Source organism: Diadema setosum, chromosome 12, assembly GCF_964275005.1.
Source record: "Diadema setosum chromosome 12, eeDiaSeto1, whole genome shotgun sequence".
Classification (NCBI taxonomy): Eukaryota; Metazoa; Echinodermata; class Echinoidea; order Diadematoida; family Diadematidae; genus Diadema; species Diadema setosum.
The window spans coordinates 28,054,745-28,196,536 of NC_092696.1; the positions used below are offsets into that span (position 1 = coordinate 28,054,745).

At 38.6% G+C, this 141,792-nt stretch overlaps 4 protein-coding genes across 4 annotated transcripts in view; 3 read left to right on the plus strand and 1 right to left on the minus strand.

The window, feature by feature from the left end:
• The window catches only part of LOC140235843 (roundabout homolog 2-like), a 45,685-nt gene extending 23,846 nt beyond the window's left edge, over window positions 1-21,839 (plus strand). Inside the window, exons 2-14 of the mRNA XM_072315841.1 lie at window positions 8,361-8,525; window positions 9,031-9,235; window positions 10,512-10,651; window positions 11,732-11,870; window positions 12,292-12,419; window positions 14,207-14,331; window positions 14,674-14,824; window positions 15,729-16,019; window positions 16,920-17,192; window positions 18,910-19,011; window positions 19,587-19,731; window positions 20,729-20,887; window positions 21,641-21,839. Coding sequence (XP_072171942.1) covers window positions 8,361-8,525; window positions 9,031-9,235; window positions 10,512-10,651; window positions 11,732-11,870; window positions 12,292-12,419; window positions 14,207-14,331; window positions 14,674-14,824; window positions 15,729-16,019; window positions 16,920-17,192; window positions 18,910-19,011; window positions 19,587-19,731; window positions 20,729-20,887; window positions 21,641-21,839 — 2,222 coding nt within the window. The remainder of the gene's footprint in view (window positions 1-8,360; window positions 8,526-9,030; window positions 9,236-10,511; window positions 10,652-11,731; window positions 11,871-12,291; window positions 12,420-14,206; window positions 14,332-14,673; window positions 14,825-15,728; window positions 16,020-16,919; window positions 17,193-18,909; window positions 19,012-19,586; window positions 19,732-20,728; window positions 20,888-21,640) is intronic.
• Window positions 21,840-37,240: 15,401 nt separating this feature from the next.
• On the minus strand, window positions 37,241-38,581 carry LOC140235845 (muscarinic acetylcholine receptor M1-like). Its single transcript, XM_072315842.1, has one exon. It carries the CDS (start codon window positions 38,579-38,581, stop codon window positions 37,241-37,243), a length of 1,341 nt encoding a protein of 446 aa, XP_072171943.1.
• A 42,965-nt stretch (window positions 38,582-81,546) lies between these two features.
• On the plus strand, window positions 81,547-120,647 carry LOC140235696 (myotubularin-related protein 9-like). The gene is made up of 15 exons (XM_072315714.1): window positions 81,547-81,562; window positions 87,218-87,375; window positions 89,589-89,748; window positions 96,641-96,786; window positions 100,934-101,062; window positions 102,998-103,154; window positions 105,468-105,572; window positions 109,602-109,727; window positions 111,263-111,365; window positions 112,929-113,067; window positions 115,043-115,127; window positions 115,861-115,930; window positions 117,495-117,594; window positions 118,628-118,755; window positions 120,249-120,647. Exons 1-15 carry the CDS (start codon window positions 81,547-81,549, stop codon window positions 120,301-120,303), a joined length of 1,677 nt encoding a protein of 558 aa, XP_072171815.1. The 3' UTR covers window positions 120,304-120,647.
• Window positions 120,648-137,452: 16,805 nt separating this feature from the next.
• Window positions 137,453-138,910, plus strand: LOC140235846 (beta-1,3-galactosyltransferase 1-like). Its single transcript, XM_072315843.1, has 2 exons — window positions 137,453-138,347; window positions 138,888-138,910. The coding sequence occupies exons 1-2, from the start codon at window positions 137,453-137,455 to the stop codon at window positions 138,908-138,910; spliced, it is 918 nt and encodes a 305-aa protein (XP_072171944.1).
• The last annotated feature ends 2,882 nt before the right edge of the window (window positions 138,911-141,792 follow it).

Sequence of the window (141,792 nt, forward strand, 5' to 3'; positions counted from 1 at the left end):
TGCAGTTATGGTTTATAGAGAAAAATAATGATAATTACTTGCTATTGGGTATGTGATTACTAATGGAGATTGCAGCATACCTGTGCACAAAAATTGTTTATTTCTATAAGGGGGTGAAGTTTTGTGTGCGGCCTTTGACAGAAGTTGGTACTTTCTTTTGCTGTCCAGTTTAGTTGGGAGACACAGAGTTTCCAGAGCATGACAGTAGTTACCGTACAGCGGCCCAAGCATGAGACGACACGTCTTTCGGTGGATTCGCTCAATTTGAGCTTTCTGACTTTCGGTTCATACTTACTCGAGTGCCTAACTGCTGTAGAATACTCAACTATTCACAGGCCGTACGAGCGATAGACCGACAACAGATGTCGCAGGGGAAGATTGAGTCCCTTAAGAACTCGAAACATGTGCAGCCTCATGTTGCCCACTTGACAATGTCATTAACATAACAATTACACTTGAGGCCGTTGTGGTTCAATACTCCCAGTAGTTTTACAACTGATGCTTCATTTACCTCTTGGTTTCCAATAGTTATTTTCTTTGCGTAGACGAAACTGACATTCATTGCAACACATTTCTTGGGGATTAGTTTTATGTTGCTATTTGTTGACCAAATATCTAGTTCATGTACAGTGTTCTGAAGAGCTGACGTCTCGTTCACTTTCCTGCATTCCACATTAGGGAGTTTTCGCTACACGACGGGAAGACCGAGAATACGCGGAAGCAATCAGCTGTGACAGTCCCCGTACTCGGACTCCCGTCCCCATAACTAAGCAGTTTCGCTTTTCTGCACAGGACGGAGGCGTGGGGATCGCTTCATGGCTGGCTGGCTGACTGGCTCACTCCTGCCCAGCATCGGGACCAAACGCTATTTTGGCTGAATACCGTACTTGATTTCCTCAGGACGGGACGTTTCTCGGATTTGATCATGCGCAGATGCAAATTTTGCACACGACACGCTCAAATCCCGGCCGCGTCGTGCTTGCGAAAACTCCCTAACAAATCGTTGACGTACTTCCAACTAGGGTGGGCGCTATCACGACACGCGTCGTTGATCATACACAAAAATATTACCGGACCGAGCAAGGTTCCTTGAGGCGCGCCCGCGAAAACTTCCAGCCAATCAGAGTACGTGGACATGTATCTAACACACTGCTCGCGGTAAGAGAGGAAGCTACAGAATCCACGCAACTATTACGGGCGGGGCATTCATCCCGAGCATCTTGGTTATCGCGATGTTGTGGTTAATGCGATCAAACGCTTTGCTGAAATCCACGGCTACCCGCGTTGACACGGTTTTGGGTTTGTCGGCATCGCGAAAGATGGTGTTCAGGACGTCAATGAGATAGTGCGCCATTGCATGTCCTTTCCTATTCCCAAATTGAGACGGGTCAATAGAGGTGCTAATGCTGCTCATGAGCCAGCTGGTTATGAACTTTTCGGCTATTTTTTCGAAGTTATCCGTTACCGAGACTGGTCTCAGATCTTCAGTGGATGGCTTGGGGTTTTTTTCAGGATTGGTACAATGATCGCGCGTTTCCATTGTTTAGGTACTGTAGTGTCATTGAAAGATGCGTTGGTGAGGTTGGTAAGCGGGTTGCTCAATTCATAAGCGAACTCGGTTATGATTTTGGCAGAAATGCCGTCTGGGCCAGAGGCTTTCCCTCGGGTTGATAGAACGAAGCTCCCTGTGTACTTCCCATGGCTGAACGAGTGGGATAGGCTAGGCAGTAGGTAGGAACAGGGGAAAGGAGTTGAGGTCCAATTTGTCGATGTCCTTGGCGAGATTGATAACAGACTCGTTGATCTGTTCAGCTTTTCCTACAAAGTCACCCTGACGTAATCTCTCAATCACTGCAGATGTCTGATTAGTTGTTATTCCAGTCATAGATTTTCTACTTCTATGCCACGGGAGGGGTTTGTCTCCTTATTTTTTTAATTTTTATTTATTTTTTTTTTTGTACGCGGTCCACATAAAATGAAGACTTTGCAGAGGCTATGCATCGGGTTAACTTGTTCCTCAACTGCCTCCAGCGTGCTGTTTTACCAGCGACAAATGCCCTCTGACGTTGCTTGATTAGAGATTTGATTTTAGGCGTGATCCAAGGTTTGTCATTGTCATGCGTTCTTGTGGTACGTGTGGGGAAGTATGTGTCAATCAGCGGCAGGAGGCCAGGGTTGAATAGAATGTCTCACATTTAGCGTCAACATCAGTAGCATCTTAAACATGAGACCAATCACAGTCACTCAGCTTCTGACCGAATTCACGCATGATCTCACTGAAGTCCCCAAGTAGGATAAAGCCAGCATTTGGGTGCTCAGACGAAATGAGGTCCATCGATTCAAGGAGATGATCGATCAGGTTGTCGGCTGTGGCCGCGTTGGGTGGGTGATAAATGGCCGCCACTACAACGATTGAAACGGATCTTGGAAGTCGTTCTGGGAAGACTTTCAGCCATACGACTTCTCGTTCATCAGGAACGATGATGTCTGAAACCGGTTGTGAGTTCAGTGATTGCTTTGCTTACCACGCTACTCCCCCTCCCCGGCGGTGCGATCTCGATTAAATTCACGAACACATCGCAATACTGCAACATGATGTAATCGTCTGGTAGGTCGGAACGAAAACAGGTTTCTGTGACTGCTGTGATGTCGATGTCATAAGTTCAAACATAGGTGAAGAACTAATCAAATTTGTTATTGAGCGACAGCGAGTTCGCCAAAAGAAATGTAGGAAACTCGGGTAATGCTCTTACCAATGGAGTTTACGCAAGCGGTACACATATCAAGGTTCTATTTCTTTGTGGCAGTTCGCTTCCTATTCGCAAGAGGTGACGAGTCGGCCGATGTCATCCGATGTCCGATTACCGTTGGTATCTATTCCTTCGAAGTCGTCTGCCCCCTCTTTTACCTCTGTTGTTGCGTTTTTGCCTCCGAGATTGACGGTCAATTCCAAGCTGTCGAATGGTGCCCAACGTTACGTATGGTAAAGGCGAAGGGGCGTGATTACATAACCTTGACAAAGAGTCCACTGGGTATGACAGGCGGCGTCTTTGTTGTGACCTTTGCACCGGAAGTTCAAGTTTGGCATCATTTTGTGAAACGAGCTACCTCGTCTGGTGGTGGGGCGCCAGAGTAGGCTGCCGGAACTAGCAGTCTGGCTATCGTTGATGGCCCGTAATAGATATAAGGAGACAACAGTGCGAGTCCAGTTACAAATCAGCATGTTTGCTTTGCAGTTCCCTGTAGGCACCGGTCAGGTAATAAGAGCAGTCATTCCATTTCATAACATTTTGTATCAAAAAATCATACAGTCTGTCATAAACAAACCTTCTTATTACTTTGGAAAGACTAGGAAGAATGATAATAGGACGGTAATGGGCACTGATGAGAGACAAGAGAGGAGTCATTTTTTTTGTATATTGGAATAACTTTTGCAATTTTACATGTGTTCGGAAATATCCCAGTTGAGAGCGACAAGTTACAAATATGTACTAAAGGTGTCATTATACTAACAACAATTTGTTTGAAAAGAAATAACGTGCTCATTTCATCATGACCACTTGTATAACTTGATTTTAATGAATGTACAATGTCAAGGATCTCACTATGATCTGTTGGTTTAAAAAGTAATGAATGATCATTTTAACTGTATAGATCCATATTGTGAAAGAAAAAAAAAATAGCAGCCGACGACGGCATACTTTTTTTATGTGTCAGTGTCATTTTTTTGTAGCTAATAGATGTTTAGGGCCGACAAGCTGGAAGGTCGGAAATAATACTCGCATAAACAGTAGTGGAAACACTGTGGTAAACAGAAGGGAGAGAGACTAAGATACTAAAAACGCGGGGACTTTAAGTTCCAATCCCGCGTGGTACCTTTACGGATGTGGAGACGCAGTAGCATCGCTAAGAGCTTATGTCTCAAGCATGTGGAACAGAGCTAAGAGATGCGCCTATACCAAAAAATCAGTAACAGCCAGAGATGTCGTCAATTGTTGGAAATGTTTGCAAGAAGCAGCCAACATACGAAACACTCGAGTTAAGGTCATACCAGGTCACTGATACTACTTTTTGGTTAGATTTATGCTTATTATGTTCGTGATGTTACTTTGCAAACCGCCTTATCTGGGCGCGCACTGTAAAGGAATTTTATTCTTATGCAGCAAGTCGCTGCATATTAAAGAACGGGACGTACTTCGATGTTTGCCTAGAGCAAATTTGAAGATGATTTGATACATACTATCGTTTTATTGTGTGTGTGTGTGTGTGTGTGTGTGTTTAATCTGGCAAAGATCTCTGTCATGAAGTCTGACACTCTGTTGATAATCTGAAGTCTGTGATGACGATGCGTTAATAGATATGATCAACGACATCGCTAGTTATCGATCTCAATAAGATCAATTCCGAATAATTGACGACTGAAGGAAGGAGTAATTTAAAGAGAACCGATTCTGCTTGTGTTGGGATCCCTGAACTTCTGTCCGGACCGACAGTATTTCGGTTGCAACTACCTTTGTTGCAAAATGTTTCCGAGAATTCCTTTCTCAAAGGTATTCCACTGCTCAATGGCTTGATAGTTATTGTCTCGAAGATTGTTGAAGACCTCATCTGGCATCAGAGTAACCACTTGTAGACACAGCCCCCGAATGGCAGTGTTCCTTAAGTATGGGGGCAAGATTGTAACTGCCGTCTCAAAGGCAAATCAGTGTTGGATAATGGGGGAACTGCTGTCTCATATAAATAACTGCCATTCAAGTATGGAAGGGTATAATGTGGGACGTCGTCTTGTCAACTCCTCGTCTTCGAGAAGTATAGAGAAGGCTGGATATGACAACCAGATTCTGTCTTCTTGTCTTCTCGAACCCGAAAATTTGAGAAGGTGTGATGTTGGATTTCGCTTTCTCCTCCGACCCGTGATATCGAGAAGACCCAAGAGGTCTAGGCCACGAGATCTTGGACCTGCCCTTCTCGAACCCAAAGTCGAGAACGATGAATTATCTTCTCTGGTCGAACTCTCGGTCGCAGGAGTGTCCGTATTCAAGTAGAGTAGCCAATGTGCATTCAACGCCTGGAAGGAGAAAAGGGCCAATCTTCCCTTGTATTTCGTGCTTATGCTCCAACTTTTTGATTGGATGGATGCTCTCGGTAATTACTGTCTGAATTAAAGGTATAATCGCAGTCTTAAATTGCTCAGCTTACAGTCAGGGATATAAGTGTTTCTCCAGATGATCACGAGCAATCCTCCTAATAAAGATGTGATCTCTGGGTCATTTGCAAATGACGAAACAAGTCAATACAAGTCTTTCAAAAGTTCAAGGTATTCATGCTTATTACTTGTAAACAGAGAGACTGATGTACATATCATGATCCTTAAACGGAAACAAATGATATGCTCGTATATCATGCATGGGCAAGGGGTATCGAAGACAAAATCCTGTAAGTACGTATAGATGGCACGATCACCATCGACTTAAGCTAGGGTGCACACATCCAGAAAACCCAGCCTTAGGCACTTCTAACCCTTGGTATCATGCGGAGAAGTCGAGAGACACGAGACAAGAAGGTGAAGGTGACAGCATACTTTCAACTTGTCAGACCTCATAGCTTGCGTATGCACCCTGCACCTGGTATTCACATCCCCCAGACGGACTGTCTGATCCTAGAAAATATTCAGCACCAAGCAGCCGGGTTTGTGTTCCGTGACACTACTCGAGGGAATCTAGTGTCAGCTATGTGCTCTGTTATCTTTGCTGGGATACTCTACAACATCGTCGCCTCTTCCATCAGTGCGAGATGTTCTACACGATCCATTATGGTTTTGTCAATATAGCTATGCCAGGGTAAATCAGCGTAGCACAGAACAACACACGGGACCACAACCTGTCATACCACCAACTGCCATCTTTACAGTTTTTGCTCCCAAACCATAAGAATCTGGAACACTGTGACTCTCCCAGCCAAAGTAGTAAATATCGGGTACTTCAATGACCTTGAGAGGTGCAGCCCTACCTGTCATTGGACTACCCTCAAGTGTAGTGCTGTACCGAGAGGTACCCCTTCACTAAGCACTTGCACCTACATGCATCTGCTGCAGCACTCTGTACAACACGGCCCTCTTCCACGACAGCGCGTCTTCGCTTTTTGGAGTATATACTCATTCCAGGTTGAAGGTTCAGGATATCTCCAACCAACGTACGACCGCCGGTGATGTTTGTCAAGTTCCAGCGGCAAACTCCGTGAACGGTGGTCTGGTTCGGGTGCCACCCTGTGACCTTCCGTACTTGATTCGGCTGTTGATTGGCTTTTGAGAATGTTCGGGTCTAACTTCGCACGAAATTAAAAATTTCATACAAGTATTCCATTTGCCATCATGTGTCAACTTATTCGGGACGTACAGTGTGACGCCACCCACACTGAGAACATCATACGATGGAAAGACGTTGGCAATGTGGAGTGATTCATTGTAAGACGTTGATGGGGTGCTGTAGCTTCTATCAGTGTTATACTGAGTCCGCCTGGCCTTGTTGCAATGGGACTGAATAAGCTGGTAATTCACACGTGCTGGCCTTCTCTCTCTCTCTCTCACTCTCCAAATCAAAGATTCAGAGAAGAAATAACGTTACTGTTGATAGACCGTTCTCTTGGGATACCCGTGTGCTATTGAGCTCAACTTGATTGACACGATTGTGGCAGGCTGGGACCAAAGACCCGCGCTTTTCTCAGGTGGCGAACCGTCAGTCACTGAAGAAAACACACTGTGCCACGTGGGACGACAACTGTAACGTTATCGCCTCCAAAACCAACGAGACGTGCCTATTGTCAAAGCACTTAAAACTCACAATCCTTTGGCTTTTTCGGTGGGAAATCATTCGCAATGGAAAGTTTTAAACACGAAGTCCCTCCGCAAAGAGACGGAATATGAATTCAGAAATATTTGAAATGCAGAGTGTCATTACAGGAATGTCTACTGAATAAAGGTCTCTGTTGAATACGATTCATTGGAGACTTCCAGGTCCTTTTCTGCTGTCCGCTGGATTAGCCTAGATTAAAGAAAATGCATGGAATTCATACCAAAGGCTAGAAATTCAGGCTCAATATTCGACGGTAATATGTACACAGATTTCCATATGAATGCTTGTGTTCCATTTGGCTTGCAACAGGAAACCTTGAAAAAGGAAGGTAGAAAAAAAACCCCCAATATCAAGTAGGGTTTCAGAACACTTAATGCCTGAAGAATTAAAGGCGGCAAGACAATTCTTGAAGCCTCAAATTCTTAAAGATGATCATAAGAACGCCTTTATTTGTTGACTTAAGATTCTTACGGCGTTCGTAATAAAGCCTTGTGAAAGGAGATTCGTACGACGTTCATACGAACAACTCATAGCCTTCATAAGACTTTCGTAAGCTACTCGTAAGGACTACGTACAGTTTATGCAACTGTTGGGTATTAGGAATATCAAGCCAAATACACGAAGTTCTAATCCTCATTCTGTTCATGGTGTTCGACGAGGAAAAAAAAATACGGGACTAACAACAGTCATAATTGTCGACATTACATTGCTGCGTTTTGTCATTTTGTTGTTGTTTTTTTTTTTCAACAGGACAACATATACAAAAATTCGTAAGATCTTAATTCTTACGAATGACTTGAGAATGCTGTGAGCTGCACGCACGAATATCTTGTGAAAACAAAAGTCGTAAGATGCCCGTGAGTAGGACGGAATGAGAACTCAAGGCATTCTTGCGAAAAACGTACGAACTCTGAGGCTATTATATAACCGAAAATCATTTCGTTTCTGAAGAAAATCCTAAGTTGTTCTTGCGAATTAGACGGCGTTCGTACGAATTTCTACGAACTTCTACGAACTCCTGAATTCGTATGGACAGGGAGATTCGTACGAATGCGTCGTTCGCACGAACATTTGTGACCGTAGCTTTAGGTCGATGAAGTCACATATCCATAGACAGCCATCTTTGTATGCTTTCCTGATTGTGATGAAAGTTTTCTTAATCTTAACTCTTTCCATTGAAAACTACTTGTACACGAACTAACTTTTTTATCGAGTCTACTTCTTCATGATAGTGTCCGTATGTACCACTCAACGTTACCTGATGGTTAAGCAAAAAAGCAACAACAACAACAAAGATGTTGTACTTACTATTATGTAATTAAGAATGAGGTGACAGATTAGAACGGTGTTTAGATAATCATGATACTTAATAAAGTAGAAAGAAAAGAGGACAAACTAGTCACATCTGATGAGTTAGCACGTCTGTATCCTGTTGTCATTTTAGTCCATGCAGTCTATAGACATCACGATTCATTGAGTTCTTTTTCTGTTTTTTCCCCTCTTGAACAGCGTTCTGCAAGATGCACAAGGAGATCGGGCCGTGCAGCACGTACTATCCGTACTGGTACTACGACACTCGTGCCAAGACTTGCCAGACGTTCACCTACGGCGGTTGCCTTGGCAACAAGAACCGGTTCGTGAGCAAGGAGGAGTGCGTGCGTACCTGTGGTCAAGGTATGATGTATTCGTTATTCGATGTTAGCACTTTCTTTGAAAACCTTACTATTATCATCATATGCGATAATTCCACTGTTTGCGTGCCTGAATGTTTCATTAACGCTACCAATGCAGCGCATAAAGCAGAAAACTTTTGTTATCAAAAACATCTGCGTGAGTTGTAACTGTGCCAGTATTAAAGAGACTCTTACAAAGCAATGTCCTTTCTTTGTCAAGTTTATATTTTTATTTTTCTTAAAGTAGGTCATTTTAACAATATTATAGTAATGAATAATGACGTCATTGTTACAATATTTATTGCCAGAACTAAGTTTTTATCAGCTTCGTGATTCATTTCATGACTATTGTTTGCATAACCAATTTGTTGCTACTGTACTAGAAAGAGAACCCATACTATGTTTCTTACCATCACTTTTTTATCTTCACTACTATGTTCAATGCTATCACCACCATCGTCATCTAAAAACAACTGCCTACTTTTTGCACACCCTCATCTATTCAGAGAGCACGATCGCTCCGGGGATGTTGAGCACCTCTCTGGAGATCACGACCAACGTGGCGACCACGCCCCAGCCCCTCCCCCGCGTGGTCGAGCAGCCCGTGGACCAAACGGTGTTCGAGGGCGACACCGTCACCCTCAACTGCTTCGCCTCTGGCGCCGTGGAGTACTCGTGGCGGCGTATCGACGGTCCCATGCCGGAGGAGAAGTGAGGATCCCTTTCTACATTATTTTCAGACATAATACATCATGCTTGCTTATGTGTCTGTGTGTGTGTTTGTGTGCACTTACCCAAGGTGTAAAATGAGGACACACATACGAACTTTACATCTAAACCGAGGACACACAGAGAACCGAGGACATCCTCGGTACGCAGGCCATCCCCAACGGTCTGCTTTTGCATGCTTTTGCATGTAGGGGTACATGTTTGTAGGTCCTCGATGAGCATTATTGTAATAAGTCCTCGGTTGGATGGTAATATACGAATGAGTCCTCGGTTGACAAGAGTCCTACTACACACACAGGTCCTCGGTTATGTGGTAAAATTCTTATGGGTAAAACAGGTCCTCGGTTTCCGGCATAGATGCTTAATGTGTGTGTATGTGCGTGTGCGCGCGTGTGTGTATGTGAATGTCTTTTATAGTGAAATGTTGTAACAAAATGCAGAGAAAGAGAAGGAGAGGGAGATAAAGTGAATCAAAGTCCAATTTCGGCATCTGAGGTATCTGCAGTATTTGAATTTTCGTTTATCTCTTTCTATACCTCTATCACAGTATCATGATAAATAAATTAATAAATGGATAAAAAAGGGGTAAATATAGGTAAGTTAATATAGGGCCTATAGATAATAACCGAATAAATGAATAAATTAAACACATAAGTGATAGATAAATATAGGAATTGATAATGATAATATATATCTATACTAAAATAATGTAAAAATACAATATGTATTCACACTTGACATGTGCAGTATGTGTTTGTGTGTGCACGCAATTCCACATTAGCATACATGCGTACATTACTTTTATATCTAATGACAACAATAGAGATAAACTATGATATTTCGATTTGAGTTTAGTTAGCGAATATCAATAGATATGACTTTAATGACAACTGTGTGTGATTCTTTTCCTTTTTTTTTCAATTCAATTCAATTCAATAGTTTATCTATTTCCATCATCAAAAAGAAACTCCTTTCCAAGCAGTACAATACCACCATTCTGTGATTAGACCATTTTGAGTCCAGCGCTCTGATAAATTATTAGCAACAAACATGGCTCAAACACATGGCGATGAGATTTTTGAAGTTCAAACAAAAAGCTACTGCAACTTTGTGTACAACTCACTGAAATGCACGCGCTTTCGTAACCAGCTATCAGGATATAATGCATGTCACACTGCAACAGAATATGACAATCGTGAAAATATAATCTCTAGATAATAAGTGACAAGAATGATGATTATGTACACCTCATCTGCAGAATCCTCACTGAGGAATACTCCGAAGATGGCGCTATTCTCATCATTTCGGACGTAGCGCCAGCGGACGCCGGGCTCTACATGTGCGTTGCGGAGAACAACGCCGGTGTGGAGGAAAGCGTGGCCAGCGTCACGGTGCTAGGTAATACCTCACCCTCGCACTATAAGCCTCTCAGTACCAGAGTTCTAAACTTCAGTGCACATTTAATGAAGTGTAGTTGCCAGCGGTGATGACAGAGTTAACTGGTGTTAGTCTTCCTTGTTCTCGCTTCTCTTACTCCGCTCTGTCAAGTGCATCCCTTGTCATCAAATCTTACTCTTGACATACTATATAGTACATAAACCCATCGTTCAGTAGGGCGCCATCTTGTGTACGAAGGTCAACTATGTACAGCAAATTAACTGTAAATCAAAGAAGATCACGGAGCTTATTGCGCACGCTTTGTTTTGTATAGATGCAGTCATTCACGATTCAGTGTACGTAGCGAAAGTATAGTAAGTGTATTTTGGAATGGGCCGATCATATCTATCTTATGTAGATGGGTACCTAGTCCAAAGCCGGCGCCACTTCCGGGTTTCTTCAGCTGACAAGCAAAGAGAAGAAGAAGAAGAAGAAGAAGAAGAAGAAGAAGAAGAAGAAGAAGAAAAGGTCTTCAGCGCAAAAACATAGGCCTTATCGCTCTCAAAGGTTTCATTACGTTTGAACTGATATCATTTATATCGCTCTACAGTTTCTAACCTCCTTATACATAATCTTAATGAGTGTGTGTTGATATCATTAAATTCGATGCCATCATTTAGGAGGATCATTCAGGAAAATACATAAAGGGCACTTCCATTGTCAGTGTTTGAACATTTTACAGTTTACGAGAATGGAGTTAAAATATTAATTAATTAATTCAATCATTCATTCGTTCATTCATTCATTCATTTTCCATCTCCAACAAAAACATGTATATATTACATATATGTATAATATATATATATATATATATATATATATATATATATATATATATATATATATATCAACACAAGCTATAAGTGCATATATAGATATATCGATGTCACAATATGTGATAAGTGAAATTTATGGTTATACCATTGATAAAGTAAAAAAAAAGACACAAAAGCATTTTGAAAATGTTGGAGATGGTATCATATCATCACGGAAATGACATCATTGTCAAAGTATGGATTGTTTCTCCATTTTCATCTCAAGTTCCGCCAAAGATCGTAAAATTCCCCGTGGACGCCACCATCGTCCAGGGCGAGACGCTGGAGCTAAGGTGTGAGTACATGGGATTTCCCCCACCCAAGGTGTACTGGGAGAGAGAGGACGGACAGTATGTCTCTCAGAGGTTAGTCTCCATTCAAGGAATTCCTTTGTTCATTTCATAGCTGCAATACGCGCACAATATTGTTGATAATTCATGGTCTGATCAAAAAGGGATGCTTCCTTGATCTGATGTTACCCAGGATAACCTGCTCAATGTTGGCCCTGTTCTCCGATAAAGTCTTCTAGATACTCTCTTATACTTCTTGGCCAAAAGGGATGTAAGACCTTGAGCATTCTTGTTACTTGTGACTTGTTAGACTAAAAGCCTTGGCGCGTCGTGCCGTTTCGATGAGTTTGTTTCATTTCATTCATTTACTCTTACACTGTGGTGCAATATAAAAACACGAAAATCATTAATGACACATCTTTGCAATCAGTTAGGATGGCAGTGTCTGCAGTTTTGATACTAACATCAACTAATTGTTCGATCCCCTATTCGACAGGGTGAACGGCACTGAAGCTGTCGTCATGATCAACGACATCCACGACATCGAGACCGGCATGAGATTTACCTGCGTCGGCCGTAACGAAGCCGGACTCGACAAGCGGTACATTGACGTCGACGTAAAAGGTGAGTTCAACTATTTCCGAAGTTGTGTTGACATCGTTTCAAGAACAAACAGTCTGATATCAATTTTACATTGGTTTGACATTCAAGAAATGCATGAACTGGAACACGACACACTGGGGGAAAAGAATGAAAAAAAAAATGAGGAGAAGGAGAAGGAGAAGGAGAGAAGAATTGTGCCAACAGAAGACGAAGACGAGGAGATAGAAAGAAGGCTAATAATAATAATGAAAAGAAAGTTTCTTTCATAAGTGAATATTAAAGAGATGTGATTTCACGTTTTCGGTATTTCATTCTGACTTCATCGGATGCTGTTTATTACCTACTGCTTCGAGCTTGCATCAGCTTTATTTTCATCAATGTGGCTGCATGTTTTTTTTTTTTTTTTCCACTTGCTTCAATATTTGTCTGTACTTGCTGCTCTGTCTCGTTTTCTCTACATCATTTTTTTTCTTTTGTATTCTGCCCCCTCTCTGAACCAGCTCCCATCTGTTCGTTTGGTTGTGTGTGTGTATTTGTGCATATGTAAGGTGTGTGTGTGTGTGTGTGTGTGTGTGTGTGTGTGGGTGGGTGTGTGTTCACCATCTGGTCAATCATGTCTGTATTCCTTGAATTCCTGTCTTCTCTGGCCACCTGTTTCAACACCTGCGGTTCAAACGAACACCTGACATTTTTTTTTTTGGCCAGAGTCTTCCACTTGTTTTCATGTTTGTTTTGTTAATATGATTTTTGTTTTGCTCTTTAATTCGAGGCATTTGTCGTGGCTTCAACCTGTTGTACCTGTTTACATTTTTCTTTATTTTCACTTCTTTTTATTTTGTTTTGCATTTTTTCACATTGTCTTTCCAGGATAGTTGTTGACTTTCCTAATTCCATTGTTTTTCTCTTCCTTCAACGTAAAGCTGGAGGCCTAGATGATCTAAGTTTTCCATCATCACCATCAGTTTCGTTTTAGTGAGATTTCTTGGAATGTCTGCCGTTTTTACACTCTTCCCGCCATATCATTGTGGTTTATTTTTTCCCATTTATTTTCTTTAATTGTTTTGATCTTTGTGATTTCCCTTCACCGCCAGTTTCATCGTGTTTATGTATGTATGTGTGTTTTGCCTGCGAATGAATGTCATCTTTCTTCACTTTTTTTTTCTCGCGGATTACGTCTCTGTCAATATTCTTCCTTTCTCTTTCAATACAAACAATGTTGTTCTAACGAACTCCTACTTCTTTCCCACGTGTTCCACAGATTCGAATGTTTTTTTTTATATTTTTTTTTTTACGAATTCGTGTTATTATACAAACGATATACAGGAGAGAGTGGAACGGTGAGAATTGGATCCGCGACTTAAACTTTGGAACTGTTTTACGTAAAGTAAAAAGAGAGTATCCAATTCTCGCCGATCCACGAAATAGGCCTGTGCGTATTTCGTTTTATAAAATGGGCCCATAAATTCATAAAATTCAACCTTTTCCCCACCATGCGTCCGGTACATCTACAAAGCTATATACACGTAAATGGCTTGAGCCATGCATTCGGATCTTACCGGACGCTTGGCCATGCGTTCGGAATTTACCGCACGCAAGACTCAGTGTGCATAAAAAGAAAAAAAAAAAAAGCAGTGCATGATAATTGACCAATCAGAATGCAGAGATTGTAAAGCCGATTTTATAATATTATTATTTCTCTACTTACACGAACAATTCGACTTAATCAGTATATTTAATTTGTCTACAGTTGTGATATTGTCGCTTGAGTTTTACCCGTTTATCACCTGTTATCTTTCTCCGTATTGTAGTTCCGCCATTTTTCATGAGATTACCGCTGAACCAAACTGTGAACGAGGGCCACGCCCTAGACTTCGTGTGCCAGGCGGGAGGGTCACAACCTCTTACAGTAACGTGGTACAAGAATGGCGAACAGGTAACCGTTCGCGTGGACCTCTTGCAGCCAGATTCTGTCTGTGTGATAAGATTTTCATAATAAATTTATTCGTCGAGATCAATATAAAATATCAATAAAAATTTAAGCATTCCATCTTACCGTCTGCAGTGGAATGGTAATGTCTAATCTGATCGCAATTAAGTAGGCCTAGTATATTTTCATGTCTCTGCACTTAACGCAGCTAAATCGAGGTTTACTTGATTGAGTCAAAAATGTTATACTTAATAGAATTAAACAAACATCTCGACTTTATAGGAGGAAGCGTTAACAAATAGATTTCGCACTTTTTTACTCATTTCCTTGTCATTGTCGATCTCGCAGCTGCATCCTGGCGACCCACGCACATCGTTCCTTGACAACGGCACGACTTTCCATATCACGTCGGCTCTGCCCACCGACTCGGGCTCCTACACGTGCTCGGCGTCGAACGAGGTCGGCCACACCGTTGTCGATGCCGCGCTGAACGTCGTGCGTAAGTTTTCAGATTTGTGATCAAAGTCAATTACATGGGATATTATCTTCTTTTTTGAGCAAGCGATGCATGCACTTGCGGTGTTGATATAACGTACTATGTTCGTTTCTTTTTTTTTTTTTTTATCAAAACAGTTTTCAAATATTGAATATACAAACTAGTAAGCTGATTGTGCTCTTTCTAGCCAGACTTCTATTCCGAATTTATCCTTTAAAACAACAATTTATTCAACCTATAGGCCACACTAACTTTTTTATTTAGTGGCCCGATGGGGCCACCAAAATCATCAATTTCAAATTTTTTTCGTGGCCCGAGAGAAAAATTTGGTGGCCCCCCAAAACAATAAAAAACATTAAAATTCCTTTTTTGTGTGTGTGTGGATAAGTCAAATATTTACATTTTATCATAGCAAAAATTGGAAGCTGGACATATCTACTCATGAATAAACCCCAACAAACTCGCAACACTCACTCCCAGGCACTCATTCAGTCTTTTTCATCCATCCTTTAAACAAATTTGACTGCTGAATGGTAAGACTAAGTATGGATATTCATTGACAGGCACATGGGTTGCAACATCTTAACATAAATAAATGACACTTTTCAAAAAATTTTGGTGGCCCGAGGCGGGCCACCAAATTTGCCCTTTTGAAATTTGGTGGCCCGACTTTCATTTTTGGTGGCCCCGGGCCACCGGGCCACCGTTATTGTCGAGCCCTGCTATAAGGTAGAATGATGTTGGCTATTAGAGAGGAAAGGCAAGATTTGTCTTTGAGAAGGGAGGGTAATCAATCCGCATCAAGACAGACGATTGGTAGACTTCATAGGGAGGAGAAAAAAGTGTCGATGTTGACGTTGCCCCTTTTTGTTCATTTCATTATTACGTCTTCGCCTGTTTCGAACAGCCTCTGACGCGCTACCCCGAGTTGTGGAACGCCCTCAGAACGTCACCGTGTACATTGGCCAATCAACGCGGTTCCGATGCAGGGCCAGCGGAGATCCCGCCCCCACAGTGAGCTGGCTGGTCGACGGCTTCACGATCGGCGTGCCGCCCCTTGACCGTGACATGCGCTACAAGTTCAACGGGACCGATCTGATCATTACGCACGTTAACGTGCGCGACACAGGCAGATACACCTGTATGGCCGCGTCGCTACACGGCTTCGACCGCGCAAGCGCGTACCTGTCCATCAGAGGTAAGCAGCAGTACTCCGGCCGGGGAAGTCTCTGTTCGTAGAACTCTGCGAGTAATCACGACTTAACAACAACAACAACAACAACAACAACAACAACAACAACAACAACAACAACAACAACAACAACGACGACGACAACGACAACAACGACAACGACAACAACAACAACAACAGCAGTGACAACGACACCAAAATATGACAATAAGTACCATCACAAACGACAACAATAACAAAACAAAGTAGAGGCATTAAACTAACAAAAACAGAGTAAATATGATAATCTAACGAAAAAAAAAAAAAAACAGAGCAAAAACAACAACCCAACAACCAAAGATACAAAATTACCATCAGTCAATAAAATATGCATTCTTAATTAATTCATTCTGGAGTTGCCTTTAAATGCAAGGTTTCTAGCAACGGGCCAAGACATGACAAGACGTAGTGAAATGTTACACAAAATTATTGTACTGAAGTTCTTCATCTGGCATAAATTATCAAAAAAGGGCAATTGGGCAGTCCGTTGAAACCTGTAAAGAAGTAGCAATTTCACAAAGTATTTTGATGCCTTACTAACAATTATCAAATTTTCGGTTATATGCATAGGTCGCATTAAAGAAAACAAATGTGGAGTATGGCTGTCCACCATGATAGTCCTGTTTTCCAGAGAATAATGTAGTAAATGTACTTTCCTAGACAAGTGATTAGACATAAAAGTTTGAATATTGATATGTGTGCGTGTGTAGCTGTTGAATATGTATCTGAACGCCTGTAATGACATGCTTTATTTAGCTTTTAATGATTAAATCATTTGATTATACGTATGATATTTCATATTCCATAGAATTATCGATTTATATTAATTCATACATAACTAACAATGCTACTCTGTACAATCTACAGAGCCGCGATTGGCTATGGAGACCTCCATTACTGACACCAATGTCATTCTTGGAGAAAATCTGATTCTGACATGCGCCGCCAGCGGTGAACCGGAACCACATCTGACGTGGTACCGCAACGGACTTCCGATCAACGCGACCCTGAAAAGATTCTCCCTGAACGAGAACACGCTCATCATACCCATTTTGACGCCCAAGATGGGCGGGGCCTACAAGTGTATCTATGACAACGGCGTGCTGACAGCGTCTTCTTCTGCGATGGTAGATGTGTTGGGTAGGTCGTTAATTTGATCGTGAATTAATCATTGTAAGTGCACGAAAATTGATGAGTACAGTGGACTCCCATTATAACGAAGTCCTCGGGACCGGCAGTTTTCTTTCGTTATAACGAAATTTCGTTATAACCGAATGAATAAACAATAAAAATACATAGAGTTGATAATGTTGCGGCCCTAAATTTTATTTCGTTGTAACCGGCATTTCGTTATAACCGTGTTCGTTATAACGGGAGTGCACTGTATAATCATGCAGTTTTAATCAATCTGAGGTAAACGATCTGCTAAATCATTCCTAAAGCATGTTTTCATACACATTTTGCTGTTTTCTCATTACGTTTGGTTTTTGTTCCGGGATATGTTCTACAAAGCGGACAGACTTTCTGGGAGTGTCAATACTGTACTCACTCGCAACAAAAATGATAGGCCCCACTTAGGGGTGGGATTAACAAGGTTCATTTTTAATTGTTATATGAAATACAGATACATATTAGATTTGCGAAATAGGGTGAGGGAAATATTGTTAAACGATATTCAGTCAAACATCGTGCTTTAATAATTATGGAAGCATTGGGGTAAACTAATAGTGGTAAAATGTTGTAAAGCACAGCGCATAGCATTGCTGGCTCTTAATGCACGCGTGGATATTATACCAATCCGCTGCCAATAATGATACAACAAAATAAAAATGGCACACATTGAATCCCCTGCACAATGCCAATCCAGCTCCTGCACCTCTCGCTTCTTCTCTCTTTCCTACGCGCTCTTTTTTCTTCATCTTCTTACCATCCATCACCCCCTTGAACAAAGTGTTAAAAGATCAGATAAGCTAGCCATCACTTCCGTACTTTTTTACTGCTCTTTTCTATCATTATCATCTTTTTTTTTTTGCCTTTGTTACCTGTTTAAAGAAGCGCACTATGCAAAGAAAGCAGCTGATATGAAAACTGTTGCTGCCACTTTTGCATGAAAGAAGTGATATCAGCTCTAAATCAGGCAAATCATGTCCGTTGGGAAGGGCTTATCATGGGCCATTCAAAATAACCGTCGTAGTCACGTGACCTTGACGTCATGTAGAAAAGTGTGCCTTATTCATTTTGTAAAATTCTTTTTACACTAACAGACGGAACATAATGATTTCTATTGGGGTTTAATTTGCGTGAAGTATTCGATTTTCCCCACCTCGAAAGATGTGTGCTTTAAAGATGTCTTCAAAGTGAGCAGGGTGAGAAAATGACGTATAGGCCTACTAGATCACAGTAAAGGGAGAATATGTTGTTGCTTTTTTTTCAAGAAATACAGAAACTCGTTTTCCTTTTCAAGCATAAAAAATATGGATGAGGAGCAGAGTGCAAGTTGTACAATGTAAGAAAGTGACATCATATCAATGTGACTGCATTGGCTACTTTGGAGTTCAAGTTGTCAGATTTCAAAATAAATGACTAATATAAGCATAATGTCCCTAATAAAGGCAATGTTCCTATATACCCTTGCATTACTTTGAAAAGCTAAAGCAAAGCAAAACAAAACAAATAAAAAATCAAATCAAAGTCAAAGTGCGCACTATCCACTTGTTCCAAATTTTGAGGCGCGCATTGTGAACTCCGGTTGCAGGGTGACGCTAACATGCACGGCACATTGTAACTAACCGCAGGTTTTTATCAGTGGAAGGCACCAAGTCATTTTTGTCCATTCCTGCCGTTTCCCTCTCTCCAGAGCCAACCGCGATTATGCCTACAACTTCAATGCTGCCACCATCGTCCAACTTCACCACAGCCACGTCGCTGCCAGAAGCAAGTGAGGATCAAGAAACTTTATGCTATTACCCTGCCCTGCGACTTTATAAAATTCTTTGAGTGCTCACGGGTTCCCCCACCCCCTCTTTACATTATTGTTCCCGCATACATAGTATTGCTTCAAAGTAGTATGGATTTCCAATGCATAACGAAAAAATGAAAACGCAAAACTTTCACGAGGGGCAAAAGATACTTATCTTCTCTTTCGCTCTGTAGAAGTAGAGTAAGTTTCTCCGAAAATTACTCATTGATTTGGTAAAATGTCTGAAAACGGCAAAAGAAAAGAAAAAGCAAAGCAATAGTCTAGAAAGCCAAGCAAACAAACCTAAGCCAAAGCCTGTAAGAGCAAAAAAGTGCCCCAACACGAACATTTACCGCATTCAATAATTGTTGCATGAAAGCATGAAAATCTAGAGTGAAAAAACAAAAAACAAACAAACAAGCAACTTTCCTGTTTTAATTCGTAATTCTATTCTTAATTCTTGCTCATTCTTTCGTAATTGATTGAACTTGAAGTGGTTTTGTTTCTTGAAATAATTTGAGCTGATTCTTCATCAGAAGAATATTAATCTTTCTTTTTTTGGGATCATTTTCCAGCGGACGCATCAGAGCTCGGGACCCAGCCTGCCCCGCTGGTGGAGCTGAAACTTCGTCGCTACGACATTATTGACACCGGAATAGCAAACCTCTTCAGGGGCTGGGCAGACGTGCAGGGACAGGGCGCTGCCAACGACTACTGCCGGTAGAGTCACTGCGACAGACCCAATATAATTATTTAGACTTTCAGACACTCAGAACTTCATATGTCGACACAAAAGAGAAATCTCAATTTGAACGTTTAAAGTCAAATCTATAGATGTACTAATTTGAAGCATTTACATCTGCTTGTTCACATTATAGAGTGGGACTATAGAATGATGAATATGCGTGAGCAATGACTAAGGAAGTAGACTGGTAAATGAATACAGGTGTGAATTTTCGATGGGGGATTAGCCATCTATACCTGCTGGTCCCACTCGATAGCAATATCTGTGACACAGTTACAAGTTAATTCTGAGAAATTTGCTATCATTAAATCCCAGAAAACTGCCAAGCGGCATGATTTATCACACGCCTTCAGATTTTATATTGTTTGAAATCTGTCCTATCCCCTTAATTTCAAAGTTTTGGGATGCCTTGAATGTTGAAACATGTTTCTGTTGTCTTCATGAAGCCTGTAGCTAGCAAAGGGGAGATTGCATACTGCTTTGAAATATCGAATCTGAAGCACGCTTGTCTTTATCAAAACTTTAAAATCTACTCTATCTTAAAGATGTACATTCATGTGGTTGTCGCTTTTCTTATCTTATATCTATTGTATGTTTTATGCAAGTATTTGGGAAACCAAACTGAATAAAACATAGAGCATCTTCAAAAACAAAGATGAAGTGAAAAATTGACGTTCGTCAGCTTTATAATGCGTTCACTTTGTGACGTCACATACGCCTTTAATCCCTTCCGCGCCATTGAGTCAACTGTGCACAAATTTCACATTATACTTTTTATTTACCTATGGGTAGAAAAGAAATGTGGCACCCAACGGGTTAATATCTGGTTTTTTCTGTAATCTGGAGACAGATTGGTAACAATTCCTGCTGTGTTGCTGACGACAATGCATTCATAGAAACGAACAAACGTACAAAAACAAATATAATGCTATATTGTAATAGTAATGAATATGTTTTTTATCGCATTCCTAGCGTGATCGAGCCAGAGGAGGATAGGTACCAACTGGTGTGCGCCCTCGCCGGCGGGGACGGGGAATACAACTACTCGTCTCGGCTTGACTTCCAGGTCGGGGAAACGGACACGTGGTACATGAAGGATGAAGACGGTGATGGGAGAGACGATTACTGCAGGTGGGTAAACATGTCCTAACATTTGTGGAGGGACATGCAGGGCCCTCTTCATAGAATCAACTATTAAGAGGCACTAACCTTGTGGAACATGCTGTTGCGAAACGAAGGCCCTAGAAAACCGTCATCTTCTCTGTAAGACGAAAATGATAACAGCAAAATAGAATTCCTCTACGCATTATCCTCTAACTATAGTGGATGTTGGGAAAGTGACATCCAGCAGGATTTTATAAGGGATGTTTCTATGATTAGTGGATATTCTTAGTCAGGTCCTTGTCAAATTTATTTACTGGCGTGATAATTGGATTTCAGTACGACAGTATACGTTATTGCGATTTTGTTTATTTGTTTACATCGGCTATCACCATGATCATGTTTTGTTGGTGTTGTTGTATATTTCGTAAATAGAGTTTCGTCGGTTCAAACTAAGTCATAAATCATTGACACGCCTCATCTTTAATTGTTCTCAAAATTATTGAAATTATCAAATTATCGAAATACATGCATTATTGATACTGTGATGAAACATACAAGCAGAGTAATGAATAAAATTGATTTATTGGAACAACAGAAGAGATATGTAAATGGGAAAATAATAAAAGGAAAGTGGGATAACGCAGACAAACTATTTCATGGTGGAGAGTAAGCATGAAAATATGAATACGGTATGAACATGATGACAGTAAACTGCTGAATAGAATGACGTGTAAAATAATAATCATCATGAATGACCGCACTTTTGTGACGTCACCACAGATGTCTGAAGAAGCCGGGCCAGGGCAGGTGGATCTACTGCACAAAGGCGGGAACGAATGGTTTCTATGGCAACCCGGATGCCGAGGAGTTCGAGACGGAGGAGACGTCGTTTCGCGCCGCTGGCGACGAGGAGGTGATGAAGAAATGCCGGAAACGAAAAGTCGACCCCTTTTTTGGGCTGCCCATCCCCGTCGCATAAAAAGGAAGAATCGGACACGAGAACAGCTGCAGAAAGTGGTTGTCTTGCTGCGGAGGATGAAAATATGTCACGCAGAAACAAGACTGTTATTTCAGAGGAAATACGAAGCTCTCAACTCAACCTTCTGTGAATAATGTTTCTTTTCTCTCTCTTTTTCTGTCGGACATGAACTTCGGAATACTGAGATCTTCTGGCTTGGCTTCATGTTAACTTGTGGGATGTCGAGCATGGTTACAGGCAAGAAACGAAGACTTTCAACGGACCTAATTCAATTGTCGAGAGTACAAATGAATTGATTTATTTTCCTTTTTCTTATTTTCTTGAACGCTATTGTATTCAGGCATTATTTGTTTAGTTTCTCTACAAGTTTACTTTGAACATGGTTCTTATTCATTTTCTTTTTGTAATGTTCATATTTCAGCCAATGTAAAGTTCTGCTTAAGGACCACAGCTCCTTGGAATAAAAGATTTTGTCAGATGTGCTGTTCTAAATAGACGTGTATCATCCCTCAAGAACAGATAGAGGAATACTTTTTGACCTTTGTTCATTGACCAGGTCATGCTTATCATAAATCATTTATAATGAATTCATCCATCCCATATATCATTCCTTCTTATATAGGCTGTTGCTTACAAGGAGAATTGTTAGTTGCCTCTGCCGAGGAGGTGGTGTTTACGCCGGCATTGGTTTGCTTGTCTGTCTGTTTGTTTGTTTGTTTGCTTGCTTGTTTGCAAAATAACTCAATAAGTTATTTGGATGGAATTTTCATAAAAAGTTGATAAGACACAACTGCTAAAAAGATGATTAGATTTTGGTATAAAGTGCTCTGGATCCCCGTCTGGATCCAGGACTTTTGTATCATTATTCTTTTAGGTGTAGGTGGAAATCACAATAATGAGCTGCTTGGTGGAGATCTGCGATCTCTGAGTGCTTTCCTAGTTTGGTAATGCCTTTCAAAGTTTGCACATGAGTGAAACGATTTACCCCCGTTTCTATTCAACAAAACTTTGTGGTTATGTGGAAACCAATTCCGTATCGCTAAACATGCACAAAATCACAACAGCAAACAGCAATCTAACAGGTCTTGGCCAGCACAGCTACATCGGTGGAATATCAAGCTATAATTCACAGTTACAAAGTGAGCCTTTGAAGATAACGGTTATTCTCTTGAAATCGACTTGTAACTGAGGTATTCGTAAATTTGGAGAGATCCTTGTGAAACTATATTTGAAGTATTAATGTTTAAACTACATAGTAAGTGAACATCTGATAATACCCGTGAAGATTATGTATTCTTTTCCACCAAAATATCATAAGATATTCATGCAGCTCTTAAACGTAAATTCCTACTATCTACCGCTTTCAGCTGTTCCTCTAATTTAGATAGATTAATCCAAGTTTTGAAAAATCTGTGGTTCATAGAGGTCATTGCGGATAAGTGCTATCTGTGAACCTGGTTATTTACTGTTACTGGAAACGGATGTGAATGGCCAATGGAATACATGCATGTGTGTATGACGTAACAAATAGACAGTCTCAACGAATCACACAGTGGCGTATACTTTCTATCGTCAATCGGTAGTCACGCTCAGTGCCGTATATTAATATACGGCACTGGTCACGCTTATTGTGTGAATGGTAAATGAAACGGACTGTGATTTAAGCCACTCATGTTGCTAGTACAGAAACTCAAGTCAGTGCTGTGAGTGTGTAGGGGATGTACATTTGTATTTATGTTCATGCTCGTATGCTGTTTTTTCTGTTACAGAAAGGTCTGAATGATCCCAACACAAGTGTTACGACACTTTACATAGTGTGGGTGTGGGTCGCGTCCAAATTAAAAAGAAATGTTGCATCAGCCCGTTGAGAAAGTAGGATGAGGAGTAGAGCGTATAGAAAGACGTCGAGAGAGAATGTACTGTGTATATTTTCCTTAATTGCAGCATGCGTACAATTAGGACCTGCTCTTTTTGTGATGCGGAACAAGAGGTGTGTGTGTGTGTGTGTGTGTGTGTGTGTGTGTGTGTGTGTGTATGTGTGCGTACTTTGAGGGTGTACATACTATTAGTTTGTGCTCGGTTGTTGAAGCACTTTTCTGGGGTGTTTGAGCAGTTTATGTAAATATTAGTCATCCTATTGTTTAAATTGTTCGATATTTTGTCTTTGAAAACATAGCATCACCGTACCAGCATTTAAGGAAAAACCAACAATATTCGTCTTAGAGATGTTGATAAAGAAAGAATGGCATGTATGTGAATGCTGGATTAATATTAGACATCTAATACCAGCACATGCATGGTTTTATTAAGTCTTCCAGTCTCAAATATTACAAATATGTAACCTTGAGTAGTCAGTGCTGAACGTTATAGTGTCCTGGAACTCTTTCACATTATGATAGCATAATTTGACCTGCGTTGACAGATTTCTTTTTTTTGTTAGTTATTTCTTCTAACTTCCCATCAGAGTATGTACCTAATTATCTTTGTGTAAGTAATATTTATTCCTGTAGTTGTCAGTGCACAAGATTGCAGTATCTTATCCGATCACGCAATTTAATTATTTTCAAATTCATATAAAAGAAATATCGGTGGGTTGTATAAATCTACCCTTTATTATAAAAAGAGTCCTCCCTTTTCCCAAAGTGATCTCGGAAAAGACTATTTATATGACTGTTTCTGTGATCTGTTTGAAAAAAAAAAATGTATCGTTGCCAGCTGCACGTGATGCAAGGAAAAATAATTAAGAACAAGAAGAAAACAAAGCGTAAAAAGTGATAATAATAATAATAGTAATATTAATAATGATAATAATAATAATAATAATAATAATAATGATGATGATAATAATAATAATAATAATAATTATAATAATAATAATAATAATGATATATTATGATATTTGTGGCAGGGTGGCTGTAATACAAGTGTTCCCAGAAGTATGAAGTTTTAACAATGGATGATAAAAATAAATCCTTTGAAAATACAATCTCCGAAAAACTGGTAGAAGTGGAAATTTTTGTATCCGGAATCTTTCGTCTTCCGTTGCATAAGAATGTTTGCTTTTAAATCTATAAAATTAGACTCATGATGAAATAACTGCTTTGCATTATCATTATTATCATTTATAATCATTGTTTGCTTCGCAGGCTCGGTCATCATTTTCTGCGTAGAAACTTATTATGGAAATACGTTTCACTTATTCAGACATCTTGTTGCTGCATCTACCTATGAGCATGTTGTGCGTTTAACGTTGTAACAGATCTATTTTGTGCATTAAATGCATGACGGAAGCATATTTATGTAACCCTGGAGATCAGATGGACCTGCTCTCCTAGAAAAGAAGTTAATTGTGGTCTATCAATCTTTAAGGGATGTGTTCTAGAAAGATGGCAAACTAAAACTTACCCTCCATCCTGTGAGTAAACTTTTCTTTATTACTATTCATCAAACAGAAACTGATTCATATGAGCGTTAGTACCGATTTCTAAAACGAGAAAAAGGTCCGTAACTTATGACTGATGTAAAACTTGTACTAGTCATTGCATTAGTACAGTCAGCAGTTTTGGGCTGAAATCCTTGTCAGTTTTTCTATTTTTATGTGCAAAATGTGTCAGAATGTTTCCTGTGTACATGCACAAAGATACTTGTTTGCAAATTGCTCAACTGCGCCTTTTTTGGATGATGAAGAGGCTCGAAAATGGGGAAAAAAGGAAACTTCCTACTAAACTGTGAGTATCGTTTTCTATGTTCCTTTCACATGTTGAAATTTGCACACCACGAGATACTTCACAAAGCATCATCACAGATTGCTAAACTACGTTCCTTGTCTTTTCCTTTGCAATTTTTTTTTTTCTCTTTTTTTTTTTCAACCGCGCCCCACTAGGACTGTGCCGGAGAAATTTACTACAGTGGATGTGGAAACTGCGAGGGAAGAGTGCGGAGTGATTTCCCACGTTGGGCTTAAGAACACTACGTAAAATGCAGACTTTGTGCATATCGTATTTATTAAGAGTAGATGAGGCTTATAAACCCAGTGTAATGATATTCTTTCAAAACAGTTCCTGTGTCTGATGTCTGTACAAAATACGCTAGCTTTTCTGTACAGTATTATTCAGTTTTTAATAAAATACGATTGATATACCTCACATGTTTTTGCTGCATATTTTTCTTAACTTATAACTCCAAGGACTTGAAGGTGGCGACGTTGGTCAACCTCGATTGTTTATACATTCATGTATGTGTGTGTTTATATACTGTATATATATATATATATATATATATAATATCATACCTATATATTCTACATATGTATATATATATATATATATATATATATATATATATATTATCATACCTATATATTCTATATATATATATATATATATATATATATATATATATATATTATCATACCTATATATTCTATATATATATATATATATATATATATATATATATATATATATTCCTTCCATAAGGGTATACACAAGCAAATCAAAACAATGCAGAAGTGTTTTCATTTTTATCCATCATGTGACTTTATCGATCAGATGAATAGCAAATAGAAGAGATGCAAATTACAATGTTATGAGACGTATACATGTAGCTACTTTCTGTCGCCATTTCTCCTTGAGGAATGAAATTGATACTTGATATGTCAAGCTGTTTGTTTAAACAGTAAAGAGGACTGACACAAAGAATGTGCGATAGTGATTCTTGAGAATAGCATGATTTTTACTTTCATTCTTAATACTCAGTCGCTAGGCGTGATAGTCGGAACGACAGGTACCAAGAAAACATGACAGGATTAAATTGCCTTAAGGTATTTGTAATTGTTTTCGTCTCATCAACATATGTAGATTGTTAACATCATACTGAAAACACCTAAACACCGTTTTCCAGCTATGAAAATTGCAAGCATTAATCTAACATTAATTATATACATCTGATGGTGATAAAATTCATATTGAGAATTGATCATTATCTTACGATTGATAATCAAGTGAAACATGATTATACTAAACGTTTTGTTATTCTTTTTCTTTTGAGGATCTCACCCATTTCCTTGATCCCGTGAATTTCAAATTGTTGATATCATTTGAATAATGTTTGTACATGGTATATCCTTAATACCAGAGAGAGAGAGAGAGAGAGAGAGATGAATTACTTGTACATAATTATATTAAACATAATTTCCTGTGACTGCTATTTCCGGAAAATAAAAAAAAAATCCTCTAAATAACTTTGAGTAGTCTTCAAATCTGTACTAAAGACCTATCTTTTCCAGCAATTTTCATGAATAATACAATTATTGTGAGATGCGAGTGCTTGTGAATGTTCTTTAAAGACAAATCGCGTTGTATAAATGCTGTTCTTTGTGATCTTTATGATCATCATTAAATATTATACTGTACCTGACAATCTAGCTCTCCCAAATCTCCAGATTTGTTTTTTCTATCTTGCTCAAATGTTCATCAACGTACAAAGACCTCATTTATTCGAAATGATTGTGACTTAATTAGATCTGTCCGGAAAACTATGGCAATAACGAAATTACAAACAGTAACTAGAAGTGATCCAAACTTTATGACGATTTAATTCAAAGAAGAAATTTGAGCTTTCTGTGACTTTCCGAGTGTATTAGCAAAACATAGTAGGAACTGTCTGTTTATACTACTTCGAAACAATAATATAAGTATTAACTAAACTGTATACGGCGTTTATAAGCTCCGCTTCATGAAGACATAATTACATCAGGAATCTGATTGCAGAAGTTTGTTTTCATAGACAATGTTTTCATGACTCGTTTTGAACTTTGATAGCACACCGTGTACAGTAACGTGTGTAGGATGCCAATTTAATATAATTATTACTATGAAAACCACAGCGAATCTTTCAAATATGATATAATTTTCTAGCTATTTAAAGAGTCAGTTTAACGAAATTATGGACCTATAATAACATGTATTAATTCAAATACACTTTTGATAGCAAGATGAGAATTTTATTGATATCTAAAAAATGAATATTTTTCAATCTCACCTTATGATAGATTAATGTCTCTTATTAGGTCATGGTAACTAAAGTTAGCATAATTAAATTTCTTCAGAATAGTTACAATTAAGGAAAACCTGTGATGTATGGCTATATAAACTTGGGATTAGGCTTAGAAGGAACTCGGAGGGATCAGAGTCGGAATCTGTCGTCAAAACAATAAGTGCTGTAGAAACTGTGTATCAAAAAGCATTTACAAAGCTCTGGATATCCCCATAACCGTGTCGCATGGCTACTTTCTAATGACGTGAAACACACGTCCCATGAGCTGTGGTAAAGCTATAAGCCAAGCCGGCGCTAGTCTCAACATGAGGAAAAATGCGCAATCTATAATGTTCCCTCACCTATAGAAGCCCCCATTTTCAAAGTAAGTTTGAAGTAAGACTGGAATATATTAATAAATTAATACTGCTCTCCCTTGCGCCTTCGCGAATGACAGACGGGTATGTTTTATTTGTTATCTACTCACTACATAGCTGATATTGTAGTGCAAATATATAGCGATTTGCTCGTCTCACAACGTGAGTTCTGTAACGGTGGTGAAACAAGCAGAAAAAAACAATACTGAGGAAAGTTAATTATTCTATTGATCTGTAGCATTTCTAAGGATGCATGTGTTGCAGCACACTTTGAAGATAGTCAGGCGGAGCAGTGGCTGTGCCAGGGCGTAGGCAAGAGGGTTGAGTGTGCTGTTACCGTAGGATATCCAACGCACTATATTTCGGAGTTCCGTAGAATACGACAACCTGGTGATCAGCGAGGAATCGAAGGAGTAAAGGACCAACTTTAAAGTAGCCGGAAGCCACGTTAAGAAAAAAGTTACCACGACAAAAGTCAGTGTGCGCATCGCCTTGTTTCCTTTCGACGTACCTGGTGCTGTGCTCATGTTCCGTTGATTAGACGTTGACCTGGAGTTTCCTGATACAAGTGTACGACCAAATGATGATGGTTCTTCTCTTTCCACTAGTATATTTGGAAAAATTGCTGTCTCCTTTGACTGATTGGTAGAGACCTGTCGTTCGCCTGACCCTTCTTGCAAATGCTTTTCTACATGACGCTCTGCTTCTTTTGACTCGCCCAGTTTACGTCCTTCAATCACCTTTGATTCTTCGACGTCGCTGCTGATGTTTGCTATCATCAGAGACTTTCCACTCTTGACAAACGACATCCCCGCCGGAGTACTTCTCGGAAACGACACGTCGCTAGAATCCTTCTCACTGTGAAGGTATCTTTTGCCATTCCCCGATGTCAGATTACCGGCCGTCATTGTGCTGTAGTAGATGCGAATACACAGTACTGTGACTGCCACAAATGGGATTATGCTTCTCAAGATTACAACGACGACACTCGCGACAAAATTGGCTGCATAGTTTGGAAGGCACGAGCCAGACGCATCTTTACGTCCGGTTGGGCGAAGAAAGTCCATAGCGGTCCGATGCCCAGCCAGACAGCGAAAGGAAGGAGCCAGGTAAACAAGTTTGCAATCATGGCCCATCGCTTGTTCTTCATCTTGTAATGATGCAGAGGATACGACGTTGCCAGGTAACGATCGAAGCAGATGACGACGATTCCGAAGACGGACACGCCCTGCAGCGCGTGCTGGAGTCCAATGAAAACGTGACAGAAAGGTTGACCCAAAACCCAAGTCCTGCCAGAGAGAAGAAACGTCGCGCGAATCGGCATACACACTAAACCAACGAGGAAGTCGGCCACGGTCATATTAATGATGTAGTAGTTGCTATATGTCCGTAGCTTGCTCTCGTCGTAGAACGCCACGAGAATGACAAAATTCGAAACGATGGTCACCACTGTTAAGCATAGCACAGCAACCACCTGCCAGATTAGAGATGGATGTATCGTAGTCGCTACGAAAACCGTTTCATCGGTGACATTGAAATCGCCATCCATGGAGAGAGTGCTCATGACGATGATTCTTACGATGATTTCTAGGAAAACACGCATAGAAATTCTATAGTTTTATTTCTTCAGTTGTTCTTAGCGACGAGTCTACGATTTTCTGTGCTTTTGGCTCCATCTGTAAGAGAATAATTATGTTTATGAGAAAGTACCAAAAGTGATCTAAAACTGTATCTAAAATTTTTTTATTTAAGAATAGATGTAATTTATATTCTGGAATAGTGATTATTAGGAACGTACTCAACTATGTGGATTTGTTATTTTCCAAATAATTGTGATTATTACAAGCTTCACCGACAGAATGCATAAGGCCCTTGTGGACTGCGAAATTTACTGAAAAAAGGGTCAGCTTGTCATTAAGACACTAATAAATCTGAATTTCGCTGCATATCAAAGATTTAATGGAACTTGTTACATCACTTAATAACTCTTACAATATAAAGATAATGACAATAAGTTATATTTTCAAAAAGCGTCCGTATTAGGCATAGCTGAATTAAGTTAGATTATCTAGTAGGCCGGCAATGAATGGTCCTAGTTTTCCAAAACAACGTAGTCGCGACGCATGCATGTCGCAATTGTTTCGTATTCAATTAATGCAACGTTGGTTACCTGTTTTGTATACAATAGTTGCGAGACATAATTGTGTTGTACTTGTAGATTGATTACTAGCAATAAAATCAGTAATAACTGTTCAAATCCTAAAAAACAACTTTAGTTAGAATCATTCACAACGCGCTAAAGAAGCACATTTTCATTCCAGAATTTTTACCCCAAGTTGTAAGGTGGAAATGCTATCAGTTTATAGCATAGATTCAATTTCCGTGTAGCAGTTACTGAAAGCAGCAAGTTGCGACTCTGAGTCACTAGTTGTGGTCTCCCAGTCACATGCGCTGGGCTGTAAGAGTCTTGGGAGCCTGAATGGTCCAACACTGTCAGATTCGAGTCGTTATATTTACCGATCTCGAAATGAAGTTCCTCGGTTCGAGCATGAATCAAGTCAACACTAATTTCTTTGAAGATAATTTAAAAACTGTAAAGACCACCAATAATTATTGCTTCGGCAAAATCTTTAATTCTTGTAAAAAAGGATTCTTTAATTCTGACAGCGACATCATAGAACGAAAAAACGTAATTCAGTTTTCATTTTTGGGCTTACTAAAAATGATGATGTGTAGCAAAGAAAGGAATTGAATGTGAAAGCCTGATTACGACCAGACTCATGACCATTAGTCTATGTTACAAGAAACTTATTATGTTACCAAAAAATAAACCATTATTTTGACGCTTGTATTATCTATGTATAACGTGTGGAAATGAAAATCATAAAGGAATGATTTGAAAAATGATCAACCCTAACCATCGTTGGTAAATATATATATATATTTTTTTTTTCACAACATTGATTCAAAAATAGCAATTGTGTCAGATATTCTTTAAAAGGTTATGCCGTTATTGTTACATACGAGACTCAAGAGAGCAAAATTACATAACGAAGTGGTGTAGGGACATACCAGTTTATCGAGGAGAAGCTGTGAGACAGAAGGTAGTGATCGACGTGACGAGTGGAGGAGATCTGAAATGAGATGTTCGGACGAATGACTTAAAGTTTTATCCTAAAAAAATGTTCCAGCATCTCAAGCTCAAGGGGGGAGGGGGAGGGGGGAGGGAGAAAAGATATTCCAGTATTTAATCACGAGGGTGTGCTTCAGCGTCATCTGTCATTGGCATTTAGAAAAGTCATTTCCGCCCACATTATACTCTTAAAGGGATGGTAGTAGTTCGGGTGAGATGAGAATTCAGCTATTAACTTTTTGTGAGATTCTTAGAGACCACTTTATGAAATTGTGAAAAGCATACAATTCTATACCAGCAATTCAACATTTATTTGATGAAACTCAGTTTTAAAATGATTGAGATATAAAAAAAAACAAACAAACACAGCGAAACAAAGCAATTCTAATGAAAAGTGAATATTACTTTTATGAGGATTACTTTGTTTTGGATATCTCAACCATTTCAAAAGCAGTTTCCTCAAGTAAACTTTGCAGTCCTCTTAGAATTATATGCTCTTTCATATTTCATAAATAGTTTCTCATTATCTAACAACAAAAAAATCATGATCATAAAATTCTGAACCTCAAACTACATCTCAATCGAAACTATACCTTTAATGGACATTTTTATGGAGTGTTTTTTATCGTATCCTAGCTGATTATCTTGCCATAATACAAAATGATACACGTAACTCTAAGAAGCTGGATAACTTATCGATCTCGGAGGGGCTCTATGATGAAGAAAGCTTGAGTAAAGTAGATTCGAGAAAGGCGCATTCAGAATCGCTCATTTGTTCAATAAACTGCGGGCTTTCAAAAATATCGATTGTGTTTTAAAGGCTTTTCCTGTTAAAGTAGCTTCATTTTTTTTTTCATTTTACTTCCAGAATGCTATTATTGGCCACAGGTTGACTCTCATTATTCTTTTTTTTTTTTTTGTAATATATAGATGTGACTTAGTACCTTTTGGAAACAACGCTTCGTCTACATACTTCGACCGCCTGCTCTGTAAACTTCTCTGGAGAGTAGGCTGAAACTCGATCCTTTGGAACATTAAAACTTGGCAAATTCAATAATGAAATCAATAATTCACTTGCAGATGGAAAATCATACTGCTAAATGAAAAAAAAAAAATGAAGCAAAGGTCTTTAAGGCTAGCACATTCAGCAATGCACATATTAGTAGGCCTATCACTCTTAAAATATTGGGTAAATTTAGTAGGGTATTGTTTGTTGGTAAAAAAAAAAATCATCATTCTGGGCAATTATCGCCCAATTGAGCTTTTAGGGGATTAAACCAAAATTGGGCAATTATTTTTACTTAAATATTGGGTGAATATTTACAAACAGAATTGGTAATGGAGAGTTGGGTACTTTTTGCCCCGCTGTTGTGTATTAAATGACGCATTCCCTTTACGTGTTGGGTAATTTTTGTTGGGCAACTGATACTTGGGTAGAAATTCGCCTTATATAACTTACCAACTTTATTTTGCACATTAAGCCTGAGTATTTCTTATCAGTACTAGGTTAATTTTGTTACATTCCTTTCTAAGTTGGTAAATTTTCATGGACAAGTAAAAAAGTCTGTGCGTGTACGCGTGTATGTGTGTATGTGTGTGACGGTGTGTGTGTGTGGTATAGGCATACGTATGGAAGGATGGCCGAACCTTACGATTTTGTAGGGGGTACCAAGAACTGCTATAGGGTGTTCTCCGTTTTTAGTAGGAACTTTTCAACTTTCAACTTTCAACTTTATTTTCACCTCCATCAAAATGAACAAAGAAATTTATTTACATTGCATATACACGGGATATTTGTGATATAGAACAAAATTTGAAAAGGTACATAAGAAAATTATGAAAATGAAAAGTAGATGTGATTACATCTTTGTTAAATACATAAAGCGTATAATACAAGTCAACTAAGGATGAGGATGGAAGTGGAGGGTCCCACTAAGAAGCAAAGCTTGTACGATATGGGACCTCAGAAAAATACACAAAACATCAATATAAAACACAATAAACGAACCGATGTCAACTGACATCAAAATGATTGGGAAGAGGAAAAAGAGAGAAAAGGAAAGGAAAGCAAAAGAGGAAAAAAAGAGGAAAAAAAGGGAGAAAAAAGAGGGAACTACAGGGAGGGGGACAACACATACATACACACACACACACACACACACACACACACACACAGACACGGTATTGTCTATATATATATATATATGTATATATATATATATATATATATATATATATATATATTATTTATGTATTATAATTAACATATATAAGCAAGAGCTACATTGTGGACGTATTCGGACATAATTTTCTTACGTTTCCCTTTATTCCGTCAACACCGGAGGGGTTAAAAAATCAACATTGTGGGAGTATCTGCTGTGGGAGCAAACTACAGGATACTCCTAAAATATTGCTAGTTTGTGTTTTGTGTGTGTTTGTGTGTGTGTGTGTGTGTACGTGCGTGTGTGTGTCGGTTTGTGTTCAAATAGTTAGATGACACAATTTGAAACCCATATACCTGACTGGACTTGCTTACCACCTCATTCCAGATTAAAACCCAGTAACTAAAACATTGAAATGTTGATACCAGTTGATACCAGTTGGTTTCTATTGGTTTCTACTTTTTTTTTGCTCATGAATATTCATAAGCTTTCAAATTCTCTTCGTAAAAAAGATGGAATATTGTTGAATCTAATGTTTTTTTATGATTTTAATAAACTCTGAAATGTCTGATATGTATTAGAAATTTATTGAATATTATTGCCGTGATATTTACAATTTCAACTTGTACCTCTGATGAGGTATTTTCATATTTTCATGATAAAAAAAAGTAATCTACATGGTAACCATGTCTTAAAGCATTACAACTGAATGACCCTATATATATGAATGGAATATTCCTGGTACTAACTAGGTCTAGGATGTAGGCTAAGCCTAGACGTACTTGTAGGTATAGGCTTTATGACTAGCTGTAGGATTATGATAGGTTAGATATGAACAATGTCTTGACATACACATGTTCTGGTAAACACCCACACATCAAATAATTCAACACAAAATTTTTGATTAACCAAATTCAACTTACTAAACAGTTGGACAAATGGAAGTTGGGCAATATCTAATATGGTAAAATTGGTTGGGCAAAAGATTACCCAACTCAAAATATAACCAACGGTTGGAAAATTGCAAAGTTGGGTAAAGTCTGATTGGTCAACAGCTGATGGGCAATTTAATTTGCCCAACCACATAGCAAACTCATTACCCAACATCAGTTGGGCAGATTTTAACCAATAGTTGTGTGGACAGTATTAATGTTGCCCAGTTTTGGTTAAAAGTTGGGTATTTTTCGCCCAACTATTTTAAGAGTGTACAGACGTGCCTTTTCCACACTCTTCATAGTAAGTTTGGGTAGTCAGTCGTAATTGTTTTCCTTTTTTAATACGTACAATGTGAGTGCTTTTGTGTGTGATTAACTCAAGCGCAGGCCATTTAAATGCGATGTACATTTTCTATTTTCTTTCTTTTTTTTTTTACTTTCGTTTCGTTCAAACAAGAAAACGACTTAGATATCATAGACCTTGGGATGCTGGACGATAATAGATCGATTTAATAATGCATTGACATCGTCCCCTATATCCGGAGTAGCCTCTTCAGTGTTGGCACTGCTCTGCCATGCAGAGGGCCCTGACATTACCATTACCCAATCGTTGCCAGGCACCTTTTTATACACCTGACATATGGTTGGTAGAAACACCTTGTCCAAGGATGCAGTAAGCACTGTGCTGGATTCGAACTACGGTTCTCCGATTAGGAATCAGGAGTTTTATCCAATATGCCACAGTGCCCCCAGATCAAGACGATCAAAATGTGCTGCATGAATTCCTTTGCTCGCTTTATGACAAAGAAGCAATGGATGCCAATAACAGTACACTTTGATTCTCTGTTGTGAATCCGATTTTGATGATACCGCCTTTATTCTATCCGTATGAAATGTCACCCCATTTTTTCAATATTCCTATATGGGTTTGCACACGCTAATATTAATGAAATCCTGGTTTTGGTCTATATTCCAAGGCAAGTATATGCCAAGGATACAGCTGATTGCATCGCTGCCTCATCCACCCTTTACACGTGGTTGCTACTTATATCAGTGTCTTGGAAAAACGTTTGGAACTTTGAAAAAGAAATATAGCACAAAAAACAAAAAAACAAAAACAACAAAAAACAACAACAACGCGAGGAACTGTAATATTCCCTAATTTTCTTCATAGTTTAGCTCCGATTTGGTAAAAATATCTACCATTGTTCTTCTGAGACTACATGAGAGCCAACTTTAACATATTGTGGAATTGGAAGTGTGTGTGTGTCTCTGTGTGTGTGTTTGCGTGTGTTTTCAGATGAATACAGAAAATTTTTCATTTTTGTACAGTTCTACTGAAACTGTCAGTGTTCTGTTCGCTTCATTACAGTTTATTGAACGATGTCCAGTAGAGTATAAGGCATGTTAGGGAGTGAATTTCTTCTTCGATATATACATTACATTGTAGTCCTGCATGGATAAGCTAGAAACAATTGGTCGAATCTTTGAAGTAACGATACCTCTTCCCTCACAACATCGGGAATCGCGTCATCGATAGCACAATCGATTGTCGTTGACTCTCTTTCGCATATATATATATATATATAGGTAACACACACACACACACACACACACACCCGTATATATATATATATATATATATATATATATATATATATAAACAATTCAAAACATGAGAATATGTTAAATTGGACTAGACCGATCATATCTCATCTTATGTAGATGTAGATCGAGACCTATTCGTATCGTTTGGTATCGTATTCTCCTTTTGCAATTTGTCAAACTCATACTCTCTTCAAGTGCCAAAACTCACTATCGGCTATAATCACCAGAACGATCGAATTTAAGTCCATCTCTTTAAAGTTTCAAATGACGTCTTATTTTGTCACCAACTGCACATCTTTCCCCTTTTCCGTTTTCCCTTTTCCCTTTTCGTTTCCGAAATCCACTGTTTATTTCAACCAGTCACATTTTGCCGAGAACTACGGAAATGCATGATATATCAAGCTATCTAAACAGTCAGTTTAACGAAATTGTAGACGTAATAGTAACCTAAATGAATTCAATGCACTTTTGATAGCAAGACAAAAAATGTGCTTGTATAAAAAATGGATTTTTTTTTTCAATCTCACCCTATGATAAATTAATGTCTCGTGTTTAGTCAAGATAGCAAAAAGTCAGCATAATTGAATTTCTTCAGAAGCTATGGCTATAAAACGTTGTGATTAGGCTGTAAGAAGAAACTCGCAGAGATCGGGTCGGAACCAAGAAATAGAAATTGTGCTGCAAAAAGCATATACAAAGTAAATCGTAAATAAGGCTACTTTATTTTATTTTCATTGCAGCTTTTGATTTCCTGATAGTCGCGTTGCGTGGTTGCAATCTGTATTAATAAGTCTCAGTAAAGTGAAAAACACACTCCATGGGCTTTGGTAAATAAGCTAACTATTCCGAACCGGCGCTGATCTCCACAAAGGTACCATGAAAAATGTAGATAATGTTCATGCACCTTTAGAAGACCCCATTTTGAAAGTAAGTCTAAAGTAAAAGAGTGGATTATACAATTGATGAATTAATACTGCTCTCACTTGCGCCTTCGCGACTGATAGACAGATCTCTGTTCATTTTGTTATCTACTTACTTCATAGCGTCTAATATTGTAGTGCAAATATTAAGCGATTAGCTCGTCTCACAACAAGAATTCTTTAGCGGTGATGAAACAAACAGAAAAAATGCTGAGGGAAAGTTAATTATTCTATTGATCTGCAGCATTTCTAAGGCTGCATTTGTTGCAGCACACTTTGAAGATAGTCAGGCGGAGCAGTGGCTGTGCCAGGGCGTAAGCGAGAGGGTTGAGTGTGCTGTTACCGTAGGATATCCAACGCACTATATTTCGCAGTTCCGTAGAATACGACAACCTGGTGATCAGCGAGGAATCGAAGGAGTAAAGGACCAACGTTAGAGTAGCCGGAAGCCACGTCAGGAAAAACGTTACCACGACAAAAGTCAGTGTGCGTATCGCCTTGTTTCCTTTCGACGTACTTGGTGCCGTGCTCATGTTCCGTTGATTAGACGTTGCCCTGGAGTTTCCCGATACAAGTGTACGACCAAATGATGATGGTTCTTCTCGTTCCAGCAGTATAGTTGGAAAAATTGCTAACTCCTTTGACTGATTGGTAAAGACTTGTCGTTCACCTGACCCTTCTTGCAAATGCTTTTCAACATGACGCTCTGCTTCTTGTGACTCGCCCAGTTTACGCCTACCACTCACCTTTGATTCTTCGAAGTCGCTGCTAATGTTTGCAATCTTCTGAGACCTTCCACTCTTGGCAAGCGAATTCCCCGCCAGAGTACTTCTCGGAAACGACTCTTCGCTAGAATCCTTCTCACTGTGAAGGTATCTTCTGTCATTACCCGATGTCAGATTGCCCGCCATCATCGTGCTGTAGTATATGCGAATACACAGCACAGTGACAGCCACAAATGGGATTATACTTCTCAAGATTACAACGACGACACTTGCGACAAAATTGGTTGCATAGTTCGGAAGGCACGAGCCAGATGCATCTCTACGTCCGGTTGGTCGAAGAAAGTCCCAGAGCGGTCCGATGCCCAGCCAGACAGCGAAAGGGAGGAGCCAGGTAAACATGTTTGCAATCATGGCTGATCGCTTGTTCTTCATCTTGAAATGATGCAGAGGATACGACGTTGCTAGGTAACGATCGAAGCAGATGACGACGATTCCAAAGACGGACACGCCCTGCAGCGCGTGCTGGAGTCCAATGAAAACGTGACAGAAAGTTTGACCCAATACCCAGGTCCTGCCCAAGAGAAGAAACGTCGCGCGGATCGGCATACACACTAAACCAACGAGGAAGTCGGCCACGGTCATGTTGATGATGTAGTAGTTGCTATAAGTCCGCAGCTTCCTTTCGTCGTAGAACGCCACGAGAATGACAAAATTCGAAACGATGGTCACCACCGTTAAGCATAGCACAGCAACCACCTGCCAGGTTATAGATAGGTGGATCGTGGTCGCTACGAAAACCGTTTCTTCAGTGACATTAACAACGCCATCCATGGAGAGAGTGCTCATGACGATGATTCTTACGATGATTTCTAGGGAAATACGCGAGGAAAAATTAACAGTTCTATAGTTTTATTTCTTCAGGAGTTCTTAGCGACAAATCTATGATTTTCTGTGCTTTTGGCGCCATCTGTAAGAGAATGATTATATTTATGAGAAATCAAAAAGTACCAAGAGTGATCTAAAAATTGTATTTAAAATTTCTTATTTAAAAACTGTAGTTTATATTCTGGAATAGTGATTATTAGGAACGTACTCCACTATTTGGATTTTTTATTTTCCAAATGATTGTGATAAGCAGGCCCTATTATAAAAGCTTCACCGGCAGAACGCATAAAGTCCTGGTGGATTGCAATTTACTGGAAAAAAAATGTCAGCCAGTCATTATGAAATTAATAAATCTGATTTTCCGTGCATACTTCATATTAGAGAAAGATTTAATGGAACTTGTTGCTATAACTAAGTCTTTCCTTAATGATAATGATAATGATAATAATAACAATAACAATGATAACAATAACAAATTACATCTATATAGCCCTTAATACAAAAGTTTGTAGCGTTTTACAAAAGACACTTTATACATTATTTGTTGCAAGCTCACACATTTTGCTTTCAATTTAGTTCAAAATGTGACAACTTTTAACTTTTTTTTTAAAAAAAGTTCGAACATTAATTAAGTCAATACTAATCTCTTTGAAGATAATTTAAAAACTGTGAAGACCAACACTTGCTTCGGCAAAACTTTTCATTCGTCTAATATCTAAAGAAGGAAATGTGATTCTGACAGCGACATCAAAGAACGAAAAAAAAAAAACATAATTCAGTTTTCATTTATGGGCTCACTAAAAAAGAATTGATGTGTAGAAAAGGAAGGAATGGAATGTGAAAGCCTGATGACGACCAGACTCATGACTATTAGTCTATGTTACAAGAAACATATTATGTTACGAATTTAAACCATTATTTTAACGCTTGTATTATCTATGTATAATGTTTGGAAATGAAAATGATAAAAGAATCATGATTTGGAAAATGATCAATCCTAACCCTCGTTGGTAAAAATATAATATTTTTCACAACATTGATTCAAAAGTAGCAATTGTGCCAGATATTCCTTTAAAAATGTTATCCCGCTATGGTTACATGTGAAACTCAAGAGAGCAAAATTACACAGCGAAGTTTCGTTGGGACATACCAGTTTATCGAGGAGAAGCTGGGAGACAGAAGGTAATGACCAACGTGACGTGTGGAGGAGATCCGAAATGAGATGTACTTGCGCGAAACCGAAGTTTTAGCTCAACAGAATACTCCAGCATCTCCAGTGAAAAAATAGGAAAAAAAATCCATTATTTATCATTAGGGCGCGCTTCAACGTCACCTGTCATTGACATTTTAAAAAGTCATCTTCGCCAGAAGTATACCCTTAAAGGGATGGTAGTATAGTTTTGGTTGAGATGAGAATTCAGCTATTAACTTTTTGTGAGATTCTTAGTGACCCCTTTATGAAATGTTGAAAAGCATACAATTCTATACCAGGAATTCAAAATTTATTTGATGAAACGGCTGAGATATAAAAAAAAACAAACAAACAAAGCGAAATAAAGCAATTCTGATAAAATGTAAGTCTTACTTTTTATGAGGATTACTTTGTTTTGGATATCTCAACCATTTTAAAAGCAATTTCCTCGAGTAAACTTTGCAGTCATCTTAGAATTATATGCTCTTTCATATTTCATAAATAGTTTCTCATTATCTAACAAAAAAAAAAAAATCATCATCAAAAAGTCTGAAAATTCAAGCTCCATTTCAACCGAAACTATACCTTTAATGGACATTCTTATGGAGTGTTTTTTTTTATCGTGGTATCTTAGCTGATTTGCTGATTACTTTGTCATGATACAAAATGATACAAGTCACTCTATGAAGCTGAATAACTTATCGATCTCAGAGTGATTCTACGATAAGGAAAGCTTGAGTAAGTGGACTTTTGAAAAGCGTATTCAGAGTTCCTCTTTTGTGAAATAAACTGCGGGCTTTCACAAATATCGATCGTGTTCTAAAGGCCTTTCCTGTGTAATTTGGCTTGATTTATTTTTTGATCATTTTTACATTTAGACTGCTTTTATTGATGACAGGTTGCCTGACGTTATTCTTTACTTTTGTAATATATGGATGTGACTTAGTACCTCTTAGAAACAAGCGCTTCGTCTATATACTTCGACCGGCTGCACTGTCAAGTTTCTTTCAAACCAGAAAGTGGAGAGTAGGCTGTAACTTGCTGCTTTGGAACATTAAAACTTGGCAAAATCAATAAATTCAATAATGGACTTGCAGATCAAAATCATACTGTTCAATGAAAAAGAAAATGAAGCAAAGGTCTTTACTGCTATCACATTCAGTAGTGCACATGTAGGCCTACAGACGTGTCTAATCCGCACTCTCCATAGTAAGTATGTGTAGTCATGGTAGTTGGTCATTTTTGTTTTGCTTCTTTTAGCACGTACATTGCAAATGTTTTCGTGTGTGATTAACTCAAGTGCAAGCCATTTAAATGCGATGCATATTTTCTTTTTTACTTTACTTTCGTCTCGTTCAAGCAAGAAAACGATTTAGATATCACAGACCTTTGGATGCTGGACGATGTAAAATCGATTTAACAATGCATTGACAAGGTCCCCTTTATCTGGAGTAGCCTCTTCAGTGTTGCCACTGCTCTGCCATGCAGAGTGCCCTGACATAACCATTACCCAATCGTTGCCAGGTACCTTTTTATACACCTGACATATGGGTGGTAGAAACACCTTGTCCAAGGATGTAAGCACTGGGCTGGATTCGAACTCCGGTCCTCCGATTCGGAGTCAGGAGTTTTATCCACAATGCCACAGTGCCCCCTGATCAAGACAATCAAAATGTGCTGCATGATTTCCTTTGCTCGTTTTATGACAATGAAGTAATGAATGTCAATAACATTACACTTAGGTACACTATCGTGGATCCTATTTTGATGATACCGCCTTTCTTCTATCCGTATGAAATGTTACCCTATTTTTTCAATATTCCTATATGGATTTGTACACGATATTATTAATGCAGTCCTGGTTTTTGGTGGTTGCTACTTATATTAGTGTCTTGGAAAAACGTTTGGAGCTTTGAAAAAGAAATATAGCCCACACAAAAACAACAACAACATCAACTACACCGACAACGCGAGGAACTGTAATATTCCCTAATTTTCTTCATAATTTAGCTCCGATTTTGTAAATATATCTACCATTGTTTTTTTTTTTCAGATTACATGAGAGCCAACTTACATACTAACATATTGTGGGATTGGACTGTAAGATGTGTTTGTTTGTTTGTTTGTGTGTGTGGGTGGGTGTGTTTGAGTGTGTTTTCAGATGAACTTTCATTTTTATGTCTATTCCTGCATTAAGTCCTTCCAAAATTATCGACAATATTAACGTAAGTATATATATATATATATATATATATATATATATATATATATAGATATAGATATATATACATAATAAAGTCTAGGTCCAAACATGTTGGGAAGTTACGTATTGGCTCCAATATAACGAATAATCAAGAAATAAACTGGTAATGCATTTTTTGCCAATAAAAATTTTATTGAATTCATTTTATTGAATGCATTTTTATTGAATACATTTCATTAATATGCATTTTATTGAATGAATTTTCAGAATGCATTTTTTTTTTTGCCGTGTCTCATAGCAACCAAGTCTGTATATGAGTGCGCGCTCTACATGTTCAATCTGTGTTTTGGTACAGTCATTGGCCAAAAAATGCATTACCAGTTTATTTCTTTATTCTTCTATATATATATATATATATATATATATATATATATATACATATATATATATATATATATGTATATAATACATGTATATATATAAATATGTATAAATATATATATGTATATATATAATATATATATATATATGTATATAATACATGTATATATATAAATATGTATAAATATATATATGTATATATATAATATATATATATATATATATATATATATATATATATATATAATGAAGTGGGATTGGCCCCGTAGGTGATGGGTGCTGCATTATTTTTGGTATAGTTGTGACGGACGAATGACTGCTGGCAGACGTTGCAGTATATTCACTTTGCTTTATATGTATATATATATATATATATATATATATATATATATACATACACACATGTGTGTGTGTGTGTGTGTGTGTGTGTGTTTTGTAATCGAATGGGGCTTATTGCAATACAATTTCGCTGTCTTTGTAGGTTGACGTTAACTGCATATACATATATGCGAGCCAAGAGACCACCGCGGAGTGCTGTGAATGCTAGTTTGTCCTCATGAATAAAAGGCGTATATTTCAATCTCTTATTATTTCATATATACACACATAGACACACACACATATTCTCTACATGTATCTATATCTATTATACATATACACGTTTCGTTGTATACGCACTTTTTTCCATACTGCTTGGTTAACTAGAAATGTCGCTTTGGCGACTGGTATGCCTCCGCCATAATGCATGATTTTCCCAATAGGTCTAGATAGTACATGTGGACACTGTGTGATTACATTTTCACAAAATTGGCAAAATATTGGAATGACAAGTTTGTCACAAATGTGTTGAATGTTCACCTTCCTTGACGTATGTTTAATTGGATGAATAGGAGAGCATGTATCTAGGGATTTAAGGACTTTAACTTGACTTTGACCCATTCATACATTTAGGCATTGAGTAATTTTCAAGGTACAGGTGTGGAGAAAAAGTGCAATTTCTGAATTGAATAGTAAATCGTTACCATTTTCATCTGGCCCTTGACCCTAAAATTCATAAGATAATTACTTTCAGGTAGAACATGCATAATATGTACTAAGTTTCAAGGTAACTTGAGCCACTTCCGAGATATGGAGGAAAAAGTTAGTTCAGCACTTTCACTTGATCTTTGACATTTTGACCTTTGAGGCAAAAAGAGAGGAAAAAAAAAACTTTCCAGAGAATTTCTATTAGGTTACACACGCATACACCAAGTGTAAAAAAAATAACCCTGCTGGCATTGCATAAATATGAGGGTAATAGTAAAATTTTGAAGTCTTGCACTTGACCTTTGACCCCTGACCTTTGACCCCATGAACCCTACATTCTCTAGATAATCACTTCCAGTCAGTACATGTATATACTATGTTCCATGAAGATACCTTGAACAATTTTCCAAGGTACGGAGAAAAAAAAGAAGTTTTAATATTTTTACTTGACCTTTTGACCTTTGACCTTTGACCTCATGACCCAAACTTTCACCAGAGAATCTTAATTGGGTAATACATGTATACACTAAGTTTCAAGAAAATCTCTTCAGGCATTCAATAGATATGGTGGAAATAGTGAAATTGCATGTATTTGACCCTGACCTTTTGACCTTTGACCTTTGACCTCATGACCCAAACTTTCACCAGAGAATCTTAATTGGGTAAAACATGTATACACTAAGTTTCAAGAAAATATTTTCAGGCATTCAATAGATATGGTGGAAATAGTGAAATTTTGTGTATTTGACCTTGACCCTTTGACCTTTGACCTTGAGCATGTGCACCCAAAAGTTGATAGGCACAACTTCACCCCCTAATACACATACATGCCAAGTTTCATTAGGATACCTCAACAGGTTTCGATAGTTACCTTGTCCACAAAATTCATTACGGACGGACGGAAGGACGGACGGACGGAAGGACGGACGGACGGACGGACGGACGGAAGGACGGACGGAAGGACGGACGGACGGACAACCCGAAAACATAATGCCTCCGGCACAACTTCGTGGCGGAGGCATAAAAAAAGAAAAGAAAAAGAAAATGACCTTTGAATACTGATTTTGCGATATAGCTGAAAGTGATTACCCAATGATAGTAACAACATTTTTACAGCATAAGTTTCAGATAATGTTTGCCTTTTATTCAAATTCATGAAATTCTTCCGTCAAAAAATGATTTCATTGCAACTGATTGACAAATTGCCCTACATCGACGTAAATCTTTCTGTCATGGCTATTACTAAAACACTGATAAATTTAGTGATTATTTACGTCGATGCGACCCCTATTCATCTTTTCTTCTCTTATTTTTGTTTTTTATTTTGCTTACCATAGTAAGACTTCATAGCTGACACATCACTAATTACTTATATTGATAACCTGTATTTGCACTTTAACATTAGAAAGGAAAACTCTCATCGCCATTATAACGTTGATTATAATGACATTTGCAACACAGCTATGACGTCTATAAAACCTGAAAAAGTGAAGAGTTTGATTGGGTTAAACAGCTGTTAAATGCCATTTTTAAACATTTTTAAGATGTGTCCATCATCCAACAGCGCAAAATAATAGCTTTCCAAATCTCATGTGTTGCATAACAAGGAACATTCTTGGAGATATCATTGCAAAAATATCATCATAAGATTTTCTTGTAATTTCCTGTTTTTTCAATTGGTATAATCGCAAATAAATCAACTTGACAAGAATGGAATTAGTTCCTTCTGCGATCAAACTGTTCAAATCATGACATGATATCCAACTCCAGTTTTGTCCGTAATCCCCCAATAATGTCAAATATGAAAATGAACATAAAGACACATTCACTATAATCATCATATACGTACAACATACCCCGCACAAACTTTTTTTTTTCACTATACACTACTGCACGTTTTTCATATTTTTTTTTTTCCATTCACAGAGTGGTGACTCAAGTTCCCTTTCATTTGTCGTTTTGTACATGTATGACAAGACTACTTCTGGGGTCATTTCCCTTGTCAAGCGTTCGCTTATGATGATCGTCTCCTGCAGTTATGTTATATAAACCATGTTTAGAGTTGTTTATATTGTCTTTTGAACGGCAGATTTATACACGTTATTCTTAAGATCGAATGATTGTGCATGAAAGAACACCTGATCGTCTTCGTTTTACACTCTCACGCAATACTGTATGTTTTTACTAATCTTCACTCTTGTCCCCATCAATGAACAGGTCAAAGAACAATCTCAACTCTAAGAAAAAGCTTTTATTTCTGTAAACAGCCCTCCTCCTTGGAATACTCTTCCACTGAGGATCCGATCAGCAGAATCCAACGACATATCTAAAAAGGATTTTAAGTCATACATGTTCGCACATTGATTTAGTTATGTATTTCTTTGATTATTTCATATTTAATTATCTCTATCTCTCCCTTGTTCTTTCCACTTTCATGATAATGTACAACTGTATGTAATTCGCTATTATGTCATTTATGTCCCTCTTCGCCTTAGGATAGTTCACTAGATCGATGTCGCATAACAAGTGCTGTTTATATTCATGATAATTTTGAGTCCCTTACCTGTTTCAACAGACCGTTAGATTCCACCATTACTCGATAACGTTGTCTAATTGATTTTGTCTTAAATTCTATGTTTAAAAAAGTGCAGATGTAAAGTCAATCAATAAATGATTTAATACACAAAATATGAATGCGTCTAATTGCTTCTTATTTTCCACTATTTTTTTTACAAAAGATATGTAGGTTATCTGAATACACTATAAGTATCATCATAACGTTTTTCATGGAAAGAAATAAGTTCTTTATCTCGAACTGAAACTACCTGTTGTTATCATTAGCCCATGATCGAAAAGAAAAGTCGATAAAATCTCCATACAACCCACTGCCTTAATATCATCATTTGGGTGTCGATTTTACAGTTACATTTTCTTAGACCGTGTAGACTCTTTCTTCTACCGTCTACTGCTTCTAAGACTATTATCCTTTTACAGTACACACACACACACACACACACACACACACTCACGAATATATATAAACATATATATACACACACATAATGCCCATCACCCTGAAAACTATGTCGACATCGTTTTCATTTCCAGAACTAAAGGCAATGCTTCAAGAACGATGCGTTCACACAAACCATCATACGTCATAAAGAGCTGTTGCTGCTCAGTGGATTAGTCTACGGAACAATCAAGAGTAGCCTGATTCGAGTCCCTTCGCGGTAATTGTGCCTCTATAGACAAATATATCCTCTATATCCTCACTGATCCGTCAGAGGAAACCCGAAGCCGTCGTTCCGGGTAATACAATCTTTCCAGGAGGTTCAATAATCCGAAAATGGTATAATGTGCAATAATCATGTTCGTTACTCCAACGGCTTGTTAGTCCGTAGTCCGATGCCTTACTAGTAATCACCTTCGAAATTACGAATCTCATATTGTTTTCGGATTAACGAACCTTCTGAATAACGAAACTGTTTTTGTTCATTTTCAGACTAACAAACTGTCGGAACAATGAATCTTCGGAATAACGAACCCTTTGTTCAATTTTGGACCAACAAAGCTTCGAAATAGCCGACAGCGAACCTTCGAAGTACCTAACTTTTTTTCATTTTCAGATTAACGCACTTTCGGAGTAACGAACTTTGTTTCATTTTCAAATTAACGAACCTTCAGAATAACTAACCTTCGTAATAAAGATACCCTCGGATCAACGAACCTTTGGAATAACAAACCTTCGGAATAAAAATCTCTCGGAATAACGAACTGTATGTATAAGCTTCGGTTCTGCCATTGCTTCCTTGCAAGCATTCCGTGCTTTTTTTATCAGCGGTCATATAAGAAATCGATTCACTATTTACATATTCAAATATCGAAGAAAATTAATTTTCATCTGATATCTTTGTTTGAATTTATAGAAATATGACATAAACGATCCATCACATTATGCTTTCCGTCAAGTGTACCACGTGTATCCTTTATCACTGTACAGCAAAATTTAGAATGCAAAATTTAATCTCTATCCTTTACCGCTATCTTTCGAGACAATATGACGCCTGCATCATAAAACCTCTTTCTAGAATGGGTTAAATATTGGAATAAATCATCTATTTCTGTGTAGTATGCACAACCCTGAATGATCGTAAAGACATTACGAAAACATTGTCTTATTATGATTAAGACAAAAGCGGATGTAACATGATATGAACAGCAATAATTGTGTTCAATGCAAAAGATTACATCCATGATAACGGATAATTAACTGTGCATAAATGTCAATCATATCGATGCCTTCATCGCTGTTTAGTTTCCAAATCTGCGTCAAATTTATCAAAATATATCAAAATGATCAGATTAATCCTATCCCATCTACGCCTTTATTCCTAGCCATGGATTGTCTTCTTCTTTTTTAACGATTTGGTCCGAATGATAACTTGAATAATAAATTTGGTTCGATTATTTCCAATTAACAATTTGAGCTGACGATCCATCACGGACACCTCGAGCACTTTCATATCCACCGTGACACTTGGACTTTCATGGTTTTCCCTGCCCGCGAAATTCCTTGCGTAGGCTCATGATCACGGAATTGTAAATGTGCAGATCGATGTCAGGCGGTGGTGCGACATCATCGCCATAGGCTAATCTTGGGTGTTGATAGGGCGTCATTTCGGGGACATGTCGAGAGGCAGTGTAGTCATGTTCCCTTGCGCCAGGAGATGAATCCAGCTGCGGAGGTCTCCCTTGTTTGACTTTGCAAGTTTCGACCAGCTTCTTGTGCAATATTATCACGCAAAAGGTAAACAAAAAGACGAGAATCGCACTGCCGATGACGATTCCGATGATGATGCCGATGGCGAGTCCAACAGGTGACTGTGTTTCCTCATTGCTGCGCAGAGTCGTCGTATACAAATTCGTAGTAGTTGGAGATGGCGATGGTTCGGAAAATGGCGGCGATGAGCACCGGATTGGAGCGAGATTCGAAAGGATATTATTAAGTTGAATGTCAAATGTGCGATTCATCGGTAAGCCTTCTTCTGTCGGATATGTAAATGAGCCATCAGAAAAATCGACATCATCACCGGAGTCAAGAAGTCTAACTCTCTGCGGATTCTCTGCACTGTGAAGACCTTCGACGCTACACCTCACGTTTATCTTTGGCTGCTTGTTGTTTGAGCGTTCAACCGAGGAACAAGTGCATCCAAAAACGCGAACGAGAAATGTTGTCGTCTTTGCGTACCCCTCGCCAGCAGCTATTGAACACGTATAATTGCTGGAGTCGCTGAAGGATATATTGGTAAAAGAAATGTGGAAGGATCCTGTTCCATTCTCATCTTCTTTATACATGGTCGTGGTATGGTTATTGAGTTTTTCCCACGTCGGTATATTTTCAATTAATGTCGAATAAAAGGCGAAGTAATCGGTATTGACGACCTCCTCTATGTTAACAGTTGAATGTCCTTTTTTGGACACTCGGAAACTGTCGGTTCCTCTATGGCCCTCGCATATCAGCGTCAGATTATCTCCGACGTTAACAACTTTCCTTACAAAATCCTCTCCATTACAGAACATGAACTCCTCGAAAACAAGTGAAAACAACAAAGAACAGCAGATTTTAACTAGCAAACTGCAAATCATATCAGGGCACTTCATCCTGCCATAGCAGCATCGACGACTTGATCAAATCAACTCTGTAATGATGAGTCTATAGTCGCAAATAGAATTATTCTTTGACGTCGAATGTAACAACCTAAGTTACATCGATAACAATAAGTGTTGGATCAAAGGAATATCACAGAGGTGTAAGATCATCAACTGATGGCAATTCTGCAATTGTGAGTACAACAAAATAATCCATGCTATTCCGATTTCGCTCCCATGTGTAGTGTAATTTCGAACGAACGTACCGCAGAAATCAGTCGAGTTGTCGGTCGTGAGAAATTGCCTTCGTGCCCTTTCTCAAGTTCTTGGCGGACTGATGTCATTTTTGAATGATCTCCCTGCAACTAAAGCACAATGTCCACTTCCCGTCTCACAATCACGCTGGGTTCAAAACGTAGAAGTGCAATACACAGGACGTCAACTTCATGAGAATGACGAATGATGATGAAGACGAGACGGGGAGATTTTTGTTGAAGGAGTACAGATATACTTTTTCTGCTCTTTCCTTTAAATTCTGCAGTTGCTTACGTAGATGTTCAAGGAAGGTGAACTGGACGTCAATATGACGTGTGTGGGGATTGATGACCGAAGTTGACAGGTTCTGCTATGAGTACCCATCACTGTCCGCTTAAGTACGATCTATTGTGCCCAACCGCGTCTAGTGTTTTTCAAAGAAATGACACAATGCCATACAGAACAGAAAGAATAAATACTCGACTAGTTTCTAATTGCATCACTTGATGTCAGAACAGAAAGAATAAATACTCGACGGGTTTCTAATTGCATCACTTGATGTTTAAGACAACAGCGCTGAAATGGATTCTTGACAAGTCCGCGGCTATCTCTTTTCAGATCAGGGCAGTTTCGACCGCTTGTACTTGCTTTCAGAGGCACAAACGGATTTGTAACGTGCAGTTCACCGTGTACACACGGCTATTACTCCTCTTTGCTTTGGAATACCATAAGATTAACACAAATAGACTTGGAAAGGATATAATCATTTTCTTTTCGAGTGGATATTTTTATTTTATTCTCCCGGACGTATCCTAACACTTCTACACGACACTTAGATACCTGATACTGCTGATAGTGTCTTTGCATTAGAAATTACAGAGCACAATACTTATTACTCGTGCAGGTACCGCGGTTGATTTACAGAAACTGAAATGTCGTTAACATCACTTTCTTTTGAAAAATTCGAGAAAAGTTCAGTGATTATAGGTGTATAGTGTTTATACACATTTAAAACCCATAAATTCTGATAAACATGTGCCAAAATGGGAACAAAAAAGAGAAAAGTTTTACCTCAAGTTAACTTCGTGGATATTTAATGTCTAGCATTTCACTCTTCCAAGAATCCTCGAAGGATATACAAAGCTCAAAGGATATAAATAAAGTGTATACCGTTAAAAGCGGATCTCTTAACTTAAGGAACGTCGAGTATTGTCATAGTAATATTCAAGGAAACTACTGATCATGGGCTTTTACTATACGCAAGCAAGAATAATCTAATATCTCTCGCTACTCGTGTAGAGTTTAAACATTTTAGGTATATATGTGTGTGTATATAAACTCCAATCAGTGGTTTGACTGAAGCCACTGTTAATAAGAGTCATCTAAAGCTGTGTTACACATAGAGTGCGATATCATAAAGATGATAATGATAATCATGTTATATATATCAATGATAACGATAACATATGGATAATTACAACAATAATACTGTAATACCGATAACCATAAACATAATGATAATGCAGATAATACCTCTGTGTCATGTCGGCAATCTTTGATTAAACAAGTCACCCTACTCTCTTATCTGACATGAATAGGCTCTCAGAGAGTGCATATAAATCATCATGTATACACTATATTTCTTTTTCACAAAAAAAAAATTTTGATCATTCTCGCATTGACATCACTTATAATATTCGGGCCTCCATGGTACCGCTGGGTGTTAAAGAAAAGTGAAAAATTAGCATGAACTTGATCCTAACATAAGGTAAGTATTTTCAAAGACAGATTTGAGGATTAAAAGAACACTCAAGCACATCTATACTTTCATTCAGAATAATAACTGCATTCAGTAATATGCACTAAACTCACGGAGAGATGCCAAATGGAACTGCCTTTGCTCAAGTTCACTTATTAGCAGCCCATTGATTCTCATTTCCAATATTCAATTAAACAATTAATATGCGTTCCTATAAAATACAATGTTATATGATATATAATATTATTTTGACGTTCGTAATAATCCACTTCATGTATTGTATGTATGTATTGTTTGGAAATGAAAGTAAAAAGAATGAATGAACAACACGATTAATGAATGAATGAATGAATGAATGAATGAATGAATGAATGAATGAATGAATGAATTCATAATGAATTAGTGAAAGAATGGATTATGAGGAAAAATCAAGTGCAGCGTTGTGGTGAAACGCTCATTCCAGAGGCCTGTCCGCCTATATACTTCCACATCAAAAGGTTAACATAATTATACCCTCATGCTTTACGCGAGTGTATCATGTCCCTCCATTCTCCCGTTTCTTTTGACACGTGCAAGCCTGATAAAAGTATTGAACCATCTCTGGATGTGTGCACTGCGTAGAGAATATGAAATCAACTCATTAGCATGTCTGCTTCAAAATAATAGTTGCTTTATGCTTGCTAACTTGTTCTCTGAACAACAGCAATAACAACTACAAATCATTTCCCTTGGACAGGATAAAAGCAGAAAGATAAGCATTGTATACTCAAGTTGAGTTTGATACATAATACACAGGTGATAAAATTCTGTTATACATTGTATCAAATTTTTAAAAGGGAATTACAAAGTTTCACAGCATGTTTTATTAAGCAACGAATAAGAATAGGAGACGATGATTAAATAATTTCCTCACATTTCCTCCGTTGGTGTGCACAAGGAAGTAAGTACTCAAAAATATTTTCTCAACAATAATACAACAGTTGTATTCCCTTCCCTGTGACAAAGCAAACATCATTAAAACATTCCAGCTTTTCTACAATCTGTTGTGAATTGTTAATCTCTTCTTCAATTCATGTTAAAGTACGAATACTGTCCATGACTGTCCAGACTCTTCAGAACATTTGGTACCTCATCCTTTCTCTGCGCCAGAGACTCTCGACCATGTGGACGGTGTGAACAACGCTGCGTTTTTTCCTTTGAGAACTTGCGCTAGAAGGACACAAAGGGTTATGCAGTATGTCCCCCACATAACTACAATCGGATTTTCGCATTGACATCACCCAATATGATTAAACAGTCGAAATTCTACTTAAGGGTCTTAAAACATAACATCTTAGCTCTATCTTTGCAGAAAACCTCATTCAGTTTGGCTAAGCGGTCACAGAGAAGTGTGGATTGTTGTAAAGCATGTCATGAGTCTGATTCTTCCAAGTTTAGCACTTGGATGCTCTTGGAACTGCATATTAATATGTGAACACAGTAGACAGAACTTGGAGGGAAGAGATTCCTGACATGCTCTACAAAATTCCTCATTTCCCTTTGACCACTGAAGCAAGTCGAATGAAATTTTCTATAATATGCGGGCAATGAGTTATAGTTTCATACCCTGAAATTGTATTTGGATCGATTCACTTTTTTTTTTTTTTAAGTCATCTTTGCGGAGGGTACCATTGTATTTTTTTTTGGATATACGGAACAGACAAATATCCCTCTTCTGTAGGAAAATGTTTGAAATAATCGCGACACCAGTCGTCCATATATATATATATATATATATATATATATATATATATATATTTTTTTTTTTTTTTTGTCAGAGTAAGGTTGCACTGTATATAGGACTAATACAATTATGTTAACTGTATTGGTTTATAAAGTCAACGTTGTCGTACATTACACTTGCCTGGCTTGCACTGGCCGGCTGCTGGAATGTTTTGATTGTTTCATTATGATGTCTTGATAGCAAATTTTGACTCGATGACTCTTATTACTGTGGACTTCGTCATCTATACATACAAGTTGTCTAATTAATCAAGGAAGATACTGCATTATTAGAAATAGGCCTAGTTGTGCAGTTTGCACTTCAAGGTTTCCCCAATGACTGGTAGGATTCGTCGAGCAAGATGACAAACACCTCTTTGATGTTTGCGTGCAGGTCGATGTCATCTGGTGCTGATGCGGCTTCGTCCCTTGCGGCTCGTCTTTGCCGACTCATCGGGGGTCGCGATCGTTTCGTAGACGCGTCCGTGGTTGAACAGATTTGTTCTCCTTTGCGCCATCTGGTGATTCCGGCTCTACCATTTCCACCTCTGCATGTGCATGGTGAGACACGGGATGTCTGCTTATAAACACCCGAGCAAAGATCACAAGGAAGATGAGCACACTGGTGATGAGCACCCCTATCATGGCGCCGGCGGGGACGATTCCCATCGATGGGGCTTCTCCATTGCTCAACACATCCTTTGTAGTCGTGGTAGTAGCTGGAAATGACGAGGGTGCTGATGTGATCGGAAGTACACACCGGATTGGAGTGACATTTGAAAAGGGGACAAGCGTGATATCTAATGAGGGATACGTTGTAATGTCGTGTTCCAGTGCATACGTAAATGAGCCATCAGACAATGTCACTTTGACTTCCGAATGAGTTTTCCAAGGTCTAACTTCCCAATCATACTCTTCACTACGTAGACCCGTGATGTTACAGCTTACGGTGTTGACTCTCAGGTGTTTGTGGCCTGAACTTGCATTAAAGAAACAAGTGCATTCAAACACACGAACGAGAAACATTGTTGTCTTTGCATATCCCTCATTGCTATTCGATGATATTGAACATGTGTAGTTACTGGAGTCACTGTAAGATATATTAGTGAAAGACAGGTGCAGGGAACCAGTTCCGTTCACATCTTCTTCATATGTGCTGATGGTGTGGTCATTTATCCTTTCTCGCTTTGGCAAGTTTTCGTCTAACTTGGAGTAGAACGCGAAATAATCAACATCTTCGGCATTATCTATTTGGTGGCCTGTTTTGGAAAATCGATAGCTGTCCGTTCCGTCATAACCATTGCATTCCAGAGTCAAATTATCTCCTAAATTAACAGGCATATAAATGATAAGGTCGTCTCCATTAGACAACACACAGATTTCAGAGAGCATCACAGAAAACACTATAAGAAGACAAATATTCCAACGCAAACTGGACATGGCATTAAGAGATTCCATCTTGTCAGCAATGCACCTAGAAGTGACTTAAAAATCCCAAATCAGTGATGTCGAGTCCTGTTACGATTTGTGGGATTCAGTGACGGCGAAAATGTAACATATACACGATCCATCCACATCAACTGTCACGTCAGGTGACTTTGAATAAGATAACGGAGCTTTGAGATAAATCACTCTCCGGAAATTGTGAGTACGTCAGAACAAAAGTCCATCAGTGATTTCCATGTGAAATAGCGTCACATCGACCAAAGGTATAGCGACAGGAACGAGTGAGATGCAGTTAACGATTATCAATGACACTCCTGCTATCTCTAGTCATTGCTAGTCGCGCCTTTAAAGTCACTTAACCTCAGTCTGCACTGCATCTTCTTGATGACTGTCTTAATGTATATAGCAAGCATTGATTGATGAGAATGAAAGCACTGTTCTGCACGTTATATGGGCAATTAACGAAGTCTGGACTATGATGAGTAGCCTACTTTCATTTTCACAGAGAACATAAGTTTCTTGAAATTGAACGAGATAATGACGAAAAAAAAAAGAAGAAGAGAGAAGTCTTCTCCAGGTTTCATACTGAAGTATTCAAGTCGGAAAGGCTGAAATTAGAAACGGCCATTTTGAAGAGCAAGGATATACTTCTTTCCAGAGGAGAAAATAGTTTCGCCCTCTCAAGCGTGGGAATATTTTCAAAGGATGGCATACAGTCTCACCCGGTGGGTTTCGCAATCTCCTACATGCTCCTTCATGAGCAATGACAGTTAGTCTTATTAATCGGATGTAACCATGGGAACCAGAAGTATTGCAGTGCCCGTTTTATTATTCCTTTATTGCAGCTGCTATGATGTTCGGATGCCCCATCATGATTATGGTATCGCAGTGAAAGGAAACCCAAACCTCCGAATTAATATGACAATGTGGACTGAGTAAATTAAAGCGGCAATATTAGTTTAACAATTTAGAACGCATCAGTGGAGTTTGAGGAAAATCGAACAATCTATTCAAACTATTTAATTTTTTAAAGTTTCGGTGTATGTCGTCATTTTTGGATATTATATATGTTAAAAAAGATTGCCACAGTTCATGATCGAGGACATGGATTTACAACAATTGAAATATGAATAAGGAGAATTCTATACAAGGGTAATATTCCCCCTCATATACTCCATTATACCGGTAATTGTATTCTGAACGGAGGTACATGTAGGCCTATAGGGCCATTCAATCAATCAATCATAGTTTATTTCCAATCAACGAAAATCAAAACGTAATACAAAGTATACATATCATAAAATGATATTGTCTACACTTTTACAAAAGGTTCATGTAATATACGAAATAAATTATGTAGGCCTATAGGGCCATTCTCCGATAAAGCGTGCAAAACTGCGATTTTCGTGTCGCCAGCATGTTTATACAGTTGAAATCGATATTTTGTCCCTCAGAAACTGTTGCGTTCTTACTATGTGACAAACGACAATGGACACGGACACGTCCAGTTAGTAGCCATCATTTATTGGGAGCCCGTCGTCATAGCAACCACACTATGGCAAGCCAACAGTGCATAATCATACATAACAACTCTCCCCCCTGCCAATCCAAAAATGTATTTTGACATCCGGTGTGAGGGTTTCCATAATACAATGTTGTGTACATCTGCAGTACCATGTTATTAGAACATGACATCACAAAAAAGATTGTCTCTTACTTACAAATATAGCCCACAACTGTGTGATCATAATCAAATGTCACTTGAACTTCAGCAACGTTGTTCCGTTTTTGTTTTGTTGACGAAAAAGTGCAAAAAGTATCCTTTACATAATAACAAAATTCTGTTTTTGGCTACTGTTCACAACTAACCGAAAACAAGCTGTTTTCCAGCAATTGTATGCGTAAATTTCACATCGTATATTCTGTAACATACAAAATAAAGTACATGAACTTCAACTTCCATGTGTTGTCTGAGTTATTTTTTTTCACAGTATGTATAATGATCCTGATTATCACAAAACTGTTAAACAACCAGTAAAACAACCAGTAAATAGCATTATTCGTTTCCTTATGAATAATGTCACATTATAAGCTCACTGCTCAGTTTGCTATGTAAATTCGGAATAACTCCTACTGTATCAAACTTTTGGGGTTAAGTGGATATGCGATATGTAACCAGTTCAATATCTTCAGCAATAGATATACATGTATGGTCCATTCAACTGACACAGAATACTTGTTCAAAACATTTGTAATTCCGTTGTTACTTATTTGCTTGTATACAAAACATCTGTAATCTGTTTTGTTGCTGATAATGTATGTACATAAACTACTAAACTTAACCAAAAACCTCGGGATATTACTTCATATCCAGCTAAATATAACACCTTTTTCTGTTAACATCGAAACAACAATCATCTGAATGATTTAAACACCAAAATTAACTCCTTAATCACTGAGTTGTGATTAAACATCCTTCTTCGTGTCAACTCCTCTACGCCTCTATTCAGAAAGAAAATCTATCTGGTGGTTTTCTCTTTCTCTGAGACCTTCTCAACACTTGCGTAGGAGACTGTTCTACTTCAGCTCCTTGTACATCAGGTTCACTCTGAGTATCTACGGTGTCTTGTTGACGTAAGGTTTCAGGTACTCTAACTGGTGTGTTTTGAGAACCCAAGGGATGTTCTTCTACAGACCTAGGCAAGACAAATGTGTCCCTTAAGACAGACCTGCTGGGTCTTGAGCTGTCTGGGTCTCGTGTAGGATCAAACTCTTTGTTCCCTAACTGACTCTGATCTTGTGAGTCTTCTTCCGTTTCTAATCTAGAAAGCAACTGATCTACATGCCTTCTCCAAAATCCTGTTTGTACTTGTACTTTGTACATGAGCGGACCTTCTCTCTCTACAACCACTCCCGGGACCCATTTACGCTTTCCTGTGTAGTCCCTAGCGAGTATGGATTGTCCTACTGCAAACTCGCGCATTTTGATTGCTTTGCCGCGCTTATCTCTGAGAGATGCCTGGTAATGCAGCTGTTCAGCATATCGACGTTCGATGTTAGGACGCAAGTTATCTAGTCTCATGCGCAACTGCCTTTTCATGAAGAGTGAAGCAGGTGATTCCCCCGTGACACTATGTGCTGCATTGCGGTAGGCCAGCAAGAATCTATCTAGCTTCGCTTGTGCAGATCCTCCATCAGATCTTGAGGCGCGCATGGACTGTTTGAGTGTCTGGACAAAACGCTCTGCTTGACCATTTGTACTCGGATGGTACGGTGCGCTGCGCTTGTGCTTTATGCCGTTCATGTGTACAAACTCTTGGAATTCAGCGGAGGTGAACTGACTTCCGTTATCAGTTACGATGATTTGTGGTAGTCCATACCTAGCAAATACGCTTCGGAGAGTATCAATGGTGCGCTCTGATGTGATACTCGGCATGATGAATACCTCTGGCCATTTCGAGTATGCGTCTACTATGACCATGTAGGTGAGACCTTCGAATGGTCCGGCAAAGTCCACATGGATTCTTTCCATCGGTTTGGACGCTGGAATCCATGGATGTAAGAGTGTTTGCGCTGGCTGATTTTGCACAACCTGACATGTTTCGCATCGCTTTGTGCATTCCTCGATCTGGGAATCGAGGTGCGGCCACCATACGTAGCTTCGTGCGATTGATTTCATTTTTACTACTCCGAGATGTCCTTGATGCAATTCCGCAAGGACTGCCTTCTGCATCTTGTGAGGGATGATGATTCGCATTCCCCACAGGAGTATGCCTTGCTCGATTGTGATTTCTGTTCTACGCATGAAGAATGTCTTTAGCTCGCTTTCTTCTGTAGGTAGCTGCTTTGGCCATCCATCCAAAGTATATCTGAGCACTTTGGACAAGATCGGGTCTTTGCGCGTTGCATTACGCAATTCCTCGTGTGTTGTCGGTAGCATGTCCACATGACAAACCGAAACATTTCCTGGTTCACGACCTTCGCGTTTCTCGTTTGAGTCCGGTAGCCTTGAAAAGCAGTCTGCATTTGCATTGGCCTTTGATGTGCGGTAGCGTATCTCGTAATCAAAGCCTGCGAGGTACATAGCCCATCTTTGCATGCGTTCCGCTGCTAATGTAGGCAAACTCTTGTACGGGCCTAGCAATGCTGTGAGCGGCTTATTATCGGTAATAAGCGTAAACCTGCGGCCATAGATGTACATGTAGAACTTGCGAAGCGCGAATATGATTGCTAACGCTTCTCGCTCGATCTGAGGATATTTTCTTTCCGTTTTCGTGAGCGACCTGGACGCAAACTGTATCGGTCTCTCAGTTCCGTCTGGTAGTACGTGCGACAATACTGCGCCTATGCCTATCGGACTCGCATCCGTTGCGATGGAGATCGGCAACTGTGGATCATAGTGGATCAAACAATCTGACGCTTGCAGCAGTTCTTTCGAGCGTATGAATGCAGTTTCTGCTTCTTCGCTCCAAACGAACTTCCGATCAGATTTCAAAAGATCTGTGAGCGGGGCGATCACGTGCGCTAAATTTGGAACATACTTGCGATAGTAGTTCAACAACCCTAGGTACGATCGTAACTGCGACACATCAGTTGGTCTAGGGAGATTCACAATCTGCTTCACCTTCTCCTCAACAGTGTGCACACCTTGCGCATCTATACGATGTCCTAGAAACTCCACAGAGTTGCACTCGAACTCGCATTTCTCCTTTTTGAGCTTCAGACCGCGTTGCTCTAAGCGCGTGAGCACTGCGTCCAAATTTCTCATGTGCTCTTCTTGCGAACTACCCGTAACGAGAATATCGTCTAGGTACACCTGTACTCCCGGTAATCCTTGCAAAACCTGATCTATCGCGTTCTGCCAAATTGCCGGTGCTGTGGTAATCCCAAACACTAGTCTATTCTGCTTGAACAAACCCTTGTGTGTTGATAGTACTAAGTACTGTTTGGAGTTTTCATCTAGTTCCATTTGATTGTAGGCATGGGCTAGGTCTAACTTCGAAAAGGTTACTCCTCCACTCAGACTTGACAAAATGTCATCGACATTTATGTTGGGTGGTGCCACTGGACTAAGCACTGGGTTGACGGTGCACTTGTAGTTTCCACACAGCCTAACTGTTCCATCTTTCTTAGGGACAGGCACTATGCCTGTGCTCCATTCACTGTGTTCTATTGGTGTAAGTACACCACACTTCTCCAATCGGTCTAGTTCTTGTTCTACCCCTGCCTTTAGTGCATACGGGACTTTGTAGGGCTTAGTCCTGACTGGTGTAGCATCATCTTTCACCCTTATGCTAGCCTTTGCATGGGACAATTTACCTAGCTGTCCATCGAATAGCTTCTCGTGTTTCTGAACTACTTGATCGCTTAGCCTATGCACGTTCACTTTCTGGTCCAATGTACTAGTACCAAGACTTGTCTGGACTAACGACTTCCAGTCTAGTGGTATTACTCCTAACCACTCACGACCTAGCAACATGTACTCTGTACATTCCAGTACATACAGGGCTAGTCTACCTTGGTATGTTCCATACCTAACCTGGACTTGGACCTTACCAACAGGCTCAACTGTTTCTCCTGTGAAACTCACAAACGACTTCTCAGTCTGGTCCATTTTCAAGTGGGACAAATGCTTTTCATAGTACGACAGTGGTATGATGCTTACGCTTGACCCTGTATCGACTTCCATTCGTGTCAATTTACCTTCAATCTCAATGGGGGCCAAAATAGCACCACTCTCAGACCTAACGCTAGAACTGGATCTAGTCCTAGACCTAGAACTACTCTCAGTCCTCAACTTGAACATAGTGTGATCGTACTCAACATCACTTTCATTGTCAGAACCATCACGCTCACTCTCAGTCTCACTGTTTCCAGACATATCATTGTATTCATGACTTTCCTTTACATTATGAATACCACCTTTCCTTTTCTGTCCTTCGTTTGCTTTAGTCTTTGACTTAGTCTTGGATCTAGAGTCTGTGTGTTCTTTGTTCTGATTTTTCATCGGTTTTGGCTTACTCCGGCACTTCCTTTCAATGTGTCCTTTCTTCTGACAGCATCTGCAAGTTGCTGACTTAAACCAACACTGATCAGGTGCATGGTTCCTCCCACAACGATAGCACTCGCGTTGTTCCTTCCTCCCGCGGTTACCGCTGCCTGTAGAACCGTGCGACTTGCCGTAGACCGCATTCACAGTGGTGCTGGTCCTGGTTCCTGGTCTAGCGCCGCTGTAATCTATGCCATTCCGCGAACTCTGGTTCCGCATAGCACGGGCCTCTCCCGCTGCTGTTTCTCTCTGTAGCGCGTAGTCTACCGCTTCTCTGAACGAAAGTCTGGGGTTTTCCGTTGCCTTTTCCATTAACTTCAGCGAAGTTGGCTCGTGGGAAATGCCACTGATGAATCTATCGCGAAGCTGTTCATCGAGCTTGTCCCCGTATTGGCAGTTCAAGCTCAAATGTTTCAGCTGAACCACGTAGTCACTCGTCGACTCGTCGGGCGCTTGATCACGACGGATGAACTTTCGTCGCTCCGCTACAACCATGGGCGTCGATTTCAAATGACGTCGCAAAACCATCTTCAGTTCGTTATAGGACTTCGATTGTGGGGTGGCTGGTGCTACCAAGTCTCGTACAAGACTGTAGTATTTCGGTCCGATAGAATGTAAGAACATGGCAGTGACCTGCCTTGCTAATGCTAGGTCCCGCTCCTCAGTGCGATCGCGTGCGCTCTGTACTGGCTCATCAGGCACCGCGAGCCCATTCGCCAATAGGTAAAGTTCGAACCGCTCGACGTAACAGTCCCAGTCTTCCGTGTCGTCGTAGCTGGAACTAAACGGTGGCAAAAATACCCTGTTCTGCCCCAAATTTGCACTCGCCATTGTGCTAGCTGCACCCCTACAACTTAGAGAGTCGAATGTCACAAATATCCCATCCTCGTCGCCAGTTTTGTTGCGTTCTTACTATGTGACAAACGACAATGGACACGGACACGTCCAGTTAGTAGCCATCATTTATTGGGAGCCCGTCGTCATAGCAACCACACTATGGCAAGCCAACAGTGCATAATCATACATAACAACTACCATTTTTTTTTTTTGCTTAAATTCATCTGAGAGGTCGGACCTGTAAAATAAATACCAATAAAGCTATTGGGACGTCCGGGATAATATTAGAAATACGATCCGAAGTTTGATATAACCCTAAAAACCCCATGTCGCCAGATCAAATCAGATCAAATTTTTTGTACCTCATTACATAGCCCTTCGAGTGCCTGAATGAAAAATAATATTACATAATAATATGATGTTTTGATATTTTTCTAAGAGATAATTTATATCATGTCGCCAAATCGCAGTCAGATACGTTACCCTTTTTTTAGACTCTTGAGAGAAGATCAAAGAAATGCCGCATGGCAGTGTGATTTCATGTGTTAAACAAAGTCAACCTAACGCATACATGGAACCATGATTTATTCATTGAATCTCTTGTCATAAAATAGATATACTGATCCGAAGCCGCGGAAGCCTCATGTTACGATAAGCTGACATCAGATACGTTACTTAAACTTTGATTCATTTAGAAAAAAGCATGCTGTAAATAAAAACGAAGCTCAGATACTTTTGAATACTTAAGGCAATGATTAATCACACAGCAATTTTTTTTTTTGAGAAAATGAATATTTTAGTAGATAATAGTATGAGAACGGTAACGGCACGTCAGATACGTTACCATCAAAAGTGTCAGATACGTTACCAACAAAATAAAAGGTTATCCGCGCCGCGCTTTTGCGCGCGGGTTTAATCGGTTTACAACGGGCTCTCTTGTTATGACTTGCTAAAAGGATAGTTCTAAGAGGAATTAGGAGTTTATTTGAAGAAAAAAATTGAAGTGGCCGATATGTCCAATATGAAGTAAAAGAATTAGTTTCAAACAAAATGTGGTGGCTCATCTCTTTTTATTTGGACATCTTTCTTGTACTTTATTTTGGACATCTCAGTCACTTCGGGGCCGTTTTCATGAAGGAAATACATATGTACTTAATTCTTCAAAGAGTTATATGCTGTAAAGTATTTCGTGTAAGTGGATTTCGATTATCTTGCAAAAGGTTAAAACCTATACTCATCTAAAGCAGAAATGTACTATCACTTATTGTGGCATTTACAAAAAGTGCCGTCAGACATGTTACAAATTCATTTTCTTTCTGCTTTGTTGTGTTTGTGTGTGTGCCTGTGTGCGTGTTATGTTCCACAATAACATAGAAAGACTTTAGAGGCTGAGTTTTGGTACCCACCTTTTTTTTTTTTCAACTTCACAGTAAACGCAACTACATGAACCTTTCATTATTACCTTTCATGATAATGTTGCATATTATTTACATAAAATGGGGATAGTATTATGGTTAAAGTCAAGATCACTCCCTTCGTTGCAGGTTTATGCAGGGATGCCAAGTTCAAAGAAATTTTATGAGTGAGATTTTCATGACTCGGCATCTCGGCATGTGAATGTGCGCACTAGCGAGGGTGTGGGAGGGGTTTTTCCCCCCTGTGGCCTTTAATGGTGCGATCAGGTGCATACTTAAGTTACTATTTTTTACTTATTTTGAAAGACAAAAGGGAAATATACCTTCATTCGCAACTATCACTTTATTTTTTTGAGCTTTGCTCATTATCGTGATTATTATAGGCCCAAGTTGCAGACTTCGCCCGATGCGTGAGAAAAATGGGTGCCATGCGTGAGATCGTGAGATGGTACCTAAATGCTTGAGTCTCACGCAGAATGCGTGAGACTTGGTAGCTCTGGTTTATGTTCTGAAATATCGATAGGATTTGATGTCTAACAATTTCTAACGTTTTGCATCAGGTTTTTGAATCATATGTTTGAGTGATCGGGGTTTGATGTGAATTGGTAGTTTATTATGTCAATAAACATAAATACTTTGTCAGATACGTTACCATCGCTTATTGGTTCTTCAGACCTAATTTATTACAGACAGGAACAATGGAATTTGAATTTATATTTATCACTTGCTTATATCTTATTCCAATTTCATTCTTACCGTCTTCCGTGTATCATAATAACAAAATTTCGGAACTATATCAGAAAAGAAGCATTGTGGAATTGTGCCTGCTTGACTCGTATTTTACGTACATCTCAAAGTTTTATTGAAGAATGATCTAATCTTCTATCGATGACGAGAACATTTTTTTTTTTTTTACGTTTAGAATGCGGTGTTTTAACGAAAATAATCATATTGTGATGTTCTTACAAGTTAAAATGAATATATTGGCATGATTGGTGTTGGGTTTAAAATTGTATACTAACGGAACGTCTGCTGCGTCAGATACGTTACCACACACCGTTCTTCTTTCGATCCGAAGTGTATTTAATCTGACAGAGATGTTACCTAGCATTTGCTATTTATGAGAGGTATAATACTTGTTCATAAAGTTGCATACGTAATCAATGAGATTATTGTTGTAATTCAAATGCAGGTAAAAAGTTAGATTAGGGAAATATATTTCAAGCCGAAATATCTACCTGTTCTTGATTTTTATTTAGCCTTCATTTTATAGATTACGATAATTCTTATTACAAACTAGATCAAAGCTGACTCCAAAATGTTTCCACGATGCTTGTAGATGTTTAAGCTTGTAGTTTTACATTATCATTGCCATTTTAAAGCAAGAAATAAGCAGACAATCAACAGTTTTGTGATGCTACCTCTGGTAACGTATCTGATATTTGGTTTTAATAATCGTGATTATGCAAAAAAAAAAGGACTCTACGTTTGGAAATGTTTCTAGGAAAAGTATGGGCTCTCAAAAATCACCCATTGATTGTTTTGTATTCCTAAGGGAATAAAGTTTCTGAAATGATGAAAAATGAATGAAATCTCTGATGTTGATTTGTTGTCTTTTCTACAACGGTAATTGCACGCTTTATCGGAGAATGGCCCTATAATCAAGTGGTCTTTCATATACGGTACATTTTAAGGACCATGAACATGATGTGGGGAAAGGGGGTGGGGGGGGGGGGGGGGGAGGGGAGACGACATATCTAATCAGCCATCCGAAACTTGCACCTCGACTGCTACAGTGGTATCGTTGTAGTCAACCCCCCCCCCACTTATTTACGGCTACCATACATTGTGAGATCCGTCTGTCAGCTAGCTTCACGTTCGTACGAAAATGACATCTTGGGTAGGGAATACAGACGACAACTTCAGTCGACCTCGGGAGGCGGAGTTGTTGCCACTGCTTGAGAAGTACGGAGTAAGAGAATCTCGTGAAAATCCTCTAAAGATTACTCAAATCACTTGATGCTTCTTGTCGTAAGTAGAATACTTCTAGTCTGTTATAATCTTGATGGTGTTGTAAAAATAACAGATGCGCATTGGTGGTACTTTACATCATTATTACCACCCAATATTCCTCGGCTGATGCCGGGTAGTCCCACGTATGTATATAGGTGTTACTTTCGTTACCATTGCCATTGCGTTGCCATTGATTGTCAATTGATATGACATTATGACATTGCTATCTTCGTCTTCTTCTTCTTCTTGTCGGTAGTCTGCTTCCTTCAACGTATATTGTGATAGTGTGTGTTATAGGGGCAAGGTGCATGTGCCAGTGATTCACAGGGTGCAAGTGAAAAACTGCCTCGAAATTAGCTGCTGCTGCCTTCCGCCTTGACTGAAAGATCGGTCTGTATCTGGTCGTCGGGGAAATGTTCCGCGGAGACTGCGTCTGGCAGAACGGATCCCCTCCTTATACAGACCGAAGTCAATGATGCCGGCACCTGTGTAGAGCGGTCGCGCACAGATCAAACGTTACAATAAACCAAATTTCAGACAGCTTTATTACATTCGAACAAGTTTGACATGACATGACACATTATGCAGCAATATTTGGGGTAAATTTCTCACATTGTGCAATTGAAATACTCACAGTAACTAGGTTATAACACAGAAATTTTATCAATATCGCAACATCGCCGTTCGCAAGCTGTAAGTCGCCATTTTGAATCTGTTAGCCAATCACATGCGAGGTACGTGTTTTAATAAAAAAATACGTAGAAACTACCTCTATTTATCTAGTTAGAGCCAAATAAATAATTTACTGGTATTTATTTTTGGCTCTATTTATTAAATGCCACCACTGATAATAGTGTTATACTGTCTGTAAACTTTGGTAAAGAGAAACAATAACATAATATTGTGTAAAGCTGCATGTTGCACGATAAGAAGATGAGTGCATTGACTTGTTTTGGGCCCTTTCACATCAGTCCGGGAAATTATTCATACCCGCTGATCATGAGGTTCCCCATTCACTGTATCATCCATATCACATCTGACATAACTTGTTGCAAGTTTGCCCAGTGATATTTTGTTACACACAGAGAAACATGTCCACTCTCCCTGATAATAAGAAGAACAAATTCTGTCTGCACTTTTTGACAAAAATCAAGTTTTAACTCTTTATTTGCCATGGTGGAACCCCCCTGTTTGCCACGTTATTCTGAGACACGAAGGTAGTCATGCTTTGGTATAGAATTCTGTTTTTCCAATCTATATAACTTCTACAAATTTCTGTTAAGCTGGACATGATAGTGAGCAAAGTTGAAGAGGAAAGCCATGCTTTGCTTTGATATAATTGTATGACAAATCTATTTCTATTTATTTTTTAAATGACCACTTGCTACATTACTGTAAAGGCATGACTTTTGCACATGTAACCGTGAGAGAAACTTAGAATTTACACGCAAATTTAATTGGGAACACCCCTTGATAGTCAATCACCTCATAGAATGCAAGCTGTATGTAATTTGTAAAAGGAACAAAAGCGAGAGAAAAGCTTTCATTGTACCGCGGGATTAGGCGATTTATCGATCGGTTTAAGCGGATTAGTGCATTCGAGCGGAATATGCGAAGTTGGCACGCCGTCGACTGAGCCGGACGTGCGAACGTGGCACATAAAGAGTTTCTAATCAACCAGCGTGCAGCACTGCGAGATGCACTGGATGCAGCGGGATGCTTGCACAACATTAAGGTGCCCCAAAACAAAGGCTGGTGGGTTGCAGAATTCACGAAGAAAGTGAACCTACATGTATAAATACCTACAGCATGTACAAAGTGATTAGTTTTCTGACAAATTTGAGTACCCATCCACTCTATCACTAGTATCAGTGTGGAATAGTAATTTGGAATTTATGCACAAAGATCAGGTTAGTTCTGATTATATTTTTCCTCTGATTATGAGTACTTGTAAAATGATGTCAGACTTCACTTTCTTGGGGCTGGTTCGTGCGTGGAGAGGCAAAAGCCGCAGAAAAAAACACAGAAAATTTCAAGTTACATAGTAGATCAGTAGCCCTGCGTAGAGTGAACCCGCTGGCACCTGTGTTTCGGTGGGCCACTGCACATCAGTTGATTAAAACTTGATTTTTGTCAAAAAGCGCAGACAGATTTTTTTTCTTTTCATCATGGACAGTGGACATGTGTGTGTAACAAAAAAATCCATGTTTGAACTTGAGACAATTTAGATGTGAGATGGATGATAAGGGATTAGGGGTCCTCATGAGCATCTCGCCCACAGGGCTTCATGAGCACCCAGACCATGCTCATGGGGAGCGATCCTTATGAGCTGGAGCCTCCCTCATGAGAGGGTTTTCCCCGACTGACATTGTGTCACTGTCAATATAGATCTAATCTCTTTAGATTTTACAGTTGTATCAGAGATACAGCACCTGCATCAAGGTTTGACCTCTCATGCTAAGGTCTGACCATGTGCAAAACCACTATAGGTTTTCACATGTACACTGTAGCAGGCAGTCAAATTTTGGATGGTGTTGTGGTCGAATCATGGGTGGCTTGCGTTCAGTAGTAATTCTACTACTCATCAACCACATATTTTACATTGACCTCCTTTTCGCAGTGGCTTTCTTGTGTATAGAATAAAAAATATGAGTTGGACAGGCCGCGATACACTGGAATATTCACAAATCAAGAGAAACATATAAAACATTCTTCCTTGGCGGAAGTAATCTATATTATAATCAAGTAAGGATTGCCCTCATGCCTTCCCGTGCTTTATTTTGTGCGGCTATCTCCTCCGAAGCCGCCGGCTCTGGGCCCCCGAGACAGGTTCCGTCGGCAGCAAGAGGGTGTCTTCTATTTCCCGTTCGGGTTTCGTCCGCACTCCTCCTCCATGTCGACGTCGAGAGCGGTACAAAAAAACAAAGACAAACAAAAGACAAACAACAATATCAGCGTTTGCGCGCTGGACTCCCGCTTCAGTGGCGAAAGCTCTATCATTGTTCTTGGACACACACACACACACGCACACGATGTCTACGGGTTATATACAGCTCGCGCCAGCTCGCAGGCTCAGGTCGCACACACAGAACTCTATACAATCTGTGGTAGCACAGTGGGTATTCTTGCTCGCCCAGCTGATCGTTCGCGGAGACATGATACACGCACTATGGGTACCGGGTACGGGCAATGATATCGCAGAGAGAGATGTGTATGCATGAGCCTGTCGCTGTGTTGCATTGCATATCATGATGCGTTCTTGGTACACGGGAAGCTACGAATGCCGTATTTTATTTTCAAAACTGTAGGATCCTCTGCAGCTCAGCTACGTCATTCAGTTTACTCTCAAGTCCGGTATCATTGTACTCAGACCGTTTAGCAGTGATGTCGACGGCTAAATGTCCACTTAAATTTTGTCCTTGCCGATCGTGCCTTTCCATATCAGATTACAGGCCTGCGCCTGTGTACGTACAACCATGTATTGACGATGGTTACAGGAAACACACTATCTGCGTGCACGTGATATGGGCTCTCATATCGTCGGCCTCATGCCAGAAGGGCCTTAACACCATAGACTTTGTACACTGTTAGGGCCCTTTTGGCATGAGGCCGACAATATGGTAATACATGGGTAGGTCATACAAGGGCATTTACGTACAGTTCGCCATTGGCGTGCCCAAATGAAAACAGCGAATGCTGTTATTTTATTGTATTTTGCACAACTACAGGATACTATGCTGTTCAGGTACATCATTTAGTTTGCTCTCACGTCGGGTATCATTGTAGTCAGACTGTTTAGGACGGCTAAATATCCCAATTTTTATCCTTGCCGATCGTGCCCTTCCATTTCAGATTACACGCACCGCTGTCCATTCGTTTATTGCATACATGTAGCTGCTGTAAACATGAATATTCATAAGACACGTGTGGACGTAGGGGAAAAGCTCGCTTTGCCGACCACCTATTTTTGAAGTTACAAGTGGAAATTAAATGGGTGGTTCTATAGTCCGTCAAACCAAGTTTTGGTGATAAAAATAAAAAAGAGGGAGCAAATGAAGACAAAAATATTGTTCTTTTTCCCATAACGTGGGAAAAGAAATATTAAAGAAAAAATACGAGGCCCTGAGACCCATGGATACCCAAGGATGCCTACTTATTAAACCTATAATGACTATATCATCTCCCCTCCCAAAATAATATTTATTAAATGATGATACAATAATAGTATTCATATAATAATGATAATAAATGATAATGTACAGTCTGAAGCAGATAAACGGGCGAGGATATGTAAACATATTGTCGTTGTGTGTGTTTTTTTTTTAAATGACGTTGTAAAATGAATATTATTCATGACATACGCCACTTTTCAGCTTTTTCATGAAGAGAAAAGATGTGTGTGCGTTGGGGCCAGATAGGGCTCATGTATTTTTTTTTTCAACGGGCGTCGAGACTGAGGGCGAATGGCATGGGGAAGGGGGAGATATGCAGGGCAAAATGTCAATGGCACCGAGGTATTCAAAACCTAGATAGGGCTTCTTGACAACTGTGTTGTAAATGAACCAGGTTCAGATTGGTATTTACAGGTGAATGTGCATTCTTTTCAGCAAAATTAACAAAAGCCATTCATGTAGCACTGACATGTAAATTAACACTTCCTGCATGGATATTTTCAACTGTTCTTCTTGAAGACTATTCCATGTATTGCAAAGTCTTTGGTTGGAGAGGTCATTGCAGACTAGTGCTAACTGTGAACTGGCTTATTGGTTGTCATGCTATATCAGTCCAATGGGCAATGTCTTACCCTTTACTGTGCTTTGTTCACCTGTTAGAATGCACACAAGAGTACTTCCTTCGCGATTAGCACTGATGTTTGGAAACTTACTGAATTGCCTTATCTCTTAACCTGTTGAGGATCATAACTCAAACTTTTTTTTTTTTTCTTAATTTTTTAATGCCTGGGCACCTTAATGGCTAAGATAGCATAATTGGTAATCAAGGACATACTGGACACATACACTGTATACTCAGATAAAGCACAATGACATGCTCAAAATAAATACTTGGTCACTCGCAAGAGAAGGGAAGGACAAAGTGGAACATGGACATGCCATTATGGTATACTGTGACCCACATAGGCGCCGGAAGTGGGGGGGGCAGGGGGGGGCAGCCGCCCCCCCCCCCAATCCAAAAAGTGGGGGGGGGGGGGGCGCAAAACGCATTTTTGCCCCCCCCCAAAAAGCCCCCCCCCAAAAAAAAAATAAATAAATAAATAAACAAATAAATAAAAATGGATAAAATAAGATAGATATGTATATTATTGAATAAACGCGAAAAAACATAGCTAAAAACGGCAGTTTTTGGACTGTAAAATGTCAAAATTTCCAAGCTCGCTCGCTCCGCTCGCTCGCATTCAATCGCTATGCCATTCTCCTAATGTTGCTGCCAGTAATTGCCAGCAGTTGCGCCTGGGCCGCCCCCCCCTTAATTTCCAAAGCTGAAAAAAAAAAAAAATATATATATATATAGAGCTCTACAAACGGCAGTTTGGGGACTGTCAAATGTCAAAATTAATGGTCAAATTTATTTGTTATGCCATTTTCCTAACGTTGCAGCAAGTAATTGCCAGCAGTTGAGCCCGGTGCGCCTCCCCCTTAATTTCCAAAGCGAAAAACATAGCTACAACGGCAGTTTTTGGACTGTAGAATGTCAAAATTTTCAAGCTCGCTCGCTTCGCTTGCTCGCATTAAATCATTATGCCATTCTCCTAATAAATGTTGCAGCCAGTAATTGCCAGCAGTTGCGCCCGATGCGCCCCCATTAATTTCCAAAGCGAAAGACACCAGTTTCGGGACTGTAGAATGTCAAAATTTTCAAGCTCGCTTGCTTCGCTTGCTCGCATTGAATGGTTATGCCATTTTCCTAATGTTGCTGCCAGTAATTGCCAGCAATTGCGCCTGATGCGCCCCCATTAATTTCCAGAGCGAAAGATATAGCTACAAACGCCAGTTTTGGGACTGTAGAATGTCAAAATTTTCAAGCTCGCTCGCTTCGCTCGCTGGCATTGAATGGTTATGCCATTCTCCTAATGTTGCCGCCAGTAATTGCCAGCAGTTGTGCCCGATGCCCCCCCCTTAGTTTCCAAAGTGAAAGATATAGCTACAAACGGCAGTTTTGGGACTGTAAAATGTCAAAATTTTCAAGCTCTTTCGCTCCGCTCGCTCGCATTTTATTGTTATGCAATTCTCCTGATGTTGCTGACAGTATATAATTTGTCGTTTCACACCGTCATTCCATAATCCATGTAAGGAAAACTTACAATGTTGCTCAATGACTGCGTTGTTGAATGTATCACATTCCGTAATGTATTGTAGTCCCATTATTGCGCACGCACACACGCACATGCATACACACCGTCAAAATTACTTTTCCACAAGGTGCCCACCCGCAATGTTTCGACCCACCGTACGCCACTTTACATATATATATATACACACACACACACACACACACACACACACATATATGTGTATATATATATATATATATATGTGTGTGTGTGTGTGTGTGTGTGTGTGTGTGTATGTGTATATTGTGTAACATTATGTATGGTCTATCGTGAGCCCCCTCCAATATTTGCCCCCCCAATCCAAAACTGCTTCCGGCGCGCGTGGTCACCAGCATCACAAAATCACCAAAACGTCCCTTGACATGGGTCTGTAGTGAAGGGCGGAGTCTGAAAGAGCTGACTCTAAGCTTTAAGATGATGTATAACTCAATACAAACGAACTTCCCTATTGGAACCTATCTAAATAATGAGAAGCTGGACTCTGCCTGTAGAAAGGAGGAAGTTCTCTTATTGGTCAGTGCGTGGCATCCTGGTTACTGTTTGGTCGTGCTAAATGAACATCGCAGAGGTTGCTAGGAGCATACCTGCTATTGTCAAGAGGTGAAAACACCTCCCCTTGATCATGATAACATCGGAAGGAAAACTATGAGGGTGTTTTTTCTCGAAACGCTGATTTCCTAAACCACTCGACAATCATCAATATCTCCACAACTGAGTACTTTTGTGAGTCGTGTAATGTACATGTATTGAAATTAAAGTGGAAGAGTAAAGGAATAATGGCATGTCATTTTCAGAAAATTGTCCTCCCCGACTTTCAGATCCTTTTGTTGTAGCGGGTCAGATACAACCGTGTATGTACAGATCTGTACAATTACAATTTGCATGCTCCAACTGGGGTTTGTGACTTCTGCTGTTTGTGTTAGTGTGCTTATTTTAGATGTTGACCTTAGCACTATGATAATATGCTAATGATATGTTGTACCATACCAGTATTGTTGTTTAATACTGCTGCACTAATTACCTCCGCCAAGGGAGGAGGTTATGTTTTCGTTACCGTTGGTTTGTTCGTTCGTTTGTTTGTTTGTTCGTTCGTTCGTTTGTCCGTGTGCAAAATAACTCCAAAAGTAGTTAACGGATTGGCATGAAACTTGCAGGAAAGGTTGAGAATGACACGAGTAACAAACGATTAACTTTTGGTAGTGATCCAAGAATTTTTTGGGAATTTATGAAGGATTTTGATATTTTGGCAGGTAGGGTCAATGAACTTGGGAGTTCAGGCTGCGCGTATTTGAGGTTTGCATGCGCGCACTAAAGTGCGTGCTCTAGTTTCTGCTGGGGAGAGGCACGCCGAAAGTAACTGCTTGGCGGAGGTCTGTGCTCTCGGAGTGCTTTTCTAGTTAGTTCTTCTTTTGTTGCTGCTAGGTAAGTACTATGATATACTAAATTACTACTCTGTAGTACTTACAGTGTAAACACTGTTTAAAATGTGTAAAACCAGATACGACCATTTTGAAGGTAGTGACTGCTGCACATACAGCTGTACTTCTGAAAATAATGATACCTCAAGTACTATGTGGAATAGCTTTTTAAAACCAAATTTAGTGCATTTGACATTGTTGCGCAGCCATGATTTTGTCAAGATGCTTTTTCTTTTTAAATATGGCAGGAAAGGAAAAACAAACTGCAATCAATCAAATAATTTTGAATTTCCATTTTGAGCACAAAATGACTCATTCCACACTAAAAGACTAAAACAAAAAAACAAAAACAAGATGAACAAGGTATATTAACAATGCCATCTACTTCAGTGCAGAACAACAAATTCTCTTTTCAGTTTTTTTTTAATCATATTGATGAAGTAGAATCACTGCCTTTAAAGGGGTGTTTTCCTAGTGACAGCAAATGGGAATAGAAGATGAGTGGCGGTATGATCAAAGTGATTAACAGCACCTACTTAGGGTATGATGAAGTCTGTATCTGGATGCCTTTTTGAGCATGATGTGCTTCAATCTTGGGGGATTGTTGTCAGTTTCAATATCATTCAGATTATGAGAATATCAATTTCATTTTTCTCCCCTGGTCTATACTCACATTACAATGTGCAAGGAGTGGATAAGAGGAACATTGTTTTCTTTTATGATCAAATCTAATTTCTTTGTTTTTGTAGCTGTGTCTCCAATGATAAAGACGAAAGAGAAACCTCTCATTGTCTTTCAGTGAATGTGGTCTTGCTGTCATAACACCAAAAATTCTTAACCTGTGTAGGATGGTTTGATCTTGCTACAACACACATTTCCCATAGATGCTTGCCCGAGTATACTCGGGACTCGTCCTCAACGGGTTAAGCACAGAAACTACTTCTTCTGCAAGGGCTCCTTAAGTGCATCCTGCTACATGTACAAACTAGATAATTATAGAGAAGATATGCTTCTAATGTGATTTAAAAGTTTAGCAGTGTTGAATATGTAAATTAATAATATGCAGACTTAAACATTTGACAATTTTGTCTGCTGCACAATCCCCTTCTCCAACTAGAACATTTGAATGAAGATAGTACTAGTATTATATCAGTCACATCCTATATACATGTATGTGTCAATGTGCACTCCATACCATCCTCAATTCCTATTTTCTCAGAATATTTTGTACAAGCTCTTGTCTGGTCACTTGTGAAGTATACTTTTATTTAGAAAAAAAAAATGTTAATTGATTTTGATTTTAAATAATATTTTAGTAGGCTGCGTTAATAACATGTTACTGTCAGTTTAAAGCTTCCATGAACCCATATTATAGCAAATATCTCCAAAATATATATTAAGGAACATGGCCTTTACATTTAGATAAATTAATGACAACTTCTAAGTCAGTGTTGGGTGTGTCGGTGTGATGACCACATCTTTCCCTTAGAGTGCTATAGTGCTATAGTAGTAATTAACAGAACAATACCCCCGCTTCATTACAATCCAAACAGCTTTGTACAGATCATAGATCTTAGTGATTACTACCAGTTGAGGTCACTGTAAAGCATTCTATTGATTTCTGGATAATTCAATCCATCATGTCCAAAATTACTTTTCTGTGGTTTTGTGCTGCATTTCATTATATATGTGTACATATATAATGTGTAATTCTTACTGTTCATTTTTATTGTGGTATAAGGTACAGTGTACAATACAGTTTGTAAAACATTTTTTTTTTTTTCTCATTGGGACCCTTTATTGTTCAGTTTACATGTTGTACAGTGTATAACTATTTGTTTTTTGACTGCAGAATTGCAAATTCATATGAATTGTTCGTTCTATTTCCTGAAATTGATGTGTTTTAGAAGACTGAAAACATACTGCTTCTTGATTCATTATAAAAGTTGTGTAAATGTCTTTCTGGTTTGTAGCAGATTTTTTGAATTTTGATAATAATTATCCAGTTCCCGCTAGTGTTTTTTCTTTTTTATTGCAACACATAGAATATTATGCACTGAAATGCAGAATTTTCAATTGAATAATCACAAGATGATAATTTCTGCCAGAGAATTTCCCCTAGTAGGAACTTGAGCTATGGGTTAAAAAATACAATAAAAATTATTCTGAATTGGGGGGGGGGGGGGGGGAAGAGGTGGCTTGAGAAGGAAGAGCCAGGTTGCACAGATGCAAATAACACTTTGAAATCTTCCAAATTAGATAATTCCTTGAAATCTTAGTCCTTTACATACAAATTCATATGCATTGCAAGTTCAGATTTATAGTATGCGTGGATTGGATAAAATTTTGAGAAACAAAATGTGTCCATACACATAACAAAATGTGCCCAATTTCTCTCTCTTTTCCTTAAAAAAAAAAAATTTACTTCTTCATGTTCTCTTCCCTTTTCCTCTTTCTTCTTTGATTTCTACTGGCTAGCACTACGAAGAATATGAAGCATTGACAGAGAATGGTTCACATCCGCATTAATAGAAGCTGCATGATAGAAATGCAGATAGAATGAAATAGCGCCCTCTTGAGAGTGATTTTAGTCACTGCATCATAGAATGTCACATCATAGTCGCACTCAGTTTCTGCTCATCTGGCAATGTTAGCATGGCCAGTGCCGTGTTTTCCTAAGTGAAGTGGGTGGGGGGGGGGGGGGGGGAGCACTTTAGGTTTTATCAGCTATCACAAGCAAAGCAACAAAAAAGAAAGGCCTTCAGTGCAAAAACAAGGCCTTACTTCACTTGCACTTGAAGGTGTCATTCTATTTCTTTTTTTCTAGTGCCACTTTTGAGGTAAAAAAAAATGTGAGGGGGCCCAAAGTGGTGACACCGTATGTATTCCTATTTATGGTGAAAAAAAAAAGAAAAAAAGTGTGTGTGTTGGGGGGGGGGGGGGGAGAGCCCCCCAGCATTTGTGCCTTGTTTTATTCACTCAAATTGTACGGGATATAATATGTCCTAGTATTCTGAGGATATACTTCTTTGGTCTTAATAAGACATGTTAAATTTCTTCCTTGGATTTTACTGATTTTATTTCTTTTTTATTTCATATGGCAGGTGCAATAACCAACAGTAGCTGATAAAAAGCAAGCAATCGAAATATTGCAGTAGTAGCTATGTTGTAGATATTATTAATATGCTGAGAAGCCTGAAGAGAACATATTCATTTATTTTTTATCTTTCCCTTTTTTCTTTTTTTTTTAAACCATTGAGGATGGACTGATTTTGCTATGAGTCTCCCATAGACGCCTGCCTGAGTATACTAAGGACTTGTCGTCAACGGGTTAAGAGAAGGGAGGGGTTGGTTTGCAAGAACTATATTTTTTATTGGACATGAAGATCAGTGTAGGAAGTGTTGTGAGAAGGCAGCAGCTGTTGCACTGGCCCAGTGCAGTCCAAATAATGATTCGGCTTGGTGGAATATCGCTCAGTGATTACATCCATGGTTGCACAGTAATGGGGTATTTCAGCTGCGTGAAGTCACATGATGTTGATGTATGCTTTGCATCGAGGTATTCTTTGTGTTACCATTAGGAATTGGCAAAAATAATTGGCAATTTTAGGCTTCTTTACTGTCACGTGAAAGTGTTTGTACCTTGTCTAAGGGTGAACATAGGACACACACACAAACAAACAAACAAAGGAACACACACCAACAAACAAGTATATTTTCTCCACTAAGAAGGCTGATACAGTATCATATAAAATGCCATTATATGCATATATTCTAGGCTGTAAGTGACCAAGAACATGTTATTGATCAATATACATTGCATTATACGCACCAGTGAGGAATTAGGCTTACTTTCAATTTTCAGGTTGATTTACTTTTGTTTTTTTTTCATGCCAAGAAAACATGAATTACAAAGGAAAGATGTCATCCATGCTTCCCTTCTCTGACTGTATAGCAATGAAGAGAACATTTTTTGAGGTTTCTATGGTAGATATGACTGGATGAAATCAGATTGCATGTAGTATGTTCCATGATTAGTTTGGGCTGCAGCTGTCGACTGCCTCTTGAAGGGTATTATACACCTTGCTGAGTAAATATTTGCAGCGATATCTCTCTTCTCTCTCTCTTTGTCTCCCACAAGGTACATAGGTATAATATATCCCTCTCTCTCTCCCTTCTGCTATGTGCATTGGTATATCATATCTCTCCCTCTTTCTTTTGCAGTGTATATTGGTATATTATATTAATGTAATATATCCCTCTCTTTCTCTTTCTTTCTTTCTTTCTTTCTCTCTCTGTATGTCTTCGACAATGTATTTTGGTATATTATATCACCCTCTCTTCCTCTCCCTCTCTCTCTCTCTCCCTTTCTTTCTCAGACTCTCTCCCCCTCAGTCTCTCTCTCTCTATATATATTTTGATCCCTCTGTGTCTGTTGGTTTTTCTCTCTCTTTCTGCCAGAGTGTAGACCAGTATTTGTGGGAGTATATCTTACCGGTTGTTGGCCACGATAATCACTGGCTGGAAAACCATGAGGCAATGGAGGAGAAAGGTGTGTAGGAAATATATCAATTCTTAGTGGGTTCTCTGCTCCAACATTCCAACAGTGAAGTGGTGTGTATTATCATGTGCGATGATATCATGTCTTTATGAAGTGATGGTTGCATAAGAATTTCTCATACACCTGTACATGTGTCGTGCAGTGCATATGGTTGTTATTGAAAGAAGGCAAGGTGCGCATTTCAAGTGCTGTAAGTTCATGATATACAAATGACGCACATGTCTGAGTGCGTCAGTCAGAGTTGTGTGCGTGAACTATGGATTGTTCAACCTACGAGGTGAAGTGAAGTGGATTTAGGCTAAATGCCATAGTTACTGCATCAATTATGGTTGGTACGTAGGTAGTGGGGGTGTATTTTCTTGGTCAAGCAGCTGTGCAAATGATACGTACATGCATGAATGTAGTCCTATGATACAGGATGGAAATCACGATATACTGTAAAACATGATATATTCGTGGCACGAAATTTTCGCGAATTGGAGCCGACGGCCTTTTTGGTGGCATGAAATTTTCGCAAATTGCCACTTGCGTTCAGTGCATATAGTGTAGACAAGAAATTTTGTGTGCATTTTAATTTTGCATATCTTGGCGCTTGCGAAATTCGCGAAATTAAAATGCACACGAACATTCCTCGTTTTAAAGTAGGTGGAAATGAGCTGCTTGACAGAAGTCTGCACTGTCCGAGTGCTTTCTTACTTTGTATGCTTGTCCATCATCTCTGCCTCATTATGAGCTCTGCATAGTAAGCATCAATTCCTGAGATGTAGGAAGAACTGCTTAATAGTCAAATCCAGGCCAGAAGCAGGCTTATCACTTTTGCTGACATCATTACTGTGTGGAGGGCGCTTTTTGCAGAACTTGATGAGTTTGATTTTGAAATAGCCTATAAATGCTGATCAATATTTATGGCAATAAACCCGTGGCAATCACTCTTCAAATCTTGTGCTCAGCGTGCGAGGCACAATGCGCGAAGTAAACACAGACCACTGACTGTGTAATTACACAGAAACACGCTGTTATGCTCGACTTGAGTTGTGTGCATCTCCTTTGCATTTCAAGCTTTTCTCTTCTCCTGTCATGTGCATTGTGTTGAAGTAGTCTGGGCGTAGAATCTGGCGCAATAAATGACGAGCACTGCAACATTGTCAAGTGGCGTGATGGAGAGTTCCAGAGAATCTATTCTGTCTTTGTACACATCAGCCAGAATCTTGGGATCATGCTATCATACCCTCTAAACACATTGGTGACATTTAAAAAAAAAAAAAAGATGTTGAACTTTCCTGATCGATTCAAATGAATGAATTCTTGCATTGAGTAGATATGTATAAAACGTGTATTGCAACTGATGGATAATTGCACATGCTTACCATGAATTTTGATCATGGTGGCCACTTTAATGCTGAATTATTTGTGCTTAGTTATGTTGATGTAGGGCAATTTCTAAATCGTGTGCAATTTATGGACTGACTTTTCCCGCACTGATCATGGAAGACAACAACATCAATAACAACAACATAAAAAATCAAGAAGGCAAAGATTTTGAAAGCTTGCTTCCACTATCAAGGTGTTTGTGAGGCAATCTGACAGTGCTATTAAAAAGCCATATTATCTTTTTTTTTTTTCGTTCTTTTTCTATTGGCAAGTGTCTTTTTTGGGGAAAATGCATGCTCCAAATCAGCCCTCTTACTACTTTGTAGCTTTTTGTTTATTGTTGGCAAATTTTTATAGGCTTCTATTCACATCGTATGAGAGTAGAAATAATAAATAGAGCAGCACATCATTTGCAGCTCACATTGTTAAACTGTTGAAGAATAGTCCCAAGTATGTATCGTTCAGGACACTGTCTTATAAAACTTGTGATAGAAATCAATCAATCACAAATCTCTTGAAAGCTGCCATCAATCGCAGCCTGTGATTGATTGATTGCAGTTCTCTGTCCTAATTTCAATCATAACTTTTTTCATAAGATGGATTTGCATTCAATCGTAAAGTTGTGATTGATTTGAATCAATCACAAGTCTTTATAAGACGGGGCCCAGGTGTCTGTGGGAAAAGTGTGTTAAAGGAAAATCAGCTAGTCCTCAACTGGTTAGGAGTGAAGTGTTACTAAACCCTTAATACCGTGCTAACTTTGTCAATTGGCAAAGATGTCTGGACCTGAATTGAGATAATCCAATCCCTCTTATCCCCATTGTTCCACCATGATCTTCCTGTTTGACTGTCAATGCACATTACTAGATATTATATAGTATGTGGGTTGGCTTGTTGATCTACTCTGTGCAACTAGTTCAAGTTCAGGCGATTTACTGAATACTGATGAAAAACTTGGCAAAGTAAAGTTAAGTGCCATGGCACAAAAAGGGTTTTAAAAACAGTGCCTTTAATGGTTATCATAACTTATACAGAGACTCCAACCCAAAGCACCTTCTGATCTGGAGATTCTCCCGCCTGAAACCCCTAGCAAACGGGAGACTCCAACTTGATGTGTGCAAAGCGCGAAGTTCCTAGGGTTCTAGATGCTCTCTTGTGCTATCTAAGGCTTATTTTTTCAACATACGATAGAAATAAGTAAGAAATCCCTTCCAACGGGAGACAAAGAGCCAGGGCGGGAGAAATTAGATCTCAAACGGGAGAACGGGAGATTTTGCAAAAATGGGTTTTCGGCAGGAGATCTCCCGTCGAAAACGGGAGAGTTGGAGTCTATGCTTATATACTAAATGAATTCATTGCTGGAACTGTCAATATTATCAAGCTTACTGTACTTAAACTCAAGTAAACAAATTTAGGTTCCATTTTATTTCTCTGATAGCATGTTCACTTTGATTCAAATTTTGATTATAATTGACCACCATGTTCTATGTTGATAGAATTTCATTGTGCATCCTCACTGAATATCATGCATCTTGTTTAATCCTACATTTTTTTTTCATTAAGAATATGAACATAAATTACACTGAATTGAAATGAAAATTACAGATGAAATGTTTGAGCTATTTTGTTGTAAACTATGTAGTATTGAGACTGCAGATTGAATCCCAAAGTTTGAATGCCCCAAGCCCAGCTTAGCTATTTTTTTTTTTTCGTAAAGAATCTGAAATCTCCATAAAATGTACATAAAACCTACAAAGTTCTTTACAGATGTTGGCCTAAAGCTTCACAATGTAAGTTTTGAGTGCTAGAGAAAACACAATATCATTGCACACATTGTCCAATTTCTCAGGTACAGAAAAGCTTTAACCCTGAGCCCTGACACTCAATGCTTTATGTGTGACACTATGCCTTGCCATGTATCAGATTTATTTTGCTTTCCATGATTAAATTTGGTTACTGAATATGATTTGGCACAAACGTCATGTTTGCTTTAAAAAAAAAATGGATCCTGGCTGTACACCAACTCATACATTTAACATGACGGATGTACTTGTGCCAAGTTATTCCACAGCCAGAATTTCTCCAATGCAACTCCATTTTTGAATTAGCTTCAAATAAATCAAGTGAACAGAATTTTAGAAGTTTCATCAAAATCAGATCTGAAATTCATGCAAATGAGAAGGTCACAGACATTTTTGTGAGATGATTTTCTGCGATTTCACTGTGCTAAGTGCTAAGTTTGAGTGCACAAAAGTACTAATATATGTACACACATGTACCATATTGTGTGGTGATATTTTTGCCTGTTAAATTTGCAGCTCAACAGTGATTTGCAAAAAAAAAAAAAATAAATTATCCCTGCGAAAAAATGAATAAAAGCTTTTACAGTATCATACGAAGTGTGTGCATATTGGATTAGAAGGAAAAAAAATTGATAGTGGATTTGTTATCATGTTTAATACGCTGAAATTGATAGTTCTGCTGAATGACAAGAAAAGTATTAAAACAGATTATACAGTCAGATGAAGTCGTAAAGAGGGAAGAACTACTGAAGCAACAGCTGCTGCACATAAAAATAATTTTTCTTCCCCACCCCCGTTCCCCCACCCTCAGTCCCTGATTGTCTCTACTTCCTCTCCTATAATTACTACCCCCCAGGAAATCTGGAATTAACCAGAAGTGTGTGCGTGGAGAATTGACTTGCTGCAATCTGCAGCGCGGCCCTCAGAGCCGCCTCGGAATCACTGCTCCGTCAGTCAGTGCGTGCACCCTCACGTTCATTCCAGCGCGCCCCTATTTTCCCCCCGACTTGCACCTCTCAGTGTGCTCTCTCTCCCGTCTCCCCCCTCATGATCTCTCGTCAAGTGTTTGTCTCTCTTCTTGACGACGTCGGATTCTGAAGGAAAGCCTGCCCGCTCTGGCGTGCACTGTTTTCAAGTCGAACGCTCTCCCAGACGAACTGTGTTCTACTATCAGTTTTGACCCTTCTGTTATTCTTTGATCCACCAGTTTCAGAGCAGCAGAGCTCCTTTTGCTTTCCATCGAACTAGGAAAACCTCTCGTGCTAATGGGATATCATCAGCATGATGGCACAATTGAATCACACTCAGTGTAGCTAGGCGGCGGATGAGTTTTGTGTCCCCTTCACTGGCAGGGAGATTACATACATACACATGCACTTGTATGATATGATTTGTTGCATCATCAAGGAAATCTTATATGTGTGGAGATCTATATCATGGAACCTACTTTTAGTGAGTACTTAATGTGATGATGCATGAAAGTCACCCATTCTCTACGACTGTACCTTGTACAAGCGAGCTGGATTTTTCACCTCAGGGCACATATAATGTGCTTTACTTTGGCACTGTTTGCAAAGCAATATTTTGCCAAGAGTGTATCAAATTTGTATGTAGAAAAAAATCTAGTTGTATGTGATTGAATGATAATGTATGGATGCTTACCGAAAAAAGAAAAACCCACAAAAATCATCTTAGTTTGCAAATGAGCACATCAGCATGCATACTTTCTTTGTTGATGAGTGAGGGTATTCCAAAAGTTACTTTTGCTGAATAGGGATTATATACTATTAAAATACAAATATCATCTTGATACCCAAATCCAACTGGCTTTTAGTATTGTAGCGCGACAATGTCTAGACTGCTCTTGAGAAGTTGGCAGCTGTATTTTATACAGTTTACAGATTTGTGTTGTGTGTGTGTGTATGGTTTTTACACTTTTGTCTGACTGTGTTGGTTAAAATGTCATAAAGTGCATTATGTTGTAATCATTCCCATCAAGTTTCTCAAAAATCATGTAGAGTTTGTGCAGGGTTCAGATTGGTTGCTGTACAGGGTTCATAAGGTTTCTGTGGGCATTACACTAACTTTATGCAGAGACGGAAAATATGTTTTTTTTTTAGTATTTTGTACTTTTCTTTCCACCAAAAAAATTCTGCAGGTTTATGGGAATTACTTTTTCCCCAAATGATTACTCATCTATTTCAGGAGAGGTTAAAAATACTGTTCTCCCCACCACAAGTATGCCCTTTTGTCTCTCAGAATACAGCAATGCTGTTCATAAAATTGGTATCCCTTTGCATGGGCAATTGAAAAAAAATATGACAATGTTTATTATTAATTTTCACCCTTTCATTTGTTCACTGGTTCATTGAATAAGCAGAAAGGATATTGTCCTATCGTATTCAAAGTTGAGTGATTCCACTCTATATTTCTCAATTTTGATAGTTAAACTTTCTGCTCAGGATTTATAATCATATTGAAAGTATGATACTGGCCTTATTATTATACTCTGTTTCTTGAAACAAATACAGTGTACACTCAATCTTTTGTGTTTCTGTTACCACCCACTCGCAGGAGAAGGTGCATATTCCACAAAATATAAGTTTACAAGAGGTCAAAAGTTAAAGCACCTCATATACCCCTTTGACAAATTGATGTATCCCCCCACCTTATCTGAATTAGGAGGGCAAAGCGGTCAATTCAAATAAAAAATTGCCTTCACAAACTCTTAAAGTACTCTGCAGTGTCAAAATGGTACAGATTATTCTGGACCCCATTCCAATTTTTACTTAATACTACCAAGTAATGCAGATATTATTCATAAAATTTAGTTTGTAAAAGAGGTTACCTTAGTCCATGCTGCTAGTGATGTTGTGTGACATAATTTGATAGTTTAAAGTGAATGGTCCTTTGAGCATTATGATATTAATACATGTAGTAACAGAAATGTCAATTCGTCTATTTAATCCCTGTGGAGCCATTGTTAATAGAATGTCTACACTGTAGTCTTTTGAAATTTAAACTTATTTTCTAAGATACAGGTACATTTGTTTGCTGGCTTAGTTTCCAAAACTCTGATAGGATTTTACTTACAGTACTGAAGGAATGATATTCTACTTTAATAACGGATTGCCTAAATGTTGGTAATGGGGGGGGGGGGGGGGGGGACTAGACGGAAAATGTGTAGAAATTTGCTGTATGGAAATAATACAATCAGAACATTATTCACTTGCAGACAAGAGGAAAAGGCATTAATTATCAAACAGTACGATATGAAGCATACACTGTACACTTGTATGGCATGTACACCCGTAGTCTTTCTCAAGGGCCTCTTGCTGTAGTAACACTATGGTACAAGTGTAGCAATGCAAGCAGCATATGGCAGTAGATTGAGATTGGTCATTTCCAGTTGGGAACCAGGACCCAGTGGGACCCCTCCCCCCAGTTTGAACCATGCCCCTGCAGGAACCATGCCATAGCAAGAGGGGCATGGATGGGACAGAGAAGAGGATCTGTATGCCTATCAGATACAATTATAGAGTTTGTTGATCATCAACATTATAATCATCATAGATCAAACATTATCGAGTCAATCCCCAGAAGGAACCATGAACCTGTGGGAACCATGATGTGATGGGGGCCATGACACAGTGGCAACCATGACACAGTGGGAGACATGATCCAGTGGGAATTAAGACCCAGCAGGAACCACGATCCAGTGGGAACCATGACCCAGTGGGAACCGTGACCAAGTGGGAACCATGATCCAGTGGGAACCCCCACCCAAGTGGGAACCATGACCCAGTCGGAACCATGATCCAGTGGGAACCATGTGGGAACCACAACCCAGTGGGAACCATGGTTCAGTAAGAACCATGACCCAGTGGGAACCATGATCCAGTGGGAACCACACCCTAATGGGAACCATGACCCAGTGGGAACCATTATTCAGTGGGAACCACAACCCAGTGGGAACCATGGTTCATTGAGAACTACTGTACAGACACAATAGGAAACATGATCCAGTGCCAACCATGACACAGTGGCAACCATGATCCAGCAGTTGGGAACCATGACCCAGTGGGAACCATGATCCAGTGGGAACCACACCCCAGTGGGAACCATAACCCAGTGGGACCCATGATCCAGTGGGAACCACGTGAGCACCTCAACCCAGTAGGAACCATGTGAGCACCTTAACCCAGTGGGAACCATGGTTCAGTAAGAACCATGACCCAGTGAGAACCATGACCCAGCATGGGAACCATGATCCAGTGGGAACCACACCCTAATGGGAGCCATGACCCAGTGGGAACCATGATCCAGTGGGTACCACAACCCAGTGGAAACCATGACACAGTGGCAACCATGATCCAGTGGGAACTGTGACCTACTGGAAACCTTGATCTAGTTGAAACCACACCCCACTTGGAACCATGACACCGTTGCAACCATGACAAAGTGGGAACCATGATCCAGGGGGAACCACAACCCAGTAGGAGCCATGTTTCATTGGGAACCATGACCCAGTGAGAACTACTGTCTAGACCCAATGGAAACCATGATCCAGTGGGAACCATTGTCCAGTCGGAACCATGGCCCAGTCTGGGCCATGCCCCAGAGGGAACCTTTACCCAGCAGGTAACGAGATCCAGTGGGAACCATGACCCAGTGGGAACTATGATCCAACAGCAACCACAACCCATCAGAAATCACGCCCTAGCAAGTGGGACATCGGTGAGACGCAGTAAAAGTTCCAGCCCATTGAATTACAGTGTTTAAGCCCCCGTTCCACTATCATGATCTGGACCCCGATCTGTCCCGATGTATTAGATCGGGAGAGAGCGGCAAAAGTGTACGGGGATCGGAAGCATCGTAGTAGCAGCGTTCGGAGGTCGGGGTTGGAGCGGGCATTTTTTCAGATCGGGAAGAAATTTTGAACCTGTTCAAAATTTCTTCCCGATCTCCCCGATCAAAATTGACCTATTTTGAATCGTACGGCAAGCAGGGAGAGCGTAGTGACAGTGAAAACACTGCGGGATTAGTGTAACAAGGTCTTTCTGAGCGTAGTAACATTGGCACAAGACGGGAAGTAAACTTAGGCACCGACGTGGTCCCGCTGCTGTGCTGCTCTTCCCTGATCAAAGCACGATCTTCCCGCTTTAACACCGCTCTCACTATGTTCTCTACTCTCGTATGGAATCAAGGCCTGTTCTTATGACGCTCTCAGTATGCATCATTCCCGCTTTAGTTACGCTGTTTCTGCTTTAGCTACGCTGTTACCGCTTTAGCTACGCTGTTCCTACGCCTTCCCAGATGTTGGAGGACATTGTCGCTGCACCTGTCGAGGCAGAATATGAAGCAGGAGCTCAAATTTTTCGAAGAAGAAGAAGAGATGAAGAAAAAGAAAAGAAGAAAGCAGCGAAGCAGCTACCCAAAAGGCAAAGAAAGAGAGACTGCATGTGATGCTAAAAGAGGAGGAAGAGGACATAGTAGAATTTTGAAGAATATGAAATCATCTGCAACTGCGGGAAGACGAACTATAAAAGCAAGGACATCAAGAAAAAACCTTGGAAAGATCAGCACATCTTTGATTAACAATGCATTGCTGCAAAAGAACCGTGAGTTGAGGAGCCTCTTTAAGGTCCACAGTATATTTGGATAGTAGAACATAGTGGAACAAGGGCTTTAAACTGCCATCCCTGCTGGCATTTGTGTGTATGTGTGTGTATGTGTGTGTGTGTGTGTGAATGCCTATGGAATTTTATGCTAGCAGTTGCGAGATGGTTACTGCACTTAAAGGGATGAACAAGTCTGTTTGGTCAGGATGATAATATTATCATGACCAAACAGACTTGTGTGGGATTGACATTCTGCATGTTATGCATAATGTTGAATGCTGCAGGAAGTTGGAAATATTGCCCTCTGTAAATGATGCTAAGTGCGCAGATACAAATTCCTGTGAAAACATCTTGTGAACACTCATCCAAGCATACCTTTAGCAGTGTGTGGGATTTCTTGTGTTCAAGAATATGGGATGAAATAGGATATTACCTCCCCATCAACTGCAGATCTAGATTTGGTTTTATAGAATGTGAGAATGAAATAGAATTTGTGTCACATTTTATCTTTAACACATTGGGGATGGGTTGATTTTGCTACAGCACGCATTTCCCATAGACACTTGCCTGAATATATCCGAAACTTGTCCTAAACAGGTTATTAGCAAGTCTAAGTTGTTTTTCTGAGTTGTTCCTGTATCATTCACATAGATATGCAATATGTAATACATGTAATACTTTTCTCATTATTTATATTCCGAAGGTAGAATGAACAATTCTTGTTTTTGAACCCTCTGTCATTCAGATTGCACTTGTAGATTTTTTTTTTTTTTAAAGCTTCATAACTTCTGATCCCTCCAACTGTTTGTGACCAAACTTGACTGGTAAATGTCCCTTGGGGAGTTGAAGGTCACCACAAGGTCAAAGGTCATAGACTTGGTCATTGAACTTCCGGGAGTTAGAAAAACATTGATTTCTTCTACGCGAATGGGCGAGACACATTTTGGCACTTGCCTTGTTGGAAATACACAAATGACTCTTCAATTGGGACATATTTTAAAAGATAATTTTTTTTTTCTCTCAAATCTAAACATTCTCATGATTTCTTTCATTCTTTTTATTTTGCACACTTTACAGAATCTCCTCATTTTCATGTATTTTTTTTTTTAAATGTTAGATAAGCACTGACATTCAAATTAAAAAAAGAAACTTTATTCTGCTGTCATGTGTTGCCAACTTAGAAATACATTTTAAATCTAGCAGTTTAAAGTCTTTTGAAAATTCTGCTCCTGGTGCAAACAATTATATCAGCAACTAATGGCTCTATTCACACTTTTTTTTTTTCTTGTAAGATCAAACTTATGAAACAGTAAATATCATTTTTAACAGTTGATTCTGCACCAAACATCAGATATATAATTTATGGGATGGGATGGGTTAAAATGATTTATGGCCAGCATTTGCTCTACAGTGAGTGTTGTAAAATACAACCACTTTTGTAAAGCTCTATATAAGTTTCATCTTCTTCGATTCAACTTCCCTGCAGAGTTTCACACGATGGAGTTTGTTGACTTCATCCGCATACCCAAGGTGGATGATGTGGTGTTGCATCGCCATGGTTACCAGCCAGTAACTGGGACACTGTGCCTAACAGGACATCACATGATTCTCTCCTCCAGGCAGACAAACTCAGAGGAATTATGGGTAAGTGGTAACCCCTCTCCAAAAAGCAAAACAGAGCAAAACAAATTACAATTAAGTAATGGGATTGGAAACACAATACTCTAATAGCTTTTAAGATGGAAGCAAGTGAGATAAGTATATCTTTTTTTTTTTTGAAAGCTTATATATCTTTTCGTTGCAGTCAGTATAATCTACCACAAAGTCTGGAAAATCCTCCAAAAGATAGCTTTGTTCCTTCAAGTTCTTCTTCCTTCTTTCCTTCTTCCTTCTTTTGGATGGCTTAATTACAAATTCACAATGTTTTTTGTCTGTGATACTTTACTTTCTGTAATACCAATATTGTGTAATTGAGGTACTTCACATTTGGCAATTTGGATAAATAGCCTTGTTTATATCTTCATTATAAATTAATGATATCAGCTGCAAAAAAGAAAAGAAAAAAAGATTAAGAATTGCCACGTGTTGTAAACCTTTAACCTGTTGAAGACTAATCCTAATTATATTCATATATATTTGAAAAGAAACAAATACACTGGACACCAAGGAATCCAGGGAGATTCATACTTCTAAATCCTATTGCATTTACTGCCCTTTTGGAAATTTGAAATTATTGAAGGAAATTGTACGTAATTACATCCCTGAATTATCTGACCATATAGTCATCTTTCTATTGTAGATATCTTTTTATATTGGTTGTATTTTGGGCTTCAAATCTTTGCATGACGCGCCTTGGTGAGCTGTCTATATTGGCAGCCACTACTATGATGTGAAAATATTGTTATATACAGCTCTCTCATGAATGACTTTTAAATCTGAGTACAGTTTCATGCCTTGGATAACTTTACAAATCAACCATACACAAAGTGCGACTAATTTCCTTTTGAAACCTAATTTTTTAGTCCAATGTTAAGTTTAGTGCATGCATTTGGCAGTTAATGTATAACTTTGGGCACTTCGTATTGTCTGCACTAAATGCTGCAGTCATTGTTAGACACCCAAAGACCTCTTAACCACTGCCATACTGAATTTGAAAATGCCAATAGACTTTAGTAATACACAGGCCACCAGGTATCCATACGGAATGGGTTAATCCGCTGAGGCTGAGTCTTGAGTATACTCGGCCGAGTGTCTATTATGGGACATGCTTGTTGTAGCAATTTATCAGTCCATCCTCATCTGGTTAAAGGCATAATTTACCATTTGCAGATGAAGCAAAAGCCCTGTATTAGTGCTTCAAAATAATTCTTAAATGTGAGTTAGGGATAGAAACAACCAATTAGAGAATTTGAACCAGTATAATCAAATATGCAAAATGTGAACAATAGTTATGATAAAAATGTTTCCACACTAAGCCATCTACAGTTATGGTTTAATGAGAAAAATAGTGATATCTCCCTGTATTTTAAGCTTTATTGCAAAACATTTTTATGGTAGGATGTTTTGTGATAGAACTGACCTTCACTATATGCATCAAAAGTGATATCTTGAACATTTTTAAATCACTGCTCCCAAAGGTAAACAGGACCTTTAATAGACATCATAGGTCAATAGAAAGTGAATATGCAATAGATGCTGCATGCTATTAAAATGGACGTTAGGCATAAAGTCAGAATATTTATATTGTCAAGAATTTTACGAGCTGCACTTTCACTATAGCTTTAAATCATGATTACTGAAGGTGACAAAGGATGAGCATTTATTCAAAACTAAAACCTTTGAAGTGTATGCAAACTTTCAGAACCATTTAATGATATGGTTAACTATTACAAAGGGTGGCATGGAATTTGTTAAATCTCTTACATGTACATGTAGCAATTGTTGAATGGGTTGTTCCTTTCTTTTTTCGTGATAGGAATAGAGTTAACTTTCAATTACTCATTTTCATGCCAATATGCTAGAACTTCAATGCAACAAACATCCTTTATTTTAATGACTAGAATAGATAGTGTAAAATGAGACCAGCAGATAGAAATTTCATGACAATACGTAGAATACAAACATACCAACAGAAATATGGAAATATTTTCAAAATTGGATGTGAAATAAAGTAATTTTATAAAACATTAAAAATGCATTCAAATCAAAAGAGATGGTGATATCGTTAAACCCACAACTAATTTTGTAAACACATATACTTGTAAAAAAAGAAGAAGAATATTTTAAGTTTAAGTTGATAATTTATCAACTGCAAATTCTCCTCGTACAATGTCTTTATATTTTTTTTTCCTTTGAAGTTGCTGCACAGTAATGTAGATAGCCTTGAGAAGAAATTTGTTGGAAGCACCGGTCAGCTAACAGTTAAGTGCAAGGACTTCCTGACCATCAGACTGGACATTAATGGCATGGATGAATGCATCAAAGTTGCAGAGACCATCGAGTCTTTGTCTAGTCTTGGTGAGTACAGTAGCAGCACAGGTTTGGAAAGAAAAATTAGCAGTAGAAGTAGAAGTACGTGGAGGTGGAAGTATCATTACTACACTGTGTTCACACTCACAAAGTATAGAAGCAGTGCATTAATGGGAATATGCAATGCTATTGGTTATTGACGCACATACTATCATTCGTAATACGCCTGCGATAATTAGTTATGTGGCCAAACGAATATCTTTAGAAATATGTGTCAATATATTTCGTACTGATATTTCTACTATTTTTCTTCAGATTAATTGGATATGATTTTATTTCAATATTATTGCTTTAACAATAATTGATAGATGATGTCACTGGCAGAATCTTGGTTGGAATGGTTTTTGTTAGTGTATCCAAGTAGTTTGAAGAAAAACAAAAGATATTATAGCATATAAAAAATATGGTACACATGAGTAGATGTATTCATCTTGCCACAGAAGTGATGCTAAGGGTATATATGAATCAATGTATGCCGAGTCAACATGCATTTGCAATGTATTTTAGTTCCTTTAACCAATCAAGTCGCTGATACACCTTGCTGTATATTTTTGATCTAAATTTTACTATTCAATGAGTGGTTTGCCTAGTACAATTAAATCTCTCTTTCGTTTTCAGTCTTATTTTGGTCATACCATTTTGACTCTGATTGCAGAACTATCCATATGATCTATAGTACATTCATAACTGTTCCTTAAATGGGCAACACATTTTGAAAGAATAGAGGATGTTTCTGTCTCAAATTGGCAATGTTAATTTGTATACGTTGTTCAGACTGAATGAATTTAAACTTTTCCACAGAATAACATACATCTGTCTCCAAGATAAGATAATGAATGAATGAAAAGGTATTTTTATTTGGCAACATCTCTTGCAGCCCACAGGCTGAATTACAGATATTTTACAATGTGAGAACATAGGAATATGAAGAAAAAATACAAGATACAATGAACAAAAAATATCAGGGATACAATATTGCACATGGAAATTGAACTTCATAAAAATGGTCATGTCATGTACCTCCAAACATGTATCTATTAAAAAAAAAAATCTTACTATACTTGATTACAAAAACATGCAAAAAACAAACAAATCAAATCAAACCAACGCCAGTACTGAAATCAGATGGATAACAATTAATATAACTATTATATAATGAATTAGAATAACAAATAAAGAGAGATAGAGAGAAAGAGAAAGGGAGGGAGGGAGAGGGAGGGGTGGAGAAAGGAAAACGTTTCATAGCGCGTTTCAGAACTATTAATTGAGACCAAACACAAACTTCCGAATAAAATTCAGAATTGTATATCAATAATTATTACACTGAGAATAATGCTATACACTTCATTTACATTTTAAAACAAATTACAATGTTATAAATATATAAATATATAAATATACACATATAAATTTATCATGAAATATATAAAGAAACTATACAACAAATTGTGGTTACTGAAAAATAAACTTCCATCCCGCGTTTATGATTCAGATTATGTTATATCAACAGTACATCACAATACCATTATGGTCGCTGGGGCGACAAGACCTTGTATCTCAAATTTTGGTGAAAATGACTTCCTCGAACTATTGGTCAGACAATATATAAGCCAAGCGATGTCCCGTTCAAGTTTCAGCTGCTCCAACCCAAATATAAGGCCACCACCACGGCATGCCAAGTATTTGACATTGCAGATACGAGGTCTTGCTGCCCCAATGACGACATACTTTGATTAAAAAATACTACATGTGAAAAAAAAAAAATCATTGCATTGCTGATTGTGATTATTGCAATGCTTGATAATGATACCGGAGGCTTAAAAAAAAAAAAAAAGAAACTAAAAAAGACCTCTTCAAAACACAAGAAATCAGATTTATATCTCATTTTGCTCATTTCTTGTAATGCACGTAATGCCAGTGTATGTTATAAAATATAATGTGTAACTGGAGAAAAGAATGGGAGAGAAAAAGAAAGTTAGTGGGTGAGGGAGAGGGAGGAGAGAGAGAGGTTAAAGAAGTTACCAAAGGGAGATGTAATCAGAAAATTCAAAAGAACTATTAAAAACTGAGACAAACAAACTTCAGCTTAAAATTCAAAGCTTATAGCTATCAAAATTATCACACTGACAGGTATATGTATCATTACCGAAAAACATAGTTTGCCTGTTATATGTATATATTCAATCTTCACATTGTGTTGTATTTGAAATATATCACGATACGGTATATAAAAAAAATAAGATGACATAAAATTCAGTTGATGCAGTGAAATTCAGAGTGGCCAGTTTAGTAATAATGAGATGATAATTTCTGCAGCAAAATTCCATCAGGTCTTACTGCTGTAATGGGTTAATGGCAGAAGGTTCTTGATAAAAAGAGTTTTGAGGCTAATTAGATTACAACTGTGTTTATCTGAGAGAGTATCATGGCTGGATGTGTGACGATGATGTCCAGAGCAGGTCATAATCCAATGTAATTTTAATCCGTTGAGGATGGACAGATTTTTCTACAACATTCATTTCCCATAGACACATGCCCAAGTATACTTGGGACTCGTCCTCAATGGGTTAATACCCACACTCGGTACCTTCAGAACAGTTCAAATACCCTCGGCTATTACCTCTGGCATGTTTAAAGGTCCTGCTTACCTTTGAGAACAGTGATGTTAAAAATTTTTTAAGATGTGACATCTTAGGCTTATTGTACCACAAAACACCCTATCATATAAAGTTTTTGCAATAAAGCCTAAAATATAAGGAGATACCCCTGTATTTTTCTCAGTAAACCGTAACTGTAGACAGTTTAGTCTGGAAACAGTTTTAACTATTGTTCACATTTTGCATATTTAACAATACTTAACATCGATTTTACCAATTCAAATTTTTACAGTGGTTGTTTTTATCCCTAACTCACATTTAAGAACTAAAGGGTGTGTACAGTTCTGGTTGAGGTGAGGATTTAGCTTTTAACGTTTTGCGAGATATTCAGAAACCACTCTATGAGATGTTAAAGGGCATGCAATTCTAAGGAGTATCAAAAGTTTATTTGATGAAAATCGGATTTGAAATGGCTGAGATATCCAAAAACAAGGTGAAACAAAGAGATCTAATAAAAGGGGTGGCCTGTCGCCTTTTATTATTGTCACTTTTTTGGATATCTCCATTTAAAAACCAATTTTCATCAAATAAACATTGAATAATTATTAATGTTACATGCTCTTTCATATTTCATAAGAGGTTTCTCCTTATCTCACTTATTAATATTATAAACCTGAATCCCCACCTCAACCAGTAGTGTACAGTCCATGCTGGGTTTTTGTTTCATCTGCGAATTGTAAATTATGACTTTAAGTGTTCCAAAGGTACCTTGTGTGAGTACTTCCTTCTAAATGCCTTCACTGAGGTATACTACAATGTACATACACCATGTACGTTGCAATAACCATTTGATTGTTCTGTGAAGGTAGTGGAGTATGAAAGTCTTATTTAAGGACAAGTTCTCCTTCACATACATGTGGATTGAGTGATAGTAGGACACATCAGTGAAAGTTTGGGGAAAATGGGACAATCCATTCAAAAGTTATGAATTTTTAAAATATCTTGTGCAGTCACTGCTGGATGGGAAGACTACTACAGTGTATGATGTCACATGCGTACAACGACAATAAGAAAGTTTAGATAAAAAGAGAATTTCACAAAACTTTACTTTTTGAATGAAGTGCACATTTCTTCGACTTGTTACTGACGTATTTTAAGGGTAATATTATTCCCCCTGTCTTCTGAAATACAGAAGTCGAGTATTCTTTTGTTATGCGAGAAAAGTGAAAATATGTTGAATTTTCTTTATTCTTCCTTTATAAATTGTTGTACGCACTTGACATCACAAGGTAAAGTAGTCTTTTCATCCAGCTCTGACTGAACAGAAACTTCAAAAATTCATAACTTTTGAACGGATTGTCCGATTTTCCTCAAACTCTCACTGATGTGTTCTGAGTACTATTGTTGCTGCAGTCACTCAACCCACATGTCTATGAAGGTGAACTTGTCCTTTAAATTGGAGAGCTATTAAAGTATCAAGCCCCTTCCATCAGGTTTCTGTTGTATGACGAGCAGCTGTGCTAGACCCCATTCACATAATATAGAACATTGTCTTTCTAATGGCAAGGCTGCCCCAACGGAAGCAATTGATATACAATCTATGGATCTGTAGTTTGTGGTTTATGCCCTACCCTGTCCACACTTGAAAGTTATATGTCACAAAGGGAATATGTTACCACTAGCATTTACTTTCCTAGTGTAATAAAGACATAAATTACACCTTATTCCAGTATCAAGTGCAACTTGATACAAACTTGGCATGCAATTAATTTCTTTACATAGTCGAAAAGGAGTACTTCCGTAAATGGCAAAATTTGCCTTTCGGATTGCGCTTGTTAAATTGGTGCATATATCGACTCTGTCGTGAAACAAGAGGAAGGCTTTGTCTTTGTGAGCTCCATTGTGCAGTTTGACCTGAGGAGTGGAGATGTGTAGTTGGCATTGGTTGGTGTGAGCAGGTCCGAGCTATAAACATGTTTCAAAAAGTTTCACATCTATTTCCAGGGACTCCAACCGCAAGCACCTTCTGATCTGGAGATTCTCCCATCTGAAACCCCCAACAAATGGGAGACTCCCAACTTTTGATGTGCGTGAAGCGCGAAGTTCCTTGCGGCTGGGGTCCATGGCCCGCTTAAGGGCCCTGGATGCTCTAGGGTTCTAGATGCCCTCTCGTGTTATCTCAGGCTTATTTTTTGACGTACAATATCTAAAGTAAAAGATTATTTCCAGCGGGAGACACAGAGGCAGGGCAGGAGAAATTGGATCTCAAGCGGGAGAACGGGAGATTTTGCAAAAATGGGCTGTCGGCGGGTGGTCTCCCGTCGAAAGCGGAAGAGTTGGAGTCTCTGTATTTCCTTTATAGAACAATGATATTGGTGGCTAGAAACATCGTGAACGAATCAAATACACTGTATTTAAAATGGTGATGTCATTGCCCCAAAATTCTCCCATTGGCCAGTGCAGAAATCTTGTGGCTTATGTAATGTGCAGTGCTGTACAGTCAGAAAAGTACTTCTACAATACGTATTTGATGTGATGTTGTGTCATATGATGTGCTATACACTACATTCTAGAGTTGTAATCACTTCCTGTGATGAGACAAAACAAATGAGTGTTTCATTATGTAAAAGCTCTGTAATCCCTTGTCAGAGTCGTCGCTACAACGCTTAAAGTCATAGTTTACCATTTGCAGAAGAAACAAAAACCCAGCATTAGTGCATTAAAATAGTTTTAGATTGTGAGGTAGGGATAGGAACAACCACTGTGAAAATTTGAATCCGTATAATCGATGTTATTATTGTTAAATACACAAAATGTGAACAATAGTTATAAATAATAAAAATGTTTCCAGACTAAACTCTGTACAGTTATGGTTAAATGAGAAAAATACTGATTCAATATCTCTTTATATTCTAGGCTTTAAATTGCAAACATTTTATATGATAGGATGTTTTGTGATACAACAGACCTACACATATGCATCAAATGTGATATCTTGAACATTTTTTAAATCACAGCTCCGAAGGTAAAGAGGACCTTTAAACAGGACTGTGCAAAGCAAATGCATGTTGACTTGCGTTGATTCATACCTAATCCACAATTACATTGTATGACTAAAAGGATAATTGTGCCATTATATATCATGTTGTTACATTTTATACTATTTTTCTTCAGATTACTTGAATGTGCCCATAAAAAAACCCTTCCAATCCAAGATTCTCTCCATGACATCATCTGTCAATCACTGGTAAAGTTCTAATATGAATAAGAAAAGACATTGAGATGCACCTTTCCATAGACTGAGCATAACTTGCATATTTCCATGCATTGTCTTTTGCTAATTATATTACAGCTGTAGTAATACATGTGTATAAACATGCAAGTTAGGGGAATTCCAATGTCTTTTGTTTTTGTAAACCACATATCTATTTTAGCAATGATTGACAGATGATGTCATTGACAGAGTCTAATTAGTTTGGAAGTTTTTTGTTTTGTTTTTGTGTGTGTGTAAGTGTGTACCCAAGTAATCTGAAAAAAAGTACTAGAAAAATTATTATCAAATATGTAATATGAAACATGATATATCTAGATATTTATTAGGCCAAATTTGCGTAAGTGATTTTGAGGGTATCATGAATCAAGATGTCAACATGCATGAAATTTGCATTGCATAGTCCCTTTTTTTTAGGCATCGTGAAAGAATTGTACTTGCATCATTCCACTGAAGTTTCTAGGATCGGTTACACACGAGAGAAAATTCTTAACTTGAATCATCATTGTAATGATGATTGCAATTCGTCTTTAGAATTATCGGACCTTACACACGAAAACTGTGATTAGAATTCAAATTCTCGAGCTAAGGCGCTACGTAATCCTTGGTGACTTGTCAATCAAAACGTACGATTGAGTGCATGCATGTGGCGCGCGTACTGTATTATCTACGGAAGTGCTTGAAAGGTCACGTAAGCTCCGCCCCTCAAAAGATGTTTTGGAGGTCAAGCATTACACACGCCAATTTCGCACCAAAATTTGAGTGAAACTTCACTGGAATTCACCTCCGGACTAGAATTTGAATTCGTGATTGTGATTTAGTAATAGCATTCATGACTCTAATTTGCTTCCACACGTGCTAAAAATTCATCATTAGAATTATTTTTCACTGGAATCATCATTCAACTGACGAATTTTTGACCGTGTGTAACCTTTCTAGATGGCCTCTGAAAGAGTACGCATTCAAAGTATGCCTGGATGATGTATGAGCATTGCATCTGCTTCCCTTGCAGAACCCGTGACGCTGACCTACCCGTTCTTCTATCGCGTGACCTTTGACACCCTGGAGGATGGTTGGCACGCCTTCCTTCCCGAAAATGAGTTTGCGCGCCTCACCAACGAAGATTGGCGCATCAGCTACGTCAACAAAAATTTTCAGGTGAGGGACCACATCCTTCTTGGCTGCTGTGGATGTTCCAGCAGAATATGACTGCAAAGATTCTCAAAGGGGCATATCAGATAATTTATGTAATTTTATTTTGAAGTACAAAAATTGACTGTGCCATGTTTAAACTGGTGGGAATTTATTGTTGTCCTTAAAGCAGATAAAACAATACTCTGAAAGACCCAAAATATACACTGAACAAGGATGATGACGTGGGAGGCTCGCGTAGTCCAGTAATGTAGTAATGTCATTTCATTACAATACCACTTCACCTGTGTAATATTTCTGCATATTATCTTCTTTTGTTCTGCTTCCCTGAGCACCCAATCATGCACGACACTGTATGTTAACCTGCTATGTCATCATCATCACTGATTAGGCATTTTCACATCAGCCCGATGTTTCGAAATAGCGCGCTATTTTCTGACTTGGAAAATTAACCTGATCACGAAATAGCTTGCTATTTGATAATGTGAATACAAATTAGCGCGCTAATTGTATCGCTCTGATCGAGAAAATTTCTCAAGTCCAACTCGGGAAATTTCCGAAATAGCGCGCTATTTGATAATGTTTGAGCTGATGTGAATAGGAAATGAAATAGTGCGCTTATTTGCCATTTCGAAAAATATCTCGAGCTTGGATTTTTATCGGGCTGATGTGAAAACGCCTCTTGTGATTTTTTATGAATTTTGACAACATGCTTGTGCCTTATCCTAATAACTAAAGATTCTAAAACCCAGATTCTGTAACCAGCATAAACAAACGTAGATGTCAAATGCAAAAGTGATACAAGTCATCTTATGTTTGTGCCGGCATTGGTTTTTCTGTCTGTCTGTCCATCTGTCTGTTTGCAAAATAGCTCAAAAAGCTGTGAATGGATTTGGATGAGACTTAGAGCAAAATTTGATAGTGACACAAGAAACAGATGATTTACATTTTTGTAGTGATCTGGACCGTCGTCTAGATTCAGGAATTTTTTGGATGCTTTTGAACAACCCTTTAGCACTGGCAAACAGGGTATTAAACTACACTGTATAAACGAAGGAGTTCAAGCTGCACGTATTTGAGGCATGCATATGCGCACTGAGCTCGCGGTCTAGGTGCAGCAAGAAAATGAGGTACAAAGACTCAACTTTGAGGCACTGGAAAGGATTCTGTACATGTGTCAATGTGAATAAGGACGATTTTCAGCAGGATGTGTGTATGGGTGGAAATTAGCTTCTTGACGGAGGTCTACACTATCCAAGTACTTTTGTGGTTACCAGTATTGCTAATGGAATTGTGGCGTGTTTGATGCTTTATACCTGAAAGTTTTTATGACTTGGTAATAGCCTCACTCTCTTTCTCTCTTTCTCTATTTATCTTTTTATTCAATGTATGATCTTATTTTCAAGGGGGGGGGGGAATATGAGAGTGATATTGATTGATTAGAAGATTATGTGTTTAAGATTGTATGTGGTTTGCCTCACAACATATATATAAAAATATGTGTACATTGTAGTTTTAGTTCTTGGACAGTCAACACTGAACAGCTGCAGTGTGATTATATCCTGTATTCAAAAGAACACAGTGCCACAGGCATAGAAAAAAAAATAAATACACTCATCAATGCTTCTGCTGTGTACATTTAACAACACCTTTCACTGTTGCTTTATATCTGCCCGTTTTGTATAATCATTAATTAATTATTTTTGTATCATATTGATAGGTATGTTCAAAAGTTTAATCACTGTACTTTTCATTTTTGTAACTGTTCTTTTAATTCGGGTGGGGGGGGGGGAAGAGGAGGGGAGACATTTATCTTGACCCTTTGACCCTGTGGTCAAGGCCAATCCAGTCCATCTGAATGTAAATGAAGGCCAATGATGATGATAGAATACTAGTAGTAATGGTTTGAAAGAGTGGAGGCATTCCAGTTGACTACTCACTGCAGTCAACTTGCTTTGCTTTCAATTGATTTGTAAGTTTTAATCATTCACAAACTGCCACTCAGCCCACGTCAGTTACATTATGTACTCGGTGGATTCAGTTTTATCTTGAACCCCAAGTCTTGCATCATTTCAGGATCAAATTGCACAACCAACTGACAGATCTCTTACGTTAATAATTGCGTGCCCTCTCAGCACCCACAATGCTGCATCATCATGTGACACAAATTCTCTCTTTTGCCTTGTGCTGTTCAACATTCTTAAACCTGTTGCATATGATGGACTGTTCGATTCATATTACATGATTGTTCAGTGAAGAGCTTACGTGTATAAATGGAAAGGTTGAGTGTTGTTTTCTATTACAAATGTGATTCAAGTGGTTTTCTGAGTGGTTTGGTTTTCCACTGACAAGCTGTATTGTCTGATGAGGAGAACTGGGATTGTATCCTATTGTGTAACCTGTGAGTGGAACTAGTCTCAGTTTCTGTGTATGTTCATTGTGAAAACCTTGTTGAGGTTCTCGTGGAAATCCTCTTGCAGGTATTGCACATTGTCCGTTGATGCAGCGAAACCAAAATCATGGTCGTGACCTGTTTTTAACCTGTGCAGAATGGGTTCAGTGGGTACCATGCATTGGAAAGGATGAGTGAAGACTATGTATATCCTCACTTATAAGACAGGGCTCCACACTAACCTTTTTTTTTGGGTGTCCCGATGGGGCCACCAAAATCATCAATTTCAAATTTTTGGTGGCCCAAGAGAAAAATTTGGTGGCCCGAAAAAAAAAAATTAAAAGTCTTTTTTTTTTAATAAATCAAATATTTAAGTTTTATCATAGTAAGAATTGGAAGCTGGATATATCTACTCATTGGAAACCTCAACAAACTCGCAACACTCACTCTCAGGCACTCATCCAGTCCTTTTTATCCATCCTTTAAACAAATTTAACTGCTAATTTCCGGCGCAAAAAAAGTTACTTTTCAAAAAATTTTGGTGGCCCTTGGTGGGCCACCAAATTTGGCTTTTTAAAAAAAAATTGGTGGCCCGACTTTCATTTTTGGTGGCCCCGGGCCACTGGGCCACCGTTAGTGTCGAGCCCTGCATAAGACATGAGTGTGGATTGCAAAGAGAAAACGAAATGTTTCAGCTTATTTTTATAATTTCTATGATAATGAAATAATAATAGTTGATAGCTTTAGGGCCCCTTTTCCACCGGATACAAAGCACTATGAGATGTCATCCCTGGTCGCCATAGGAGACAATCATATACAAATTACCAGACAGTGAAAAGTCCAAGGCATATCGGGATAGCAATCTTTTTAATTGCACATTCAAGAATCTACATTTTGATGTTCTTGAATCATCTTGTAGAAAAAAAAAATCAGTGACAAGATACCAACTGAAACATTCTTAAGACTTTTTGAAGGTTTTGGCCAGTCTTGAGTGCTGTTAAACCAGAAACATGAAACTTTTGTGAATTAGAGCTGATGGCCTATATTGCAGCATGAGACTTTCTCAAAAAGCCACTGGCATTCAGTGCATCGTGAAGACAAACACTTTCACGAAATTTGCGAAAGTTTCATGCACGCAAACATTTCTGGTTTTATTGTATACTGTAAAAGTGGATATTTTTTGCGGTGTTGAAATTTTCGTGCATTTCGCGCAACCAGAAACCACCGCTAAAATAACAGCATGCGAATATTTTTGCTAGCCATATGTTCCTGTGCGTGACGTCTTGATTCCGTGGAATTAAAAACATGCGAAAACGCTTCTTACCCGGACAAGCGCGAAAAATTAGACATGCAAAAATAATCCACTTTTACAGTAGTCAGAATTGCCAGGTCTACAAACTGTACTCTGTCTCAGTTGAAGGCAACTTAATATGGATTAGGATCTCCCCAATCACACATCCATGTAATACATGTATTTTTGCTTCCTGAGTGTTCAAGGCAGTAGTCCCCTTCTTTCAGCAGCTATTGGTAAACATAACGATGATATGAAAGCATTATCCCATACAGATCAGTTAATGTCTCAACCTGTAGCTTAGAATCATCAACCAGAAAATTATTCAGGGTATAACACACATCCATTTCACTTCCCACATGATGTGAGGTCCATAGCCATTCAGTCGTTGACCATTGAAAAATATTCAGTCGATAACCGTTGAAGAATTTTCGTGTCTCTCTCCCCCTCCCCTCCCTTTCCTCACTCAGGTGTGCCCATCATACCCCCCTACGGTGATAGTGCCAAAGTCCATCGACGACGACACCCTGGTGCAGTCGGCGGCGTTCCGGCATGGAGGCAGATTTCCCGTGCTCAGCTACATGCATGCATCTCAAAAGGTGGGTCCCAAGTCGCAGCTTGCGATAGAAAAAATTTTTCAACACGTAAACTGATATATTTCGGTGCTTAAATACGTCGATGTAGGACAATTTGTCAATCAGTTACAAAGAAAACATTTTGACGGAAGAATTTCATGTATCTGAATAATTATGCAGTACCCGCTGCATGCTATAAGGATTAGAGCCACAACTTGCTGTCAGGCGGAAGCCCGATGGTGTTGAAGATGGCACCTGTCTGGAGATCAGGAGGCCGTAGGTTCAAATCCTGTTCAAGTATGTACAAGTTGTATGCCCATTATTTTTTTTTTTCATGGCTATTACTGAAACACTGATCGGTTCAGTGCTTGTTTACGTTGATGTAGGGCAATTTGTCAATCAGTTGCAACTTAAACCGATTGCCAGTCAGACTTGGTATTTCCCTTCAGAGTTGATGCATGGCACACCCTGTCTGCTGGGTGAGCAGTGAGTTAAACAGGGGATTATTACGCTCCTAACAACTTTATAGAGACATGAAGAGCTCCATTGTGTAATTTGAGAATCTGAAGCGTTTATGTTGAGAAATTAAAACACCACAACGATATAGAAAGTAGATGCGGTGAGTGACTGCAGGAACTGTAGTGTGAATGGGGGATTTATGAAACTCTTCAGAAATGAAGAGAACATCAGCTCAGAATACATTATCAGTGTCACACAATCCATCATTTTCTTCATGTCAATGTCCCATCTTGGTTTGAATGAATGAAAACACACAGACTCATGCTGATGTATGTGATCACAGTCAACTTTGCCTATAATCCAAGGTGACAGTGCTTATTTCAAATAATCTGCCGAGTCAAAAATAAGTCACAACTATTCACATTCATAGCCCTATGTCTGGTGTTCCTCTGTGCACGTAGAAGTCAAGTATTGCCTACGTGTAGGCCAGTGCAATCTCCTCATCAGTCCTGTAACGATTGACTTCAGTCTAGTTGACTATAATACTGGATCAATGCCATGCATTTTGCAAGGTTTTTAGTTTTGTGAATTCTGTATAAAGTGTGAACCTGTTGGAGACGGGCTGATTTTGCTACAACACACATTTCCCATAGACACTTGCCTGAGTATACATACAGCACTCGGGACTCAACGGGTCAATTGTGTATTTAATAATACATGCAGTGGCAGATCCAGGAGAGGGTGCAGCGGGTGTGCGCGCCCCCCATTATTGTTTTGTTAAGACAAAAGAAATAAGAAGAAAAAAATGGAGGAAGGCACGTTGGCCTCCCGTTTACAGAATTCCTGGATCTGACCCTGACATGTACATGTGATCTCTTTTCTTGACATAAATGCAGTGATTGTTGGGAAGTCCCAATTTGCAAAAAGATTAGACTCACTAAATGCATGCTACATACAGTTGTATAGAGCATTTCTTATTTCATTGTCGTGATTCATGACTGCGGAGTTCAACCAATCTTGTGTAAGCTTTTCTTCTGAGACCCAATTTGTGAAGCATAATGATATCCAACACAGTCTAAAGATGCTTTAATAATCACCCATTCTGTCAATTGACCAACCCGAGTCCACCCCCTTACCTATGTTGCTAGCCATGGCATGTACATGTACACTAGATGATCCTCCTCCTTCTGATTGGCCAAACCTCGGAAGGTTTTAAACTGACACAGGTCTTGACATTAGCAGTGGCATAGTGGCCAAAATTTGATGTTGGGCCTCCAAACTTTCAAAAGCACATTTTTTAATGGCCCGATCGAGCAACTGAGATTAAAACAAATCTTTATAGCTACATTTTCTTAAGTTTTAGCATCACTACAGTTCTCTTTTGGGCTACCAACATTTCAAATTCAAGGATTTTTGAGTAGTGGCCAGGACTGGCCATCATTAAAAAAAGTTAGTGTCTCGTCTTGTGACAAGAATTCTTTGCCTCCATTCCACCTTCAGACTGTTATCCTACGCAGCGGCCAGCCAATGACGGGAACTAACACCAAGCGCAGCAAGGATGACGAGAGACTCCTAAATGCCGCCCTCAGTGTTGGCAAACGGGGCTACATCATCGACACGCGCTCGATCAACGCAGCCATGGCAGCGAGAACGAAAGGTTTGTTTGTTTGTTTGTTTTTTGTAGATGGTCCTCTCTGTGCATGAATTCTAGTTACCTCTGCCAAGAAAGGAGGTTAAGTTTTCATCGGCATTGGTTTGTTAGTTTGTTTGTTTGTTTGTCTGTGTGCAAAATAACAAAAAAAATAATTTGTTGACGGATTTGCATTAAACTTGCAGGAAAAATTGATAATGACACAAAAAACAGATGATCAAATTTTGGTATTAAATAATCTAGACATTTTTATGGATTTTGGAAGGATCTTTTTACCTTTTCGCAGATAGGGCAAATGAACTTAAGAGTTCAAGCTAGGCATTTTTGAGGTTTGCATACGCGCTCTAAAGTTTGTGCCCTGCTCTGGCAAGGGACTGCATAACTGGAAGCTGATAACATAACAAAACCTTCTATATCTAAAGTCCGCGGCATACAAATTTTTAAGGTGATTAGGTCCCCTGCGTAAGAAATAGTTATGTTGGCAAAACCTGTTCCCTTGTTTTAATCACCTGTTGATATCACTTGAGACTTCTAAACAACAACCTAAAAAGGTATGCTGAGTATTAAGGTCTTTATTTCTAATCAAATGTAGATGTTCAAATACTGTAAAACACAATATATTCGTGGTATGAAATTCTTGCCAATTGCCACTGGCATTCAATGCATATAGTGCAGACAAGAACTTTCGCATGCATTCAAATTTCTTGAATCTTGCCTCTCACAAAATTCACAAATTTAACCCGTTCAGGACAAGTCCCGAGTATACTCGGGCTGGTGTCTATGGGGAATGCATGTTGTAGCAAAATCAAACCGTCCTCAATGGGTAAAAATGCACCCGATTGTTCTTCGTTTTACAGTATACCTTTTTGCTGTCTACTTTTAAATGAAGCCAGATAAAATTTGAACCAAACTCTAAATGCCTGGTGGAAAACTCATGTGAAAAGAAATGTTTCTCCACAAAAATGCAGACTATTTCAAGTATGTTTTTATGCCTCCGCCACGAAGTGGTGCCGGAGGCATTATGTTTTCGGGTTGTCCGTCCGTCCGTCCGTACGTCCGTACGTCCGTACGTCCGTACGTACGTCCGTCCGCTTTCGTTTACGCGATAACTTGAGTAATATTTACTGGAATTTTACCAAACTTGGTCCAAGTATGAAGTATGATGGGGCAATTATTTGATTAGATTTTGGGTGAAATCGGCTGAAGGTCAAAGGTCAAAGGTCAAGGTCAAATCATGAAATTGTACCGTTTACGTGATAACTCAAGACTGGATGGAGCAAATGTCACCAAACTTTGTTGGAGGATGATGTATGATGGGACAATTACTTGATTAGTTTTTCAGTGAAATCGGACAGAGGTCAAAGGTCAAAGATCAAGGTCAAATCCTAAAATTTATCTGTTTACGTGATAACTCAAAACTGGATGAAGCAGCTTTCACCAAACTTGGTCCAAGGATGATGTATGATGGGACAATTAGTTGAGTAGATTTTAGTGACATTGGCAAGAGGTCAAAGGTCAAAAGGTCAAGGTCAAATGCTACAAATGTTGCAATTTCCCCCATATCTATGCAATGCCCGAAGGTATTTTCTTGAAACTTGGTGTGGACATGTACTACTGCGTAAAGATTCTCCAGAGAGAGTTTCATGTCATAAGGTCAAAGGTCAAAAGGTCAAAGGTTAGGTGAAAATGTTGCAATATTACTTTTCTCTCAAATGCTTCAATGTATCTTTGTGGAACTTGGTACATATGCATGTACTGTCTGGCAGGGATTATCTAGGGAATTTAGGGGTCATGGGTCAATAGTCAGGGGTCAAAGGTCAAGGTCAACTCCTCAAAATTGTACTATTTCCCTCATATACTAGTATATGCAATGCTTGCATTATTAGTTTCAAAACTTAATACATGCATTACCTAATGGAGATTCTCCGGGAAATTTCCAGCCAGAAGGTCAAAGGTTAAGGGTCAAAGGCCAGGTTTCAATGCCCCCCCCCCAAAAAAAAAAACACAAAAAAATATATATTTTGTACCGTCATCACACTCTTTCTTCGTACCTTGGAAATTACTCATTGCATAAACTTTCCCAAATTCCCCAAATATGTGTACCTGCACTCTTAGAAAATTATAGCAAACCCAGTTCAAGACATTTCTGACAAACCTGTCATTTCAATATTTTGCCAGTTATGTGAAACTGTCATGGATCACACATTGTGAAGACATTGTACTATATGCCTATTGGGAGAATCATACATTATGGCGGAGGCATCAGTCGCCATAGCGACATTTCTAGTTTTTTAATTCTTTTTCAATGTGTGTTGACAGGAGGTGGTTTTGAAACTGAGGTAAACTACCCACAGTGGAGACGAGTCAACAAACCTCTGGATAAACCAAGCATTCTTCAGGAATCCCTGACAAAGTTGCTAGAAGGTGAGGTGATTATGGCAGAGAGTATCAACAGATGCACTCATTTTCATTTAGCCCGTTTGGGATGAGTCCCGAGTATACTTGGGCAAGTGTCTGTGGGAAATGCATGTTGTAGCAAAATCAAGCCATCCTCAACTGGTTAAGCTGACATTATGTCCACCATCATTAATCTAAGCTGTCAAGCCCTTGGGTAATTTAGATGCAGAAATCTTCATCTCAACCTCATTTTGCAACTCTGAAATTTCACTTCATTTGTTGTACTATTAAAAGAAATACTCATAGATTGAACTTTACAATGAATTTAGATAAAATCTGAATTTTAAGAAAAAAAAAATGAAATTGCCAATTTGAGAGAGAGCAAAACCAGGAACTACAATGTGTTGGCAATTTAAGGATCTTTGATAAATTGACCAATCCAGAGGCTTTTGAAAATTTGAAAATGTTGCAATTGGAACAAACAGTTCTACATGTACATGAAAATCAAATTGAAATGACTCCAATGAATCTGTAGTCTACCCTATGAAACACTCACAAGGAATAATAATGCGGAAATACAGCAGTAGACTATAGAAGTTAAGAGTATGAGATTTAATTGCTTAAATCTACAGTATTGTTATCACAACAATTATTTGATTCAAGCAAAATACTGCAATAATGATGAAAATAAAGATGTTACTGTGCAGTCCTGCTTAAAAATTTCTTTAAGTGTACCCTCTCCTTTATTCATTCATTTATTCATTCAATTTTAATTTTAATTTCCAAAGAATATGTATTAGTAGTTCAAATGTCAAGATGTAAGTACATTACTTAGAAATGCATCTTGGTTCATGAAAGACTGAATATTGGATATTGCCTTGTATTGCTATACAGGTTTAAGCATGTGATAAAAAATTCAATTTTTTCAATTTTCATGAAAGACAGATTTCACAAGGTTGACTACAAGCAAACTTCAATCTCTGAAGTATTTCTGCACATCATTGTATAGTATCAGAATATGAGAAAGTCTTCTCTGAATGAAACAATATATTTTAGGTATGGACTGGCAACAATTGTTGCAGTGTGCTTATTTAGCATATTTAGCCTTTGTTTTGTATGAATTGCTTGAAGCTGTTGTGTGTTCATGACTTGTAAGTTGTAATATATCTATTGTATGCACCATTATTTTGTTGGGGGGGGGGGATGTATTCTGTTGAAATGATGACTAGTGTAAAACATGATACAGTCAACTTCGGATACCTCGACGTCGGATAAGCCGAATATCACTTACCTCGGGGGCAAAATGAAAGTCCCGATTGTTCCTATGGAGTTTCCGTGTATTAAAATTCGCGTAGCTCGAAGAAATAACTCGAAGTTCGGTTACCTCGAAGTGAAATCTACTGTCCCGATCTTAATTAACTTATTGTTTTTCCCAGCATGTAGCTCGAATCGAATTGCAACATCACTCAGCATCTCCGATTAAGCGCGCGTGAACAGCGAAGAAGACATGTCACAAATCTTTTCACACTCGACTGTAAATATTCCCGACCAACACAATCGCGCGCCCAAAGAAATACCCGGTACACAGCTGACAAGAAAAATCCCCAACACCTACCTACACACGTACACGGTATGCACATAGCACCCTTGCCAATGGAGTGCTTACGATAGCACTACGCTCTGCCCATCATCTTCTTTTCTTTAACCACTGTGTTTTAATTCTTGATCATGATAGTCATACCGCGCGCGTAGATTTCTAAACCGTCGTGGCGCACCTGCTTAGGTGTTGGGTGTTGACAGTTATATTTTTGGCATTAATCACGGTCCACTGTCCAAACATCAATCTCCTGCGTAGTGCCATTTTTTAACTTTTTTTTTTTGCCTTTCACGAAGTATGTTTCATTTATTCTTCCCCGAGAACGCAAGCACAGATTTTTTTTATATTTTTTTTTCAGCAATGCGATTATGAAAATATTGTGGAACATGATGTGGAAGTATAGGCCGAGCATGATAAAGAATAGAATAGACAGGGCTCCACACTAACTTTTATCGGGCCACCAGTATCACTGATCTTTATTTTTTGGTGGTCGAATTTACTCGAAATTAAAATTAGAAAATCCAATCATCTTATTTTGAGTTTTAAGATTTAGCAAATAGGCGTATAGATTATTATAAAAGTTGATGCCTAAAAATTTAGGAAGTCAAAACTTACGTTTGAAATGAAAAAGTGGGAGCATTATTGCCGACATCTGTTAGCTCCGACATTTGTTTTAGCATTGTAAAGAACCGAAAGTTACCGTTATTCATTTCTTATTGTAAAAGCAATCATCCAACATTTATTAGTCTGTTAGCACCTTACGGAGCCGAATATTACCGTTAATCATTTTTAATGTAAAAGCAAACAACAGACATTCATTTTAGCATCTTACGGAGCTGAATGCTATCCTTATCCATTTCCAAACGTGAAAGCAAACATCCGCTATTTGTTTCAGCATCTAACTGAGCGGATTAATACCGTTAATCATTTCCAAATGTAAAAGCAACAATCTGTCATTTATTTTTGCATCGTACGAAGCAGAATATTACCGTGATTCATTTCAAACATACGACATTTGTTTTATCATCGTACGGAGCCGAAATTTACTGCTGTCCACTTCCGAAAGTGAAATGAATCATCTGAGAATATTATTTTATCATCGTACGGAGCCGAATGTTACTGTTTTTCATTTTTGAACGTCGAAGCTGACATCAGACGTTTATTTTACCATCAAACGTAGCTGAATATTACTGTTATTCATTTCGAAATGTAATAGCAAATATCCAATACTTTTTTTAGCATCATATGGGGCAGAATATTACTGCTATTCACTTTCAAACATGCCTAACGTAAAAGCAATCATTCGAGATGTATTTTAGCATCTTCCGGAGCTGAATGTTATTGCCATTTACTTTCGATCGTAAAAGCAAACATCCAGCATTTATTTTATCATCGTAAGGAGTTGAATGTTATTGTTACTCATTTCCGAACGTCAAAGCAAACATCAAACATTAATTTTACCATTGAACGCAGCTGAATGTTACTGTTATTCATTTCGAAATTTAAAAGCAAACATCAGACAGTTATTTTAGCATCGTATGGAGCAGAATGTTATTGGAACTTCCGAACATAAAAGCGATCATCTGACATTTATTTCAGCATCTTCCGGAGCCGAATGTTATTGCTATTTCCTTTCGAAAGTATAAGGAAACATCCGACACTTATCTAACCATCGTACGGAGTTGAATATTGTTTTTCATTTCCGAACGTCAAAGCAAATATTTGACATTTATTTCAGCGTCTTCCGGAGCCGAATGTTGTCCTTAATCATTTCCGAACGCAAAATCAAATATCTGACATTAGTTTTAGCACCATACGGTGCTGAGTCTTATCGTTTTTCATTTCCAAAAGTATGAGCAAACATCCGACATTTATTTTAGTATCTTACGGAGCCGATTGTTACCGCTATTCATTTTCAAAAGTAAAGGCAAACATCCGACTTTTTTGGTGGCGCGATAGGGCCACCAAAATCTTAATTTCTGATATTCTGATTTCAATTCCGATTATCATTCAATTCATTCATATAACATATCGATTCAATTCCAATTGATAAGCATGCAAACAATCGGTAGGCACTATAACAGATACCATGTTGAAAATCGATAAACGTCGGATAAGTCGAAGAAAATTCGACGTACGTACGCGTACCTCGAATTTCGCGTACCTCGAATTTCACGTACCTCGAACCATTTTCTTCAGTCCCGACAAATTCGAGGTATCCGGAGTTGACTGTATATTTGCAGCATGAAAATTTCGCGAATTGGAGCCGACGGCCTTTCTTGCAGCATGAAATTTTCACAAATTGCCACTGGCTTCCCATGCATATTGAGTAGGCAAGAAATTTCGCATGCATTTTAATTTTGCGAATGTTTGCGCTCGCGAAATCCGCAAAATTAGAATGCACGTGAACATTCTTCGTTTTACAGTATTGATAACATTCAATTTTCTCTCTCCTTCAGCTTGTATGGATACCGGTTGTTCCTCAGACAAGTGGATCAGTCGGCTGACAAACTGTGGCTGGCTTCACCATGTAAAGGAGACGCTCACCACAGCATGCCTGGTGGCCCAGTGTGTAGACAGAGAGAGTGAGTTCAATACTGTACAGTATGTCCCCCCCCCCCCCCCCCCCAAAAAAAAAAAAAAAAAAAAATTACAGTCAGATTTTCGCATTGATAATACCTAATGTGATTAAATTGTCCAAATACTACTTCAGGGTCTTGAAATATAACAGCTTAGCTCTACTGTGCAGAAAACCCCATTCAATTTGGTTAAGCGGTCACAGAGAAATGTTGATTGTTGTAAAGCATGTCATGAGTCTGATTCTTCTAAGTTTTTCACTTGATTGCTTGTGGAACTGCATATCAATGTGTAAACGCATTAGACAGAACTTGGAGGGAAGAGATTCCTGACATGCTCTACAAAATTCCTCATTTCTCTTTCACCACTCAAGCAAATCGAATGGGGGTTTTCTGTAAGATGTGCGCAATGAGTTATAGATTCATACCCTGGAATCGTATTTTGATTGATTATCTATTTTTAAAGTTATCATTGCGGAGGGTCCCATTGTAATTTTTTTTTTGGGACATCGGTACATGTATCTTGGGATTGTTTGAGACCGTGTGTATTTTTGTGTGTGTTTTGGATCACATTGTGTGGACTGAAAAACTGAGTTCAGTACTACTTTGTATCTGTGTGATAGGAGTGTTTGGGACGCAGTGTTTGGGTCAGAGTGTGTCTGGTGTTTTGTGTGTGTGTTTTAACACTGTGTGGACAGAGAGAATGAATTCAATACTATCTGTTTTGGGGATTGCACTTGTTACCAAAATAAAATTTCCATCTTGTTTAGAGCTCACCAAGCAAGAAAATAGTAAAAAAATTCACCTGACTTTGTTCATCTTTGTTCTTCTTTAATTACATGTATGTACCATCAGAATGTACAGTATGTCTCCCCCCAAAAAATTACAATCGGATATCCCCATTGATAACTTCAATATAATTTAACTGTCTGACTGCTATTTTGGGGTCTAAAAATATAATATTTTCCGTATACTATGCAGAACAAACTCAATTTTATTTGGTTAAGTGATCAAAGAGAAATGTGGATCGTTGTGAAGCATGTCATGGATCTGTTTCTTCTATCTTTAGCACTTGGATGCTCTTTGAATTGCATAGTAATGTGTGAACACAATGGACAGAACTCTTTTCTCTTTGAACACTGAAGCGAATTGGATCAGATCTTCTGTCAGACTTGGGTAGTAAGTTATAGTTTCATACCCTGAAATTGTCATTGGATTGATTCACTGTTCTTAAAGTTATTGTTGGGGAGGGTCCCGTTGTAATTTCTTCTTTTTTTTTGACTTACTGTAAAAGTGGAGCAGGGTGAGAAACTTCAAATAAATCAGTAAATTTAGGTAGGTTTTTTTTTGTTTCCAAGGTTTCATGTGTACCTGGTTTTAAAGTTTTTTTGACATACGGTAAAAGTGGAGCAGGGTGAGAAACTTCAAATAAATCATTAAATTTAGTTGTTGTTTTTTTCTGTTGTTTTTTTTTCCGAAGTTTCATATGTACACGGTTTTAAAGTTTGACCTGCATGTGCATGCTGCAAACGTTTTGTACGTAGATTCGGCCGTGCTGGTTCACGGGTCGGAGGGCATCGACGCAAGCTTGCAGGTGACCTCTTTATCCCAGGTCATCCTGGACCCAGACTGTCGGACAACGAGAGGGTGAGTTGTGGCATTCCTCAGGATAATTGCTAGCCATTGCCAGGACAAGTGCCTCCTTTTGTTGCGCGAATGTGAAATTTTTCACAATATAAATCTGTTGGTTGCAGTGATGATTAGAGCTGTAAGGTCCGTTCACCAGAGTTATACTGATGGTTTTTGTTATAGGTGGGTTTTGTTTTGTTTTTTTGCCTGTGTAGTGGAAGATGTAGACTTACATAACCTAAAACGCTGATCAAGAGCAAAAATGGGTAAAGTCTGACAAGGTTGAAGGTCGATAAGGTTAATGAACTTACGTTGAAAAACACTTAACTCACAAATTGCGATGTGCAGGCAAGACATCGCTTGGCGTTTACCTTGTTAATTGTCACCAGGATTCATGTTAGCTCACTTCCTTATCTTCATCTTTTGAATGCTGACGTGTGCATGACATCCCATGACAAGATACTTAATAATAACCTTTAACCTTAACTAGGCCGGGGGGGGGGGGGGGCCTCCGCGGCCCCCCCTCGACGTTCCGCGCGATGTTTCGCTAACGCAAAAAGCTATCGCCGCGATGTTTCATGACTTTTTTCTTTCGAGTCTCCCACATCTTTTGACACCAAATTTGCGATGCCCGGGCGCGCGGTTCCGAAGTTGCGCATAAATATGTACGTGCATGTCAGACCAAAAATTGCTCAAAAACATGAATTCGTGTACAATTTCAATGCAAACTGTGCTTACAGGCAAATTTTATAAAAGCATGATTATTGGGGGGTTTTATTGATTAAAATCAATTATTAATATATTTTCTTGTTCGGAACAATGTCGCGGACAAGTTTCATCGAAAAAACAATGAAAAACATAAAGTCAAAAAAACTAGGAAATACATAAGAAATTCAAAAAACAATAAAATACTTCAGAAATTTTTTTCTGATGGCACAATTTTTTTCTCTTATATTTGCTCAGGACACTAAAAAGAATATTTACACAAAAAATGTGCCCATTTTGAGCTTTATTTAGTGATTTATACCAAATTGTCTGATTTCGTGCATCATCACGCATAAATTAGCATAATTTAGCATAAATGATAATTTTTTTTTTAAATTTAACTTCATGGTACTTTAGATTACATCATAGGCAATGTGTGTGCCAATTTTCGTTGCGATCGCGCGGTCGACGGCCGAGATCTGGAGGGGGGGCCTGGGAAGCCTTTGCCATCATGACTGCAATAGATACCTCTTGTGTTGCCATGGCAACCAGGGTGGGTTTCTCTGGGTGTTTTGGAAGAGTTTTATCACAAAACGAGCTGTCTCCATTCTTGTGAAGTTGTGATATTTGTGGTTAAAAGCTGCTAAAAAACAAAGGAAATGATAAGAAAATATGGGATATTTTTAATCATATCTTCTAGAATATTCCGTGTTATTTTACAAGTGAGGTATCACTGGAATGGTTCAGTTTTGCTCCATCTGATAATGGACTTACTTTCAAATGTTTAAAAATGGTGCTCAGCTCATTTTGCCATAAAGCTCTTCATTTATCAAGTTGTATTTGAGAAGAGACCACTGTGTTGCCTTCCTCATCCAGGTTTGAGGCCCTGGTGGAGAGGGAGTGGATCCAGGCGGGCCACCCGTTCCTCAGCCGGTGTGCCAAGTCGGTCTTCTCCCAGAGCAAGAACAAGTATGCGGGGCCGGTCTTTCTCCTCTTCCTGGACTGTGTGTGGCAGGTGGGGATCTTGCTAGCCTTTTGTCAAGGCCCTCTCGCTGTAATGGGCGAGCGAAGCGAGCGCAGCCAAGTGCGACAGAGCGAGGGCCTTTTGATATCTGCTTCACACATTATTATTCATGACAAATGAACCCGAATGAGTAGTCATATTAACGGGTTCCAGTCGACAAATGGAATGGCGCGCTCCCCACATCCTTTGTCTTGGCGTGTCCGGGCTGTTCGCATGCCACCCATGGAGGTCTGTGGCATGCATTCGCCGTATGCAAATCGGGCTCGGGCAGACAGACATGCTGATTGGTCGACTTTTGCTCCCGAAATTGGGGAGCAAAAGTCGGTAACTCAAAGGGCTAACAAAAGGGTGCGAAGCAGATCTCAAAAGGCCCTCGCGCAAGCCCACTCAGCTGGGCTACCTGTCTTCACCACACAGCAAGAGGGCCTTGACAAAAGGCTAGGATCTTGCTTGGTTTAAACCCCTGCATGCTTTGAGTGACGATTGGCTCAGAAAACCCCATAGCGTTGTACACACTGTCCAAAGTCCCTAGCCTGGAAAGGGTTAACAAAACAAAAGTGTTTCCCTCAATACCCAGTCAGAACAATCGAGATGAGTACTGGGGCCGAGTTTGGGAGAGAATCTCTGCACCATGTTTGGTGTAAAATTGAATATGATGATAATGTCATCTCCTTGTAACTCTCCCAGATGTGGGGACACAAATTTTGAAATTTTTATTTTCTTTAGCTGAAACCAATTGAGAGGTGTCCTTTCTTTGCTATGCTGAGTTCCCACTGTTGTGCTATCCACTACGCATGCTACAATTTAGTTGTTAGTAGCTGATCGTGTAATTTTGTTCATGTATATCAAAATTTGCACCATGATAGATATTGTTGTCTTAATCATGGAGTAGTCATGGTGATCTTATCAGATCGTATCAGATCTTTAGATCTTGACTTCAGTGGTTGCAATTGCCTTGATCACAGATGAGCTTTAGATGCTTCAAAAATTGTCTACGATCAATGTGATTGCCATTGTTTCAAAAGTGGCAGGAATTGTGATAGACATACACACCAATTCTACGATCAGCTACTAATGGTCAATCATGGTACGTATGCGGAGCGGATTGCACGACAGTGGGAACCCAGCATACATGTGAATCATTTACTCTTTATGTGCCACGTTTGAGTCGACGGCATGCCAACTTCGCATGTTCTGGTCAAACGCACAATCCTGCCCTGATTGATAAATCGCCAAATGCTGCAGGACAATGAAAGCGTTTCTTGTGCTTTCGTTCTCTCACATATAGCTTGCATTTTATGTAGTGATTGACTAACAAGCGGTGTTCCCTACTGGATTTAGGTGTAAATTCTAAGTTTCTGTCACTGTTTTTTGTGCAGTAGTCATGCCTTTACAATAATTTAGCTATGCGAGTCATTTGAAAGAAAAACACATCATAGATTTGTCATACACATTACATCATAGCAAAGCTGGGCATTTTCTCTACAATTCTACTCACTATATGTCCAGCTGAACAAAAATCTATGGAAGTAACAGATTTGAAGTACAGAATGTTTTCTCAAAGCGTGACATCATTGGTGTCTCAGAATAATGTGGCACACAGGGGGTTTCCACAGTGGCACATACAGAGTTAACAAATGCTGCTCAGTTTCTTGCTTGCTAAAGAGCCACACTTACTATCTTCTCTTCACGTATGATATGGCTTTATCAATCCAATTATTTTTGCTCCATGTTAAATGCTGTATATTTCTGAAGATTTCCTTGTCTTTTGCTTTCTACATCGGAGTTATAGTGTGGTATTAGTCACTCGGGGAGCAATTTACAAACCACAATTAATCCACTGAAGATGGACTGACTTTGCTATTTCCCATAGACACCTGCCCGGATATATTTTTGTCTTGTCTTTAATGGGTTAATGAGATCGCAACCAAATATTAATACTTTAAACATCTCTCTTCTATTTCAGATATTTCAGCAGTTCCCCTGCTCCTTTGAGTTCAATGAGAAGTTCCTCATAATGCTGTTTGAGAATGCCTACGCCAGTCAATTTGGTGAGTTACAATCTGGCAGAAGTCAGTATACAAAAAGTGTATTATATGTGTTCATCCCATTACTACATTTGTAGTTATGTAGCCTCCAGTCAAGGTTTTGCATAATTTATTTCTCAGTGATATCCGACCTCCTAATGTTGTACACAGCCAAAGAGGCTCTTACATGGGAATACTGGGAGAATCCACGGAAGACATTTACATGTATGACTTGAATATTGTCAAGGTAGTAAACTTGAGAACGAAATTGATATATGGAGGATGAGGTTGCAGCAAGTATGTTGGTGGATTTAGTGGTTCGTAAGCACCTCCCAGCCCGATGCAAGCGGGGGAGATCATAGTCAGTGTGAACAAGTGGTCATGGCCAAGATGATGATAGTCACAGCAAAGGCATGGAAGAAAATGTAATAAAGAGAAGAAACAAGTTTTCTTACTCCTATTACTTTGTCAGCACATTCCTTCAAATATGATTATATAATCATTACTTTATTCTTTGTGTTATACTTTAGTAGACTATGATAGGAAATTTGTATTGATTGGAATCTAGAATTATTCAAATTCCTACATCTATTGACATTTATTTTGACATATTTTTGATATAAGTCTAAATATGTCAAATAATTCAGGGTATAGCTCATGAAATATGCAAATAATTCAGGGTTCAAAGGGTTACAACAATGTAGCTTCATATGTTCATAATTTAATTACCATTGTCATTATTACTATTTGTGCCCAGGAACCTTCCTGTGCAATAATGAGAATGAGCGGAGGATGGCCAGAGTGTCTGAGAAGACGGTGTCTCTCTGGTGAGTAGTGCTGCCTGGATGAGAGAAGGGCGTGGGGTGTGGTCCTCTCTACCTAGAGAAAAATTACCCCTCACTCCCTGGCCAACAGACAGCTATTATAGTCTATACCGCTGAATGTTAAATGGTCTACTTTGGACGGGGATTGTCATAATGCCATCCCATGATCTAATGCATTGAGGATTGCAATTGCCATGTTGCATGGAGCAAAGTCACATCAGGTATAAATATAATTCTAGAATTTTACTGGCTGCTGACTGGGCAAGAATGAAATAATGTGTATTTATGTAGACCATATAATATCTTAAACAGATATGGCCACGTCTATCACTGTAATATAAGACTGAACAGTCTCTTTAGGGTTATATTCCCCCTTGAGAGAACATTTTCTCTCAGCGCTGCATGATTCAAAAAAATATATTTACTTGGAAAAAATATACCGGGGTAGCTTCTGCGGGGATATCAAGTGTTGTAATGACAGTAGGGCCGTGATTAATCCTTGGGGCCACGTCTGGTCCGACGGGCCTCTGGATAATTGATTTGGTCAGATAAGAGAGACATGTACATTTGTATGTAGTAAGTTGAACCAGAAAGGAGTAATGGCTGAATGATGAAAGAAGATGGGCATTATTCTGATGATCATTTAGGACATGCTTACTGCTTGCATGAATCGGTATCATTTGGACATTCAAGACATGGTAGATGTGTATTAAGCATGGGTCCATGCAACAGCGCCCTCATGAATCCCAAATCTCTGTGCCTTTAACTCTTTATGTGCCACGTTCGCACGTCCGACTCAGTCGACGGTATGCCAACTTCGCATATTCTGCTCAAATGCACAAACCCGCCCAAAACGATCAATAAATCGCCAAATGCCGCAGTACAATGAAAGCATTTCTCTTGCTTCCGTTCCATTCACATATTATAGCTTGCATTGTATGCTGTGATAAACTAACAGATGGTGTTCCATACTGGATTTGCGCATAAATTCTAAGTTTCGGTCACTGTTTTGTGTGTAAAAGTCATGCCTTTACAATAATTTAGCTACTAGTTGTTTGAAAGAAAAACAATCATAGATTTGAAATACAATGTACATCAAATCAAAGCTTGGCATTTTCTCTACAACTTTACTCACAGTAATGTCCAGCTTAACAGAAACCCATAGAAGTGACATTGATTTGAAAAAAAAAAAAAAAAAACCAGAGTGTTTCCTCAAAGCATGACAACGTTGGTGTCTCAGAATAATGTGGCACACAAGGGGTTTCTACCTAGCACATAAAGAGTTAAGCTTTGCAGCATTAACTTTTTTGCAAGTTCTTAATCTGTTGAAGACAAGTTCCGAGTATACTCAGGCACGTGTCTATGGGAATTGCGTGTTGTTGCCAAATCAGCCCGTTCTTAACAAGTTAAAAAGAAAAAGAAGAAAAAAATAATGTCATTCACTTTTGTATGAATATAATTTTGCTTTCTGTAGGGAGCATTACGTAGAAGATTGCCTGATGCGTGACTGGGCCACTAGATATTCATGATGTTTCATTAATGCTCTATGATGTTTTTTTCTTCTCAGGACATACATCAACAGGCCAAAGATTCTACAGACATACTTCAACCCTCTGTACCAACCCAATCAGACAATCATCTGGCCCTCAGTAGCACCCCAGAGCTTGGTAAGGATAAATCGTCTTCAATAGCGCCCTCACACTGGTGTTAGCATCCAGCCAGTAAAGCCATAGCAGAGGGCAGATCAAGAGCCTTTTGATATCTGGGACAATGATTTCATTATTTATTCATAAGCTGGAATAGTTCAGCCAGTCACTTTGAAAAGTGCAGTTGCTAGACAGTTTGTACCTCCATCTCCCATCAGTGTGAAATGTGACTGCATGAGCTCCTTCCTCAAATGAATTCTTGCTCATTAGTTGGGAATTTCGCTACCAAATACTGAAAGAAAGTTCAATGAAGTCAGAGGCATAGATATGGAGTGGTTCCAATGACTCTTAGTTGCATCTCAACAGAGAAAAGAGATGTGTTCTTTTTCTTTTCCATCCACTTATAAACCTGTTGAAGATAAGCTCCGAGAATACTCTGGCAGGGTGTCTATTGTGAAATGCATGCTACAGCAAAATCAGCCCATCCTCAATGGGTCAGTATTACATCTGGCTGTACAATCAATAACACCACATGGGTTACTGTCAACTATCAAATGAAATGATCACATGATACAAGAAAATGTGTCGTATTCTCAAAATTCAGTATACAAAATGGCTATTAAGCAGGATGTAGGTTTGCCTATTTGGTTATTGTTGTTTCAAAGGTGATGAGTCCAGAGCTGAAACAATGGACTATGCAAAGTGTATATTGTAAATCAAATGACCTCCTTAACCCACTGAAGACGTGCCCCAAGAATACACGGACAGGTGTCTATGGGAAATGTGTGTTGTAGCAACATCAGCTTGATCTTCAACATTTAAAGAGCTATGCAAGGACCACTGAGTGTAGCATTCTGCTTGTCACCTTATATGCTAATTAAGATCTATGAACCCATTGAGGATGAACTGATTTTCCTGTAACACACATTTCCCATAGACACCTGCCCGAGTATACTTGGGACTAGTCTTCAACAGATTAAAACTGAAATAAGGAATGACTGGCATCAGAAGTATTCTGTGCAAACATTCTCCCCATTAACTCTCTCTGTCTTAGGCCTTGTGGTCAAGTCTCTACCTGCGATGGACGCTGAGCGCTTCGTCCACCCTCATCCCGTCTCAGGTGATTACCGACATCAAGCAGTCGGACAAGGAACTCAGACTGAAGGTCAACGAGCTCAGACGGTAAGATCAAGGGTCAAAGGTCAAGGGTAGCGGCATCCAAGGTCTCTCTGTACAGGGATTGCCCAGTTTGGTCACTCTGCCGTTTTTTTTTATTTGTCTTTCAAATTTCTCTCTTTCAAATGATAAAAATCTGAGCATGAAAAATTGTGTGTCTGAGTTAAAACAAGCATCATTCTTGAAACGAGGTCCGTGGTTCAAATCCCCTGGTTGCAGCAGTCAGCTGTTGTGCCCTTTAACCATGGCACTTTATCCTCATTTCATCGTTGGGCGGGGGTGGGAGGGGAGAGGGATGATGGGGAAGCCTACAATACTTTCTAGAGGGGGGAGGGGGAGCCACTTAATCTTCATTGTGACATTATAAATTGAATCATAATACAAATTCAAAATATACAATACAGATCGATCACCCTGGTAGTGTATGCGCTGAAGGTCAAACCAAGTCTTTCCTTTTAGCATACCTGCCAACTGTTCCTATTTAATTCGAAAATTCCTTGTTTTCTTGATTTTTCTTTTAAATCGCAGAAAAGTAGAAGCTGTATTGAATGCTATGTTCTCATTTTTATGACCATCTGTTAATTGTGAAGTATGTGAGATTAATGAATATCGCTATTTTTAGCTCACCTGAGCTAAAGGCTCGAGTGAGTTTTTGCAATCGCTCTTCGTCTGTCGTGCGTCGTGCTTCGTGCGTCACGTGTCGTCCGTCATCCCTTGTGCGTCGTGCATAAACTTTTTACATTTTCATCTTCTTCTTGAGAACCCCATGACCGATTTTCACAAAACTTGGCGTAGAGCATGCCAGGGGGTTAACATCTCGTTTGTTCAACTGGGCACCATGCTCCCCTTTGGGGGATCCAAATGGAGACTTAAATTGTACATGTTCATATTCTTCTTGAAAACCCCTTGATGAATGTTCACCAAGCTTGCCAAGTAGCATGCCAGCGGATTAACATCTCAATTTGTTCAACTGAGCACCATGCTCCTCTTGGGGGCCCCAAATATTTAAGTGTTGATCAGTCAAAAACCATATGTTTCCATATTTTTCACCCACAGAAACTTACACAGTTAACGTATCTATTCAGGTCATTGGGAACTCACATACGGTGTACCTCCCTGATCTGTCATCACAATCAATTGAAATCCAATTTTTTCATAGAAAAAAAAGATCCAACACAACAGAAATCAGTGTATTTTCCACAGTGGCAAAAAGCTATATGGTTGACCCCTAATTGTTTTATAGATATGTCAGTTGTTGACTGATGACCCTCTCCCTCTCAAAGAAAGAAGTTGAAAAAAAAAAGAGAGAAAGAACCGAAGGAAAATGAAAGTTAACGTACTTGTAATGTAGCTTGTCATATTTCTTTTTTTTTTTCCCGCTGAAGACTAGTCCCGAATAAACTTGGGCAGGTGTCTATGGGGAAATGCGTGTTATATAGGAAATAAGCCTCATTGTCAAAGGGTTAAGTAGTTTTTTCGTTTGTTTTCTCCTCATCTAGGCAACTTGCGGACCTCCAAAAGGAGGCCCTGGAAAAAGGTCTGATCAGCGACTGAAGGGAATTTTGACCTGGCAAGGAAAGCGATGGGGAGTGTGGTCATCCACAACTTCACCACCTCCCCTTTCACCCAGTGAAGACCAGCCCCGAGCATACCTGGACAGGTGTCTATGGGAAATGCTTGCTCAAGGAAAATCAACTCATCCTTAACGGGTTAATTACTTGTGGTCTCTGTGTCTCAGTATTTCTTTTTTTTTTTTTTGTTCCACTCTTGGGTTTGTGGCAGGTTGCAATATTGGATGTTAAATGTACATTGTGCTTAAAAAAACAGAAGGATGGTTAAAGCCTAAACATAGTTCTGGTACGCCTGCAAAAGTTGTCAAAGTTCGTTCCCAAATGTACATGTATGCCTGAGAAATCTGTGGAGTAACGCTGTTATAACAAGATATTCATTGGGTAGCAACGAAAATGTGAAATATTAACCAAAAATGTTTGCATCTCAGAACTGTTACCCGATAGGGTTGACAATACTGCCCCCATATTGTCTTTGACTGTAATAATTCCTTTCTCAAGAGTCTGTGTTAATGTAGGACACTGAAAGAAACCAGCTATTCTGTGAAAAAAAAAAGAAGTTGGATGAAGCTGTACAAATAGCAAATGAATTCCCCTTGTGTCTGTATTAAAGAATATTGCTAACTCTGTGTGCCATGCTTGCACACCTGATTCAGTCGACTGCTTGCCAGTTGTGCGCAGTCATTTTTGCTCACATGCACAGCCACTCACAAACTGATCAATTAATCATTTATGGCATGGGACATTGAAAGCATAGTCACCATTATAGCTTTGTCAAGAAAAAAAAATACAGTGCAGATTTACAATGGAATTATCAATGAAACTAGTAAGATTTTACAATGTAGATAATTTTTTTTTTTTTGAAGATGTTGATGGATCGCTGGTTGCAGAGAGGTACATGTAGGGTTAGTTGATTCCATGTACAGCTATGAGAACGTGAGTTGACATACATACATGTGTAGATAACAACAGAGATACACGTTGTATACGATCATAACATTTATTCTTCTTGCCAGGGACATCTCAGATAGGCATTTGAACTTTAAGGGATGTACAACTTTGTAGATTATCTCTCTGACCTTTAGCCTTTGACCTCACCCAAAGCATTCGTCCAGGGTTTTGGAGTCAGTTAGAGTAGGAAGAGGACACAGCTAGGGAACTTCAAGCCAGGTGAGCCTGGACCCGCAGGACCAGGCAAGATGACTTGATATATTGACTAAAATATAGCATTGTGCACAAATGTTAATACCTTTATTGTTCTTGCCTCTTAGTGTGAATGCGCCCATCCTCACGACATTTAGAAAGTCTGTAGCTCTCTTCTAGAATAAATATGTGATGATACACAAGGACGTGGTGTTATTAACAATGGTTATTCACGCATTGTAATAGAGGAATAACCTGTGCATGTGCTAGAAATTTCTTATGTGACACAGACTTGTTACATGAAAATGACGTAGCCATATGTTGTGGGTTATGTTGGAAAAAGTTTGTTGACGAGCCACCTGTGGGGAAGTTAAAGACAACCACCACAGCAACAAATTGTTGTCCTAGGCAGATGGTCTTTAACATCAAGACATTTGACATTAATGATCTAGGTGAAAAACAGTAATCTTAACCCGTTCCTCCCACAATTCTCTGATTGCCTTTTTAATGCCCCAAAACGAGATTCTTTTTGCCCATCGACGGAGAACGGACAGGTTGGTAATCCACCTGTGTGACTGTGTGAAAGCAGTCAAGCGGTACATGCATCCCCCTTTCCACGGTCAAGTACATGTGATAGTGAACAATGGAAATATTAATCAGATGGGAGGTATCAATGGAGCGTGCACTGATGGGCTCACAGAATCTTTTGTTTTACATAAAACCAGGCACCTGAATGGGGTGACTTGGGTCAGCACAGAAATCTACAGAGCTCAGCCTTGATCACTATGTATTATGTTCATACCAGTTTACAACAAAACAAACACAAATTGTGATATATACATTTTTCCAACAAAAGGAGAACAAATGCTGATAGAATAAACTCTTAATCTTTTTATCAAGCCGATTTTGGAGGGCATAGTGTAACACAAAGAAACATGAATTTAGGCCATGAAAGCAGACACTCTTGTCTTCATCTTGGGAACCTGGTTTACCAGGTTCCCATAAGGAACGGGTTAAGGGACATGTGATCATAGCAGCAACTTTGGCTGTCCCTTGTTTAAAACTTCTTATTCATTTTGTCTATTTGGCATAATTTTTTAATATGAAAAAAGTTTTTTTTTTCTGTTGATGAAATAACTATGAGTATAATCCTATGGCAAACATGACTGAATTTTCAAAATGCAGGAAGATATGCCATTTTCCACAATCTGTTGTATCCAACTACTTTGTTTCAGCGCCAAGTTAGATCTACAAAAAAAAAAAAAAACAGCAGAGAAAAGAAATAAAGTATTATAGCTGTGCTAACCATGTAATACTTGTACATTTTGGATGAATAATATTGCACAGGGTAGATGTTGAATGCGAGTGTGCATGTAGACCAAAGCCCTACTGGCAATTGGTGTCATTTGTAGATTATTTTGGTGTGTATATTGCCTTCTTGTAATTGACATACAAGAAGAGCTGGCTTGAAACCATGCATTCACTAATTGGGTAAAGTTTGAGAGTTCAACCAACTTGAACCAAAGTCAATGGGAACCAAAAAAGGCTGTCAGCTTGTGTCAAACTTCATCAAATTCACTACTGACGGGAGGCAAGTGTGTTGCGTATTTATCCCTATGGGGTATTACAGTATCACGGACTGAAGGGATTGAATAGAAGATCTAGTTGTCATGTGTATGGTTGATGTATGCAAAGCTGCCATGCTAGAAAGAAGACCCTGTCCCACAGTGTTGACATAGTCCTTCTCTGTGGACACACTGTGCCCTGCCATGGACCTTCAATTAATACAGTGTGTAAATGCTGTGAACACACTGTGGGGACACACTGCTTTCACACAGTGCCCCACTTTCTTCCGTTGTGTGCTGACACAGTCCTACTCTGTGAACACATGGACTCCAGCCCGGACCTTCTGTTTACAACAGTGTGTTCACATATTCTGTAGGCACATACTGTGAACACACTGTAAAACACAATGTGGGGATACTGTCTTCACACAGTGTCACACAGGTATGTTCACATAGTCCTCCTACTCTGTCAACACACTGTTTCCAGCCTGGACATTCAGTGTTACCGGACCAGTACACAGTGTGTTCACCGATTCTACAGGAACATGTTGTGAACGTACTGTGAACATTGTGGAACACTGTCTTCACACTGTGTCCCACAGTGTTCCACTGTGTGTTTACATAGCCCTACTCTGGCAACACACTGTATCTAGGCATGGACCTTCGGTTTACACATTGTGTTCTCAGAGTCTGTATGTACGTACTGTGAAATTACTGTGGGGACACTGTGTTCACACTGTTAACCCTATTTTAACTGGGGGGGGGGTCAAATTGACCCCCCCCCTCGACGTTTCGCACCACGATTTCGCAATGCGCAAAGATTTTGCCGCGTCGTTTCACGACTTTTTTCATTGAAGTCTCCCGCATATTTTGAGACCAAATTTGCGACGTCCGGGTACACCGTTTTGAAGTTACGTAATGTTTTGCATATGCATGTCAACCAAAAAACAGCTCAAATTCATGATATCGTGTGCAAATCCAATGCAAATTGTGTTTTTTAGTTAAATTGATATAAATTAGATTATTTCAACTTTTAACCATTGAAATTAATCAATTATAGTGTAGATAAGCCTGAAAAAGTGCCTGCAACAAATTTTGGCAAAAAAACAATAGAAAACAAAAGTCGAAAAAAATAAAATACATAAGAAATTAACAAAACAATAAAAAAACAAAAGAAATTGATTTCGATTGTCCTAATTTTTTACAAGAAAATTGTTTGATGTGTCTTGAGGAATTCTGACACAAAAATTTAGCAATCCTCCAGTCTTTTTAATGGAGTTATAGGTGAAAATATGATTTCATGCACAAATTTGCATAATTAATTTATTAAAAATAGAAAGGCAATATTTTTCTATTGTATGACCATGTTATCTTGTAGTAGTTGACATCCAGCTCTATCTTCAGGCAAAATTTCGCGGCGATCGCACGATCGGCGGCCGAGAACTGAAGGGGGGGTCAAATTGACCCCCACTCAGTAAAAACTTGGTCTCAAATAGCCCAGTTAGAATAGGGTTAAAACTTCCAATGTACTTGTAACATTGCGTTTCACACTGTGTTTTGTTCAGCAGACTGACTTTAACACAAATTTTGTTTTTCAGGTTCACCTCAGGTTCACCTGACAATTGTTTCATGTAAATCTAGTGTGTCAAAATATGTTTAGTTGCTTTCACAGAGACTATTATGAGATTCTGATAGTCCCCACACGGTTTCTAACTGCAAATTCATTTTCTTGTATTCCATAATGTTGATTTTTTTTTTAATCATTAGTTAGTGGTGCCGTCTGTGTTATTCTTGTGTTTTTGTTTGTTTGTTTGTTTGTTTTTTTAATGTACAGAGACCTTCAGGAACATGAAACTAATATTCTTTTTTTTTTTCAATCTTTTATTTTCAAGTTTCCTGTATCTGTAATTAGACAAGACTTTGTGTCTTTTTTTTTTTTTCTTTTTTAAACTGCAGCGCAACTGTATTCTGCGTTTATGGAAAACGGAGACCATTATCAAGTAATATATTAGATCATTTTGGATGAAGGAAATGTTTTAGTGATCTAGATGAAATAATACTGTAATTTTAAGGAGAAGAGATATGCATTCCATTACAGATGTTAATTTATTTGTAAGTTTTCAAAGTAGCGACAAATTAGTGTACGAATTGTATAGTGAATACCTGCGACATTCTTGTTATAAGCCATCAACATTACAAACAATAACAACAGAAATCAAGTACTGGATAGTCGAAACTGTCTATTATCTACTTAAGATATTATGGTATATAATTATTAGTTTTTTAAATTGTTTTATTCATAACAATCACTTCTCCGTAGAATAAAAAGATTTAATGAACGGTCAACATTCCATGATAACCGTTCTGAACCTGTGGCTAATCTTTGACCGACACTATACAGTAATAATTATGATACAGTTTATGTGTCCTTTATTTGAAGTGACTATCTTTGTTGCTACTTTAAACCCAAAATATATTGTATTTCCTGTATTTATCTAATGAAGTAAAGAGCATATACATGTCTTTAGGTCACCATGTACATAGCAAAATTAGATGTGTACAAGAGAGTTTATTATAAAGTTCATAACAGTCTATAATTATTCACAATGGGTATGCAGGTAAATAATGTTGAAAGTAAGTCGCTTGTGATGTGCATTTGTTATGTATGCCCTGGTCCTGTGCAAATGTATTATCTTTATTAAAGGAGCAACAAAGAAGAGTCGTTTATCATTAAATTATGACATGATCAGGTACACGTAGCGTGACGTGTTCTCGGTGTGCTTTGTCGTGGTTTGTTCAAGGAGGTTCAAGAGCTGAAGCTCCAACTCTCGGTATCGCAAATGCGCAGAAAATTTCTGCGCACGCTGAAGAGCTCTGTCACAGATGCATTGTGGGATTCCTCGGTGCCCATGTTCGCTTCCGGTTGCCTCACGCGAGTCGCAGTTCCCATACGATTCAGTGGAGTTATTTGTCTGCTTTTCCGTTGTTACCTCCTTATTTTTTTCGTGGCTATAATTCCGCTTCAGAGTTGAAAGTTTCTAAGTTTTACTGATTTGCGGTCACTAGAATCATAGTTCACTACTGCAAGGCTTCAATGTGCTGGTCACATGATGGAAAGCGAAGAAATCTTCAACAAAAATTCCTCTGGATAAAGACAGAGCGTGATCTGAGTGCAATGTGCAGCCAAAACCGGGGCAAGTAGAGCTGTCACTAATGCATCTTAAACGCTGCTCTGCGCACGGCACCTTGGTATTGGCGATACCGAGAATTGGCTCCCCATGTATTATGATGGAAAAAAAAAATGAAAGTTTTCTGTTGATGCGCAAAAGAATTCTACAGCATGCATTTGAGCCTTTGGTGATTGGGGTTGGACGCCGTCTTCTTTCTGAGCAATCTGAGAATTCATTATCATGATATCGAATTTATTTTGTTCGTTTGTTCAATAAAATGAAACGAAATCCCCTTATGATTAAAAAAAAAAATATTAAACAAATGTCAATCCCATCCAGAAAGACTTGCAAAAGTGTAAATCAGTGCTATATGTTGAGAAAATGTTTGGAACTGTTCCCTCCTGGAAAACCGATTTTATCAAAAGTGAATAAGAGTTTATCATGGTATAATTTTGAGTTCATAATGTAGGCCTACATATAAATAATGATAATAATAGTAATGATGATGATGACAATAATAATAATAATAATAATAATAATAATAATAATAATAATAATAATAATAATAATAATAATAATATTATTATTATATATATATATATATATATATATATATACAGGGCTCGTACGCGTCATGGAATTTCTGGAAAGTCAGGAAATTTCAAAATACTTTTTCCAGAAGCAAAGAGTCAGGGAAAGTCAGGGAATCCATCTATTTCTTCTGGAAAGTCAGGGAAAATCATTTTTTCAAGATATTTGTTAAAATGATATTTGATTTCTCTTATTAACAAAGGAAGAATAGTTTGTCAAATTTGTGGTTTCTCGTATTAAGACCGTTTTCGTAACAAACTCCACGCAGATTGTGTCTAATTGCGTCTTTCATGGGCATGTGCACGTGTACTTGTGTGTCTGATGACTATCGACTGGCTGTGATGTAAGGTGCCGTGGTGCCTTTGTGTACACATATGTACATACGTGACATGAGCACTGCTGATGATGTGATCGGCATTATTTTAAATTGCGTGCATGATCGAAGCGTCAGTCATCTAGTACAGGGCTCGACACTAAGGGTGGGATTTCACGGAGCACGCGAACGATTTGCGAAGGACGCGAATGACAAAATCCAACATTCGGAAAAGTTTTTCTCCGAATGTTTTCCGACAATGAAGCCGAAAACTATTCTTGCGCAATTTGTGCGAAGTTCCCACGACGTATGTGCGATTGTCGTGTGTATCATTGCTAAAGTACAGCATGTTACGTACACGAAGAACACGCGACGGAAATGCGAACAACGAAACATTTTCAATAATCATGGGAGAAAATGTAGCAAGGAGAGGTGGAAGCAAGAAAAAAATCAACTCAAAAAGCTTTCTTGAGTTGATTTTTTTTTCCTTCCTGTATTTTTCCTTTCTTTTTCTATCATTTCTCTATCGTGTGTTTGCCTACATTTTTTTCCCCCTAGGACGTATCTCCACTAGTAAAGCATTTGTTCCTTTTTTTTTGAAGTTCCTCCAACACATAATCTCTATAGTTCAAATGAAATTTACATACTTAAGATTGATTTTAAGTGTATTCTGCGATTTTTTTTTGTATATCAAATATTCTTTCTCTTTGCTAGTCTTTAATTTCTTTCGTTACTATAGTTTTTAATATTTAATTGTTTGATGTTTAGATGTATACTACGATTTTTATTTGTAGAAAAAGTACAGGGCATACATCCCTCAAACGTGCGCTAAACGTTCGCGAGAATGTCTCAAAAGGTACGCGAACAGTTCGCGATTACGTCGTAAAATGATCGGAAAAACTTCGCAGATTTCGCGTAACATACGCGAGACATTCTCCGAAGTTTCGGAGTCTGTTTGGGGTTTCACGAACATTTTGCGAACATCGCGCGTGTCTTGCGAAGGTCTTGCGCATATGACGAAGCTTTAAAGACACTTTCGAGAACAATTCACGAGCAAATCCCGACTAAGTGTGCGGAAAAGGTTCGCAAAAAATTTCAAACTTTTTTGAAATTATCGCCGAAGTAAAAACGACATTCGCGAACAATTGACGACGCTGTATAAACATTACTTGAGCATGCGAAGTCCACCATTACTAAGGGTGGGATTTCATGAAACTGGAACGGAGCACGCGTCGTCAATTGTTCGCGAATGTCGTTTTTACTTCGACGAGAATTTCAAAAAAGTTTGAAATTTTCTGCGAACCTTTTCCGCACACTTGGTCGTGATTTGCTCGTGAATTGTTCTCGAAAGTGTCTTTAAAGCCTCGTCATATGCGCAAGACCTTCGCAAGACACGCGCGATGTTCGCAAAATGTTCGTGAAACCCCAAACAGACTCCGAAACTTTGGAGAGTGTCTCGCGTATGTTACGCGAAATCTGCGAAGTTTTTCCGATCATTTTACGACGTAATCGCAAACTGTTCCAGTACCTTTTGAGACATTCTCGCGAACGTTTAGCGCACATTTGGGGGATGTGTGACCTACGTCTTCTACAAATAAAAATCGTAGCATACACCTAAACATTTAGGTGTTAACAATTATAGTAACAAAAGAAATTAAAGACTAGCAAAGAGAAAGAAATGTTTGATATACAAAAAAAAAAATCGCAGAATACACTTAGAATTAATCTTAAGTATGTAAAATTTCATTCGAAGTATAGAGATTATGTATTGGAGAAACTGCAAAAAAAAAAAAAAAAAGATCAAATGCTTTACTAGTGGAGATACGTCCTAGGAAAAAAAAATGTAGGCAAGCACACGATAGAGAAATGAGAGAAAAAGAAAGGAGAAATAGAGGAAAGAAAAAAGTTCAACTCAAGACAGCTTCCACCTCTCCTTGGGTACATTTTCTCCCATGATTATTGAAATTTTTCGTTGTTCGCATTTCCGTCGCGTGTTCTTCGTGTACGTAACATGCTGTACTTTAGCAATGATACACACGACATTCGCACATACGTCGTGGAAACTTCGCACAAATTGCGCAAGAATAGTTTTCGGCTTCATTATCGGAAAACATTCGGAGAAAAACTTTTCCGAATGTTGGATTTTGTCATTCGCGTCCTTCGCAAATCGTTCGCGTGCTCCGTGAAATCCCACCCTGCAAATCGTTCGCGTGCTCGTATTCGCATTCGTATTTTAGTCTGCAAAAGATCGCCAAACGAACGTGAGGGTTCGGAAGCGTCGTCAATTGTTCGCGAATGTCGTTTTTACTTCGGCGAGAATTTCAAAAAAGTTTGAAATTTTTTGCGAACCTTTTCCACACACTTGGTCGTGATTTGCTCGTGAATTGTTCTCGAAAGTGCCTTTAAAGCCTCGTCATATGCGCAAGATCTTCGCAAGACACGCGCGATGTTCGCAAAATGTTCGTGAAACCCCAAACAAACTCCGAAACTCTGGAGAATGTCTCGCGTATGTTACGCGAAATCTGCGAAGTTTTTCCGATAATTTTTACGACGTAATTGCAAACTGTTCGCATACCTTTTGAGATATTCTCGCGAACGTTTAGTGCACGTTTGGGGGATGTATTACCTATACGTTTTCTACAAATAAAAGTCGTAGCATACATCTAAACATCAAACAATTATTAACAACTACAGTAACAAAAGAAATTAAAGACTAGCAAAGAGAAAGAAATGTTTGATATACAAAAAAAAAATCGCAGAATACACTTAATATTAATCTAAAGTATGCAAAATTTCCTTTAAACTATAGAGATTATGTGTTGGAGGAATTGCAAAAAAAAAAAATCAAATGCTTTACTACTAGTAGTGGAGATAGGTCCTAGGGAAAAAAATGTAGGTAAGCACAGGATAGAAAAATGAGAGAAAAAGAAAGGAGAAATAGAGGAAAGAAAAAAAAAATCAACTCAAGACAGCTTCCACCTCTCCTTGGGTACATTTTATCCTATGATTATTGAAAATTTTTCGTTGTTCACATTTCCGTCGCGTGTTCTTCGTGAACGTAACATGCTGTACTTAAGCAATGATACACACGACATTCGCACAAACGTCGTGGAAACTTCGCACAAATTGCGCAAGAATAGTTTTCGGCTTCATTGTCGGAACGCATTCGGAGAAAAACTTTTCCGAATGTTGGATTTTGTCATTCGCGTCCTTCGCAAATCGTTCGCGTGCTCCGTGAAATCCCACCCTAACGGTGGCCCGGCAGCCCGTGGCCACAAAAAACGCACGTCGGGCCACCAAAAAAAAAAGTTGGATGATTGCCTTTACTTTTGGAAATGGACAGCGGTAACAATCGGCTCCGTAAGATGCTAAAATAAATGTCAGATGTTTGCTTTTAATTTTGGAAATGAATAACGGCAATATTCGACTCCGTATGATACTTAAATAAACGTCGGATGTCTGCTTATACTTTTGGAAATGAATAACGGTAATATTCAGCTCCGTATGGGGAGCTAAAATTAATGTCAGATATTTGATTTTGCGTTCGGAAATGGATAAGGATAACATTCGGCTCCGGAAGATGCTGAAATAAATGTCGAATGTTTGCTTTGACGTTCGGAAATGAATACTAATAATATTCAACTCCGTACGATGATAAAATAAATGCCGGATGTTTGCTTTTGCGTTCGAACGTAAATAGCACTAAAATTCTGCTCCGGAAGATGCTAAAGTAAATGTCGAATGATCCCTTTGACGTTTGGAAACGAATAACAATAATATTCAACTCCGTACGATGATTATGTCTGATGTTTGCTTTTATAATGTTCGAATGTAAATAGCAATAACATTCAGCTCCGGAAGATGCTAAAATAAATGTCGGATATTTGCTTTGACGTTCGGAAATGAATTGAAATAATATTCAACTCCGTACGATGATAAAATAAATGCCGGATATTCGCTTTCATGTTCGAAAGTAAATAGCAATAACATTCAGTTCCGGAAGATGCTAAAATAAATGTCGAATGATAAGTTTGACGTTCGGAAATGAATAACAATAATATTCAACTCCTTACGATGATTAAATAAATGTCGGATGTTTGCTTTTTACGTTCGAAAGTAAATAGTAATAGAATTCAGCTCCGGAAGATGCTAAAGTAAATGTCGAATGATCCCTTTGACGTTCGGAAATGAATAACAATAATATTCAACTCCGGATGTTTGTTTTTACTTTCAAAAGTAAATAGCAATAACATTCGGCTCCGGAAGATGCTAAAATAACTGTCAGATGATTGCTTTTACGTTCGGAAGTGAATAGCAGTAATATTCTGCTTCATACGATGCTGAAATAAATGTGGAATATTTGCTATTATATTTCGAAATTAATAACAGTAACTTTCATCTGCGTTTGATGGTAAAGTAAATGTCTGATGTCTGCCTTGACGTTCAAAAATGAAAAACAGTAACATTCGGCTCCGTACGATGCTAAAATAATTGTCAGATGATTCATTTCACTTTTGGGAGTGGGCAGCAATAACATTCGGCTCCGTACGATAATAAAATAAATGTCGGATGTTTGCTTTTAAATTTGGGAATGAATAACGGTAATATCCTGCTCCGTACGATGCTAAAATAAATAACAGATTGTTGCTTTTACATTTGGAAATGATTAACGGTATCAATCGGCTCAGTTAGATGCTAGAATAAATAGCGGATGCTTGCTTTCACGTTCGGAAATGAATAAGGATAACATTCAGCTCCGTAAGATGCTAAAATGAATGTCAGTTGTTTGCTTTTACTTTTGAAAATGATTAACGGTAACATTCGGCTCCGTAAGGTGTTAAAATACTAGTAAATGTTGAATGATTGCTTTCACAATCAGAAATGAATAACGGTAACTTTCGGCTCTTTACAATGCCAAAACAAATGTCGGATGTTTACAAATGTCTGTAAATGCTCCCACTTTATCATTTCAAACGTAAGTTTTGACCACCTACATGTAAATAGGCATAAACTTTTATGATAACTCTATTCATTTATTTTAGACATGGGTAACTGTATCACGTCAGTAATACTTAATATTTATTTTTCTATGTTTAGTAGGACCGATTTAGTTTTTCTTATGTTTTTCTTGATTTTTTTTTTTTTTTTTTTTTGGGGGGGGGGGCCACCAGATTTTACTTTCGGGCCACCAAAAAATAGAAATCAATGATTTCGGTGGCCGGATCGGGCCACCAAAAATAGAAGTTAGTGTGGCGCCCTGTCTAATAACACGAATGTATGATTACTTTTGGATTGAGATAGTGCTTTGATTTTGATATAGAATTTGAATTAAAGCATTTTACCACAGAATATTGACAACACAATCATTTCAATGTAAATGATAATCATCTTCCCTCTCCTTTATACTTGAGGATGTTAGGGCTTAGATAATTGTGCGTACATTTATTACTGAACTTGATCAACTGCATTATCGATATCCAAGAAAAAAACTAAAATTGTGAAATTCTATACAAATTCAAAGGAGAGTTGTCCTCTTGTGATATCACGTATTCTGGCATAGTTCCGTCCAAAGAGGGCAACATACACAATTTTGCATAATTCTTGTTAACAGGTTATCAAAATTTGCTCAACATTTTACAGTTCAGTTTCTAAAATTGTTTTCTACTCACCTAATCCGCACGTTGTTGTTTGGGGAAAATTCCCCTCTAAGGAGCTTCTTTCAGAACAAAGCATAAGTGTGTACAACCGAGTATACACACTTGTTTTGTGTTTTGCTTCCTAGTATTATGATATTTTTACACACTTTAGAATAAGATGTGTACATCGTGTAAAATGGTCATGGAAATTTACATTTTCTGCTCTGGAAAGTCATGGAAAGTCAGGGAATTTTGAAAATGTGGAAGCGTATGAACCCTGTATATATATATATATATATATATATACATATATATATATATATATATATATATATATATATATACATACATAATACATGTATATATATATAAGAATAATTTTATATATATATATATATATATATATATATATATATATATATATATATATATATATATATATATATAATATACACACTCAACCAAAAAGTAAGTTCCCCCCTAGCATTTTTGGATATACAGTATCTCAATAAGTATTTTGCCGGTTTTCATAATTCACCGGGAATGAATAGGGAACTTTATTACTCATGACATGAATGGCATATCATTGCCAACAGATATAATTATTGGTTCGAAAAATGCATTTACAAGTGTATGTCAAAATGTATGGAAAAAAGGTTGCACTTTAGTGATTTGCATTGACTTTTACACAAATAATCAAACAATCACTCATAATTCTGAACTTTTAAGCGTGGCTTATTGCATATTTATCTATCTCTTTCTTTTCATGAGCATACAGTGAAGTATTTAATAATTGATATGTCCACCATCCGCTTCAATGACCAGGCGGCACCTCTTCCTCATACTGTTAACTAAAGTTTGGACTTGGCGCTGCTCAATGTTGGCCCATGCTCTCTGCAAGATGCGCTGAAATTCTTGCAGTGAAGTGTCATCTTTCACCTTCTTGCTCGCTTTCCACCTAATAATACGATTCCATCCCTTTAATGGCAACCCGAGTTACGTACATCAACAACAACGTTGTAAAAAAAAAAAGAAAGAAATTGAGAACGAGAGAGAGGGGGAGGGGAGGGGGGGGGGGAGAAAATTAATGTAGACACAGTCTTCACAAAGAGGGAAAGATGCGAGTTTCTCATTGAATTGCTTCAGTACGTTTTTGTGCGGTGTCTTGACATGGTCGTCTGCACAAAAGAAAAGAGGTAGCGAGAAAAAAAAAATCAGATAAGAATATGCACTCATGTATTACCTCTTCTGAAGTCACTCGGCGACACGGAGTACGAAATGTACATTCATTGTGTAGTACGCCCGAGTTTCTGGAAAACCGCGCCCTTTGCCAAGACGGCTTGGAAACGACAAAAGTGCACCCATACTTTTTATGCGGAAGGATTGCTGATGTAACTGCCACCTAAAAGAGGAAACGGCTGTTGTACAATGTTCCTCCTCTGTTTTTATCAATGTGATATCCTGTTTGACATCAGTTAAAGCACCGGACAACTGTAGGTACTGTCGCGGCTCGGAATGGTCAGTGGCGTCCGGTCCTCGGAGAGGTAAGTTTAACGCGTTGTTAAACCTGTTTGTCCAAACAACTGCTGGCTAGGCAGTAGGTCTACTGCAGTGCACTTTCAGACGATAATCCTCTTTTATTTTCTAAACTGGAAATCTTTTTAATTGCCTCTATATTTGATGCTAGGAGTAACTTCTTACGAGCCCTTCAAGCCCTATATATATTACTATTAACCTCCTCTTTTTTGCACTGCTAAATCGTGAGACTGGTATTTTATGTTTGTTTGCCAATTGTACATTATATTAATGTAGAGATGCGTAGAGTACACTCTAAGGCAAATTAAATTGCTCTTCAAACTGTCAGTGAAACAAACCAATGTGAGCTATATTTAGGTATTAATTTGATTAGATGAAAGCTTCTGTTATGATATTCATAAAGATACATAATAAAGTTCGTTATGGATTACAAAACTCACTGAAATGAATTCAAATCAAACCGATGTGCACACATATTATTCGTACATAATAATTTGTACATTAAGAATACTTAATGGCGACAGTAATGTACATTGTATATTGTATACCCACACACACACACACACACATACGTGTGTGTGTGTGTGTGTGTGTTAGTGTTGTGTGTGTTCTGTTGTTGCAGTTGTAATTGGAACAGAATTTTGATTTGATTTGATTTATTTCTGCATTTTTCACAAAGTTATACAACATAACAAACAATTTTCCAGTACTATAACATATTATATCCAACACAAGATGAATAGAAATACAGTAATAATGTACCAATAATGAAATATTATATAGGTTTATTAAAATCATACAAAAACAATTGGGAAATCATTGATTATTCAATCGAGTTAATACATACAAAATGCAAGAGATCACCATCTTAAGCTGAAGCTTCAGTTTGATGGCGGCCTCTGGAAAAGCATATGGCTTAAGACTTCTTTACAAATCATTTAATACATATCAAATTGTGTAACATTTTAGTTTATATACTATGTTCATTGTTTAAAATAAATATATCATTTTTGAATATTAGAAAGACACTATGCATCCGTTATAAAAGGAAAGGTGTGCAACAGGATACTGGTAATTTATCTGTAAAAATAGATTCAGATTCCTAAATGTTTTATAATTCTCTTAAATTTCTTGGTGTTACATTGACTAGCACCTTAAGAGTAAAGTCTGGCTCTCTTATATAACCATTTTTTGTTTTTCCCTGATGTTTATTGATTTCATTCAAATTATCCATGAATTAACCCACTCTGGGTGTAACATGGCAAGACAAATGAAAACAACTAAAAAAAAAGTAATTTTAAATATAATTATGCTGCACGTAATTTGTCTATTTAACATGGATAAAAACTCAGTCGCAAATCAATCCCACTGGTAAATTCTTCACGAGAAAATGTCGACAGATGCCGACATATATCCCTTGAATATGTTGGATCATAATATACATCATATACCACTTATAAGAACATAATACGGGAATTAAAAAAAAAATCATAAAACAAGTCAAGGACGAAATCATTTGTAACTACACACATCCACAAACACGCACACACACACACACACATCTATCTATCTGCATAACGGTCTATGTATATGTTTGAACACTGTATCATCTGCACACATAAATATACATCCAATAGGAGCTTTTACCTATACCCATGTTTACTTGTTTTGATTTGACATACAAGAGAAAATAAGGTTGCTCAACAACAAGGGTCTTTTGGACGTGAAAGCGATTGTTTCATATATGTCCGCCCTTGAAGAATCTTATATGCCTTGACATAAGTTGAATTTGATAAGTCTGATAAAACGGCTTTCTATAGCATGTTTCACGTCATCTATGTTGAGTTGCTGGAAAGAAAGACACTTTTTTTTTTCTCTCCGCTGTTACGACGAGATCCTACTGAAGTAAAAGTTAAAGCTTTACATTCTTTGCTACGGCGATATTCTAGGAATTTGAATCTATCTAGAGTATTATGTTGTATCATTTAATGATATTATTTGAGTGATTATGATAAAGTGTACTTCTTTTCTTACCTCTTTATTTGCTCGCAAAGTACTAAAAATGTCATTAAGTACTACTAAATACAAAGCTGCAAAAAAGACGCTTTCCAATTTATTCTTGTCATGACAAATGTACTAGTACTGTATGTTAATCTGTTTGTGTGTACAATCACATCATAGCATGCTTTGTGTCATTGTTAAATAATTTTGAGAAAACGCATAAATCAAATTAAATAGTTCATAAATATGTCTATGAATGGTGCATTATTTTTGTTGTGTTCTCTGTCTCAAAGCAGGGACCCACGAACAACCGGATCCAGACAGGGCTAGGTACCAGCCGCCGTGGGGACAGGACAGAGCCGTGCTAGCTAGAGGTAGCTGCTCGGTTAAGTGAATCGCTACAAGAGCTCCCGCTGCAGCTACCGGTCACACAAAACACGAATTACGTAACACCGTTCCGCTGGTCAACACGCCAGTGTTTGCGAATCCTGCGAGCGCTCCATTCAAGGCGCGGAAGGAGAAAGGGGATTTTAGTCTGTTTTCAGCGGACGTCTTCTGTTTTGTTGTCGATTGCCACTGGAGCAGCTTAACTTTGATTTTCTTTGGCCAGATTAAAAAAAGAAAAGAAAAGAAAAGAAAAGAAAAGAAGTTGCATTGGTCCGTGAAAGAAGACGCTATAATGTGTGTCCATCCTCAATACACGTGTGGTCAGACAACCTTAAGTAACGAAATTCTCCGTTCATGCCGTTTACCCATCTGAGGCGTACAGAAAAGAATCAACACTGAACTCTCTCGACTATAAACGACGTGCGAATATGATCCGTGAGGACAGAAATCATCTTTTTTTTTTCTGTATTATGAATCACGCGTCGATGTCGATCTAAGAAGTGTAGTTATTTCTTTTTTGTCATGAAATCTTATCTACCTACCAGATGCCCGTTCGGATGGTTAGTTTTGTAACTTTATTTTGTTTTTGGTTCATTCGTTTTGGAGAGATTAAATAGTCAAGATGCGACGGGTCATAATACGCCAAATCCTTTTACTCGTAGCTGGAGCTGTATTCTTTTCCTTGGCGCTAGCCCAGCTGGTGCTGTTTCGCAGACACTCAGTTAACTTGACCAGACGTCACAGTGACTTTGACATATCCCGCCTTAAAGAAGCCGCGAAAAACTGTTCTTGCATGAGGGAAGTTCTATATGGATCGGGAAACGAGGCAACGCGGGCTTCCCTAGCAGCATCACCCACGGTGGGGAACAACATCAGCTCTAGCATCGACACTGGCAGGAGAAATGGAACCAAGGCCACTGCAGCGATTGAAACTGTCATCAAAAGAGGGGGCAAGTATCTCTCAGAACCGATCGACCGGCACAACTACGCCTACATCCACAACCCGTCGAGGACTTGCTTCCACGAAAACGGAACGCGAGCCGGCATCTACTTGTTGTTCTTCGTGGCGACAGCGCCTCAGAACTTCGATCGCCGCGAAGCGATTCGGAGATCGTTCGGGAACGAATTGAACTGGCCTACCATTGACAGGGCGAGATCGAAAGCCGTTTTTCTGCTTGGCAAGACGGACGACGCTACCATCCAGGGAACCATTGATAGGGAAGCTGTTGCCCATGGAGATATTGTGCAGGAGAACTTCGTCGACTCGTATCTGAACCTAACTCGTAAGACAGTCATGGGAATGAAGTGGGTAACAAATTATTGCCGACACGCCCTCTTTGTCATGAAAATAGATGACGACACTACCGTTAATCAGTCACGCATGATGGACATCGTAAACTCCTCCCCGCGCGTAAGTTTCATCACTGGGTTTGTCTACAAAGATCCCGTCGTCGATCGAAATAGGAGGAGTAAATTCTTCCTCACCAGCGAATACTACCCCGAGGCAAAGTTTCCTGACTACGTTAAGGGAATGGGCTACATAATGTCCTCCGATCTGATTGAGTCAATTTACCACGTGGCACTCACGCAGCCCTTCTTCCCTTTTGAGGATGTTTTTGTAGGTATGTGTCTCGAGAAAATCGGCGCTACGCTAAACCATGACCCCAAGTTTTTGTACGATGGGGCGGGTAGATATATGTTGAACCCAGCAACTGCGAGAGAGATTAGCGGACATGCTATTTTTACAGATCTGCCAAAGGATTATGTGTGGAGGATATTTGATAAGTGTAAAGTAAAATTACGAACTGATTTACACATGTTTCAATCATAATTATGTATCATCGTTATCTTGTTGAAAAATGGTACATGATATACACTCTATGGAAATAGATTCAACTTTGCAGCTGTACCAGTGTCACGATGGGAGAACCTTTACTGGTGCAACTTTGCACCTGCCATACCAGTGTCGCAATGGATGCACCTTTCTGGTCTGAAAGGTGTAAAATTGCACCCGTAAAAGTGCTCCCCTACGTGACACTGGTAATAAAAGGTACAAATTTGAACCAATTTTTCTTAGGCATGTGTTTTAGTGCGTATAAAGCAAAACATTTTTATGAATGCTGAAACATTTGGTCCAAATAATTATTAGTCAAAATCACGTAGCGCGAAAAACAACTTCAGTTTGTTTGATTTGTGCAGTTAACCTGTTTCGTCTTGGTTCCGGTCAGAAGATGAAATGAGCCGGAATTGAGGCTATGGTGTTATCGCGTTACCATGGTTACAGTTCTCCCACTGGGCTTATAGCAACTATTTGCGACCAACCATGGCCAGGTTATTACACCCTGACAATTTCATTAACAACTTGTATATCTGGTAGCGGGTTTCTTTCTGATTTGATTTCTAAATCGGACTTTGATGCTTGAAGACTCGTCTGCAGGGGCACTTATGAGGCAGTCACAACTGTAAGCTACCGCAACTTCTTTTGCAGTTTTGACCAATCAGAAATGTCGCCATTTGAATATGGAATTTGAAATTCTTGTTTTACGTGCGATATTCAAACACATTTTGCCATTCTGGGTATTTGATGTTGGTCTTGGTATCTGAGGCAAATTTAACATAAATTATATGACTCCTTTATGAGTTGTGTATTAATTAATTTGTAAGAATGGTAGTAAGTATAGTTTTACTAAGAAGATTAATCTTTGAAAAGCCAGTACTTTTCCTCCATAGGATTTTTTTTTTAATAACTATTATGATATCTTCCATTTTGTGCCCAATATTGAAAGAGAGTCATTACTTTTATTTCTTACGTTTGGGTCGTGGGGACATAAAATTAGTTATCATGTCCAATTATGAAGTTATACCAAGTTCACGTCCTAACCATTCGTCACTATCGATCAAATCCCGTGTAGAGATATATCAATGGAGAGTGGGATAAGTTTCATCTATAGATTAACTGTTCTAACTTTGCGTCTGCATTTCAAAAGTTTTTTTTTTTGTTTTGTTTCAAAAGATGCTATAATTTACTTTTGATGCCAAGGAGAAACACATGTATTTTTTTTTTCTATTTCACATGCTTTTAGTGTTTTCATGCAATGACTTTATGTTTCTCAATAGTACCCCATGAGCATGACTTGGATATAGCACATTTTGGATCTAATTTTTTAGCGCCATGATGTACAGCACGTAAATATTTATTGTTCTAGTTTTGATTTTTGTCTTTTGGTGTACAGTATTTTTCTGGGATGATTTGTTATCTCTATACATTCTTCTCGTTTCCCCCATCTTTGCAAAGAATTTGTATGCATAGTAATGACATTTCACAGCCAATAATCAAATAATATTTGGGTCATTTGGGGTCCATCTCATGACGCCATCACAACAAAGACATAACATAAATCTCAGAATGGCTAAAGGCGCTCATATACTGTATGTATGTAGCTATGGGAGACTTTCAAAGAGAAGCAAAATCCATTTCATGAAGTTATTTCATAAGTGTGTCTTATGAGCGAAAAATTTCTCATTGAAACGGACCCCAGCTGGAAAGGTACACAGGCAGGAAAATTAGCAGTCAACGCAGGTCCCTGTTTTATCAAAAGATAAAATTTAAATTTCCTTAACACAAAGGCTGCCATAGACTTATCATAGAAATCAACTTTATAATCAATTTTAACTATTCATAAAATAGGGCCCAGGTCTTACTCTAGGGAGTCACAGTGTGGTTAAGCTTGCATACATTTTTCTGAATGGATCCTGCTGGATTGAGTGCCTTTTGAAACAAAACAGATATGGATGAAAATCCTTTTTGGAGAACAAATCATTTTGCATCGCCTTATTTCTCCATTTATTTTCACAACAATGTCAATACTTTTAGGAGGTTAATGTGCGGGGTCTGCTGGAAAGGAATAGATTTCTGTCAAAAAAGTCCAATTTGATGGAAATGAATTTAGCACCATTTGGAAAACGTATTAGGGAAGACAGGTGATGTTTGGCGTCTAGATGACTAGATGACTGTAAATACAATAAATTGATCGTTTTCGACCTTGCCACTTTTAATATCCGTGACCCGCAATAATATTAGGGAGCTTTAGATTTTGACGCGCGGACGTTTGAGACGACACTTGCACTGGACGTTCTCCTCTCCCCTGCGTCGTGCTGAAAAGTAGCTTTAGATTCCTACTACGCTTGGACGCAGACGTATAAAAAAATAAAATGGCGCCCCCATATGATCGGTGCATGAAATAGTTCTCTACGTTCCAAACTGTGCGGACGTAAAAATTGCCCAGTACACAATCTAAATAGTGAAAAACTCGGGCGACGCAAGCTAAAAATAGATCAACTTGACGCGCGCTTCCGCGCATGCTCAGAACATTTTTTTTCCCTCTGAACGTCCCCGTCGCGAAAATCTTAAACTCCCTATTAACATAGGTAGAGAAATTAATGTAGAATACCAGATTTATACAAACTAATTGGCTATTTGCGATTAACCAGGGCTCGTTGCTGTTCAGAATTCAGTTTGATGGTTATAATGCTCTAAAATGCAAAGATATGGAATCTATAAATTATTATAACATTATTTATTTGGATGTGCTTTTGACTCACATTGAGTCTTTTGTGTATACGCATGATACATACGACGCATGTTTACTATTCCTGTGTGAGCTACCGAGACCATGCATTACAAACCATTAAAAAGTCACGATCAAAAAGTTTGAATGAGAACTAAAAAAAAAAAAAAAAGGAAAAAAAAGAGTAAAAGGGCCAACCTGGTCAAGTTGTATTTATTTCTTCTTCTTTTTTTTTCAATATTTTCCGATTGAGCAAATGTTCTGTATACACAATTCTAAATTTTGGAATCGTAAAACGAATGGGAAGTTGTATTTCTTGCATTTTTTTCGAAAACACTGAAGTGTAATTATGTACCTCCTCTTGTCCTCTTTTCATTTCTTAAAACCTGTTACACACTGTAGGCCCCACTTTCAACTATAATCTTTTGAAAAGATAATGCTACCGCTTTGAAAATCAGTGTTAATCATAAATCATAATCATGTGCTTAATGAGCAATAAAAATTTAAAGCTTAACCCTAAAAAGACTGGGCTATAATTTTGATGCCTCGTAGGACGGGGGGCTCA

Excerpts from the sequence above, each read along its gene's own strand:
- LOC140235846 (XM_072315843.1), top strand. The coding sequence starts at position 137,453 with ATGAGGGAAGTTCTATATGGATCGGGAAACGAGGCAACGCGGGCTTCC. Across the intron at positions 138,348-138,887 it reads GTTTTTGTACGATGGGGCGG|AAGATGAAATGAGCCGGAAT; the intron begins GTAGATATATGT and ends GGTTCCGGTCAG.
- LOC140235696 (XM_072315714.1), top strand. Across the intron at positions 87,376-89,588 it reads CAAACTCAGAGGAATTATGG|TTGCTGCACAGTAATGTAGA; the intron begins GTAAGTGGTAAC and ends TTTCCTTTGAAG. Across the intron at positions 113,068-115,042 it reads TCCTGGACTGTGTGTGGCAG|ATATTTCAGCAGTTCCCCTG; the intron begins GTGGGGATCTTG and ends CTTCTATTTCAG.
- LOC140235845 (XM_072315842.1), bottom strand. The coding sequence starts at position 38,581 with ATGAGCACTCTCTCCATGGATGGCGTTGTTAATGTCACTGAAGAAACG.